This window comes from Astyanax mexicanus, chromosome 4 (genome assembly GCF_023375975.1).
Source record: "Astyanax mexicanus isolate ESR-SI-001 chromosome 4, AstMex3_surface, whole genome shotgun sequence".
NCBI classification, from domain to species: Eukaryota; Metazoa; Chordata; class Actinopteri; order Characiformes; family Acestrorhamphidae; genus Astyanax; species Astyanax mexicanus.
In genome coordinates this window covers 31,953,502-32,097,680 of record NC_064411.1, presented here as the reverse complement: position 1 = coordinate 32,097,680, position 144,179 = coordinate 31,953,502, and positions in this window count along the sequence as shown.

The window sequence follows — 144,179 nt, the reverse complement described above, 5'->3', positions numbered from 1 at the left end:
CGTGCGTCCATATCGGGAATGGTGGGCTTGTATACAGCTTTCCGATCGGACTTACGTTTTTCGTAAAAACTTCGTAAGTACGCGTTTTTTTGCCCATTGAAAATGAATGGGCAGAACTTTGCACGCCCGTGGACATCGCAATTTTTGAAATACGAAGATGAAACCAATTGAGGACCTGTAGAACTTATTGAGCTCTTTCCGAAAATATGCGTCACGAAAAGTTACGACGTACGGACTTCGTACGATTGTCGTACGAAGTGGCCCCATAGGAATGAATGGGGCCATCGGAGGACGGCAGCTAGATCGAAGGACAGGTAGCTAGAACTCCAGTACTGTGTGTAATGGAGCAGCTATGGGATAAAACAGCATTAGGTCAAAAGTTTGGACACCCCGGCCCCCCAGTACTGTGTGTAATGGAGCCACGGGTCAAAAGTTTGGACACCCCGGCCCCCCCAGTACTGTGTGTAATGGAGCCACGGGTCAAAAGTTTGGACACCCCCGAACGGCCAAAGCAACCTAGTGTGCATAGCTGATTGATGTATTTGCACGTTGCGTAGCAACGTGCAAACACCATTTAATCTAATTTATGCACATACATCACCTAGCAACCACCTAGCAACACCTTAGCAACCACCTAGCAACCACCTAGCAACACCTTAGCAACCACCCCGGATACCATAGCAAAACCTTAGCAACCGCCTGGCAACACCTTAGCAACCACCTAGCAACCGCCTAGCAACACCCTAGCAACCACCTAGCAACCACCTAGCAACACCTTAGCAACCACCCTAAATACCATAGCAACACCTTAGCAACCGCCTAGCAACACCTTAGCAACCGCCTAGCAACACCTTAGCAACCACCTAGCAACCACCTAGCAACACCTTAGCAACCACCCCGGATACCATAGCAACACCTTAGCAACCGCCTAGCAACCACCTAGCAACACCTTAGCAACCACCCCGGATACCATAACAACACCTTAGCAACCGCCTAGCAACACCTTAGCAACCACCTAGCAACCACCTAGCAACACCTTAGCAACCACCCCGGATACCATAGCAACACCTTAGCAACCGCCTAGCAACACCCTAGCAACCACCTAGCAACCACCTAGCAACACCTTAGCAACCACCCCGGATACCATAGCAACACCTTAGCAACCGCCTAGCAATACCTTAGCAACCACCTAGCAACCACTTAGCAACACCTTAGCAACCACCCCGGATACCATAGCAACACCTTAGCAACCGCCTAGCAACACCCTAGCAACCACCTAGCAACACCTTAGCAACCACCCCGGATACCATAGCAACACCTTAGCAACCGCCTAGCAACACCTTAGCAACCACCTAGCAACCACCTAGCAACCACCTAGCAACACCTTAGCAACCACCCCAAATACCATAGCAACACCTTAGCAACCGCCTAGCAACACCTTAGCAACTGCCTAGCAACACCTTAGCAACCCCCTAGCAACACCTTAGCAACCACCCCAGATACCATAGCAACACCTTAGCAACACCATAGCAGATACCAGCCAGCACTGCAATCACACTCGCAGTTTCTGTAGGAACTGCAATCTAGTTATTATTATTATTCCACCTGTTTTTTGTCCGGTTAACTAGTGCCGCAGTTTTCGAAATATCGACTTCGTTCAAAAGAGAAAACGTGCGTCCATATCGGGAATGGTGGGCTTGTATACAGCTTTCCGATCGGACTTACGTTTTTCGTAAAAACTTCGTAAGTACGCGTTTTTTTGACCATTGAAAATGAATGGGCAGAACTTTGCACGCCCGTGGACGTCGCAATTTTTGAAATACGAAGATGAAACCAATTGAGGACTTGTAGAACTTATTGAGCTCTTTCCGAAAATATGCGTTACGAAAAGTTACGACGTACGGATTTCGTACGATTGTCGTACGAAGTGGCCCCATTGGAATGAATGGGGCCAATCGGAGGACGGCAGCTAGATCGAAGGACAGGTAGCTAGAACTCCAGTACTGTGTGTAATGGAGCAGCTATGGGATAAAACAGCATTAGGTCAAAAGTTTGGACACCCCGGCCCCCCAGTACTGTGTGTAATGGAGCCACGGGTCAAAAGTTTGGACACCCCAGAGCCCCAGTACTGTGTGTAATGGAGCCACGGGTCAAAAGTTTGGACACCCCAGCCCCCCAGTACTGTGTGTAATGGAGCCACGGGTCAAAAGTTTGGACACCCCAGCCCCCCAGTACTGTGTGTAATGGAGCCACGGGTCAAAAGTTTGGACACCCCAGAGCCCCAGTACTGTGTGTAATGGAGCCACGGGTCAAAAGTTTGGACACCCCAGAGCCCCAGTACTGTGTGTAATGGAGCCACGGGTCAAAAGTTTGGACACCCCAGAGCCCCAGTACTGTGTGTAATGGAGTCACGGGTCAAAAGTTTGGACACCCCAGAGCCCCAGTACTGTGTGTAATGGAGTCACGGGTCAAAAGTTTGGACACCCCAGAGCCCCAGTACTGTGTAATGGAGCCACGGGTCAAAAGTTTGGACACCCCAGAGCCCCAGTACTGTGTGTAATGGAGTCACGGGTCAAAAGTTTGGACACCCCAGAGCCCCAGTACTGTGTGTAATGGAGTCACGGGTCAAAAGTTTGGACACCCCAGAGCCCCAGTACTGTGTAATGGAGCCACGGGTCAAAAGTTTGGACACCCCAGGGCCCCAGTACTGTGTGTAATGGAGCAACTGGTCAAAAGTTTGGGTACCCCGGTCAGCTCTGCAATCACACTCGCAGTTTCTGTAGGAACTGCAATCTTTATTATTATTATTCCACCTGTTTTTTGTCCGGTTAACTAGTGCCGCAGTTTTCGAAATATCGACTTCGTTCAAAAGAGAAAACGTGCGTCCATATCGGGAATGGTGGGCTTGTATACAGCTTTCCGATCGGACTTACGTTTTTCGTAAAAACTTCGTAAGTACGCGTTTTTTTGCCCATTGAAAATGAATGGGCAGAACTTTGCACGCCCGTGGACGTCGCAATTTTTGAAATACGAAGATGAAACCAATTGAGGACCTGTAGAACTTATTGAGCTCTTTCCGAAAATATGCGTTACGAAAAGTTACGTCGTACGGATTTCGTACGATTGTCGTACGAAGTGGCCCCATTGGAATGAATGGGGCAAATCGGAGGACGGCAGCTAGATCGAAGGACAGGTAGCTAGAACTCCAGTACTGTGTGTAATGGAGCAGCTATGGGATAAAACAGCATTAGGTCAAAAGTTTGGACACCCCGGCCCCCCAGTACTGTGTGTAATGGAGCCACGGGTCAAAAGTTTGGACACCCCAGATCCCCAGCACTGTGTGTAATGGAGCCACGGGTCAAAAGTTTGGACACCCCAGAGCCCCAGCACTGTGTGTAATGGAGCCACGGGTCAAAAGTTTGGACACCCCAGAGCCCAGTACTGTGTGTAATGGAGCCACGGGTCAAAAGTTTGGACACCCCAGAGCCCCAGCACTGTGTGTAATGGAGCTGCGGGTCAAAAGTTTGGACACCCCAGAGCCCCAGCACTGTGTGTAATGGAGTCACGGGTCAAAAGTTTGGACACCCCAGAGCCCCAGCACTGTGTGTAATGGAGCCACGGGTCAAAAGTTTGGACACCCCAGAGCCCCAGCACTGTGTGTAATGGAGCTGCGGGTCAAAAGTTTGGACACCCCAGAGCCCCAGCACTGTGTGTAATGGAGTCACGGGTCAAAAGTTTGGACACCCCAGAGCCCCAGCACTGTGTGTAATGGAGCCACGGGTCAAAAGTTTGGACACCCCAGAGCCCCAGTACTGTGTAATGGAGCCACGGGTCAAAAGTTTGGACACCCCAGTGTCCCAGTACTGTGTGTAATGGAGCAACTGGTCAAAAGTTTGGGTACCCCGGTCAGCTCTGCAATCACACTCGCAGTTTCTGTAGGAACTGCAATCTAGTTATTATTATTATTCCACCTGTTTTTTGTCCGGTTAACTAGTGCCGCAGTTTTCGAAATATCGACTTCGTTCAAAAGAGAAAACGTGCGTCCATATCGGGAATGGTGGGCTTGTATACAGCTTTCCGATCGGACTTACGTTTTTCGTAAAAACTTCGTAAGTACGCGTTTTTTTGACCATTGAAAATGAATGGGCAGAACTTTGCACGCCCGTGGACGTCGCAATTTTTGAAATACGAAGATGAAACCAATTGAGGACCTGTAGAACTTATTGAGCTCTTTCCGAAAATATGCGTTACGAAAAGTTACGTCGTACGGATTTCGTACGAATGTCGTACGAAATGGCCCCATTGGAATGAATGGGGCCAATCGGAGGACGGCAGCTAGATCGAAGGACAGGTAGCTAGAACTCCAGTACTGTGTGTAATGGAGCAGCTATGGGATAAATCAGCGTTAGGTCAAAAGTTTGGACACCCCGGCCCCCCCCAGTACTGTGTGTAATGGAGCCATGGGTCAAAAGTTTGGACACCCCGGCCCCCGAGTACTGTGTGTAATGGAGCCACGGGTCAAAAGTTTGGACACCCCCGAACGGCCAGAGCAACCTAGCGTGCATAGCTGATTGATGTATTTGCACGTTGCGTAGCAACGTGCAAACACCATTTAATCTAATTTATGCATATAAATCACCTAGCAACCACCTAGAAACACCATAGCAACCACCACAGATACCATAGCAACACCTTAGCAACCACCTAGCAACACCTTAGCAACCACCTAGCAACCACCTAGCAACACCTTAGCAACCTCCCCGGATACCATAGCAACACCTTAGCAACCGCCTAGCAACACCTTAGCAACCGCCTAGCAACCACCTAGCAACACCTTAGCAACCACCCCGGATACCATAGCAACACCTTAGCAACCGCCTAGCAACACCTTAGCAACCACCTAGCAACACCTTAGCAACCACCCCGGATACCATAGCAACACCTTAGCAACCGCCTAGCAACACCCTAGCAACCACCTAGCAACCACCTAGCAACACCTTAGCAACCACCCCGGATACCATAGCAACACCTTAGCAACCGCCTAGCAACACCTTAGCAACCACCTAGCAACCACCTAGCAACACCTTAGCAACCACCCCGGATACCATAGCAACACCTTAGCAACCGCCTAGCAACACCCTAGCAACCGCCTAGCAACCACCTAGCAACACCTTAGCAACCACCCCGGATACCATAGCAACACCTTAGCAACCGCCTAGCAACACCTTAGCAACCACCTAGCAACACCTTAGCAACCACCCCGGATACCATAGCAACACCTTAGCAACCGCCTAGCAACACCCTAGCAACCACCTAGCAACCACCTAGCAACACCTTAGCAACCACCCCGGATACCATAGCAACACCTTAGCAACCGCCTAGCAACACCCTAGCAACCACCTAGCAACCACCTAGCAACACCTTAGCAACCACCCCGGATACCATAGCAACACCTTAGCAACCGCCTAGCAACACCTTAGCAACCACCTAGCAACCACCTAGCAACACCTTAGCAACCACCCCGGATACCATAGCAACACCTTAGCAACCGCCTAGCAACACCCTAGCAACAACCTAGCAACCACCTAGCAACACCTTAGCAACCACCCCGGATACCATAGCAACACCTTAGCAACCGCCTAGCAACACCCTAGCAACCACCTAGCAACCACCTAGCAACACCTTAGCAACCACCCCGGATACCATAGCAACACCTTAGCAACCGCCTAGCAACACTCTAGCAACCACCTAGCAACCACCTAGCAACACCTTAGCAACCACCCCGGATACCATAGCAACACCTTAGCAACCGCCTAGCAACACCCTAGCAACCACCTAGCAACCACCTAGCAACACCTTAGCAACCACCCCGGATACCATAGCAACACCTTAGCAACTGCCTAGCAACCACCTAGCAACACCTTAGCAACCACCCTGGATACCATAGCAACACCTTAGCAACCGCCTAGCAACACCTTAGCAACCACTTAGCAACACCTTAGCAACCACCCCGGATACCATAGCAACACCTTAGCAACCGCCTAGCAACCACCTAGCAACCACCTAGCAACACCTTAGCAACCACCCTGGATACCATAGCAACACCTTAGCAACTGCCTAGCAACACCCTAGCAACCACCTAGCAACACCTTAGCAACCATTCCGGATACCATAGCAACACCTTAGCAACCGCCTAGCAATACCTTAGCAACCACCTAGCAACCACCTAGCAACATCTTAGCAACCACCCCGGATACCATAGCAACACCTTAGCAACCACCTAGCAACACCTTAGCAACCACCTAGCAACACCTTAGCAGATACCAGCCAGCGCTGCAATCACACTCGCAGTTTCTGCAGGAACTGCAATCTAGTTATTATTATTATTCCACCTGTTTTTTGTCCGGTTAACTAGTGCCGCAGTTTTCGAAATATCGACTTCGTTCAAAAGAGAAAACGTGCGTCCTTATCGGGAATGGTGGGCTTGTATACAGCTTTCCGATCGGACTTACGTTTTTCGTAAAAACTTCGTAAGTACGCGTTTTTTTGCACATTGAAAATGAATGGGCAGAACTTTGCACGCCCGTGGACGTCGCAATTTTTGAAATACTAAGATGAAACCAATTGAGGACCTGTAGAACTTATTGAGCTCTTTCCAAAAATATGCGTTACGAAAAGTTACGACGTACGGATTTCGTACGAATGTCGTACGAAGTGGCCCCATTGGAATGAATGGGGCCAATCGGAGGACGGCAGCTAGATCGAAGGACAGGTAGCTAGAACTCCAGTACTGTGAGTGTATGGAGCAGCTATGGGATAAAACAGCGTTAGGTCAAAAGTTTGGACACCCCGGCCCCCCAGTACTGTGTGTAATGGAGCCACGGGTCAAAAGTTTGGACACCCCGGCCCCCCAGTACTGTGTGTAATGGAGCCACGGGTCAAAAGTTTGGACACCCCGGAACGGCCAGAGCAACCTAGCGTGCATAGCTGATTGATGTATTTGCACGTTGCGTAGCAACGTGCAAACACCATTTAATCTAATTGATGCATATACATCACCTAGCAACCACCTAGAAACACCATAGCAACCACCCCGGATACCATAGCAACACCTTAGCAACCGCCTAGCAACACCCTAGCAACCACCTAGCAACCACCTAGCAACACCTTGGCAACCATCCCGGATACCATAGCAACACCTTAGCAACCGCCTAGCAACACCCTAGCAACCACCTAGCAACCACCTAGCAATACCTTAGCAACCACCCCAGATACCATAGCAACACCTTAGCAACCGCCTGGCAACACCTTAGCAACCACCTAGCAACCACCTAGCAACACCTTAGTAACCACCCCAGATACCATAGCAACACCTTAGCAACCGCCTAGCAACACCTTAGCAACCACCTACCAACCACTTAGCAACACCTTAGCAACCACCCCGGATACCATAGCAACACCTTAGCAACCGCCTAGCAACACCCTAGCAACCACCTAGCAACCACCTAGCAACACCTTAGCAACCACCCCGGATACCATAGCAACACCTTAGCAACCACCTAGCAACCGCCTAGCAACACCCTAGCAACCACCTAGCAACCACCTAGCAACACCTTAGCAACCACCCCGGATACCATAGCAACACCTTAGTAACCGCCTAGCAACACCCTAGCAACCACCTAGCAACCACCTAGCAACACCTTAGCAACCACCCCGGATACCATAGCAATACCTTAGCAACCGCCTAGCAACACCCTAGCAACCACCTAGCAACCACCTAGCAACACCTTAACAACCACCCCAGATACCATAGCAACACCTTAGCAACCGCCTAGCAACACCTTAGCAACCACCTAGCAACACCTTAGCAACCACCCCGGATACCATAGCAACACCTTAGCAACCACCCCGGATACCATAGCAACACCTTAGCAACCGCCTAGCAACACCCTAGCAACCACCTAGCAACACCTTAGCAACCACCCCGGATACCATAGCAACACCTTAGCAACCGCCTAGCAACACCTTAGCAACCACCTACCAACCACTTAGCAACACCTTAGCAACCACCCCGGATACCATAGCAACACCTTAGCAACCGGCTAGCAACACCCTAGCAACCACCTAGCAACCACCTAGCAACACCTTAGCAACCACCCCGGATACCATAGCAACACCTTAGCAACCACCTAGCAACCGCCTAGCAACACCCTAGCAACCACCTAGCAACACCTTAGCAACCACCCCGGATACCATAGCAACACCTTAGTAACCGCCTAGCAACACCCTAGCAACCACCTAGCAACCACCTAGCAACACCTTAGCAACCACCCCGGATACCATAGCAACACCTTAGCAACCGCCTAGCAACACTCTAGCAACCACCTAGCAACCACCTAGCAACACCTTAGCAACCACCCCGCATACCATAGCAACACCTTAGCAACCGCCTAGCAACACCTTAGCAACCACCTAGCAACACCTTAGCAGATACCAGCCAGCACTGCAATCACACTCGCAGTTTCTGCAGGAACTGCAATCTAGTTATTATTATTATTATTATTATTATTATTATTATTATTGTTATTATTATTATTTATAGTAGTAGTAGTTGTAGTAATGCTACAGTATACTAAAAAATACATAAAGTTCTTTTATTTCAATTTATTCATATTCTATTATATTCTGATCTATTATCTATTATGTATTTATCTATTATATTACACAGATATATTCCATTTTATTCATATATTTATTATTATTTACTGAAATTTTCTGGTCTACTTTATTTTATTCTTATTTTTTTCTAGCAGTGAAACCTCATTATCTCAGTGTATACATATTTTAAATTTACTGCATTGTTAGAACACAAAACATTACATTGTATCAAAATTTCTTCATCAATGAACTGGTAGAGATTCTTCAAAATTACCAGAAATAAACTTTTTACATTTTACATCAACTTCCACTGAAAGTTAAGAAGACTTTATCTCTCTCCTATGAAGTTGATGTTTTGGAGATACAGGTTTTTCCTTGGACAGCAGCGATATACTGTATAATATTCTTTTCTGTTTTAAATAATTATATCCTATTAATTTTTTCAGATTTACTTTATTCTATTATTAAATTATATTTCCTTTTAGAAAACTTTATATTCTACATTCTAATATTTTTTATTATATTCTGATCTATTGTGATCTAACAATCATTTGTGATCTATCATATTCTGTTCTTAATTATTCTGTATACTATTGTATATTGTATTTTATAATATACTGACCTTTTTTATTCTGTTCTTTTCTATTATATTTAAATAAATGCCATTTATTATTAGATTCTATTCTGTTATTACAATCTGTATAAATCTTTTTTTTAAAGTGTAATGTATCCTAATTACCAGTGTTCTTGTCTGTTAGATTTTCACCACAGAAATTATTAAATTTAATAGTTTTCTCTCTTAAACACATGCTGGAGTTCCTGGGACACATAAGCTATCATCAAGCGTGCATCACACAGAAAACAGAATGTAAAAATATGTACACTATCTTGTATCTTTAAAGCCAGATAGTGTTCTACATTTGATTAAACAGAGAAGAGTAAGGTTGTGAGTTTTTGCACGACTGCCATGTGCGAGATTTCCGAAGCCCTATTAATAACTGCGGGAGAGGACGCAAGAGGACGCGTGTAGCCGGTGTCTATTTCTGGAAGGGAAAGTGGAGTCAGCTGCATTCGGAATAGAGCCATTGACTCAATTACAACACTGATATATAAACACCCATCATCCACACATTATACACCTAACTACATCACCATTCTGAAACTCTCTGAGTGGTTCTTCATCAAACTTTTAGGGATGATTCTGCTTTTAAATTTTGGTTCCTCTCAAAGAACCTTCCTTATGCTTAATGCTTAATGTTTCTCTGCATACATTCGACCTATAATATTAGACATCATAGACTCATTTATTAATTGAGAAAAATTATCCAGTATTACATATCTGTGAGTGGCAAAAGTATGGAAACCTAATTTTGAAGAAGAATTTAGAGTCAGGTGCCTTCCATCAATTGGAATAAAAAAATCAGGTGTGACTGGGCGGATTCTGTTTGTATGATAGGGATCTATCATAGCCTGATCTTCACCTGTTTCATCTTTTTGTGGAAGTGTATTATGACACACATAAAAGAAAGGGTGATTTGTGAGGAGCTCTAAAGAGTTTAGACTTAAACAATAAACCAATAAATTTACAGAGATTGTGTCCAAATATGGGAAACTCAAGAACAAATTTTACCCTCTCCAAGAGTAATCCACCGACTAAGATCACACCAACAGCAGAGGGCTCCGAGTGGTCGAGCAGGGCTAAACGCTGCCACTATGATCACAAGATCACCGGTTCGAATCCCGATCATGTAGCTTGCCATCGGCTACCATCGGAGTCCTGAGAGAGCACAATTGGCCTTGCTCTCTCTCTGTCTTTCTGGGTGGGTAGATGGAGCTCTCTCTCCCCACTTCACTCCAAAGGGTGATGTCGATCAACATAAGGCGTCTGTGAGCTGACATATCAGAACCGAGTCGCTACGCTTTCCTCCGAGCGTACTGTGATGCTACTCGGCAATGCTGCATCAGCTTCAGCAGCAGTTCAAAAAGAGGCGGTGGCTGATTTCACGTGTGTCGGAGGAGGCAAGTGGTAGTCTTTACCCTCCTGGTGTTGGGGCATCACACTAGTGATAGGGGGAGTCCTAATGAGTGGGCTGGGTAACTGACTTTGTGTTTAAAGATGTTTAAGAAAATAAAATGTAAAAAAATCACACCAATATCAAGGTTCACAATGGAACCCAAGGTAACTTCTAAGCAACTGAAGGCCTTTCTCACATTTGGCTAAGGTTAATGTTCATGGTGTGCATGGCGGGGTTGCAAGGGTTGCTCGTCTGCAGTTCCCTATAAATCACTGGAAAAAGGAAAACTCTATCTGTGAAACACAGTGATGGGAGTATAATGGTTTGGGCCTTGCTTGCTGGTTATATGACAAGACAGCTTGCCATCATTGAATAAACAATCAATTCTAAATGAAACCTGCAAATTCTGAAGGAAATTGTCTGAATGTGGGTCATGCAACAGGACAATGACCCTCACCCAAGAATGGCTCAAGAAGAATAAAGTCCAAGTTGTGATCGTAATTCAATAGAAATGTTGTAGAAAGAGCTAAAGCAGCAGTTCATGTTCAGTTCAAGGAAACTCACCAACATATCAGAGTTAAAGCTGTTCTGTACAAAGAAATGAGCTTAACATTTAGGGTTTACAAGCTGTCAAACACCACTCAATATTAACTGAATCTAATAAACCAGCACATGCTCGAGGGGCGGCTGCAGGACAGTTCCATCGACAAACCGCTGTGTGTCGTTACCTTATTATGAGAGGGTAGAGGACAGTGGATGAGAATCTGAGCTGGTGCTTGTTGCCCTGGGGAGTGTGTGTGTGTGTGTGTGTGCATAAGGCAATGACAGTATACCCTGGTTCCCATGAATCTGCACTGCTGAGAATGGCTATTTCAGTCAGACGGTACGTGAGGAGTCTGTCCAGACGGCGCCCCTTTGGAGATTTAGAGGTACTTTTAGTCCCCTTGTGAACCGCTCACACACACATACACACACACATATACACACACACACACTTATTATTTATTAGAACCACACCTATATGTAATACTAATGGGTTCCATTGTATGTATTATACATTATTGGCAAAGAAATGGTTGCAAAAGAAGTGTTTGATTTGGCACATTTATTGAGCTGCACATGAAGAACTAACATCTCAGTAGAGGTTCCTAATGGTGTCTTGTGATTCCAAATTGGCAAAGTATGTGTCTTTAGGGAAGCTCTTGTGAGCAGTATGTGAACAAGTATTGGAATAGTGTGCCAGAGTGTGCGAGCAGAAAAGTTAGGGCCACTGGTTGCAGGCAGGCCCGTTTAAAGGTTTGTGGTGGCACTAAGAAAAATGGACACCCCATGAAGCAGATAACTCGTAACTTTGTAATTAACATCAGAAGAATTTGACCGTTTCTCTCTTAGGAAGCAACTCAGGTGCTTGTGCAGTCTCTCTCTTCTCATCTGAAGACTTGACTACTGCAACTGGCTGCAAGCCACCAAAACCCTGCAACTAGTTCAGAATGAGGCAGCAGCACGAGTCGTCTTCAGTCTTCAATCTTCAATCTCCTTTCCGGCGTTCCCTCCACTGGCTTCCTGTTGCTGCCCGCATCAAATTCAAAGCCTCGACGCTGGCCTACAAAACCAAAAACAGACTAGCTCCTTCATACTTGATGGCACTGATGGTCAAAGCCAGATCTGTACCAAGAGCTCTTAAAACTTCCAGTACGGCTTGGCTCGACTCCAACCAACATCCCTCAAAACTCACAGAAAACAACAAACATCCCGACTCTTCTCTGTGCTAGAGGACCAAGGTGGTGGAACGAAGTTCCACTTGGTGTCAGAACAGCACTAACAGAGTCACTTGCGGTCTTAAAACGCCAACTGAAGACTCATCTTTTCAAAGAGTTCTTAAACTAATTTTAATTTTGTTTTATTCTCCTAGAGTTCTTAACATTATGACGCTTTGTGTATCTCTTGATCCTAGTCTCTACAAACTAGCTATGGATGTTTTGACGTAAACAACAAAGCACTGCTGTACGTCACTCTGGATAAGGGCATCTGTTAAATACCTTAAATGTTAATGTGATTGTTGAAGTTTCATGTTTTGCCATTTCTGCAGGAATGACGAACCTGGCTACCTGGTTACTGTCAGCAACTAGTGGGAGGGGTCCCCTTGAGGAGGATTGCATTGACCATCACAGGATTTGAAGGGACTCTCGCACTGTTTGTTGTTGCATTCAGTTCATAACTAGTTGTTGTCTGGGGCCCCAGGCAATTGATTGATTGGTTTTCTTGCCTTGTTCCAATGGGTCCGGTTGCAGGACGTCATTAATTAACCTTAATTAAAGTTCAAAAGTTCAAAATTGATCTGACATCGTATGTATTTGAACCCACACCATGACCCAAGGTTTTCTGGACATCAAGATTAGTGACAGCAAACCATTGATCTTGGCATTGACCATGGTCAAGAGTCATTCTATGAGAGTCTGGCACAACTTCCCACCAAGCTTCATTCCTGTTGGTACTAAATGACTTCTCCTGGGTTCTTAAAAAGTACAAAACAACCCATGCATGATTTCCCTTTGTACTCAAGCACTCTTCCTGTACTCGGACATGCTGATAGTTCCTCACTCTTTTACTTTCTCCCACCGCCCTCTATAGCGGACCCTTTACTCGGTTCCCATGGTGTCCTGACCACTTCAACTCTTCTCTCCTTTTTGTTCTCTGCTCTCTATCCATCCTCCCTCCTGTGCTGGGTTTAATATAGGGACTGGTGCTCTAACTCTGCAGCAATTAGCTCCGGCTGCTGTGCAACAAGTGTGAAATATCTGTTTAATTACAGCAGTGAATGGCTTCTAATGTATTAAGGGAACAGGCATTGAAAGGCCCTCTTGTTGTAGGTATTGTTTGTCCATCTAAATTATTATTTTGGACACAGTAAAGCAGTTCATTAAAAGTGAAAGCATGACCACTTTATTTATTAGTCAGTCCCTCGTTGACTCAAACTGCGAGTTAGCTGCTGGCCAAGGCAGTTTGGGAATACTCTGATGAGAAACCCAAAGACATTGTTAGTGTGAATTGAGTGTCCTCTGGATTAATGCAATTTCCCAGAAGATTGGCCTGATGGGAAGTGTAGATCCTGCACAGTCATATATTGCCGAAGCTAGTTTTTCAGCTGGTTCCATAAGTGCTTGATTGGAGGTGAATCTGCAAACTGGGCAAGCCAAGGAAGGGTTGCAAATTGGCAACATCTGACAGAGACATTCCTAGGTAACTCTAACAGTGTGTGGTTGAGCATTATCCTGCTGAAAAATGGCCGTTGGAAGCCCTGCCGTGAAATGCAACACATGGCTGCATGATGTCCTGCACGTATCACTGGGATGTCATACATGATGAGTTCACTGCTGGCCAAGGAAGTTTGGGAATCCTCTGATAAGAAAACCTGAGACATTGTTAGTGTGAATTGATCTGGTGTAAATACTGTAGAACTGAGGCTTCGCCCTCATTGGACAGACACAGGCTGAGTCCTTCGGATTAACGTAATTTCCCAGAACAATGGCCTCATGGGAAGTGTAGATCCTGCACACTCTTATATTGCTAAAGCTGTTTTTTCAGCTGGTTCCATAAATGCTTGATTGGAAGTGAATCTTCCAACTGGGCAAGCCAAGGAAGGGTTGTAATTTGGCAAGAAGGGTATCTCTTGCTGTGTTTGGTCGAGCATTATCCTGCTGAAAAATGGCCGCTGGAAGCCCTGCCATGAGACGCAACATGTGGCTGCATGATGTCCTGCACGTATCACTAAGATAGAGTCATATGCTATGAGTTCACTGCTGGCCAAGGAAGTTTTTGGGAAGTCCATGATGAGAAGACTCTGAGACATTTTTAGTGTGAATTGATCTGTTGTAAATAGAGAAGGGATTTCTGGTTCATGTCATTTCCCTGAACATCAGGCTAACGGAAAGCGCCAGGCTATACTGGTAAGGGCGATGTGTCATTTAGTCACGGGTAATTAAAACAACAACCTCAAATACTAACACCCAGCATGAGGAAATTTTCCATGTTTCTCCGTTATGTGGGCCAGAAAGACTTTCCAAAACTATCTGGACAGCCCTTCTCATAAGTTCTTTCACTTGATTTAAGACTTTAATATATAAAATAGGAACACACAGTTACCCACACAGTGTCATGTGACACTGTGACATAGAGCTTTCCCATGATGCACTGGGGTGCAGTAGAATTTTTAAAATTGATTAATAATTGAGGAATTGTGTATGGAGGATTTTTTCTGAGGTATTGTGGTGTTAGTTTGTGGTGAAATAGATGTTTTAGGATTGTTGTTTTGCATTTTTGGGTGTTTTTGGGTCATTCTGAGCAGTCACCATGAAGAAGTAAAGCGTGGGGGGGAGCGTGCTTTAAAAGGCCCCCGTCTCCCAGACTCTAATGTATTGGCTCTGTAGTCATTACTGAACAATGGGAAACTGGTACTTGTCTAAAGTATGTGATATCAAAAACACAAGGGAAATCTAATGGGAAAAAGTGGGTATTGAGGGAAATAAGTGGAATTTATTTATTTATTTTTTCTGTTCACTTTTTAATCTCTTTTACAAAAGTTTACTTATTTTACAATATCCGTCCTACTTTCAATCACATGTTTGTCATGAGCTCTTTAGTGAGTTAATTTAAATCTTTGTTGCACTGGCTTTGCATTTACTGTGTACTTTTTAATATATAAAATAGAAACACACACTGACCCACACAGTGTCATGTGACACTGTGACATAGAGCTTTCCCATGATGCATTGGGGTGCAGTTGAATTTTTAAATTTGATTAATAATTAAGGAATTGTGTATTGAGCATTTTTCTGAGGTATTGTGGTGTAAGTTTGTGGTGAAATAGATGTTTTAGGGTTGTTGTTTTGTGTTTTTGGCTGTTTTTGGGTAATTCTGAGCAGTCACCATGAAGAAGTAAAGCGTGGGGGGGAGCGTGCTTTAAAAGGCCCCCGTCTCCCAGACTCTAATGTATTGGTTCTGTAGTCATTACTGAACATTGGGAAACTGGTACTTGTCTAAAGTATGTGATATCAAAAACACAAGGGAAATCTAATGGGAAAAAGTGGTTATTCAGTGAAATAAGTGGAATTTATTTATTTTTTTTTTCGTTCACTTTTTAATCTCTTTTACAAAAGTTTACTTATTTATTTTATTATTATTTTATTTTATTAAGTGATGCTACGGTGTTGTTAAATTGTTTCTAGGTGATTGTTATGGTGTCCATAAGTGGTTCCTAAGGTGTTTCTAAGGTAATAATGTATTAGTTCCTGTGGTGTTACTAAGTGATGCTAAGGTGTTGTTAAATTGGTTCTAGGTGATTGTTATGGTGTTTATAGGTGGTTCCTAAGGTATTTCTAAGGTAATAAGGTTTTAGTTCCTATGGTGTTACTCAGGGGTTGCTAAAGTGTTGTTAATTTGTTTCTAGCTGATTGCTATGGTGTTTATAGGTGGTTCCTAAGGTGTTTCTAAGGTAATAATGTATTAGTTGCTGTGGTGTTACTAAGTGATGCTAAGGTGTTGTTAAGTTGTTTCTTGGTGATTGCTATGGTGTTTATAGGTGGTTCCTAAGGTATTTCTAAGGTAATAAGGTTTTAGTTCCTGTGGTGTTATTAAGTGATGCTAAGGTGTTGTTAAGTTGTTTCTTGGTGATTGCTATTGCTATGGTGTCCATAAATGGTTCCTAAGGTGTTTCTAAGGTAATAAGGTATTAGTTCCTGTGGTGTTACTAAGTGATGCTAAGGTGTTGTTAAGTTGTTTCTTGGTGATTGCTATGGAGTCCATAAATGGTTCCTAAGGTGTTTCTAAGGTAATAAGGCATTAGTTCCTGTGGTGTTACTAAGTGATGCTAAGGTGTTGTATAGTTGTTTCTTGGTGACTGCTATGGTGTTTATCGGTGGTTCCCAATCTGTTTCTAAGATAATAAGGTATTAGTTCCTGTGGTGTTATTAAGTGATGCTAAGGTGTTGTTAAATTGTTTCTAGGTGATTGTTATGGTGTTCATAAGTGGTTCCTAAGGTATTTCTAAGGTAATAAGGTTTTAGTTCCTGTGGTGTTATTAAGTGATGCTAAGGTGTTGTTAAGTTGTTTCTTGGTGATTGCTATTGCTATGGTGTCCATAAATGGTTTCTAAGGTATTTCTAAGGTAATAATGTATTAGTTCCTGTGATGTTACTTAGTGGTTGCTAAAGTGTTGTTAAGTGGTTGATTGGGTGTTTCTATGGTATAGCTGTTGCTTGCTAAGGTATTGGTAGGTGACTGCTTAGGTGTTGTTCAGTGGTTGCTAAGGTATCCAAATAGAGTTTCGAAGGTAAAGTGTACTTCCTTAATCAATCATTCAACCTTCATTTTGACTCGGAAGTACATTGAGGGCAAACCAGCATTTACAAATACAGGGATTGACATGGCAAAGAAAATAGTAACTAAATTTAATCATTTTAAAATGAGAGTAAATAAAAAGATAAAAATATATAATAATAATAATAATAATAATAATAATAATAATAATAATAATAATAAAACTTAAATTGATAAGAAATTAAGATCAAAAGAAGATTAATACAACAAAAAACACTTAAAATTAAGCTAAAACTAACTTACATAATACAATAATACAATACAATACATATAAATAATACAATACAATAAAAAATCCACATAAATAAACTAAACAAACAATAAAATACCTAAATAATAATAATAATAATAATAATAATAATAATAATAATAATAATAATAATAATAATAATAATAATAATAATTAAAGAAAAGAAAGTACAAATAATAAAATAAAGAAGAAAAAAAAGGAAATAAAGAACTAAGAAAATACCTCAAATAAAAAATAAAAGTTAAGAATAAATAAAATTATGTAAAACAGGTACAGGCTGTCTGAAGGTGGTTAGATATTAAAAGTTTAAAATGATTTTGTGACACCAGTGAGCTGAGTTTAGAGTTTTAAAGTTTCCTGTAGTGAATTTCAGCTCTCTGGTGCACTGTAGCTAATCCATAAATACTGTAAAATTACTACTCTTTGTATTTAGTGCGTAAGAACACTGGGTGGTAAAATCGCTGTAGTTCTCTACGTCTCATGGCTAATTGCTTTAATAGAAACACATCCCCCTGTTAAATTCTGTGTATGTTAAATACTTCTCAGCATGTTCGACCGCACTCCTCTGAAATGCACATGCTTGTCTTTCCTGACTGACTGTTAACCGTTTTTAACCACACTGGCGAATACCCGTCACAGCTTTTTATAGCCGTTTGTGGTTAAACAAACTCATCCCCCCAGTAGCAGACATACTTAACTAATGCTCTCAGTTAATGGAGAAAACTGCACATCTCTGCACCACTCGTCCAAATTTCCACACTGTCTGAGTGTGTGCCAGGAGGACGGTGCATGACAAAGAGAAAAAGAGTGAATGATTACGTTTAGAGAGATGAGAACACATGAATCACCTCATCTATCTATCCACACACTGATGTAGAGATACTGAAGAACATTCAGGAACATGAAGACCAAACATGGTCAGAGAGGAGAAACAGCACTAAAACTAGAAAAGAAGAAAACGCAACATGATGTGCAGCTTCAAATGTTAGCAATAGTTCCTGCAAGCCTTCTTTTACATGTTCGGTATGCTCTGTGTTCCCAAATCTATCTATCTATCTATCTATCTATCTATCTATCTATCTATCTATCTATCTATCTATCTATCTATCTATCTATCTATCTATCTATCTATCTATCTATCTATGTTCCTTTGGGATCTATAAAGTATCTATCTATCTATCTATCTATCTATCTATCTATCTATCTATCTATCTATCTATCTATCTATCTATCTATCTATCTATCTATCTATGTTCCTTTGGGATCTACAAAGTATCTATCTATCTATCTATCTATCTATCTATCTATCTATCTATCTATCTATCTATCTATCTATCTATCTATCTATCTATCTATCTATCTATGTTCCTTTAGGATCTATCTATCTATCTATCTATCTATCTATCTATCTATCTATCTATCTATCTATCTATCTATCTATCTATCTATCTATCTATCTATCTATCTATTTATCTATCTATCTATGTTCCTTTGGGATCTATAAAGTATATATCTATCTATCTATCTATCTATCTATCTATCTATCTATCTATCTATCTATCTATCTATCTATCTATCTATCTATCTCCCTTTGGGATCCTTTCTACGTTAATACGTTAGTTGCAGTGGTTTTTGCTACGTGATTGCTATGGTGTTGCTAGGTGGTTGCAAAGGTAATATGTTGGTTGCTATTGTGTTCCTGTCTGATTCCAAAGGTGTTTATAAGTGGTTGTTATGGTATCCATGGTGGTTGCTGTGGTGTTACTAAGTAGTGTATTAATAAAAGGTGTTGCTAAGTGGTTCCTAACAGTGGTTCTAGGTGGTTGCTATGGTGTTCGTAAATGGTTCCCAAGGTGTTTCTAGAGTATCAAATGTAGTTGATAAAGTGTAACTAAGTGGCTGCTAAGATGTATCTGATGGTTGCTAGGGGTATCTGTTGGTTGCTAAAGTATTGGTAGGTGGTTGTTTGATAAGATGTTGCTAGGTGGTTTCTACATTAATTTGTTAGTTGCTGTGGTGTTTGCTACGTGATTGCTATGGTGTTGCTAGGTGGTTGCAAAGGTAATATTTTGGTTGCTACGATGTTCCTATGTGGTTCCAAATGTGTTTATAAGTGGTTGTTATGGTATCCATGGTGGTTGCTGTGGTGTTACTAAGTAGTGTATTAATAAAAGGTGTTGCTAAGTAGTTCCTAACAGTGGTTCTAGGTGGTTGCTATGGTATCCAATGGGACTGCTAAGATGTTGCTACTTGGTTGCTATGGTGTTCCTAAGTGGTTACTAACAGTGGTTCTAGGTGGTTGCTATGGTAGCCAATGGGACTGCTAAGATGTTGCTACTTGGTTGCTATGGTGTTCCTAAGTGGTTCCTAACAGTGGTTCTAGGTGGTTGCTATGGTATCCAATGGGACTGCTAAAACGTTGCTACTTGGTTTCTGTGGTGAACCTGAGTGGTACCAAATGTGTTTCTTAGTGGTTGCTGTGTCATCCAAGGTGGTTGCTGTGTTGTTCATTAGTGGTTCCTAACATGCTTTTAGGTGGTTGATTTGTTTTCCAATGGGTTGCGAAGGTGTTGCTAGGTGATGCTAGGTAATCTACTGTTTGCTATGATGTTCCTAAGTGGTTCCTAACATGCTTTTAGGTGGTTGATATGTTATCCAATGTAGTTGCTAGATTGATGCTAAGGAAATCTGTTGTTCCTAAGTCCCAAATGCTTTTCTAAGTGGTTGCTGCGTTATCTATGGTTATTGCTTTGGTGTATCTAAGTAGTTGCTATATTGTTGCTAAATGGTTCCTAACAGTGATTCCAGATGATTGCTATGTTTGTCAATGGGGTTGCTAGGGTGTTGCTACTTGGTTGCTATAGTGTTCCTAAGTGGTACCAAATGTGTTTTAAGTGGTTTCTATTGCTTCCAAGGTGGTTGCTAAGGAGTTGCTTAATGTTTTTTAATGTGCTTCTAGATGTTTACTATGGTATCTAGTGGGGAGACTATGATGTTGCTTGGTGGCTGCTAAATCTGTTGGTTGCTGTGGTGTTTCTAGGCTAATGTGTTACCATGGTGTTTCTATGGTTGGTCACTAATTTGTTGCATAGCACTGTGAAAGTGGCTTAAAGTGGCTGAATCAAGTCAAATTGCCCAGTGTGCAGTGTCTGAGTTTGTAAAATCTTCTGGAAGGTTATTCCTGAGTTATGGGAGCTTTATAAGAGAAGGCTCTTCCTCCTGCTGAAGATTTCTGAATTCTGGGAACAAGTAAGAAGTCTGCATCCTGTGACCTGAGTAATCGTGAAGGTTTGTAACAGAAAATGAAGTCCTGGAGGTAATTGGGAGAAAGCCCATGTAGTGCTGATGGTTCAAATTTGGTTGCAGGATTTAGAAAAAAGTGAAAGTATATTTAGGTTCCTGCTGAAGTACCCAGACAACAGAGCAGTACAGTAGTCTAGCCTTGAAGTACGTCATGTGCTGTGCCTGACTTCTGGACTTTTGATCGAAGATTTACTCTTCTTTAATCGTGGTTGTGTAAATACAACTTGTATGCTTAAGGTCATTGTCTTGTTGCGTGGCCCATGTTCTCTTGAGATTCATCTCTCTGAAAGATGTCCTGATATTAGAATCCTTTAAAAGTTTCTGTAGCCATTTAAAATTCCTTCATTCTTTCATCAATGATAGCAAGCTGTCTTGGCCCAAATGCAGTAAAACAGGCACAGATTATGATGCTACCACCATCATGTTTTACAGATGGTTTCAAGTTTTTCTGTTTGCCTTTCTCCAAACATATAATTTCTAATTTAAAAGGGCTATTTTGGTCTCATCGGTCCGCAAAACCTGGTTCTAATAATCTTCTGCTTTGTCAATGTCATCTTTAGAAAACCTCAAACAGGCAGTGATATATATATATATATATATATATATATATATATATATATATACATATATATATATATATATGTATATATATATATATATATTCTTTTTTTTTTTTTTTTTTTTGGAGAACAACTGCACTACTTTTTTCCTTGCAACCCTGCGATGCACTCTATTGTTGTTCAGTGTTAAATCTACCATCCAGTGCAGCAAATTGTTCTGTCTTGGCTAAACGCTGAGCCTGGCATGATGCCGTACCCACTTAATTCCCTACTGCAGGTACAGTGGCAAGCAGTTGCATGTTCCTGAGCAACTGCGACTCAGTTTCTCACGGCTTGCCCTACTTACCTTACACATCTCGAGCGGCTTCTTTTACTGTCTCTCTCTCTTTTTCTCTCTCTCTTGTTTCTACCAAAATTTGTTGATGCCTGGACTCAAACAACCCTTTATTATCCGAACAAAAGCTTTCATAAAATCACATCCTCTGTTTCTTTCCATCTTTACATCAACCGTTCTGATCCCTTAGGGCATGCATTTCAAAAAACCTTTGAAGGTTCTGATAGGTTGTTTTTTTTTTTTTTTTTTTATCAAATGTTCACCCCAATTAAACCACCCACTCAATCACCCCCTATCATTTGCAATGTTCCAGGCACAAGAAGGTTGAGGACAAACACATGCCATTTCCTCTTTTAATAACTCTCTTTTTAAACCAATGCAGCATCACTAGGCAGCCAATGCATTAGGAAGAAAGTGAAGGATACCCAGTTCTGACACATAAGCAAACAGATGCCTGTGCCAATGGAATTGGTCTGGGAAGAAAGCACCATCTGCACCAGGGGTATTTAATTAGAATTCAGTATGGTCCAGTTAGAGAACATTTCGACAGGCCAAAGCCCGGACCGGTTTTTAACTTCTGTTATAATTCAGTGCTATATCCTGTAAGGTTGTTTGAACTATGATGAAAAAATATGTATAATAATAATAATAATAATAAAAATAATAATAAATGCCTCTGTCTTGCCAGATTTTGTTTACATTCCTCACCTGTCTCTCTAACGCGCTTGGCGTGAGTTTCCTCCCGTTCTCATTTTTATACCTATTCTTGGACTCCTGATAAAGGCGTTTTTTCACGGCTGCGTCCCAATTCAATAGCCGGAGCAGCGGGACCGCGACCGTGACGACACGAGTTCGATCCTGCGTGAGGAACAGTGTTTTTTTTTCTTTTTATTACCACGTCTGCACAGATCTGATTGGCAGAGGAGAGCGTTTACTGCACCGCACAGCACGTATACAATTAAATCCTTCTCAGTAGTCTATCGGTTTGGGTCCGCGTTGGACAACGCTTGGGTCTGCACCCGAACCGCGGTCCGCCTATTAGTGACCTCTGATCTACCCATTTACCCACCCAAAAAAAGCATAGCCACCTGTGCTCGCTCAGGCTCTGGCCGCTGATGGCAAAAGCATCAGAACCTGGGATTCAAACTTGCCATCCTCTGGCCATAGTGTTACTATTTTGATCTTCTGAGCCACTAGGAGCCCAAGTGCTTTATGTTGAGAGGATGTTCCTCTGTGGATCTCATCAGTAAGCCATGGGTGCCCATGGAACCTTCTTGTAGGTTCTACTTCTGACCATTGATTACTAATAACACTCCACATAATGTCATACTGAGTTTGATGCTTGCCTATGTTTCCTACTTCTAACTGATCTAGGACCAAACGTTGTGGGTTTCCTTCCATGATCTGCTGCTTCAAGTCCTTCCACAACATTTCTCTTGCATTTTTTCTTCCATCTTCCATAGCATTCCTTGGTAGAGCAACTTGTATGCTTAGGGTCATTGTCTTTCTGCGTGGCCTATGTTCTCCTGAGATTCAACCCACTGACAGTCTTGATATTATTCTTAGGAAATTTACTGTAACAATTTAGAATTCATTGTTCCGTCAGTGACAGAATACATTACAGGATGTCTATATTATAATGCTACCACCACCATGTTTTACAGATATTTTTTATGCTGGGATACTTCCTGGGTCTTCCATTCTCCAAACATGTCAGGCCTCATTTAAACCAGAAATTTAACTAGGTTATTTTTTTATTGTTTTCTCCTTTTAACCCTGCCATACACAGCATAGTTGTTCAGCGTTCTCTTGAGGGTGGAGTCATAAACAGTAACATTACCCATATGTGAGAGACCTTCAGTTGCTTAGAAGTTACCTTGGGATCCTCTTTGTCTTTGCAGACTTTTACACAGCTTGGTCTTGCTATTATATTGTTGGTAGACCAGGTTGTATATGATGTTTTTTTTTTTAACAAATGTGGTATAAAGATCACTCACATACAGTATATGTAATATTGGTTCTTTTCTAATCAAGTCCAATATTTTGGGCTCATTTGTTTGATTTGGTTCTTTTGATCTTTTTATAAATACAGCTGTGAAAAAAAATAGGAGACCACTTAAAAATGAGTGGTTTCTTTGAATTTGTTACCGAACTGAAAACCTGTGGAATATAATCAAGAGGAAGATGGATGATCACAAGCCATCAAACCAAGCTAGACTGCTTTAATTTCTGCACCAGGAGTGGCGGCATAAAGTTATCCAAAAGCAGCATGTAAGACTGGTGGAGGAGAACATGCCACATGCTTAGAAACTAGGGTTATTCCACCAAATGATTAGAATTGATTTCTGAACTCTTAAAACTTTTTTTTAAATATGAACTTCTTTTCTTTGCATTATTTGAGGTCTAAAAGCTCTGCATCTTTACTGTTTTTTCAGCCGTTTCTCATTTTCTGTAAATAAATGCTCTAAATGACAATGTTTTTATTTGGAATTTGGGAGAAATGTTGTCTGTAGTTTATAGAATAAAACAACAATGTTCATTTCACTCAAACATATACCTATAAATAGCAAAATCAGATTCTCGTATATGAAGTTTTAGGTTAAATGTGTGCAAAAATCTAGAAAATTATCAAGGGTTCACTTCACCATTTCCTATGCAACACATTATTATGTGTGTGTGTGAGTGTGTATGAGTGTGTTAGCAACACATAACCCGGAATGTTGGTGTCAAGGCCCCAGCCCCGAGACAGCAGATAAACGTAGATAAACTCCAGCAGTTTCCTCTATCTCAGTCTGTTACCTTGGCTGTGTTAAAAGTGTGGATGTGTTTAGTCTTGGCGTTGTCATGTGACGCAGGGAAAAGGATAATGCTCTTTAGGTGAGCACTGAGGGCACCCTAGATACAAAGGGCAGAAGCTTCCAGAGTGAACCTGCTGCAGATCAGCTCACGGTTTATTAGAAACACGCTGTTCAGTAGTGGAAAGAAAGAAAAAAAAAACACTGTGGGATTATGTTTTATGTTTCTTACTGCTCGAACCGCTGACCCACCCCTGTAACCCCTTAATCCTTAAAGGCCAGTCGGAGGTCCATAAGACCGGTCACATGCTTTCTGTGCAAATATTTAGCTTAGGCCACAACTGCCTGTCAAAAATTTGGGGACATTTTGTGATTTAAACTCGATTAAACTCTATTAAAGCTACAAATTTGATGCAGCGTTTAGCCATTTTTAATAAAAACAGCTTTAGGTTTGAGATATAGTTGCTGTTTGGCCATAGATAGATAGATAGATACTTTATTGATCCCGAAGGAAATTTAGCAATTGTGGATGTAGAGTATGTCACCTGCTTCCACTAGAGCTTACACAAAAAAAAATTTCATCCTGAGTTCTTTTTTTTTTCTTTTTTACTATTATAGTTCTAATTTACACGACCAATTACCCAACCAAACTCATTAGGACTTCCTCTTTATCACTAGTGATGCCCAAACACACCAGGAGGGTGAAGACTAGCACATGCCTCCTCCGATACATGTGAAGTCAGCCACCGCCTCTTTTCCAAATGCACTGTAGGCCCGGATAAACTGAATTTACTTTTAAATTTTAAAATTGAGGATTTTTTTTTTGCCTTAAAAAAGTTAAGTAATAGGTAAGGAAAACTTAAGTTAGCATAATTTAAAACATCAAGTTATTACAACTAAAGGGGAAGTTGATGTAACTTTTTTATTTTTGTTTACCTAATTTTTTAAGTAATGGGGAATAAAAACTTGAGTTAGCTTTAATTAAAACATCAAGTTATTACAACTAAAGGGGAACTTGATTTATTTCTAAGGTAGCCCAGGGGGAATCACTACACACTGATGGGGAGTGTCCGAAATTGTTGGACACAGTTGGACACTAGTGCCATACCTAGCTTTTGTTTGAGTGCAGGTAGTTTCACACTTTTTCTGTGGACACTTTTGTGTCATTTACTGATATTACTTGGTTTGAAACATCATATAAATATGTTTGAAGCACTAAAGGTAAATAATATTGGAAAGTGATTGTAAATACAGCTGATTATGTGTTTTGAGCAAATAAATAGAGTTAAGTTTAAAGGAGATCTTACTTTTTAGGTGATTCTCAATGGATTTCTTGCAGACGCTTTACCGCACTGAGATGTTAGAAAGAGTAAGTTCCGCCCTTTCTAACCATATATGGATTATGTTTATGTGTGAAGGGATTCCTGAGTAATTAAGTTGAGAACACAAGGTGTGATTTTGGATGGAAAATCCGTCCATAGGGTTCTAAGGGTTAAGACTGCAGCAGTATGTGGACGAGCGTTGTCCTGTTGAAAAGATTGGGCAACTGCAAAAGCAATCTGGCGTTGTACAAGAAATGCTTTTGGATATGTGACAAAAGGAACATTGATCTTGTCGCTGATCACAGAGCCTCCACATATGGATTTGTTAGTCGTCTCTCCAGGGACTCATCATCGAAGATGACCTGCTGTCAGTCTGAATCACTCCATGACAGTAGTAGTCTTGCATGACTACTACTTGTTTTGACAATGAGCATCATCATTGACGTTCCTACACTGCAAAAATAAAGTTAGAAAAAGGTGAGAAAACTCTAAATTTCAAGGCAACTTACTGCACTAGATTTTTCGAGTTTTGAAGCCAACTCAGTTTTGAAAAAAAAAAAGCTGTTAATAATATATAATACATATGCAAATTCCATGAGAAGGCAGTCTGTGGGGAATGACTACACATGGATGGTGAGATTGAGAGGTGTGAGGACCCCAGAAAACCCCTGCTGAATTGCTCCGTAGACCCCGTTCAACTAAAACGTCAATCTGAGCATGTGCAGTAGTGCAGTAGAGCAGAGTAGTTGGCTTGGCCGCAACTAGAGTTCAACTACAATTTGTAAATTTAGTTTTATTAAATTAATGATTTAGTTTGGATAATTTTTAACGAGAAATTTAATAATGTTAGTTGAGGCAACTGGTTTGCTATAATTTGCTATAATTTAGAGTACAATTCAATATTTTTTGTTTAGCTGACTTAAAAATCAACTGAAGGAAGTTTTGTTTTTTACATTGTGGGCTCTACAGGGGTTTTGGGACTTTCAACATCAGACCCCCATGAATTGGTGACCCTTCCAGGGGATTGATCAAGTCCCAGATAGCATCCCAACATCAGTAGCCTAAAATAAATGCCTTTTTATCCAAATCATCAGCTTGGTTTGCACTGTGGCTTCAGGGATAAAATGAATTACCCTCCTTTTTGCCACTCAGGTTACTTCTAGGCCTGCCAGAGCTTTACAGGCAGCCCACTTCAATCGCCTCGCAGAGAGCCTGCAAGTCCAGCCTTCTGATATTTTTCCAGCTTTCTCTCTTGAGCCTCTTAAACATGTTCTACCTATTGCACTGTCAGCTCCCACATGATTACCTGCTTTTTTAGAGATTGAGAAGATGATCAAATCTTGGCGGAGACTTGAATGGGGAACTTGAGCTGTTTCCCAAGGTCTGCTCTCAGCAGCCAATCTTGGACCATGGACAGTCATCCGCCAGCTCTTGTCTGTGGTCTGGACAAGGGCTTTTCTCCAGCCTTGAGGAAAGGGATGGTTTTCTAGGTTTTCTACATAGGGTGGTGTTTAGTGAGCTGCTGAGAGGACTGTTTCCGCAATTTTCTTTGGGCACCCTGTCATAGCGCCAGCGGTAACAACCGTTGGCCAAGGTTTCGGGCAGCTCCTGAGGAGATGTTGAAAAGTTTCTTCCTTAGTACATGAGAGAAGAAAGGAGTTTCAGTCTTACTCCAGGTATAAAGGTTTGCCAGGATAGGTAAGGCGTCTTGTAAAAATTGAATACCTTACAAATCCATGTTCTTTATACAGTACAGGCCAAACACCTTCTCTTTTTTAAAGCCTTTTCTTTATTTTCATGACTATTTACCCTGTAGATTCTCACTGAAGACATCAAAACTATGAATGAACACATGTGGAGTTTTATGTACTTAACCAAAAAAAGGTGAAATAACTAAAAAAAAAAAAAGTATATTGTAGTTTGTTCAAAATAGCCACACTTTGCTTTGATTACTGCTTTGCACACTCTTGGCATCATTCTCTCAATGAGCTTCAAGAGGTGGTCACCTGAAATGGTTTTCCAACAGTCTTGAAGGAGAGAAGTTCCCAGAGGTGTTTAGCCCTTGTTGCCCCTTTGCCTTCACTCTGCGGTCCAGCTCACCCCAAACCATCTGGATTGGGTTCAGGTCCGGTGACTGTGGAGGCCAGCTCATTTTTTTTAAGTACATAAAACTCCACATGTGTTCATTCATAGTTTTGATGCCTTCAGTGAGAATCTACAATGTAAATAATCATGAAAATTAAGGAAACGCATTGAACGAGAAGGTGTGTCCAAACTTGAGTTATACGTAGTTAATAGTCATCTTGTCACTGTCAATGCTACACGATAATTCCCTATGCCCCATATCATCGCGGCCCAATGAAAAACGAGCATCTCCATTTTTGACGACTTACCATTCACTCCCTTTATAATACTACATCATATCCAATATTTCCTAGATTTCCCTATACGCCCTACTTTCTTTACTATCTGATATTGTCTGTAGTATCTTATACTCCTTATATATACTACCGTTTACTCTCAATACTATTTTATATTATGTATACTCTACTCCCTTTAATACCATCAATTCCACACTATATTCACTTGTCTACCCTGTATACTCTATTCTTACCTATACTACATCTATTCCGTATACTTTATATACTACTCTATAGTCCCTATATGACCTTATACTATCCTATTCAAATCCCATACTACAATATAGTCCATTTAATACTTTATTACATTACCTTATACACCTTATACACAAGACTATATTCTACACACAACTTTGTATTACCTTGTTTTTTCTTTACTACTCTATAATAGTAATACTATAAAGCAATACTACTCAAGCTTTCCATAGAATTGTCTGGTGTGTTTGTACTCCCAGATGTGTGGGGGATGACATCAAGGCCATTTTAGCGGGCTACTGCTGACAGGGGACAGTAGTAAAAAATGGCAATTGGCTTTAAAAAGATGATTCTGCTAAAAGCAAAGATTGAGTAAAAACTCTTCCTGGTTTCTTCTTGATTCTTTCTTGATATAACTTTAGTGGATTGGAGCTTGAAATTGCACATAGCTTTTGCAATACATTTGGAGGCAATCCTGGCAAATGTCTTGTTATACACAATAAGGAATTAAATAGAACTGGTTTGAATTGGTTTTCTTTTAAAAATAAGAAAGTTCATCTCAGATCAGAGCAACATTGACCTCTACAGAACACCTCAGTGAACAAGACAACTCTTCATTGTTTAAGTAAACACGTCTAGATTTGAAGAGGTGAATCCAGTAGTAACCTACCCAACACCTGAGAATGATGAGGTTACTATGATGCAAAAAACCTGAATTAGGATCTGGATTAGAATCTTTCATTCTTTAGATTTAAAAAAAACTGAACGTACTAAACAGAAAGCGGTTTGGAACACCTGCTGTAATTCCTTTTCTCAGAAATAACAGCCTCCCGACTCGCGTGTATCGAGTTTAATTGAAGAAAAACACACTCATCTGCTGTGTAAGAGCCTCCCGCACAGCCTGACCAAGGGAAATCTCTCAGTATCAACACCCACACTGAACACACAGCACTTTGTGGACGTCACTCTGCTGAGGCTGTTGAGCAATAATCAGCATTTAATGCCCTCAATCAACCTGTTACCTAATTATCACGCTGCGTAAGTGGACTCCTGCTTCTTTTCTATATTCCTCCTGAAATCAAGACTACTAGCGGCAGTAGCAGCTTCAAATTTTCTGAGAAAAATTCACACTAGCTGTTAAAACACTGCTGTAAGGAGTCAACAGTTTCTACAGTATGTTGGTTCTACATATAAATGTCATATGTCAGTTATGGACCCCAACAGGGTCAGTGATGGGGCCAGTAGGGGATAAACATGGCTGCCATCTGAGTTGTGTTTAGCACATGAGGCCTAGGAGTGACCCATGTGAGATTAAGGTGGGCAGAAAAGATGGGAAGCCCAAATGGGTCGTCCCAGTAGCAACACATATACAAACCCACTCAGTGCACATGCCCACCTGGAACCAACCTAGCCCATGAGAATGTTGGCTGGGGGTTTGCCAGACAGTCGTGAAATTACTCAGAACGGAAATGGGTCATCTTTAGTCACGAGTCCTGCTTTTATGTTCGTGGAGATGACCAACCAAAGTGTATGGAGGCACTGTGATCAGTGTCAAGATTAACGTCAAGATCACTGTCACTTGTTGCACGTCCACAAGGTCTGGCGTCATTTTGTGTAGTGCTATTTTAACCTATGCCAGATCAACTTGGTCTTCATTACAGGCACTTCGACGGCCCAATGTCACATTAATGAAGACCTTTTCTAAATACACACTCTAATGGGCTATTCCAACAGAACAATGCTGTGTGCAGTGTCCTATGTGTAGTGTCCTGTGTGTAGTGTCCTGTGGGTAGCTTCCTGTGAGCAGTGTCCTGTGGGCAACATCTTGTGGGCAGCGTCTAGTAGGCAGTGTTCTATGGACAGCTTTCTTTTGGCAGTCCTGCTTTTTAGCGCCCTGTTGGCAAAGTCCTGTGTGCAACTTCCTATGGGCAGCGTTCTGTGGGAAGCTTCCTGTAAGCAGCGTCTGGTTCGCAGCATTCTGTGGGCAGCTTTCTGTGAGCAGTGGCCTGTGAGCAGCATCCTGTGGGAGGCATCCTGTGGGCAGCTTCCTGTAAGCAGCGTGCTGTTGGCAGCATCCTGTAGATAGTGTCCTTTGGGCAGCGCATTGTGAGTAATGTCCTGTGGGCAGCATCCTGTAAGCAGCATCTTTTTTGCACTGTCCTGTGAGCAGTGTCCTGTGAGCAGCATCCTCTGAGCAGAGTCTTTTTGGCAGCATCATGTTAGCAGGGTCCTATGGGCAGCATTCTGTGGGCAGCTTCCTGTGAGCAGTGTCCTATGGGCAGTGTCCTGCGAGCAGCATCTTGTAGGCAGAGTCTTGTGAGCATTGTCCTTTGGACAGTGCTTTGTCCTGTGGGCAGCGTCCTGCAAGCAGCGTGCTGTTGGCAGCATCCTGTAGGTAGTGTCCTTTAGGCAGCGCATTGTGAGTAATGTCCTGTGGGTAGCATCCTGTGAGCAGCGTCTTGTTTGCACTGTCCTGTGGGCAGCATCCTCAGAGCTAGGTCCTTTTGGCAGCATCCTGTTGGTGGTGTTCTTTGGGCAGCGCCCTGTGAGCAGTGTCCTGTGGGCAGAGAGCTGTGGACAACATCCTATGGGTAGCGTCCTGTGGGCAGCATCCTGTTGGCAGCGTCCTGTGGGCAATATCCTAAGGGTAGCATTCTGTGGGCTCCGTCCTATTGACAGCATTCTCTGGGCAGTGTCACATGGGCAGCGTCCTGTGGGCAGTGCCCTGATGGCAATATTCTATGGGTAGCCTCCTCCGGGCAGTGTCCCATGGGCAGCGTCCTGTGGGCAGTGTCCTGTAGGCAATATCCTATGGGTAGCATCCTCCGGGCAGTGTCCCATGGGCAGTGTTCTGTGGGCAGTGCCCTGATGGCAATATTCTATGGGTAGCCTCCTCCGGGCAGTGTCCCATGGGCAGCGTCCTGTGGGCAGTGTCCTGTAGGCAATATCCTATGGGTAGCATCCTCCGGGCAGTGTCCCATGGGCAGTGTTCTGTGGGCAGTGTCCTGTAGGCAATATCCTATGGGTAGCATCCTCCGGGCAGTGTCCCATGGGCAGCGTTCTGTGGGCAGTGTCCTGTAGGCAATATCCTATGGGTAGCATCCTCCGGGCAGTGTCCCATGGGCAGCGTCCTGTGGGCAGTGTCCCATGGGCAGCGTCCTGTGGGCAATATCCTATGGGTAGCATTCTGAAGGCCTGCGTCCTATTTACAGCATCGTCTGGGCAGTGTCCCATGAACAGCATCCTGTGGGCAGCTTCCTGTAAGCAGTGTCCTGTGGGTAGCGTCCTGTGGGCAATGGGAAGGATGAGAGGATGACTAATGCTAACTGTGCAGCAACAGATTCAGATCTTCTGTCTCTGATTTTACTTTATCTACAAGGTGGAGCTTCTATAGGTAGAAGTTTCTAATAGAGGAAAAGTGAGCGAACTTACTGTAGATGTGAGTGGACTCTCATATATAACAAGTGGAGCTTGTTAAAAAATGGATAATTGGTGTGGAAATGCACAATCGTGTATGTGTAATAGTGCTTATGAGCTTATGAGTGTGTGTGTGGGGGTGTGTTTGTGTGTGTGAATGGCATTACTTCTGTTCCTGTTTTTGTTTGTTTCTCCAGGACCACAAAAATCCGTAAAGTTCCTGAAGCTTCCGCTTGGGAATTGCCTTGTTTTCTCTTAAACATTAACAAAAATAAACCTCTGATCTCATCGTGGGCATTTTCAGACTAACTCTGCGGGCAGTGCTTTATATAACCTGTTGCTCAGCGCCCGAGTCCCCAGCTCAATCAGGTCCCCGCTGTTTGGTCTGATGTTGTGTTGTTTTGTCTTTTGTTTGTACTCTGAGATTGTGTGAGTGGCGTGCTCAGATACTGCGGCCGGTTTGGGCTGGAGATAGCGCTGCGGCTGTGTTTGATTGTGTTTGTTTTGATCGGAGATTATTTTCATTCTAAATTAAACCCCAAAAACAATCAAATCGTGGACATTTTTGATGCGTTGGAATGTTTTCTAAGCAATTACACTCAAAGCCATGGATTTCAAAAATGTTTTTCTTTATCTACGTATACAGATAAAATACAAGACAGACAGACTGTATTATCTTCTCTTTGTCGTAATTCTATCATGTTCCAAATGTGCATTATGTCTTAAACCTTTCTCTTACTCACGTTGATTCTGTAATAAAATTAAATGAAGCACAAGAGTTCAAAAAGCATGCAATCCCTTAAAATGCAATTAAAACTGTCAACTATCAAAAATGAAAAAAAAAACAATCTTCATGTGAGTAATTCACTGTGTATTTAAGAAAGCTAGATATACAAAACCATATACAAAGTTGTACATTAAGCAAGAATGGGAAGAAATTTAACATACAAGCTTCAGCAGTCAGTGTCCTCAGTTCCCAAACATTTATTAAGTATTGTTTAAAGGAAAGGTGATGTAACACAGTGGTGAACATGAACTCGTCCCAACTTCTCTGGAACATGTTGCAGAAAAATCACATTCAAAATGAGTGAATATTTGCAAAAAAACAATAAAGTTTATCTATTTGAACATTAAATTTATTGTATTTGTAGTGTATTCATTTGACTGTAGGTTGAATAGGATTTGTTAATTATTAAATTATGTTTTATTTATGTTTTACACACAGTTCCAACTTCATTGGAATTGGGGTTGTAGAACTACAAAGTCCTCCCATATGCTCAGAGCAGATCATATGTTGTATACATATATACAGTGTTGTGAAAAAGTATTTACTCCTCTACAGATTTCTTTTGTTTTTGCTTTTTTGTCATACATAATATTTTTCCGCTTATTAAACCAACTTTAATATCAAAAAGAACAAAAAAGGAAAAAAAAATATCCAAACCAATCTAGCCATGTGTAAAAAAGGTTTCCCCCCCTTAACCTAAAAATGTTGTTGTGCCACCCTTGGGGTGGTTTTACCGATAACTGGCAACCAGTCTTTTACATCTTTGTGGGGTAATTTTGATCCACGCTTCTTCGCAGAATTGTTTATATTCAGCCACATTTAATGTTGTTCTGTTTTTTTGTTTGTTTTTGTGACCTCCTGGATGAGTTGTCCATGCCCTTTTGGAATAATTTGCCAGTCAATCCTGGGAAGGTTCACCAGTTTCTTTTTAAGTGATTTCCTGATTCTACAGTTTTGGCAGTAATCAGGCCCGGGCTAGATGGGATTTTTTCCTTAATATAAGAAATCACAATTTAAATAGGATTCGTGGCTAAATTGGAGCAGCCTGGTGGCCAATCTTCATTAATTGCACATTGCACCAGTAAGAGTGTGAAGAGTGTGAAGGTTCAATTAGCAGATTAAGAGCACAGTTTTTTTCTCTAAATATTGCAATGCACACAACATTATGGGTGACAAACCAGAGTTCAAAAGAGGACAAATTGTTGGTGCACGTCTTGCTGGCGCATCTGTGACCAAGACAGCAAGTCCTTGTGATGTATCAAGAGCCACGGTATCCAGGGTAATGTCAGCATACCACCAAGAATGACCAACCACATCCAACAGGATTAACTGTGGACGCTGTAAGAGGAAGCTGTCTGAAAGGGATGTTCGGGTGCTAACCTGTTTCAGTTTCATTGTCCAACCCCTGTATATATATATATATATATATATATATATATATATATATATATACATATAACATGAATGTCTGGACCCTTAAAACCCTTAGAAGCCCAAAGTTCAGGGAAGCTTTATCTGTCAAGGGTCGGTGTGGCTACATGCTTTCATTCCATCCCAGCAGGAGCTTCTTGTTGAACTAATCACCTGTTTGAAGACCACCTTCTTAAAGCAGGGGAATCAGGTGAGCTTCAGTCCAGAGCAACAGAATCCCGCACCCCCACCAGATCTCTTTTATAGAGCAGATTTACAAATGTTTAGCATTATCAGAATGAGAAGGGTGACGGCTGGATGAATCCCTTTCTGGTCAACCTTTAAAAAACATGACCATGTTACACAAAAACAGAACTGACTTGGTGTCAAACTATGATTAGGGTATGTGTGTGTGTGTGTGTTTGTTCACCCCCTCCAGTGAGGCCTCCGAGTCAGATTAGTGTTTAACTGCAGTCAGTCGGGTCAAAAGTCTACGATAATCTGCAAAAGGCCTAATTTTGCTGCATGTTTGACATAAAGAATCAGACAGACATGAGCAGACACAGCGGCCAATCAGAAGGAACCGCAGCCCTCAATGTTCTCAATACAGCAATACACCAGCACTGTTCCACCTAACCTCTATCTACAATGGTTTGCAAAATTATTCATATCCCTTGAACATTTTGTTTTTACATTTTGTTACCTTACAACTACAAACCTTAATTTTATTGAGATTTTAAGTGAAATACCAACTCAAAGTAGCACATAATAGTGAAGTGGAACAAAATCGATACCTGTTTTTTATTTTTATTTGAATCAAACTAAAATCTGAAACGTGCAATAGTATTCAGCCCCCTTTACTTTGAAACACCTAAATAAAGTCCAGCTGTGTGTAATTTACTCTCAACCTGTTTTGTTGAGGCCTCAGTGGTTTGTTGGGGAACACTAGTGAACAAACAGCATTTTAAAGAACAAGGCACTCACCAGACAGGTCAGAGATAAAGTTGTGGGGAAGCTTAAAGCAGAGTTCAGTTATAAAATCGTATCACAAGCTTTAAGTGGTTCAATACATAATACAAAAATGGAAAAAGTATTCTTTAACTGTAAACCTACCAAGACATGTCCGTCCACCCAAACTGACAGATCGAGCAAGGAGAACACTGGTCAGAGAAGCAGTCAAGAGGTCCATGGTCACTATGGAGGAGCTGCAGAAATCCAATCCACAGCTCAGGTGGGAGAATCTGTCCACAGGACAACTATAATTCGTGTTCTCCATAAATCTGACTTTTATGGAAGAGTGGCAGGAAGAAAACTATTGTTGAAAGAAAGAAAGACATAAGAATTTGGGACACAACAAACATGTGGAAAAAGGTGTTTGTGGTCAGATGAGACCAAATCTAAACCTTTTGGCCTAAATACAAAGCGCTACGTGTGGCGGAAAAGTAACACTGCTCATCACCCTAAATGCACCATTCCCACTGTGAAACATGGTGGTGGCAGCATCATGATGTGGGATGCTTTCCTTCAGTAGCAACAGGGAAGCTGGTCAGAGTTAATGGGAAGATGAATGAATGGAGATAAATAAAGGGCAATCCTTGAAGAAAACCTGTTGGAAGCTGCAAAAGACTTGAGACTGGGAAGGAGATTCACCTTCCAGCAAGACAATGACCCTAAACATACAGACAGAGCTACAGTGGAGTGATTTAGATCAAATAATATTCATATATTCATGTATTAGAATGACTCAGTCATTCTAAGTCCTAAGTCCTGACCTAAATCCCACTGAGCTTATGTGGCAAGACATGAAAATTGCTGTTCACAGACGCTCCCCATTTATTTGAGCTATTTTTCAAAGAAGAATGGGCAAAATCTCTTCTCGTGCTACTTTGTGTTGGTCTATCACTTAAAACCTTGATATAATACATTTAGGTTTGTGGTTGTAAGGTGACAAAATGTGAAAAAGTTCAATGGGTATGAATACTTTTGCAAGCCTCCCCCACGTCTCCCTAAAGTCAGTCTGAGAAGAACTCAGGAGCAGCAGGAGAGGAGGACGGATATCAGACCTGGCGGATCAATAGGACAGTTGTCCTCGCACTGAGGATGTTGTGTCACATATTATTTAATTAGAGGCAATTCAATCAAGCAGTGCAAGAGGCACCATGCTGGTGGGTCTAAACTTAGCTCACAGATACAGATCAAACCCTCCATCCAATCAGCTGCAGTGATTGACCTTTCTTGGATGTTTTTTATGGAAAAGAACAACTTACACTCATCTTTAATGAAACAGCAAGCAGAGTGAAGTTACCAGAACCAATAAGAGCCCTATTTTAGCCATCTGTAGGTAAGCCATTAACGATGTGTCAGTGCGTCTTTGCTATCATAACGTCGGGAAAAGTAGGCCTTGTGTTTCTCGAAGCGCACAAATGACAATTGAATTAATCATGGGTGTGTTTTGGGCGTAACATAAAATAAATTAAAAAAAATAATAATAATCTTGCCATTCCCTTTAAGAGCAAGATGCCCTCTGACTTTGGCAGATTGCTATTTAAACAGTGCAGCTTCCTGGACCAATGTGTACATCTTTTGTTAACCCTTCATGGAAACTTTGTGCTCCAAAGATGCCCCAAAGATGTTCTATTGGGTTTAGGTCTGGAGAGATGCTTGGCCAGTCCATCACCTTTACCCTCAGCCTCTTCAGTAAAGCAGTGATCAGCTTAGAGGTGTGTTTGGGGTCATTATCATGCTGGAACACAACCCTGCGAAGGACATGGTTCCAGTAATCCATGTCCTTTGTTGACACGTCTTCAGCAAAATGTTTGCCGGCTATATTGTGTACGGACTTCAGAAGAGGCTACCTTCTGGTGTGACAGCCATGCAGACCAATTTGATGTATTGTGCAGCGTATGGTCTGAGCACTGACAGGCTGATCCCCCCACCCCACCTCTATCTTTTAAAGACAGCATTTGGATGTGACGCTGAGCTGTACGTGCACTCAGCTTCTTTAGACGACTAATGCGAGGTCTGTTCTGAGTGAACCCTGCTCTTTTAAAATGCTCAATGATCTTGGCCACTGTGCTGCAGCTCAGTTTCAGGGTTTTGGCAGTCTTCTTGCAGCCTTGGTCATCTTTATGTAGCGCAACAATTCGTCTTTTAAGATCCTCAGAGAGTTCTTTGCCATGAGATGCCATATTGGAACTTTCACGTTTCAGGGTGTCGGCAGTCTTCTAGCAGCCTTGGCCATCTTCATGTAGCGCAACAGTTCGTCTTTTAAGATCCTCAGAGAGTTCTTTGCCATGAGGTGCCATATTGGAACTTTCAGTAATCAGTATCAGAGAGTGAGAGAGCTGTACTACAAAATTTAACAAACCTGCTCCCCATGCACACCTGAGACCTAGTAACACCAAGGAGTCACATGACATTTTGGAGGGAAAATAACAAGCAGTGCTCAATTTGGACATTTGTCATAGGGGTGACAGTCTGTAACTACAAAGAACTACAAAGTGCTTCTACAGTACATTTCCAGATGTTCTGTAAAACGTGCATATGGGAATAGTAACAAAAAGGTGGTCATAATGTTCTGCTTGATCCCTGCACACCCTGATGAGTCAAGCTCACACCCATGGCCTACATGAACTTTGGGAAAGTTTTGGGAAGTTTGCAGGTATAATTACTTTAACTGTAGTTATTGTCGGTATTGTGAAGAGGGCATGCAGGGGTTTCCCTCACCCCACATGGACTCTGTCCAGCTCGCTTGGCTCTGGGTGGTCTCATCCTCCGTCATCTTGGACTAGACGGTCAGTCGTGTTCCCAGCCTGGCTCAGGCTCCAGCCAACTGCTCCCATGACCAGACAAGCAGGACAGTACAGAGTCTCTGGTTCAGTCTCAAGAGAGATGCTTACAAAACTGAGCCGGGGTAAAAAGTAACATTCATTTTTTATGGTGTTGAAAGTAGTGCTTTTGCTCATCTTATTTTCTCATAGCAACAATGCCTACAAATTGCCCCAATAGTCAGATTAATGTTTTCCAGATTTTACCTAAAGATTTTTTTTTCTGTAGCATAAATCTCTCATAATCCCTTTATTTATTCCTGTAGTGTTGGAATCTATATTCTGGTAGCTGTAAAAGTGCAGTATGTCATGCATCTCAATATCTTACAGTAGGAGCTGCTGTTTTGCTTCCAGGCGAATGAGAAACACAAGCTTTAATCATTAATCAACCAAAATTCTTTGGAAATCCTTACTGAGATTAGCTGAAGAAGGAAAAAAAATAGGTCTAAAATTAGGTTTAGGTGTAGATTAAGGTTAGGTTAAGATAAGGTTTTGATTAGGTGTTGGTGTAGATTATGGTGTAGGTCAAGGTTAGGTTTTGTGGGGTTCTTGAGTGGTCCAGTGGACTAGGGTGCTGCCACTATGATCAGGAGATCGCCGGTTCGAATCCCGCTCATGTAGCTTGCCATCAGCTACCGGAGCCCTAAAAGAGCCTGCCTTCTCCGGGTGGGTAGATGGCGCTGTCTCTTCACATCACACTTAGGGTAATGTCGATCAGCACAAGGCGTCTGTGAGCTGATGTATCAGAACCTTTTCGCTGCGCTTTCCTTCGAGTGCGCTGTGATGCTACTTGGCAATGCTGTATTAGCAACAGTTGGAAACAGTTGGAGGTGGTGGCTGACTTCACATGTATCAGAGGAGGCATGTGCTAGTCTTCACCCTCCTGTTGTTGAGGCATCAGTAGTGTGGTAGGGGGAGTCCTAATGAGTGGGTTGGGTGTTGGCTGTGTAAATGTGGGAGAAAATGGGGGAAAATGGAAATAAAATTATATAAAAAAGATAGGTGTGGGTGTAGATTATGGTGTAGGTCAAGGTTGGGTTAAGATTAGGTTTTGGTGTAGATTATAGTGTAGGTGAAAGTTAGGTTAAGGTTAGGTTTTAGTGTAGATTAAGGTGTAGGTTAAATTTAGGTTATGGATGGATTTGATTATGGTGTAGGTCAAGGCTAGATTAAGGTGAAGGTTAAGGGTAAATTTGGGTATAGAGTAAGATAATCAAATTACATTTTACATTTTTATAGTTATTTCTTTCGAACAGTAATGTGGGGATTGATGATACTCATTAAGTTGATTGTTAATTGTGAGTCAATTTTGAAACAAGTAATTAGTAAGATAATGTTAGGACTAGGCAGATTATGGTTTAGGACTAGGTATAGGTTAATACTAGGTGTTGGTGTAGATTATAGTGTAGGTGAAGGTTAGGTTAAGGTTAGGTTTTATTGTAGATTAAGGTGTGGTTAAAATGAGGTTTAGGACTAGATATAGATAAAGATTTGGTGTTGGTGTAGATTATGATGTAGGTCAAGGTTAGGTTAAGATGAGGTTTATGACTAAATATAGATTAAGATGAGGTTTTGGTTTAGATTGTGGTGTAGGAGAAAATTAGTTTAAGATTAGGCTTTGGTGTAGATTAAGACATAGGTTAAGGGTACTTTAAGATGAGGTTTAGGACTAGATATAGGTTAAGATTAGGTGTTGGTGTAGATTATAGTGTAGGTGAAGGTTAGGTTAAGGTTAGGTTTTATTGTACATTAAGGTGTGGTTAAGATGAGGTTTAGGACTAGATATAGATAAAGATTTGGTGTTGGTGTAGATTATGGTGTAGGTCAAAGTTAGGTTGAGAATAGATTATGGTGTAGATTTTGATGTAGGTTAAGGCTAGTTTAAGATGAGGTTTAGGACTAGATATAGATTAAGATTAGGTGTTGGTGTAGATTGTGGTGTAGGTTATGTTTAAAGTCAAGGTTAGGTTGAGATTAGGAGTGGGGTAGATTATGGTGTAGGTCAAGGTTATGTTAAGATGAGGTTTAGGACTAGATATAAATTAAGATGAGGTTTTGGTGTAGATTGTGGTGCAGGTGACGGTTAGGTTAAGATTAGGCTTTGGTGTAGATTATGATGTAGGTTAAGGCTAGTTTAAGATGAGCTTTAGGACTAGATATAGGTTAAGATTAGGTTCTAGCAGGAAAACTCTAGAAACAAAGTGCAGCAAGAAAGATTTAATCCCAATAAACACGTATGACAATTAGTAATAGTGAATATAGTGTATATAGAGTCTTTGGCGAAAGCCCCGTCGAAGCCCAGGTCGTCTGGAACCTCGCAGATCCTGCCGTACTTGTACGGCGGGGGCGGAGCCTATCCCCAAAAATATGAAAAGATATAATTACCCACAGGAGGATCCTTTACCTGGTTCACGTATTCTGGAAGGAAAACAGTTATAAACAAGCTTGAATAAGGCGTTCAAGATTAAAGTGTTATTTGCTGAGTACGTGTGCATTACAGTAGTTGCGCTCATGTTTTGATAGCATACATTTATTAGGTTCGTTGTATACAAAGTACTTGTATACACTGCTTGAGGCTATTTTAGAAGCGTAGGATAAGCGTATCGTTGACGTGATCAGCATGAGAAAACACTGCGGACTAACAATACATTAAGCCTTTGAGGGGCACAACTTCTGGACGCCGTCGTAGCAAAACGCGGACTACGAGTCCAAAGGGTATAAGGGCGGGCACGGCCCGCTGTGCAGAAAAAACTCAGACTAGGAGTCTATGAGCATAGGAACGGGCACGGCCCGTGTTGATATCTAGGAGTATAAGGAGTAGGATATTTGAGCGAGCGCGAGCCGCCGTGGCAGTACGTTATAACAGTATATTCATTTGACGTCTGTATAAAAATCTTACAACCGCCTCCAGTTGTTTGCAATTAAATAGATATATTAAATAGATATATAAATAAATAAATATATATATATATATATGTATATATATATACATATATATATATATATATATATATATATATATAAAATGTACATAAATTACTTACTCAGACATCAGGTATCCCGAACAAGATGGGTGAGGATATAAGAGCGAGCACGGCTCGCGACTGCAGCAGCACAGACTACGAGTCCAGTGGTTATTAGAGCGGGCACGGCCCGCGATCGCAGGCGAAATTAATGCGAAATTAATGTCAAAACAAATGCCAGGAAGCACCAAATGCAGAACCAAGGACAGACTGCGAGTACGGTAAAGCATTAGAGCGGGCACGGCCCGAGACAATAAACAACGTGAACTGCGAGTACGGTAAAGCATTAGAGCGGGCACGCCCGAGACAATAAACCACGCGGACTGCGAGCCAGTAAAGCATTAGAGCGGGCACGGCCCGCGATAACAAACAATGCGGACTGCGAGTACGGTAAAGCATTAGAGCGGGCACGGCCCGAGATAATAAACCACGCGGACTGCGAGCCAGTAAAGCATTAGAGCGGGCACGGCCCGCGATAACAAACAACGCGGACTGCGAGTACGGTAAAGCATTAGAGCGGGCACGGCCCGAGATAATAAACCACGCGGACTGCGAGCCAGTAAAGCATTAGAGCGGGCACGGCCCGAGATAACAAACAACGCGGACTGCGAGTATAGCAAACCATTAGAGCGGGCATGGCCCGAGATAATAAACAACGCGGGCTGCGAGTACGGTAAAGCATTAGAGCGGGCACGGCCCGAGATTATAAACGATGCGGACTGCGAGTATAGCAAACCATTAGAGCGGGCATGGCCCGAGATAATAAACTGCGCGGACTGCGAGCCATTAAAGCATTATAGAGTGGGCACGGCCCGAGATTATGAACAACGCGGACTGAGAGTACGGTAAAGCATTAGAGCGGGCACGGCCCGAGATAATAAACGATGCGGACTGCGCGTACAGTAACCAGCAGAGCGGGCACGGCCCGAGATAATAAACAACGCGGACTGCGAGTACAGTAAACCATTAGAGCGGGCACGGCCCGAGATAATAAACGATGCGGACTGCGCGTACAGTAACCAGCAGAGCGGGCATGGCCCGAGATAATAAACAACGCGGACTGCGAGTACAGTAAACCATTAGAGCGGGCACGGCCCGAGATAATAAACGATGCGGACTGCGCGTACAGTAACCAGCAGAGCGGGCATGGCCCGAGATAATAAACAACGCGGACTGCGAGTACAGCAAAGCAGTAGAGCGGGCACGGCCCGAGGTAAACAACGCGGACAGCGAGTCATTAAAGCATTAGAGCGGGCACGGCCCGAGATAATAAGCAGCGCAGAAAGCGAGACATTAAAGCAGTAAGTAGAGCAGGCATGGCCCGAGACAATAAGCAGCGCGGAAGCGAGTACAGAAAAGCAATTGAACGGGTACGGTCCGAGGCACTTGCGACGAGCAAAACAGCTGCAAAACAATGCTTTATAATAAAAAACGTATTACCAATTATGAAATTTACAAAATAGTGCCACTTCGACAAAATAACTTAAAACAAATGAAACAGTCAATACAATCACCCAATACGAAAAAGTATTAAAGCAGCTCCATAACAAAAAAGTGCCACAATACAAATATCAAATACAGTGCTTCTAAATTAATGTGTAAAATACGAAGGTATATAAAATGGAGAAAACGGCACCCATTATAGAGCCGGTTCCAATAGTTGACTTCGAAGAGTCGGCTCCTGAGCCGGATCGATCGCGAACGACACATCAATAACATTCAGCAACAATAAAGCCCAAGACCGATAAACGAACCATAGGAGCGTCACGAGAATGAGATCACAACGAACGAGGATTAACCAATTACACTAAGTTTATTTATCATCGATCAAATTAGGTTTTGGTGCTGCATGAACGAAACACTTTGCAAGCAGTGTCTGAAGGGTCAGCTCCACTGAGGCGTGGGCGTGTGTGTGTGGACAGTAGGAAGGGAGCAGGCTATCAGCGCCACATTGCTGGGTCAATAAAAAACCCATGTTAATTTCGAGCACTAAACGTAAGCAACACAAGCAGGCGTGCGGAGCGGCAGAAACGTAAAAAACGGAGGGCGGGCGCGGGGCTAAAACTATCGGGTGCCAGCAGGAGCGGGTTTAAAAACAGCCAACCAGCCCAGACTTCTCGAGCGAAGCGTACAAACTCAGCCACAGGCACCGGACAGAGCCGTGGAAAACGCAGAAACACCAAGCAACTATCCGAACACCGCCGAGAAAAGCCTCAGCACTAGACCAGAACGCCACAGAATCGACACTGAGCCGAAACAACCAGCACGATTCAGCACATGGCTGCGAGCCAAGACAAAGCATCGGAGCAGCGCGAAGGCAAGCACGACACGGTCACGTGATCCAGCAAAACAGGAACCCAGACCGCCAACAGCAAACACAGCGAGGATCCAACCAAAACGCCAGCGACAGAACAGAGAGCAATACAAACCAACATGGATCCTACGAGCAGGAAAACGAGCCAACTACAAACGAGCAGCCACGCAGACGGGCGAAAACGGCAAACTGAGAGCAAGGTAATGACAAATGGCAGAAACACCATGAAGCCACGCGGCAACGACCGGCGCCCGAAAACGTATGTTAGCGTCTGCAAGCAGGGGAGAACAGGTATGAGGGAGGTCTTTTAAGGACAGGTGGGAGTTGGTGATTGGCTGAGAAAAGTGGCGTGATTTCGAGTTTCCCGCTAGAACCTGCGCAGAGCTTTCAGTTTTGGTGTAGATTATGATGTAGGTTAAGGCTAGTTTAAGATGAGGTTTAGGACTAGATATAGATAAAGATTAGGTGTTGGTGTAGATTGTGGTGTAGGTTATGTTTAAAGTCAAGGTTAGGTTGAGATTAGGAGTGGGGTAGATTATGGTGTGGGTTAAGGCTAGTTTAAAATAAGATTTAGGACTGGATATAGATTAAGATTAGGTGTTGGTGTAGATTATGGTGTAGGTTATGGTTAAAGTCAAGGTTAGGTTGAGATTAGGTATGGGTGTAGATTATGATGTAGATCAAAGCTAGTTTAAGATGATGTTTTAGTCTATATTATGTTGAATGTTTAGATTAGGTTTGGGTGTAGATTATGGTGTAGGTCAAGGTTAGGTTGAGATTAGAGAACAAAACTCCATTTGCAGCCTAGTTTTGTTTTTTTTATGTTTGGATCTTAAGATATTTTCTCTAGTTTTTGCCAATGGATGGATTTTTTGCAGCGCAGACATGGGCATCACACCAACTACATAGCTGTTGAATCATCAACCACAGCATCCACAGACTGTATGCAGTACTGTACCGCAGGGTACTGCAGGTCACCTCTCACAACAATACTCCAACCCCCAAACAAAAGCACACAAAGCCAATCACTCAGAGTCACGTTCACCACCACGGCAACACAGTCTAAAACCTTGAAGATCCAAGCTGTATCATATCTGTCACCTTAGCCCGTATTATCTTCCTCTCGGCGCACTGGGCTGCCGGCCTTGGGCTCGATGAGACAGCCACAACAGCCACTGCAGGCCTGCAGATGACAAACCCATTCATCCATCCACCGAGTGAGGAGGTGGGAGTGGGAGCACATCAGCAAATCATTAAAACTGCCAGAACCTGCTGACGGAGATGAAAAGATGTTCTCCGTGACCCAGGAGAAGCCTGGCTGCAGAGGAAGGATGAGGATTGCATGCTAACCTCGCAGCAAAGGCGCTTCACAATGGAGCACAAAAACAGCGGGAAACCACCTGCTTCCCATTTTCAATACAATAGTTTGAAAATGTGCCTTTCACAGATTCCAAAAATGGCAGAATGATTTCAATGCTATGAAGAAAAACATTCGCAATTATTTGGTGAACGAAAACCAGAATATGTTTCATATTTAGTCAGCTCCATGAGGAAAAGCCACCTGGAATGTACTACGTTCAGTTAACAGCTGTGCTGAACTTGTCAAGAGTTAATTACATGATTTGTTTTGCGTCTTAATGTGTTTGAGAGCATCAGTTGGAAAGTTGTAAAGAGGTAGAGATGGCATACAGTGAAAAACCCTATTTTAATAATGTTCGAATCCATATTATGGCACAAACTAAATACTAAAAACTAAATAAAGAAAAACATGATTGTCATGGTGTGCACAGAATACAGACACTCGCAGATGCAGTAAAACGGGTTGTTTATTAAAATAGCAGGTAGAAAAAAGGGTAGTCGTACAAACAAAGTTAGAGCACCGGTAAACAGAAGCAACGTAGGGATAACCATACCATGAGTGAGATACAGTCCAGAGTTCAAACACAAGCAGGCCAACATCAGAGGTAATCCAAAATCAAAAAACGTGAAACAGTCCAGGTCATACACAAAAATATCCACAATCAGAGATAATCCAAAAATCGGCGTCGAGAAAAAACAAAACAAGGTCATACACGAAGATAACAGAGACAATAGAGAGTAACGCTTAGTAATGAGGAAAATCCAACAATACCCGGCACAGAAGTGTGTGAGAGGTGTCCTTAAATAGTGCCAGACTAATATTCGGGGCTTCCTGGTTGGAGCAGGTGAGGTGACGTGTGACTGGGTGTGTGCGTGTCAGCGGGTGGTGCGTTCTGGGTAATGTAGTTGTTAGACTGAGAACCTCTGTCAGAGCTGGGTGCGTGAGAAACAGAGGAGCTAACAGCACCAGATGTGACAGTACCTCCCCCCGAGGGAGTCGGAACGGGAACGGAACGAGGACGACCACGACGACGACCACCCGACGGACAGGGAGTACCGGCGGGAGGAACAGGAGTAGCCACAGAGGTGCCGGACAGGCGGGGGTTGCGGAGCTGGGAACCCCGATGAACCGGAACCGACGAGGAAAGTGAGCGCTTGGGACGCCCACGGGGTCTAGGAGCAGGTTTGCCCGGATGACTAGCATGAAATTCAGCCAAAAGAGCCGGATCCAGCACATCACTGGCAGCAACCCAAGAGCGCTCCTCGGGGCCGTAGCCCTCCCACTCAATGAGATACTGGAGCCCACCGCCGCGCCTGCGAGAATCCAGCACCTCTTTCACCGCGTAGGTGGATGAAGCCTCCCCCTCCACAGCCGCGGGCGGTACGTCATCCGGAAGACCCTCTGCGAGTGGACCTGGGACAAGAGGTTTCAGGAGAGATACATGGAATGAATTATGGACTCTATACTGGGCTGGAAGTTCAATCTTATAAGTAACTTCGTTAATTTGAGACAAAACCTTGAAAGGCCCAATATACTTAGGCAGAAGTTTCCTGCACTCCCCCTCAAACCTCAAGTCCCGGGTGGACAACCACACTCGATCCCCGGGTTGATACTGGGGGGTACTGCCTCGGTGTCTGTCGGACTGCTCCTTGTATTTGCGTAACGCCTCCGAAACCTGCTGGTGAGTTTCCTCCCACACCTGCTCGCTCCGCTTCATCCAGTCGTCCACCGCAGGAACCTCAGAGGACACGGCTGTCCACGGAGCTAACGGAGGTTGGTAACCCAGAACGCACTGAAACGGTGTGAGACCAGAAGTGGAGTTAGTGAGAGAATTCTGCGCAATCTCAGCCCATATAAGGAACTGAGACCAGTCAGAGGGGTGCTTATAACAGTACAGACGGAGAAACTTGCCTAATTCTTGATTAACACGTTCACATTGACCGTTACTAGTGGGATGGAACCCTGAGGTTAAACTAACATGAACACCCAAATGTTCAAAAAATGCTTTCCAAACCCTGGAAGTAAACTGAGGGCCCCGATCAGAGAGAATATCCTCTGGAATACCATAATGTCTAAACACGTGTGTGTAAATGGCTTGTGCAGTTTGAAGTGCAGTGGGCAGGGCAGAGAAAGGAATAAACTTAACCCCCCTGGAAAATCTATCCACAACAGTGAGTACTGTGGTGTAACCCTCGGAGACAGGTAAATCGGTGACGAAATCTACAGCTATGTGAGACCAGGGTCTTTCTGGTACAGGTAGAGGAACAAGCTTACCGGCTGGAAGGGTTTTTGGGGTTTTGCATTGAGCACAAACGGAACAGGAGGAGACGAAAGCGTGTATGTCAGCTCGCATGGTTTCCCACCAATAGCGAGCTGATACTAGCTGCAGAGTGCGCGTAACGCCGGGATGGCCCGAGGTGAGAGCAGAGTGAGCCCAGCTAATAAGACGATCTCTGAATTGTTCAGGAACGAAAGTTTTGTGAGAGGGACACCCCTCAGGAGGTGGTGAGTGCGCTACACTCTGTTGAATGAGATCATCTAATTCCCAGCGAATAGCTGCAATTTTGACGGCCGGAGGAAGAATGCGTTCAGGTTCGGAAGACTGAGATGCGCTATCCGGAGCAGTATAGACTCGGGATAGCGCGTCTGCCTTAGTGTTACGGTTGCCAGGGCGAAACGAAATAGAGAAATCGAATCTAGAGAAAAATAATGACCAACGAGCTTGGCGAGGATTAAGACGTTTGGCAGAGCGTAAATACTCGAGATTCTTGTGATCAGTGATAACAGTAAATGGGTGCGCGGCCCCCTCCAGCCAGTGACGCCATTCTTCGAGAGCCAGTTTGACAGCAAGAAGCTCTCTATCCCCTATGCCGTAGTTGCGCTCCGCAGGAGACATTTTTCGTGAAAAGAAGGCTATGGGATGCATTTTAGGCGGAAACCCACTACGCTGTGACAAAACAGCCCCTACCCCAGTATCAGAAGCGTCGACCTCGACAACGAACGGGAGTTCGGGCTTAGGGTGAGCTAGTATAGGCGCGGACACAAATGCAGCTTTAAGCTTATTAAAAGCTTGCTCAGCTTCGGGGGACCAATTCAGGATCTTAGTGGCTTTCTTGGTCAGAGCAGTAAGAGGGGCAGCTATACCACTGAAATTGCGGATAAATCGCCTATAGAAATTTGCGAAACCTAAAAAGCGCTGGAGATCCTTAATAGACTGCGGAACGGGCCAGTCAGTGACAGCTGAAACTTTGGTGTCGTCCATCAGGACGCCTTGGGAGCTAATAACATAGCCGAGAAAGGAGACTTGTTGACGGTGAAATTCGCATTTCTCTGCTTTGGCATAAAGGCTATTCTCCAGTAAGCGTTGGAGAACGGAACGTACGTGGATCACGTGAGACTCAAAATCAGCTGAATAAATCAGAATGTCGTCTATAAATAGGACGACGTATTTCCCAATCATATCCCTAAATATGTCATTCATGAATGACTGGAAGACTGCCGGGGCGTTAGCGAGACCGAAACTCATCACTAAATATTCGTAGTGCCCATTAGTAGTGGTAAAGGCAGTCTTCCACTCGTCACCCTCACGGATACGAATTAAATTATACGCGCTGCGTAAGTCTAATTTCGTAAAAAAGGAAGCTTCACGAAGTTGCTCGAGAGCGCTGGGTATGAGGGGTAACGGATACGCAAATTTCTTAGTTATGTCATTAAGCCCACGGTAGTCTATACAGGGTCTCAACCCCCCGTCTTTCTTCTTGACAAAGAAGAACCCTGAACCAACCGGAGATTTAGACGGGCGGATGAAACCCTGAGCGAGTGCCTCCTCAACATAGTCTGCCATAGCCTTCTCTTCATCGAGGGTGAGGGGATAGACTCTAGCTTTGGGCAGCGTAGCTCCCTCCACTAGATCTATAGCACAGTCATAAGGACGGTGTGGAGGCAATTTAGTGGCATTGGCTTTGCTAAAGACATCAAGAAAATCAGAGTATTCAGAGGGGATAACAGGAGTATCTACTGCGTCAGGACTTTCTACCGAGGTAGACTGTAAAGCTAACTCATTAAGAGCTAAACAATGTTCATAACAAGAGGGAGACCAAACCGTAATATCACCATCAGTCCAGGAAACCACAGGATCATGAAACTTGAGCCATGGCATGCCCAAAATCACCGGGTGTTCAGAGCAGGGAAGCACAAACAGGGGCAGTTCCTCGTGATGCAGAGCGCTGGCTTGAAGAGCGACGGGAAGTGTCTGACGAGTGATAGCCTTGGAGCGTACAGTTTTCCCATCCACCGCGTGAATAGAAATGGGACGGCGCAGGTCACGGGTAGGGATGCCATGTTCCTTGACCAGGTCCCAACTGATGAAGTTCCCCTCCGACCCGGAATCTACAAGCGCTGGGACACAGAACATACCAGTGGGTGAAGAGATAATAACGGGTAACGTAAAACATTTAGCTTTGTGATTAGAGATAGAATTACGTACCACGTTAGCGCGTGGAGAGCCCCCCACGCGCTTTCCCAGGGCTGGAGCCTTCACGGATCGGGTCAGGAGACCACATGCAGCTTTGCGATGCCCAGCCTCTCCACAGTAGAGACAAAGATGGAACCGAATGCGGCGTTGGCGTTCCGCTGGAGATAATCTGGACTTTTGAACATCCATGGGTTCCACTGTGGAGTCTGATGAAGCGTGAGGTAGCTCTGCTGGAGTGGGTTGTACGTGGAGGTTGGTCTTGGTTTGGCGAGAGAGCAGCTGGTCTAACCGAATGGAGAGGGAAATCAGCTGATCCAAGGTAAGGGATTCATCCTTGCATGCTAACTCCTTCAAAACTTCAGGGTTAAGTCCATTCTTGAACACAGAGATGAGTGCAGCGTTGTTCCAGCCACTGCCAGCTGCCAGAGTGCGAAACTCCATGGCATATGAAGCAACAGTTTTTTGACCTTGTTTTAACGCCAGTAGAAGCTCTCCAGAGGATTGTCCGTAGCGTGAGTGATCAAAAACTGCTCGAAACAAAGTCAAAAACTCCGAATAGCTGGTTTCAGAAATGGTGTCCCAAACCGCCGTAGCCCAGTCGAGTGCTTTACCAGACAGCCTCGAAATAATAAAGCCGATCTTAGCTTTGTCTGAGGCGGGAGAAGCGTTACTAAAAAATACGGAGCATTGTAAGAGAAATCCGCTGCATTTCTCCGGGGAACCATCAAAATACTCCGGCTTGCACACCTGAAAGCCGGAGACAGGAGAGCTAATGGTGCTAGTGTTAGCTACAGGGCTAGCGTTAGCTACAGCTAAGCCCTTGAGGTGCTCGAGAATGCTAGAGAGCTGCTGCTGCTGGTTAGCTTGCTGGCTAGCTAACTCAGTAACAGCGTGGGTCACACCGGCGAGTGTTTGCTGGTGCTGACCGAGCAATCTGCCTTGATTAAACAACCCTGATCTTAGCATATCCGCATCTGCTGTCTGATCGAGAGAGGCCGGGTATTCTGTCATGGTGTGCACAGAATACAGACACTCGCAGATGCAGTAAAACGGGTTGTTTATTAAAATAGCAGGTAGAAAAAAGGGTAGTCGTACAAACAAAGTTAGAGCACCGGTAAACAGAAGCAACGTAGGGATAACCATACCATGAGTGAGATACAGTCCAGAGTTCAAACACAAGCAGGCCAACATCAGAGGTAATCCAAAATCAAAAAACGTGAAACAGTCCAGGTCATACACAAAAATATCCACAATCAGAGATAATCCAAAAATCGGCGTCGAGAAAAAACAAAACAAGGTCATACACGAAGATAACAGAGACAATAGAGAGTAACGCTTAGTAATGAGGAAAATCCAACAATACCCGGCACAGAAGTGTGTGAGAGGTGTCCTTAAATAGTGCCAGACTAATATTCGGGGCTTCCTGGTTGGAGCAGGTGAGGTGACGTGTGACTGGGTGTGTGCGTGTCAGCGGGTGGTGCGTTCTGGGTAATGTAGTTGTTAGACTGAGAACCTCTGTCAGAGCTGGGTGCGTGAGAAACAGAGGAGCTAACAGCACCAGATGTGACAATGATTTTGTCAATTCGAAAAAAAAAAAATCAAAAACTTTGAAAGTATCTTCAAGTGCTGTCGCAAAGACCATCAATAACATTACGATGAAACTGGCTCTCATCAGGACTGCCCCAGGAAAGGACCACCTAATTGCTTAACAATAGTAAAAGTATTTTGGTTTGTTTAACACTTTAAAGTTACCACATGATGGGTTCCTTATTTTTTCCTTCAAATAGTCTGGATGACTACAGTATTAATTTATAATGAAAAAAAATTATATAAATATAAATATATAAAACTATAAAAACATTGAATGGGAAGGTGTGTCTAAACTTTTGACTGGTACTGTATTTTTTTGGTTTAAAAAAATGCTGATGTTTTTGTGTAAATCTGTATGAAAAATACAATTTTTATTTTATTTGTACATTTCTGTTTTCTTATTTTTTACTACTATTCCATACTATTCCAACTTTTACTAGAACCCAGAACAACATTTAAAGAACTGACCTTAACTCTCACTTGCCTTAGTCAGTTCAGGTCAGTGTTAATGATTCAATAATAAGAAAGAGACTGGTCGAAAATGATATCCCTTTCAGAAAAAGAACTTCATACTGAATGTAAAACATGGTGGTGGTAGTGTGATGATCTGGGGCTGTTTTGCTGCTTCAGGGCCTGGACAACTTACTGTAATTGATGGAACCATGAATTCTGCTCTCTACCAGAAAATCCTGAAGAAGATATAACAGTTTGATCCGTCAGTCCATCAGTTAGTGACCTCAAGCTCAGGCGTACTTGGGTTCTGCAGCAGGACAATGATCCAAAGCACACCAACAAGTCCACCTCGGAATGGCTTAAAAAAAAACATAACAAAATAAAGGTTTTGGAGTCGACTAGTCCAAATCTATATGAGATGCTGTGGATGATCTTAAACAGGCTCTTCATTCTTTAAAATCCTTTAATCTGTCTGAATTAAATTTTTAAATTCTGTAAAGAAGAATGGAATGAAATTTTACTCCACAGAGACGTGAAAGGCTCAAGTCAGTTATCACAAACGATTGACCGCTTTTCCCTTAATAAACAAAATGATCATTTAAAAAGTTTTTTTTATATATATATATATATTTACTCAGGTTATCTTCATCTGATATTAAAATTAAAAAATCTCAAAAATATCAATATGACAATAAGCAAAAACAATAGAAATCTGTAGGAGAGGGAAAATACTTTTTAATAAAATAAAATGAGCACAAAGAACACAATGCTAAGTGATGAACCATTGATGAACGCTTCCCCTACTGATTAACTCCATTAGTCACGTAGCTTCAGTGCTAATTGGTGGAGCGTAAGCTTTCGGTGCTCATTAGCTGCATTAGCCTCATTGCTTCAGACACAAAACCTGTCCAAACCTCGGCTTTAAAAGAGCAGATTACACGCAGGAATGTGACCCGCTGTCATTAGCGGTGGGCTTCGCTCTAAGCTGGCTAAGACAGATTTGATTTGGTAAATAAGAGTGTTTGCCGTGTTTGCAGAGCATCAACAGAGCACTTCTCGTCTTACACTCTGTTCACACACGGGAGAGGACATGCCGGGGCGAAAGAGGGATTGGGAAACGGAAGGTGGAGAAAAGAATGACGGGGATGAAGATAAGTATACCTTCAGATGGGTTCAAATTAGCTTACCTAACCCCGGTAAGCCATTAACCCATCCCTCTTCACAGTGTTGTTGGTGATACACCAAGATAAGTAAGTACTTTTGTGTGTTGGGACATTTTTTCACACCTGGAAGTGATGAGTGGAGTCCGAAACAAGGTTGCTGTGCTTGTTGGATTGAATACTGTACATTTGGTCTGGTTAGCCTTGGTTTCACACTGTTCTATAGGGGGCTGTGGCTCTCTATACTCTACTGAAAAAATAATGCGAAAAATGTACTTTAAAAAAGTTTCACAACTTTCTGCATTTCCTTTTTTCAACTAAATTTAATTTCAGGTAAAATTAAGTAACTTCAACTCGGTTTCAAGACTTAAATGTTACATAGAATAAATAAGTGAACTGAACTTCAGTCAATCCTTTCTTTTAGTAATCTTTACTTAATTTCTGCATACAATATTACCTAATTACAAATACTTAATTCATACAATATACCTCAAATAATTTTTAATACATAATATATTACAATTCCTGAAATTTAAATATTTTTAGTTAAAACACACATTTACATAATTTTGTAAACAGGATGGCATGTAATACGTTCTTTTTATATAGTATATTAAAAAGAACGTATTACATGCCATCCATGTGTTGAGACATATGTGTGTTTAAAAAAAATACATTTCAGGAATTATAATATAATATGTATCATAAATGATTTGAGTAATATTGTATAAATTAATTAATTGTAATTAGGTAATATTGTATGCAGAAATGAAGTAAAGTTTACTTAAAGAAAGGACTGACTAAAGTTAAGTTCACTTATTTACTCTTACTACTTATGTAACCTTTATGTCTTGAAACCGAGTTGAAGTTGCTTAAATTGATCTGAAATTAAATTAACTTAAAAAAAGCAAATGCAGAAAGTTGCAAAACTTTTTTTTAACGTAAATTTTACTCATCATTTTTGTTCAGTTTTAGCATTGATTGATTTATAGAAAGAATGTTGTTAGTTCAGACTTTGCCTTTGCAGGTGTTGTGCCAAATTCTGTATTCCTCACAGAATTTGACTCTTGATCGCATTCATGTGCAGAAATGTCACTCAGCAAAGTAAACATGACAGACTATTTTCAGATTTCTAAGGGATAATCTACAGTTACAGTAGATACAGTAGTCACAAGCATGATCTGCTGTACCAATACTGCTGTGTGATGCTTGTGTACACACGAAAGTCGTATTTTGGCACAACACCGGTTCTTTTTTTTTCTACTGTTCTGAAAACAAAATCAAGAACTTTGGAAGTACCTTCAAGTGCAGTTGCAAACACCATCGGATATATCATGATAAAATTGGCTCTCATCAGGACCGTCCCAGAAAAGGAAGAGCAAGAGTTACTCTGTTGCACAGGATAAGTTTTTTAGAGTTACCAGCCTCAGAAACGTAATGTTAACAGCTTAACCTCAGATAAGAGATGCTAAATGATTTACAGAGTTTGTACAGGTTTATTTGACACTTTTAAGTTTCTACATGATTCCTTATGTGTTCCTTCATAGGCTGGATGATTTCAGTGTTAAATTATAATGTAAGAAAAATAATTTTAAACAGGTTCAGTAGTAGGAAAAAAATTCATAACACAACAGCATTGTGCTGTATCAAAAAAAAAGTGAGCACTAATCCCGCCTGCGCCTCAAGCAGAAACAAACTCAGCTCAGAAGTTTAATGGCTTTATGTCTTTGATGTATGAAGCACGGTGGTGTGTCCTGCTGTGATTTGATGTTTTGGGGGGCGTGGCTTGGTTCAGCCCTGCATTTGTGTAACAAAGTGTCAACAGTGCTTCAAAAAAAAAAAGTGAAAGGTAAACTCCGCTCTGAAGGAAGATGGCAGGTTGCCAGATCACACCGTTTAACCCTCCTGTTTTGTTTTAATTTGTCAGGAACAGCAGTGGTGTTCCCGGGTCAATCTGACCCAGAGCATATTAATCAGTGTGAGTATTTCATTATTAACTAGTAATTATTGCAAATTATTTTATCAATAGTGCAATGGTTCAATAATAAGATAATTCACTTTTTTTTTCATAAAAAAATAAACATGATCAAACTTTTTTAATGTTTCACTCATTTATTGCTTTTGAAAGTAAAGACTAACATATAAAACACAACACAATTTTACATTACAATGAAACAAAACATTGCAACTTTAATATTTTGTGTAAATTTCACTAATTAAGTAAGCAGAAGTTTTATACTGAAAAAAAAAAAAAAAAAAAAAAAAAATATATATATATATATATATATATATTTAACTATTTTTTCTACATCTTCAAACTTTAAAACAATAGGGTCAATTTGACCTGGAACATAACATGAGGGTTAACTCAAAAGTTATCCATCATTCATCATCAGCTGTGTGTGTGTGTGTGTGTGTGTGTGTAAACTGGTCTGGAGGGCAAAAATAACTAACCAATCCTCCTGTTATCAAAGTTTTTTTACAGCATCCTTACATAACCAACCTGCCCTCTCTCACCTTCATCTGCAGGAGCACAACCATAGAGTCAACAAACAGAGAGAAAGAGAGAGAGAGAGAGAGAGAGAGAGAGAGAGAAAAAGAGAGAAAGAGTGAGAGAGCAGAAAGAGAGAGAAAAATAGAGAGCAGAAAGAGAGAGAGAGAAAGTGAGCAGAAAGAGAGAGAGAAAGAAAGCAGTAAGAGAGAGGGAGAGAAAGAGTGAGAGAGCAGAAAGAGAAAGAAAAAGAAAGAAAGAGCGAGAGAGCAGAAAGAGAGAGAAAGAAAAAGCTAGAAAGCAGAAAGAGAGAGAGAAAGAAAGAGCGAGAGAGCAGAAAGAGAGAGAGAAAGAAAGAAAGAGCGAGAGAGCAGAAAGAGAGAGAGAGAAAGAAAGAGCAAAAGAGAGCAGAAAGAGAGAAAGAAAGAGCAAAAGAGCAGAAATAGAGAGAGAGAAAGAAAGAGCAAAGGAGCAGAAAGAGAGAAAGAACGAGAGAGAGAGAGGGAGAGAGAGAGAGAGAAAGAAAGAATAAGCAAGATAGCAGAAAGAAAGAAAGACACAAAGAGAGAGAGTTTGAGAGAGAGAGAGAGAGAGAGAGAGATTCAAATAAATAATACACTCTAGTTTTGAAAAAAAAACACTGCTTCATTAGTACATTGTTTTTGTGTTTTGTTAATAAAATAATCAAAAATGTGATTTAACAAAAGTAAAGGGAACACATTTAACATACAATCCCCTCCAATAGAATTGATATTGACCCCGTTATTTCTGCTGTAGACTGAAATTTGGGTTTGACTCTCCAGGTATTTTACATTTGGATCTGATACACAGTTCAGAATATATCACCTTCTGTCTGAATCCACCCATTTTTTCAAATAGAAAAAAGAATTGTAAAGAGTCTGACGTGCAAAACATGTGAAAGTATTAGGCACTGTTCAATTCATCATCCAAAAATGGAAAAGGTATTCTACAACTGCAAACCTAAAGAGTCCATCCACCCAAACTGGTCAGAGAAGCAGTCAAGAGGTCCATGGTCACTCTGGAGGAGCTGCAGAAATCCACAACTCATGTGGGAGAGTCTGTCCACAGGACAACTAGAAGTTGTGCACTCCACAAATCTGGCCTTTATGGAAGAGTGGCAAGAAGAAAACTATTGTTAAAATAAAGACATAAAAAGTGCTGTTTGCAGTTTGTTAGAGACATACCTCAAAAGACTTGCAGCTGCACTTGCAGTGAAAGGTGTCTCTACTAAGTATTGATATAGGGGGGCTGAATACTTTTGCATAAAACATTTTAATAACCATGTATCATTTTAATTCCCTTTTGTGTTGGTTTATCACTTAAAATCTCAATAAAATACGGTATTTTAAAGTTTGTGGTTGTAAGGTGACAAAATGTTTAAAAGTTCAAGGGTTTTGTGTACTTTAGAGAATACCCATACCGTGTATTCTATATATGACTGATTTGGTGATGTATGGACCAATAGAAATGCTCTAAAAATGACTTAAAATCAAATATGTTCCTTTTCCTTTAAAGTCAAAATCCGCTTTGAATATTTGAAGTTTTCGTTTCATCAGATTAGAGCAGTTTACACACTCTGCTGCTTTCTGGGCATGCTACTCTTACTTGACCACACACATGTTCACACATAACACACACACACACACACACACACACACGGAAGGCCATTTGTACAGCTGGAGATGTTGAGGAGTAAACGGCCGTGTCCAGCTGGAGATCTGGGTGAAATACTTTAACACTCAGTGTCATGTGTTCATTTCAGCAGGAGAGGAAACTTACAGCTGTAAAACACACACCTTTAACACACACATACACACACACCCCACACATATACACACACCCCACACATATACATACAGACACACCAAAGAAAAAAATGTCTCTTTGAATTTTTAAATAAGAGTTATTGCAAAAGATTGTAAGAACAGTTATAATAAGTGACTATTCAATGTATAATAATTGAATATCAATAGTTTTTGGCAAACGTTTTTTGATCACACTTTCTTTAATAATTGTGTAATTACACGGAGTAATTACACAGTTATTACATAAATGACAAAAGTTGTAATTACACAATTATTTTAATACCATTTTTTTTTACAAATACAAAACAACCAGAATTCATGCGACTACTATTGTTTCTTGATTAATCTAAAAATAATTTTTCATTGATAAATCTAACAACCGATTTGATTAATAACTTAATCTAATTTTTTTGCATATGAATATGTGATTACATTAAATGATTTCTATTTAATAAAAACAAGTTTTTTTTCCATTTTTTTTCAATTTCTTGTAGTGAACTACAAAATTTGTACACACTAGCTGTCTCTTTCACTGTTTTAATTTTTTTTTTTTGATCAATGGACCAATAGGAATTCTCCAGAATGACCTAAAAATAAACTATTTTTTTATTGACTTCCATTAAAAGCTAATAAGGTTTAAACTCTATCCTGTAAAGTTTTCATTGGACAGCAGCAAATTACACAGTAGATATTTTTCTGCACTATTCCAACAGAACAATGCTCATCCTCATGTCCTCTACTGCCTTAAAGACTATTCCCTATTTAAAATGTATGGGATGCTATTGGTTCTGCTACCAACACTTCAATCTTTCAAAAATCAGCAGGAACTGTGTGAGAATATTTGAACGGGATTGGAGGTATTATTGCAGGACACCATTAGGAACCTCTACAACTCTACAACTGCACTAACGCAAAGTTCAAAAAGTAGAATTTTAGGTCAAATCTTCTCATATTAATGAGCAAAGTTTACTTGGCTCAAGAATCATTTTTTACAGTGTACTGGATACAAGTTTCTTATTATCAGACTCCTGTTTCTTATACAAAACTTCAAAACTGTCTTCAGGGAACGAGCCAGCTGTCAATCACATGCAGGAGAGGCAGGACTTCTCCAGCAGGATCGTCTGGAGATCCTGTAGTCCTGTAGTGTTGTGAAATGAAGTGAAGGTCAGTAGAACTTGGTCTGTCTGTAACAGCGCTGGATCTGACCTCAGGCGTCCAGTGAAAGGTTCAGTATTTCAACACTGTTTCTTAATACTGTAAGCGTCCAGACATCAGCGCATCTCAGCAACCTCCAGCATCTGTATGGATGTGTGTGTGTGTGTGTGTGTGTGTGTGTGAGAGAAACACTGTTGCATAACACATTAAAATGAAAACATCTGTTTGAGGATTTATAATGTAGCGCTGGTATGCTAGTCACATGCTAAAGCACATCTGCCAAGCTGTAAAGGAAGCCCTGCACATCTTTAACAACAGCCAACACTGTCAGACACTGTCATATGATCATCAATTACAGTGTGTGTGTGTGTGTGTGTGTGTGTGTGTGTGTTGGGGGGGGGGGGGGGGGTTACAACTATATAATATTTCAAATTTATTGGTTTCATTCTGATGATGGTAAAACATATACAGTAGTAGATTCATACTGGATTACTACTGTTATATAATAAAAGCAATATGAACTCATAGAATATTCACATATACATATACAACTAAAACACAAATATATAGTACCAGTCAAAAGATTGGACACGCCCTAAAGTCAGTGTTTTTTATTATTAGTTTGAAATGTTCTCTATTGTAGCTTAATTCTAAAGTCATTCAAGCTATGACGAAAAACATATGGAATTATTTAGTAAACAAAACGAGTCAAACCAGAATATGTTTGTTTAGATTTTAGATATTTTTCAGATTCTAGACAACTTTGTAAATCTTTGCTGGTCAGTTTTATGAGGTTATCTTGTCACAAAGCAGCATGATGTCACAAAAAAAACACTATGATGAAACTGGCACTCACCAGGACAGCACCAGGAGCGACCAAGGGTTAAAAAAAGTGTGTCCAATCTTTGACTGGTATTGTACACACAACCCATAAAAGAATAATGTAAAAACAGTAAATCTATGCTTTACAGTAGCACCAATAAAAACAAAATGGACCGACGACCTTCCCATTTTACTACATACTGGATGGAAATATATGCCCACAATTATTACCAAGAAAATTGGAAAGTGCACATGTACTGCAGATTCATACTGGATTGAAATCACCCCACAGTTATTACTATGAAATTGTAAAAAGAAATGCTCATGTATGCACTTATTGCTATGAGATTTAAAAAAAAATACATGTACTGCATATTCACACTGGATGGATATATCTCCAGAATTATTACTATGAAACTGTAACAATTGCACATATACTGCAGATTCATACTTGACTAATATCACCCCACAGTTATTACCATGAAATTGTAAAAATTTCATTTAATAGACATGTAGTTGAATGTTAGTTGAGTATCAAAGAGGCCATCAAATGGCCCATCCAAGTAAAGTGTTACATTAAAATCATCCCACGCTTATTACTATGAGATTGTAAAAAAATGCACATGTACTGAAGATTCATACTGGATTGAAATTACACCACACTTATTACTATGATATTTTAAAAAATGACATGTACTGCAAATTCATACTGGATGGAAATATCTCCCGAATTATTACTATGAAACTGTAACAATTGCACATATACTGCAGATTCATACTGGATTGAAATTACCCCACACTTATTACTATGATATTTTAAAAAATGACATGTACTGCAAATTCATACTGGATTGAAATTACCCCACACTTATTACTATGATATTTTAAAAAATGACATGTACTGCAAATTCATACTGGATGGAAATATCTCCTGAATTATTACTATGAAACTGTAACAATTGCACATATACTGCAGATTCATACTGGATTGAAATTACCCCACATTTTTTATATGAGATTTAAAAAAATGTACATGTACTGCAAATTCATACTGGATTAAAATTACCCCACACTTATTACTATGAGATTTTTAAAAAATATACATGTACTGCAAATTCATACTGGATGGAAATATCTCCAGATTTTTTACTATGAAACTGTAACTAATGCACATATACTGCAGATTCATACTGGTTTAAAATCACCCCACAGTTATTATTATGACATTTTTTTAAAAATGCACACGTGCGGCAGATTCAAACTGGATTAAAATCACCCCACACTTATTACTATGAGATTGTAAAGATTGCACATGTGCTGCAGATTCATACTGGATTAAATCACACCACAGTTATTACTATGAGATTTTTTTAAAATGCACACGTGCTGCAGTCATACTGAATTGAAATCACTTCACATTTATTACTATGAGATTGTAAAAAAAAATTGGAAAATGTACATATACTGCAGATTCATACTGGATTAAAATCACCCCACATTTATTCTATGAGATTGTAAAAAAAAAAATTGGAAAATGTACATATACTGCAGATTCATACTGGATTAAAATCACCCCACATTTATTACTATGAGATTGTAAAAAAAAATGCTCATGTACTGCAGATTCATACTGGATTAAAATATCTAATATGAGATATGAGATATTATGAGATTTTTTTAAATGCACACATGCCGCAGAGTCATACTAAATTGAAATCACTTCACAATTATTACGAAGAAAATTGGAAAGTGCCCATGTATTGCAGATTCATACTGGACTAAAATCACCCCACGGTTATTACTATGATATTGTAAAAATTGCACATATACTGCTGATACATACTGGATTAAAATCACCTAACAATTATTACCATGAAATTGTAAAAAAATGCCCATGTACTGTAAATTCATACTGGATTAAAATTATCTATCAGTACTTCCCATGACATTAAAAAAATGCACATGTACTGCAAATTCATACTGGATTGCTACTGTCAGATTATAAAGTTTCACACACTGTAGATTTACACTGGATTAAAATGACTCCACAGTTAACACCATAAAATAATAAAAAATTAATGCACACTGCAGATTCATACTGGAGTAAAATCACTAATTATTATTACTGAAAAATAAGCCTGTAAAAAATGTGGTAAAAAGTTATTTTGCTCCATTTCTTTCATCTCCTCATCCAACTGTTTCACAGACACTCAGCTGTGCAAGTGTGTGTGTGTGTGGTGTGTGTGTGTGTGGTGTGTGTGCAAGGGTGTGATGCAGTCTGACCTCTTGACTGCTGAGTGTGTGTCAGCTGTGCACACCTGAGCACCTGAGCTCTCTGTGTGCGTCACACTGACGACATCACTTCCTCTACAGAGCGTGAAGGTGAGTGACACAGCGGTTATCAATGACAGAAAGAGAGAGAGAGAGAGAGAGAGAGAGAGAGAGAGAGAGAGAGAGAGAGAGAAGAGAGAGAAGAAAACATTTAATCATTACACTCATTAAACTCCACTCTTAATTAAAAAAATCTTGCAGAAAATGTTTGGATCCATGGTTGCCAAGATACAGTATCTGTATCTTCCAGGTAAGCTCTGGAGATGTCAGCAGCATGTAGATGAGCATTGTCCTGTTGGAACAGTGCATGGAAGACAGTGTTCAGGACAGGTACAAGACAGGCTAAACTGGTTGCAGGACATCATTAATGTGACAGTGATCTGTCAAAGGGTCTGTAATGAAGACCAAAGGGGATCTGGCTTCTTAGGAAACTGCACCCCACATCATGACACCAGTTCTTCTGGATGTGTGATGCACACTGAAAAAAATGATGCGTAAAATACTTTACTTTAAAAAAGTTTCGCAACTTTCTGCATTTGCTTTTTTTTTTAAGAAAATTTCATTTCAAATAAATTTAAGTAACTTCAACTGAAAGTAAATGTCAGTGACATGAGGATAAGCCCAGTTTGCAAATAGGTGGTGACAGGAAAAAAATGGAGATTAAACGTCTAAGAGATTGATTAATTCTGTGAAAACAACAAATCTTATTTATATATTTGAATGAGGTCAACCTACACAGTACATTTAACTTGAAATGATCTTAAAATACTAGTTTATATAGTATAGTATTTTTTGAGTTGGAAAAAGAAAACATATTGAATCTGTTTAAAACGTTGAGTGCTAAACGCTGCGTAAATCCAACAAATCATTCTTTGTGTAATTATAAAAACAGAGAGACAGCAATAAAGTAAAACAATAAAGAGAAAAGAAAAGAATAAAGAGAGAGAAGGAAGAAGACAGTGAAGGAGTGATGATGCTCCTGGCTCTTTCAGCACGTCCACATTTTCACACAACACTAAACAGAAGCTAAATAAACAGATGAAGGGGACGAGGAGCCCTGCTGTCCCTCACGCTGTCCAGATCCTCTTACTATAAAAACACTCACGTCCATAAAGTTCCCCGCCAGCCTGACTGCTTCTGCTCCTGCTCTTCCTTTCTCAGCAGAGTTTACACTGACCCCCAATAAACTGCCTCTGTATAAACAGCAATAATAATAATAATAATAAGAAGAATAATAATCTTCATGCCTTACATACCACACAATCCTCACAACACACCAACAACTAAAGACCTCTCATTACACAGCATCATTTATCCATACTCACTGAGATACGATGATGAGAATTATGATAATGTGATGATCCTGATTGTGATGATGATGATGATGGTGGTGATATTGGTGATGATGGTGGTGGTGATGATTATGGTAAAAAAGAAGATGAGGATAATGGTGATGATGTTGGGTATAATAGTGTTTAGGTAATTGATGTACATGATGTACATGGTGGTGGTGATGATGATGATGATGATGTTGATGGAGATAATAGTGATGATGATGATAATGAGGGTGATAATAGTGATGATGATGATGATGGTGATGTTGATGGAGATAATAGTGATGATGATGATGATGATGATGATGATGATGATGATGATGTGGTGGTGTTAGTGGTGGTGATGATGATGATGATGATGATGATGGTGGTGATGATGGTGATAGTAGTGATGATGATGATGATGAGGGTGATAGTAGTGATGATGATGATGATGAGGGTGATAGTAGTGATGATGATGATGATGAGGATGTTGATGATGATGATGATGGTGGTGATGATGGTGATAGTAGTGATAATGATGATGATGATGATGATGATGATGAGGGTGATAGTAGTGATGATGATGATGATGATGATGATGGTGGTGATGATGGTGATAGTAGTGATAATGATGATGATGATGAGGGTGATAGTAGTGATAATGATGATGATGATGATGATGATGAGGGTGACAGTAGTGATGATGATGATGATGATGATGATGATGGTGGTGATGATGGTGATAGTAGTGATAATGATGATGATGATGATGATGATGATGAGGGTGATAGTAGTGATGATGATGATGATGATGATGGTGGTGATGATGGTGATAGTAGTGATAATGATGATGATGATGAGGGTGATAGTAGTGATAATGATGATGATGATGATGAGGGTGACAGTAGTGATGATGATGATGATGATGATGATGATGATGATGATGATGATGATGGTGGTGATGATGGTGATAGTAGTGATAATGATGATGATGATGATGAGGGAGATAGTAGTGATGATGATGATGATGATGGTGGTGGGAGTGATGGTGATTGGATGATAAAGAAGATGAAGATAATGGTGATTATTGTGGTTATAATAGTGTTTAGGAAACTGATGAAGATTCTGGTTGTTATTCAAGGTGATGATGATGATGATCATGGTGGTGGTGAAAGTGATGCTGACACTGATTATGGTGGCTGTAATAGTGTTTATGGAAATGATGACAATAATGGTGATTGTGAAGGTGATGGTAATTAAGATGATGAAGGTGGTGTTGATAGTAATATGATGGTGAAAATGATGAGTTTCTTTGATTTGATCAAATTTAAAAGAGGAAGATGGATGATCACAATCCATCAAACCAAGCTGAACTCCCTGAATTTTTGCACCAGTAGTGGCATAAAGTTATCCAAAAGCAGCGTGTAAGACTGGTGGAGGAGAACATGCCAAGATGCATGAAAACTGTGATTAAAAACCAGGGTTATTCCACCAAATATTGATTTCTGAACTCTTAAAACTTTATGAGTGATAGTGATATATAATATAATTTCTGTGTAGTCCACCTCGTCCACTTTTCATGGCAACATCACAAACTTTTGCATATTAAGGTATTTTTCTGGAAACTTCTATAGTAAAATTGCTGTGAGGGCTGAGTGTTGCTGCTTAATCTACAGGAAAACAGGGCTGAGTAACACCTGACCGCATGCTATCACCCTCCATCCTGATCTTGAGTTTATCGTGAAGATCTTGCTGTTTGGTTGAGGACCAGAAACAGAGCTGAATGTTCAGAAACAGCTGAAGCAGCAGAGTGAAGTGTGTTTGTGCTGACAGGAAGAAGATCAGAGACTTACAGAGATGTTTATGAGATTAATAAACAAAATGTGATCAAAGTTAGACAAAACAAGAAGACGAATGTCTTCAAGACAGACGTGGTAAACATCTTCCACACGTTTCCAGCAGGAGGTTAGAAGTCAACAAGTTTGCGTACTTAAGACAGACTTGATGAACAAAATTATAAAAACAAAAAAAAGTATTATTAAAACGAGGGAAATGCAATGGGTCTTGCAATAAAAATATATAAAAAATGTTTTTATTATGACTGTTTTAAAAATCCACCTAGAGTGGCTTGCTAAAGTATTTATGATCACATTTAGTCACCTTAAAACCACAAATTAAATGTATTTTATTGAGATTTTAACTGACAGACCAACGCAAAGTAACTCTGGCTGTATGTTTAGGGTCATTGTCTTGCTGGAAGGTGAATCTCCTTCCCAGTCTCAAGTCTTCTGTAGCCTCCAACACAGGGCTGTTTAAGGGGGGTGGGGGGTGGTTCAGGTGTTAAAAGGGGGGGGGGGGGTTGGTGCGGTTGCCGCCGTTCTCCTTCAGTTGTTCACCGACTTTCGAATCGGACAGTTCTTTGCGCCTGACACTCTGGCTGAAACTCCACCATCTTTGACTAGGTCTGCCTAACAACAGAGCGATCTATATTCTGATTGGCTCAACGAGAGTACATTAACATATACAGCCGATGGATTGGCAAGCGTGAGAAATACCATGTGTGGCGTGTGAGACTTGAGAACACTGCTCCAACAGGTTTTTTTTTTTCAGGATTGCCCTGTATTTGGCTTAATCCATCTTCCCTTTAAATCTGACCAGCTTCTCTGTCCCTACTGAAGAAAAGCATCCACAAAGCTTGATGCTGCCACCACCATGTTTCACAGTGGGGATGGTGTGTTCAGGGTGATGAGCAGTGTTACTTTTCTACCACACATAGCGCTTTGCATTTAGGCTTAAAGGTTAAACTTTGGTGTCTTCTGACAACAGGACAATTCTTTCACATGTTTGCTGTGTCGCCTTCATGGCTTGTGCTTAACTGCAAACAGCACTTCTTATGTCTTTCTTTCAACAGTGGTTTTCTTCTTGCCACTCTTTCATTAAGGTCAGATTTGTGGAGTGCACGACTTCTAGTTGTCCTGTTGAAAGATTCTCCCTCCTAAGCTGTTGATTTCTGCAGCTCCTCCAGAGTGACCATGGGCCTCTTGGCTGCTTCTCTGACCAGTGCTTTCTTCGCTCAATCTGTCAGTTTGGGTGAATAGACATGTCTTGGCAGGTTTGCAGTCGTAGAAAACTTTTTCTATTTTTGGATGATGGATTGAACAGTGCTGCTTGAGATGCTTAAAGCTTGGGATACATTTTTTATCACCTAACTCTGCTTTAAACTTCTTCTCCACAACTTTATCTCTGGTCTGTCTGGTGAGTTCCTTGGTCTTCATGGTGCTGTTTGTTCACTAGTGTTCTCTAACAAACCACTGAGGTATTATATTTATATTAAGACTAAATTACACACAGCTGCACTCTATTCGCTAATAAAGTGACTTTTGAGGACAATTGATTGCACTGGATTTTATTTAGAGGTAGATTTTGTGTTAATTTATTAGTTGGTTGTTATTGAGCCACTCTTCTGCTATCCCTCATGTTATACTTAGATTCAGTAGTTAAACATACTAAAATAATAAGAACAGAGACTATATTTATTTAAAAATCATAATTTTTAACGATCCAAATCAAAACACTTTCAGCTGTATCAGTTGTAAAAAGCAAACTGGCTTCCCAACATACACAAACAGAGCAAATAGAGCAAACAGAGCAAATCACTTTATCACTATCTGACCTCTGACTTTCCAAATCAAACCCCTGATCTTGATTTTACTGGCAAGTTAAGGTTCTAGCTGATGCTACAGGAAGAAGTTGAGCAACACCTGACCACATCATCTTCTGACATGTGTTGAGAGTTTTATCTTAATGATCTTTGATTTAATGTGTAAAGCAGTGACAGCGCTGAGTGTGAAGAAACACATTTCGAAACATCAGCAGGGAGTTTTTTCTAGGTTTTAATGATGATTTCAACTCAACTGAGCGATCACAAATGCTTTTTTACGGGAACAAAGACATAGACATAGAAAATAATTAACTAAGCTAAGCGCTGCCACTATTATCAGGAGATCTCCAGTCCGAATCCTGTTCATGTAGCTTGCCATCGGCTACCGGAGCCCTGAGAGAGTGCACAATTGGCTCTCTCTCTGGGTGGGTAGATGGTGCTCTCTCCTTCTCCCCACATCACTCCTAGGGTGATGTCGATCAGCACAAGGCGTCTGTGAGCTGATGTATCAGAACCGAGTCACTGCGGTGGAGGCATCTGCTGGCCTTCACACTCCTAGTGTGTTGGAGCATCACTAGTGATAGGGGGAGTCCTAATGAGTGGTTTGGGTAATTAGCTGTGTAAATTGGGGAGAAAATGGGAAAAAAATTGAAATAAAATAATATAAAAAAAGAAATAAAGTAAAACAAACTTCTGTCATCTTTTCTTCACAGCTTAGAAAATACAACTTAAATAATAAAGTTTTCCATTTTGCCTCAGTTCATTTCAAATTAGCTTGGCCCCCAAAAAAGACAGCATTATACTTAATCTTTCTTCATAAAACTTGATTTTATGGATTGTACAGCAAATTGTGTTCACAGAAAACGAGTTCTGGAAATGTTCCTGAGCCCATGCAGTGATTTCCAAATCAGAATAATGCTTAAATTGCATATAGTGCCACCTGAGGGCCCAAAGATCACCAGCATCAGCATCTATTACTGACCATAGACCTTGTCCCTCACATACAGGGATTTCTCCATATTCTCTGAATCTTTTGATGATTATATTTACTGCTATAAATGGTAGGATATCTAAAGGTTTTTAAATTTTTTGGGTTGGGGAACTTTGAAGATGTACTTTTCACACAAAAAATCTCTTTCACAATCAGCTCTAAACCAGTTCTACACTTGTTTTTACCAAAACTTTGAAGATACAAATAGAGCAAGAAGATACAAATTATCAGCATCATCTGACCTCTTTCCAAATCAAGCCCACGATCTTGATATTATTGGCGCGATAGTCTTCCGTTTGATGCTACAGGAAAGCACACGGTTGAGCAACCCATGACCACATCGGCCAATCGCGTTGTGCGTTTGATCTTGATAATCTTTGGTTTTTCGTGTAAAGTGACGATAGTGCTGAGAGTGAAGAAACGCGGATTTCAAAACTCCAGCGCTGTGTTTTTGTTGGAAGGAGGGGGCTTATATAAGCGCAGGCCAGCGTAGCTCTCCGAGTTGTTGTGTAAGCACCCTCCCAGGAATACAACTCCACTAGGACCAATCAGACGAGTTTCTTCACTCAGGTCCTCCTTGAGATCATACTTCTCCTCCCGGACCACCCTGCCAGGGTAGCCAGGGTGTGAATTACGTAGAGTGGAGGTGTCTGACCTTCTTAATTAAGTCTTCCAGTACACCCCCACACCACCCTCTGTTAGCACCGGCATGACCATCAGAACCTTCGTCAATGCTGCTGTGCCGCAAAACATCTGGTATAATACTGTATGTTTTTGCCTAAATATAGACCTTTTTTCTTTTCAAACTTTGATCTACAGCCATTGATAAAAGACTGGTAAATCCGGTAGAGATGTTTCTGAGAATGCCTTGCTTTGTGCTGGTGAGCATTATCCTGCTGAAATATAAAAAAGACCTGCCATTAAAGGCAAGACATGTTGCAGGTTGCAGAAGCTGTCGGTGTCCCTCGTATCACGACTAGGGACGACCAACCAACTGTCGTATGAAGTGGTTTCCAGATCATCAAACCAGCAATTGGGAAAGTGAGTTGCTCCACAGCAAAGGCAGGATTTAACCCTTGTGTGGTGTTCATATTTTTGTTACTCGTTTACTTTGTTACTTGTATTTAATTCAGCAAAATTAAGCAATTTTACATTAAAATGCTTTACACATGCTTGCTTTACCTAAATTGCAAGCAATATAAACAGCTTAAAAAAGTGCTACTCTTTTTTTATTAGTTTTTAAAAAATTTCAAATTTACAAATGAAGCAATGTTTATTAGCCCTTGGCCAAACATACTGTATGTAATATAAAAATGTGTGTGTGTGTTTTTGAAAATGTGTTTTGATATATGTTTTTCACAAAAAATGAGCCAATGCCAATGAGTTTGAGTTAGAAAAAATATTTTTTTTGTATCATTTGATGAAAAATGAAAACGGGTCCCACAGATCTTGTGGCTAAAGATGATACAGTTCCAGTCTGGAGCTGTCCAGGTTTCTCGTTAATTTCTAGACATCACTGCAGACGACGGTTGGCAATATAAAGTTGAAATAACCATCCCTTTTCTATCAGACCATAGGGTTTACTGTGTGACGATTTTTCAAATCAGATCTGGGCCACTTTCATATGTGCTCCTAAATCATATACGTATCCAATCCACAGACATGTGACATGAATGTGAATGGTCAAATCGGAATTCATGCGTCTTTTTTGCTTTTACGCATGCGCTACGTGCTTCTCTCTCATACTCACACTGCATCTCTTGGTGCAGCTGTGCAGCTATAGCTGCAAAAACAGCAAAAGCAAACCGCCTGGTCTTTTTTCTCCTCCTCGACCTGAGCATGTACTTCAGACCAGCTGTTTACTGTTTCTCCACTCCAGCAAAAGATGCTCCACAAATGAGCCGCTAATGCATCCATTTCCCTTCATAAAGCTACGAGTCAATCAATGTGCACATGTGAGGTGTTTCAGAGACAGATGAGTTCACATTACACACAGATACAGATCACTTACAGATTTGAGCAATGTGACTTGTAATGTGGATGTAGCCTAACTCTCTGTCCAACTGATCACAGTGTCTTCAATGCCTCGTAAAAGCATGACTAGCAGTCAGTGATCTCTCACCAAGAGGTACACTACCCTCTGAGAGCCCTTCTATAGGGCTTTGGAGATAACAGATTTTACGCCATTTACCGTAATAGGAAAATACTTGAGCCAGTGAACAGCCTTTGAACAGATTCCAGTACAAGCTCCAACACGAGGCGCACTATTGGTTTACTATTGGTTGAGTCACTGAATAGTTTATTTATTTATTTATAGTTCATTCCATTTGAAAACAAATGCATAGCAACCACCTGAGATATTATAGTAGTATAAAAGACACCAGTTCACACAATCCTTTAAACAATCACACTCCAACTTCTTCACCATGACCACGACCAAAGATCTGTCTAAGAACACCAGGGATAAAACTGTAGTCCTGCACAAGGCTGGGATGATCTACAAGACAATAATAATAAAAAAAAAGCTTGGTGAATAGGCTACAACCGTTGGTGTGATTACTAGAAAATTGATGAAACACAATGACTGTCAATATTTCTCTTCTCTTTTCTGGGGCTCCATTCAAGATCAGGTCTCATGGGGTAAAGATGGTGGGATGAATCTGAGAAAGGTCAGGAATCAACCCAGAGCTACACGTTTGAACCTCGTCAATGACCTGTAGAGAGCTGGCACCACAGTCATAAAGATTAGAGATTTCTCAAGATGGACTAAAACCTTGCAGGACACACAAGGCCCCCCTACTCATGGTAGCACATGCCCAAGCCATCCTGAAGTTCATCAATTACCATCTGGATGATGCAGGGGACGCATCATTTATCAGGTGTCAACTGGTATCAACTCCACTCGCTGTGTTTGAAGGAAGAAGAAAGATGAGTACAACCCCAAGAGCACAGTCCCAACTGTGAAGCATGGGGGTGGAAACATCATACTTTGGCAATGCTTTTCTCCAAAGATGACAGGATGACTTCACCATATTGAAGGGAGGATGGATGGATGGGGTCATGTATCGCAAGATTTTGTCCAACAACTAGGGCTGGATCCGATTTGGTTTTAAATTTTGGTATTCGGATATTCGTTTTTTTCCTTTTCTTAGCTCCACCTCGCTCTAACATCACACATCTGTTCAGGTTAATGGCGGTATAAGACAGGCAAAAAGCCGTGGTGTGGGGCAGCAGAAAATCCGGAGTAAAAAAACACAAAACAATCTGGAGTGAAAACACAAAAAAAAAGCCTATCACAGATCCTTTTCTTGAGCCCGACCCGGCCCGAGGAAAGGGTGGGAAATCTTCTTTTTTGGGGCCGGGGGTCCGTGGAAAATTTTGCAGTGAATTAAAGGGGCCGGGAGTTACATTATTACAGTCATTATAAGGTATTGTGCATGTCATATAATGCATTATGAAGGCATTTATAAGGCATTATGTACAGGGTTCATAGGAAGTGTTACGAAACTGATTTTCACACAAGCTTCACACAAATATTATACTTGCTCATTTGTATACACCTTTTCTTTCTTTCTTTCTTTCCCTATGCTTCTTTTCTTTTTACACCCTCTTTCTTTTTTCCTTTATTTCCTTTTCCTCTCAATTTTCCTTTCTTTCTTTCTTTCTTTCATTCTTTCTTTCTTTCTTTCTTTTGGGGAATTTCATTCCTCTCTTAGTCCAGTCTCTTTCCCCTCCCTCTCTTTTTCATTTCCCTTTACTTCTTTCCCTTTCTGTTCCTTTTTCTTTCATTTCCCAATGTTTCTTTTCTATTTATTTTTCTACTCACTTTTTCGTTCGTTTATTTCCCTCTGCTTCCCTTCTTCCCTTTTTCCCCCTCTTTCTTTTTTTCCCTTTTTTCTCTTTACTCTCTATGTGTCCTTTTGATATAATTTTTTTTCCCACCTTCTTTCTTTCTTATGAAAAATTTAATTCCTCTCTTAGTCCCTCTTTTGTTTGATATCAGCCTCTTTTCTCTCCCTCTTTTTATTTCCCTTTCTGCCCATCTTTTCTGCTTTTCACTGTTTCTTTTCAATGTCTTCTCACTTTTTCATTCATTCTTTTGCCTCTGCTTCTTCCTTTTTTCTCCATCTTTCTTTTTTCCCTTCTTTTCTTTGTTTCTTTCTTTTATTCCTCTCTTAGTCTTTCTTTTGCTCACTCATTCACTCTCCTCTTTCAGACCAGGAAGATGCATTTTCCTTTCAGAGCATCTTCCTTTCTCTCTTTTGCTTCTTATTTTTTCTCCCTCTATGTATCTCTGTCTCTTTCTCCCTATTCCTCTTTTACTCTAATTATCCTCTCACTCTTTTACTTTTCTCTCATCCTCTTCTCTCTGTTCCTCTTTCAGTGTTCTCTCTCCTTCATTTTTCTCTCGCTGTTATTCTCTTCCCGTCTTCTCTCCTCTAATACGTCTGGTGTTCTGCACCATCAGTGTTTATTTAAGGTGAGGCATCTTCAGTGCTGATGAGGATAGAGGATGTCAGTGGGGGGGGTTTAGAGGGGGGGGGGTGTTGGGGGGTGGTTGGTAACCGTGTCCACGCAAATTCTACAGCTTATTTCCAAATGTCCAGCTCACCCACACACCCCCCCACCCCTCCCACAGTGAGAGCTAATTATAGCCTTATTCATTATCATCACAAACACAACACACATTTACATTCACAGCATCTAAAAACACTACAGAGCATCTGGGTTGGAGGGGTAGAAAGACTGAGGGGCAGCTGGAGAGATGCAGCATCAGAGTGATAAACTCGTCCTCCAGCATCAGTATCTCAAATCACTGATGATGCTCTCTCCCAGTGATCTCTCAATATCTGCTCTTAAACCATCTCAACTATTCCCACATACATTTCTGACTCATTTCCAGAATATCAGGCAACATTTCTCTCATTCTTTTCTCTTATCGCTCTCTCTTCTGCCCTTTTTTGTCCTTTTCCCTCTTTCTTTCCTTTCCCTCTACTTATTTCCTTTTTCTTGCTCCCATTTTTCATTTTTCCATTTCTTTCTCTTTTCTCTCTATTTTTCCTTCTTACATATCTTTTCTTTCTTTCTTTCTTTCTTTTTTCTTTCAAGAAATTTAATTTCTCTCTTAGTCCCTCTTTCGTTTGCTATCAGTCTCTTTTCTCCCTCTGCTTCTTTCCCTTTTTGTCCATGTTTCTTTCTTTTTCCTGTTTCTTTTCAAGTTCTCATCTCTGTTTTTCACCTTTGTTTCCTCTCTTAGATAGTTCTATCTTTTTCTTTCCTCCTCCTCTTTCATTCCTCCCTTAATCTCTTTTGACTCTCTCCTGTCTGTTTTTTTATCTCTTTCTCAATTTTTTCTTTCTCACTTTTATTCCTCTTATTTGCTCTTTCTTACTTTTCTCTGTTTATTTCTTCCTCTCTTGTTTTTTTATTGCTCTCTTTTTGTTCTCTCCCTCTCTCACTCGTTCTTCTCTCACTTGTTCTTTTCCACTTTTTCTTTCTTCTCTCCCTCTCTCTTACTTTCATCTGTGACTCTCTCGTTATTTTCCCACTCTCTCTTTCTTCTCTCCCTCTCTCTTACTTTCTTCTGTCACTCTCTCATTCTTTTCCCACTCTTTCTTTCTTCTCTCCCTCTCTCTAACTTTCTTCTGTCACTCTCTCATTCTTTTCCCACTCTTTCTTTCTTCTCTCCCTCTCTCTAACTTTCTTCTGTCACTCTCTTGTTCTTTTCCCACTCTTTCTTTCTTCTCTACTTCTCTCTTACTTTCTTTTGTCACTCTCTCTTTATTTTCCCACTCTTTCTTTCTTCTCTCCCTCTCTCTTACTTTCTTCTGTCACTCTCTTGTTCTTTTCCCACTCTTTCTTTCTTCTCTCCCTCTCTCTTACTTTCTTCTGTCACTCTCTTGTTCTTTTCCCACTCTTTCTTTCTTTTCTCCCTCTCTCTTACTTTCTTCTGTCACTCTCTTGTTCTTTTCCCACTCTTTCTTTCTTTCTTCTCTCCCTCTCTTTTACTTTCTTCTCTCACTCTCTATTGATTTTCCCACTCTTTTCTTTTTTCTCTCATTCTCTCTATCGTTTCCCATTGTTTACTTTTTCTCTCTTTCTTACTTACTTTCTTTCTTAAAGGGTTAATCTGTATTAATGATGATCTTCTGGGAGGTATTTTACAGTGTTAATAGTAGATGTGGATGGTAGAGCTGGTGTGTGGTTCAGTAATGGGGGTTTAAAGGGTTAATCTGTATTAATGATGATCTTCTGGGAGGTATTTTACAGTGTTAATAGTAGATGTGGATGGTAGAGCTGGTGTGTGGTTCAGTAATGGGGGTTTAAAGGGTTAATCTGTATAAATGATGATCTTCTGGGAGGTATTTTACAGTGTTTTTGGGGGATGTGGATCTGGATGATGGAGCTGGTGGGGTTCAGTAACGGGGTTTAAAGGGTTAATCTGTATAAATGATGATCTTCTGGGAGGTATTTTACAGTGTTTATTGTGGATGTGGATGGTAGAGCTGGTGTGTGGTTCAGTAATGGGGGTTTAAAGGGTTAATCAGTATTAATGATGATCTGGGAGGTATTTTACAGTGTTTATTGTAGATGTGGATGGTGGAGCTGGTGTGTGGTTCAGTAACGGGGGTTTAAAGGGTTAATCTGTATTAATGATGATCTTCTGGGAGGTATTTTACAGTGTTTATTGTGGATGTGGATGGTGGAGCTGGTGTGTGGTTCAGTAACGGGGGTTTAAAGGGTTAATCTGTATTAATGATGATCTGGGAGGTATTTTACAGTGTTTATTGTGGATGTGGATGGTGGAGCTGGTGTGGTTCAGTAACGGGGGTTTAAAGGGTTAGTCTGTGTTAATGATGATCTTCTGGGAGGTATTTTACAGTGTTTTTGGAGGATGTGGATGGTGGAGGTGGTGGGGTTCAGTAATGGGGGTTTAAAGGGTTAATCTGTATTAATGATGATCTTCTGGGAGGTATTTTACAGTGTTTTTGGAGGATGTGGATGGTGGAGGTGGTGGGGTTCAGTAATGGGGGTTTAAAGGGTTAATCTGTATTAATGATGATCTTCTGGGAGGTATTTTACAGTGTTTTTGGAGGATGTGGATGTGGATGGTGGAGGTGGTGGGGTTCAGTAATGGGGGTTTAAAGGGTTAATCTGTAATAATGATGATCTTCTGGGAGGTATTTTACAGTGTCCGGTCAGTGGAGGGTTAAAAGACATTAATTAGAGCTTTCCTCACAGTTCCGCTCTAATAACTGACTAATAACTGCTGTAATAACCCACCACACACCGCGGGGGGTGAAGACAGTGTGTGTGTGTGTGTGTGGGAGGGGGGTATCAGTGATATGTGACTAAGACCCTCACTGTCTCACTGAGAACTCATCACTGCAGGAAATGCTGACTGTGAGATCCCCCCCCCCCAACCTACCCCAATCCCCCACCTACAGAATGCTGTAGTAACAGTACACTACATAAAGCTGCTGCTTTCACATACATTCATCAACACACACACACAAACACACACACACACACACACACACACACACTCTACACACAGCCCTGTCTGTTTGTGTACCCATGGGGGTGTTCTGGTTAAAATGTAACTGGTGCACTGGTGTCAATGTCACTTGAGTGCAGCTGTGTGTGTGTGTGTGTGTGTGTGGGGGGGGGGGAGGGGTAAATCTAGAAGGCTTCCCGGCTCCCTGGCAAGTCGCTGCTTCATAAAACAAGTTTATCTCCCACTTATCAGTGTTTTAAACACCGACCAACCAACACACAGGTCACTTAAACCACACACAAACCGAGTTAAGTCGAAGTGGAAGGAATTATTTAGCTCCTCTCACAACATTTCTGTTACATTAAGTTCAGGACTTTTGACTCGGCTCCATTCCAAAAACATTAGCTTTATTCTTCTTTAACCATTTTTTTTTAGAATGACTTGTGTGCGTAGGGTCATCGTCCTGCTGCATGATCCACCTTCTCTTTTTATTCTCAATTTACAAAGCCAATTATCCAACCCAATCATTAGGACTCCCCCTATGTTGATGCCCCAACACACCAGGAGGGTGAAGACTAACACATGCTTCCTCTGATACATGTGAAGTCAGCCACCGCTTCTTTTCGAGCTGCTGCTGATGCAGCATTGCTGAGCAGCATCACAGCGCGCTCTTGGAGGAAAGCGCATGCGGCTCGGTTCTGACATCAGCTCACAGACGCCCTGTGCTGCAGACATCACCTTAGGAGTGATGTGGGGAAAGAGCGCCATCTACCCACCCAGAGGGAGCAGGGCCAATTTGGCTCCCTCTGAGCACCGGCAGCTTGATGGCAAAGCTGCATGGGGGGGTTGAACCTGCAACCTCCCGCTCATAGTGACAGCGCTTTAGACCGCTGGACCACTCGGCGCCCCATGATATTTCAGATGCAACAAAACTAAACTGCACCAAACCATAAAACTAAAAAAAAATACTACCTAATTGTACTTAAAACATATTGAGAAATGTCTAAATATGCTGTAAATATACTAACAAATTTATGTAATTACCTAAAATATATTAAAAGTGCATTAATTTTTATGATTTTATCAAATGTTTGAAAGTAAACTTTGATCTTATTTTTTAAAAAGTACAATATAGTGTATTTTAAAAAAATAAACTACTATGAAGTACACTTTTAGTTTAATGTAATTCAACATACTTCTAAATACTTAGTGTGTTAAAAACAACTGTCATAGTAGTTTACTTAAAGTACAATGTATCGTGTACTTTTTTAGAAAGTAAATTAAATTACTACACTTATAAAATGTAAAGTAAATTTGTAACACACTAAAAATTGTAGTACAGCATATTAAAATATAATATATTAATTTTTATATCCAACAAAGTACAAAAGACAGAAACAAGAATCCAATTCTCACATGCTTATTTCAAATGTGATTGTTTTATGAATACTGAGGGTTGACATACTTTTTTAAACTCACAGATATGTAATATTGGATCATTTTTATTGATAAATAAATGTGCATGTCTAATATGTTTTATATTTTTTATGGATTTGTTTGATTTGGTTATCCTTCTCTACATTTAGGAAGTTGATGATGTTTTAGGTGAAATTAAATTACTGAAATAGAAAATTCTGAGCCACTGTATAATAATAATAATAATAATAATAATAATAATAATAATAATAATTACAAACTTTATTTTAATAGCATCTTTCATACATAAAAAGCAGCTCAAAGTGCTTTACATAGAGAAATAAGGGGGTCAGAAATCAGCACAACAAGCAAATTTAATAATAATAATAATAATAATAATAATAATAATAATAATAATAATAATAATAATAATAATAATAAATTAAAAACTTAACATTAATAAAATACAATACTTTAAAACAAATGAATTAAAATTATAATAGAATAAAAATACATTCAAAACCAGACAGATAAAAATTAGATCTAATTAAAAGCTATAAAATAAAAATAAGATAACAATAGGGTAAAAATAAAATCAGAACCAAATAATAAAACAGTTATACGGATATACGAGTATAAAGGGTATACGGAAACAGTATTATAACACCCTCTAATTTATTGTTTTTTTTCCTAAACCAAATGGTATTAAAAGACAGTATATCCTGTTTTTGTTGGAGTAACTGTCTCTACTGTCCAGGAAAAGCTTTGTACTCGATTCAGAAGCACTGCTGTATAAATTTGATTGCATTCAAGATTGTTAGTGAGCTTTAAATGCTATCAAAATAATAAAATACCGATGTCTGGATCTTCATTACTGATCTGTCCTCTGTGTGTATCTGTTATGAGAAACAGACAGAGTGTAAGTGAATGGTAATAACTGTGAAACAGAAGGAACAGAAACGCACTTTAACTGGAACGTTAAGTTCAGTTTGTTGTTCAGCTTCTCCTCATCCATCATCCACAAGGGAGTAACTTGTGAACAAAACAGGATGTCAGTAATCTGAGTCAGACTGGTGCGAGGAAAAAGTTTGAAAAACTATTAAAATATTAACATTCTTGCATTTCATGTAAATATTTTAAGTGTCAAATCATATATTATACAATTCTGAGGGATACGTTTAATAGTGTTCAGCAAACTATGCACTGAAGAACTGAATGTATGTATGTATATATATATATATATATATATATATATATATATATAATTATCAGTACAGTAATGGCGGTGCTCGGAGCTGAAGCTAGCGTTATAGGATGTAGTGGTTTTTAATGAGCTTCTTGTGCACTTATTAGGTTATTAATGCCTCGTTTTAAATGTCAGGGCTCTCCAGATTCTAGCAAGGAGGTGTGGAGCTACTTTGAGCTGGGTAAGAGTTGAGTAAGAGACGTCTTTTTTTATTTTTTTACATGCCTCCCTCTATAACCACACCAGGCAACCAGCTACTTCTGAAGTAAGAAGGTCAGAGGTCATTGGGAAGCATGCCTACCAACTTATTACACCGCAGCCAATAAGATCTGTGCAGCCCGTGGACAGAGGAAGAGGATTATGGGGGATATATGAGGAGGTTATGAGGGGGTTATTAGAATACCCTATGGAAACGTCTCGCTGGTCTCAGGCAGTCTTGGCGGAAATGAATGGAAGTAAACAGGAGGTCCTGTGTGTTTGTTCAACTCATGCTGAGATATAGTAAATATACCTACACTGCCTCTACACTGCAGTACCGGATTCATAGAAATTCATTCTGGATATTAAAGAGGACTAATTATACCTCTATACCTTTTTACACAAGTTAGAATAGATCTATGGGGTATGCAAAACACATTTTGTTCATGTTTAACTGCAATAGAAGCACAAAATTATTGATTTAAAACAGTAGGTACAGATCCCTCCCTCAGACGAAGTCTGCTGGCTAATCCTGCTGTGTAGTGTTCAAGGTTCTCAACCAAACTGACCAAAATGGTGATTTTCTTTAACTGATCTCATTATATGTAGGTTTCCTTATCATGACATCACAATAAAGGAGCATCCAAAAGGCTCATAGGAACGTAGGATCCTCTTTCAAAAACTACTCACAGAAAATGGATGGATGGACTGTTTCTTAGCTAAGATTGTGAACAGGGTTGTATAGGGTTTTATAGGGTTTTTAGGGTTAATAAAGTTTTAGAAACTGATGCAACAAAGATGAACATTTGCTAATGTGATGGAAAGACTACAATTTGGCAACCATACCAATTCATCTGTGATACACAGTGAAAGTAGTTTCATACTTGTTTATAGGGAAAGTCAAAACCCAAGTGGAAAAACAAAAGCACGCATAACACGAGTTTTACTTCAACATTATTGAAACTTAATTCTGGATATTAATGCTATTAGAACTTTAGTCTGGATATTAATGTTATTAGAACCCCATACTGGATATATTTTTTTTAAATATTTTGGATATTAATGTAATCAGCGATTACATTAATTAAAGCAGCGATTAAGGGGTTCACCCTTACTGTTCCAATACTTTTGGATGGAACCATAGATTGTATATAGCTGGACAGAACATCGTCTCTCAAAAGTGAAGCCAGGCTGTTCGGTTGCAGAAATCAGTGTAACCCCACCCATCCCCATAGGTTTCAATGGCAAAACAGACAACATTCAATCACGTTTTTTTCCAATATACTGTAATTCTACCTCCATTATTTAAATGCAACAGCTAGTGTAACCTCTGCTTATATTGTCAAATTTTTATATCCCCACAGAAAGCTCTATTTAAAAAGGTGTGGTTATTGTACAAGGGCTGGGTTACACCTATAGTCGGGGTGGGACCAATGACTGTATGGGTGGGACCAAAGACTGTGTATAGCTCTGTGGAGGCAGCCCTCAGGGGCGGGTTTATTAAAATGAGTAGGCTGTCTCTCCACAGTCTTTCTCCCTCCTCTGTACTCTACTGCGCAGACTAGGGGTTTCAGGATCGCCAACATGGCGGAAGATTTTGGCTTCATTTTCAATGAATGAATGAGAACGGCGACACGGCGTCCATGTTCTTTTTTTTTTTTTTACAGTTTTTGGATGGAACTGTACATTAGTAAAGGCCAGTGAGAGGAACCAGGATTTAAAAGAGCGACTTTATTATGATTATTAGTAAGAAATACTGAGAAGAAGAAATACTCAGAAGAGGAATCTCATTAAAGCAGCACTACGTAGGATTTCCCTGATTTTTGATCTTTTTAAAGAAGTGAAATTACAGCTTGAAACTCACTGCAGCGCTGCATTGAGGTGTAATAAGAGGAATAGCGGTGCTTTCGTGTGTGTGCCGGAGCTCCTCTGAGCTCAAACCAGACTCTGTAAGTTTTCCGAGGCGGCCGCGACCAACGCTCGCGAGAACTGCGACCTGCTTTCCGACCTTTAGTTCTAACAGTTCTACAAGGACTACTGGTTCATTCTTTACAAACTAACATACAGACACTCTGGCAGAAGCTGGAAAGAGACCGGATATGTCTGTGAAAGCCAGAAAACGAGAACGCCTGAAACATTTATTACACTCTACAACTGTACCTAGTGGAGCTTTAAAGGACTGATGAAGTACAGATATACACGTATTAGTAATTCATAAGGTTCAGGTTAGTTCCTCAGAACATCCAAATCATTTCCACTGAAATTCAGTATAATGCAGTGCAGTGTGTGGTGGTGGTTCAGGTTAGCATGTGTGTGTGTAGAGCAGGGTGTTACACTGCTGTGAGACAGTCCAGACTGTTGAACACACACTCAGCCCAGTCGCTGCTTGTTAGCTCAGCTGAGCTGCAACACTGAACACATGCTGCCCTCCAGACTGTTGGTTTGTGCGGAAGGTGATTGATTCTGCCCACACTGACCACAGCAATACACAGCAACGTGACTGAGACCACCCTCAACAACCACACGCAAACACAGGGTCGTGTTCAATAAAATAAAACCCTACTGAAAAAAGTAGATTAAAGTATACTAAGCATTATTATGCTATACTGCACTAAAGTGTACTAAAGTGTTCTTGCTGAAACACAAATAAAAGCTGAAATGTTGATCGTTCGTCTCATATTCGTCTTTTAATAGAAAATTCAAATGTTTTTAGTCTAAAGTAGAAATAAATTAGAAAAGACAGATTCTATTTCTATTAAGTGTTTTCTTGATTCTACAGGTCTGGTAGTAATCAGGCCTGGTTGTGGTTAGTAGTGAAATTGAACTCAGCTTTACATAGAATGGTTTGGATAGTTTATTTTTTTCATAAAAAATGAAATCATTATTTAAAAACTGCTTTTTATTTTTTATATTTAAGTTTGTTTGATAATCTGAAAAAAAAAATTCCTCACCCATCTCATGTTGCAGTGATGTCACGTCAATTATTTATTTTTTTATGATGCAAAAAGAAGAAGGTAGTAGTCAAAATCTACTTTTAAACTGCTGAAGACGTGTTTCCTCACACAGCAATGTGTTATAAAACGATCTGGATCATAAAACTGTTTAATGGTGGAAAATAATGATCCCCCTTCACAAATATCCATCAACATCCTGCAGCAAGGAGCAGCTAGCATGACTGTATCATCCGTACTGGAACCGCACCAGCTCTGAAGCTTTCGCTTCATTCTTACAAACAATGGATGGCAGTGAAAGCACCTTCAGATCCAAATGGCAAACCGATCCAGATAAAACATCTCAACTGAGCAGCCAAAGAGAGGAGAGAAAAATAAAAAACAAGTAAAGCCTGGATTTGCCAGATTGCCACTGGCTGCATGCTCAATGGTATTTTAACAATGTGGAATTTTATGGAACAAAACAAATCCTTGTTATTGTTGAGGAAAGCGCAAAAGTAAATACAGTGGCTCCAAGTGGCCCAGCTAGCTAAACGCTGCCATTACTATCAGGAGATTGCCGGTTCGAATCCTGTTCATGTAGCTTGCTATCAGCTGTCAGAGCCCTGAGCGAGCACAATTGTCTTTTCTCTCTCTAGGTCTGTGCTCTCTCTAGTAGATGGCGCTCTCTCCCCGCATCACTCCAAAGGGTGATGCCGATCAGCACAAGGCATCTGTGAGCTGATGTATCGTAACCGAGTCTCTGCTCTTTCCTAATAATATAATAATAATGGAGAAATGTTGTCTGTAGTTTGTAGAATAAAACAACAATGTTCATTTTACTCAAACATAGACCTATAAATAGCAAAATTAGAGGACACAGCTTATCTAGGACCTCTAGAAGGACCAGAGTTGCATGTATTGCTCACAAACCCACTGGGAATCAGAATGTGATTTGTTGATTCCTAATTCTTCTAATTATGTTGGTAAACTTCTGGTGTACTGCCTTCTTTCCAGATCCTGAGGGACTGACCAATAGGAAAGCTTGTTTTTCTGTATCTACTCAGATTGCACGAAAAAGAAAAGATATTCCATATACATATACAACTCAGAGAGACCTTCTATTTAGTATTTCACAAAGAACAAGACACCATTCCAGTAATTTTCAATTTCCTCTTCAGTCACGTTCAGTTTGAAAGTAAGAACTAAAGGAGTGGTCAGCAGATGGATGGAGAACTAGTTTGGTTCCGACCCAATAAAAGCAGCGTTTGTCCGGATGTCCGAAGTGCATACGATCCTGTAAGACAATCTGGTTCTGACCCAATCATAACAGCCTGTTCTCTGAGATTGCATAGAGCCGAGTCCTCTGGTAGCGGCGCGTCTGGGCGGACCCTAGCGATGCGGTTATGCTAAATGTGATCACTGCTCCTCTGGGTTGGTTCTGGCTTACAGGACGGAGCGTAAAATGAAGGTCAGTGACCTGTAGCTGCTTCGCCCCTGCTCTTATGCAACAGCCTGAGGGTTAGCGAGGGTTAGCGAAGGCTAGCGGCCGCACCAGCCTCCGTTGCGCCGTATGCTTCTGGTCATTAAAGGACTTTATAGCAGGGCTAAGCCTCATTGCTATCTCTGAGTCACCCTGGTTACAGAACAAACAGTCTTAATGCCGCCATTGAGGAGATGAAGTCTCAGGAGCAGGCCAGGCTAATTAGCGCACATATTTTTTTAAAAGCACCAGAGCTGGAAATGCGGCGGGAGGTGACGTTAAATACGTCTCTCATCAGCTGAGAATATTTAAACAGAAGTTTGGCTCAGTTTCTGTCATTTAACCCAGACTTGTTTAATGTCTGAAGTGGTTATTTTAATTTGACACTGGAGCTAACAGGCAGCTGACAGAGGTTTAGCTACATAAATTAGCACTATGCTAACCGCATGCCTAAGGGCGTTTTCATATCTATAGCTTTTTCCTCTGGTCTGAATCAGTAAACTGGGAGCGTTTTCCTCTTGGTTTGGATTATTTCCACACAGGGCAAAATCCAAGGTCACCAATACACATGATGACAAACTATGTGAAAGCGTTCTCTTTGCTTATTGGTCGGATCTGTCTAAGGCATTATTGCCACTATTATCAGGAGATTGCCGGTTTGAATCCGGTTTATGTAGCTTGCCATCAGCTGTTGGAGCCCTGAGGGAGCACAACGACCTTGCTCTCTCTGGGTGGGTAGATGGCGCTCTCTCTTCACATCACTCCAAAGGGTGATGCCGATCAGTACAAGGCGTCTGTGAGCTGATGTATCGTAACCGAGTCTCTACGTTTTCCTCTGTGCCAAGTGAAAATACAAAAGCAAGTCATCACATACATTTGCACTTACAGCTCTGGAAAAAATAATTAGAGACCACTTAGAAATGATGAGTTCCTTTGATTTTACCAGATTGAAAACCTCTGGAATATAATCAAGAGGAAGATGGATGATCACAAGCCATCAAACCAAGCTGAACTGCTTGAATTTTTGCACCAGGAGTGGCATAAAGTTATCCAAAAGCAGTGTGTAAGACTGGTGGAACCAGGGTTATTCCACCAAATATTGATTTTTGAACTTTTAAAACTTTCAAAATCTTGCTTATCTGTATGTACCAAGATTGCATGGAAGAAAAAAAAAATCAATGGGACTTTTTAAGGGCTATATTTTAATGACCCATAGCAAACGGTCAATTACGCATTGCACAGCTTGATTTAGGGCCTGTTGATGTGTCTTTGGTATCGTAAGGGCGCAAAAATACACATTGCACTTCTAAAAAAAACGGTTTGAAGACCGCGAGTGACTCTGCTGTTCTGACACCCAGTGGAAGTTCATTCCACCACCTTGGTCCTCCAGCACAGAGAATCGAGAGTCGGGATGTTTGTTTTCTGTGGGTTTTGAGGGATGGTGGTTTGAGCCGAGCCGTAATGGAAGCTCTAATACCTCTTTTCCACCAAAAAAGTGCTGGTCCTGGAGCCGGTTCCTGCGAACCTTTAAAGAACCGGACCGTGTTTCCACTGCTTTAAGGAGTCACTCACTACATATGTGAATGTGGGCGTCAACAGAAAGGGGGGGGGGGGCGATTTGAAAACAACATGGCAGAACCTAAGCTTCTTTTGAAACTTGTGCTGCTATTCGCAAAGAATCGTTTGCGAACCTGGCACCAGCACCGGCAACATGCTGGTGGAAAAGCGCCTTAACAGCTCTCGGTACAGATCTGGCTTTGACCATCAGTGCCATCAATGGTGAAGGAGCCGGTCCACTTTTGGTTTTGTAGTGGCAACAGGAAGCCAGTTGAGAGAACGCAGCAAAGGAGTCACATGACTGAACTTCGGAAGATTGAAGACTATAGAGTCGTGCAGCCACCTCATTCTAAACTAGTTGCGGGTTTTTTTATTGGCTCATAGTGGAAGACCAGCCAGTGGAGAGTTGCAGTAGTCAAGTCTTAAGATGAGAAAAGAGAGACTGCACAAGCACCTGAGTGGCTTCCTGAGAGAGAAACGGTTGAATTCTTCAGATGTTATACAGGAGAAATCTGCATTTAGTTTCTACACATGAAGCTCATTTCTTGAGAAGGAAAATTGTCTATTTGATTTTAAGCCACAGTATCGTTTTAAAACGCACTTATTGTGAGTAAATGCAGCTCAGATCAGTTAGATGAGATATGACAGCTACAAAGAAAGGATGGAGGAGCTTCAGGCCAAAAATCAGCAGTGGAATTTTTATCACAACAGTTGATCGCATTCTCCAGTCCAGAGCAATTAAAGATGAATTAGAGCAGTGTTCGATTTGGACTTCAAGCTCAGAACACTCTCTCTCCATCACTGACCTTTCCTTTTCTAGATAGGAATGTTTTCAGATCTCAGGATAGAGGAACCAACACATAGAGGACAGAGTATTCAGCTGCTAACTACAGCCATGAGATCTGATTGGTTGAGAAACACTCTACCTGTGATTAAAGTCTCCATTGCTCCACCAGCCGCTCACGTTCAGTAAAACTGAGCCGGATCCTCTTTCAGAGGCTGTACGTGTGACGTAAGTACATAAAGACGTGTGACGTGGCCAGAAGAACTCCTGCGAAAACCGACCCGACACCCCAGTTTTTATAATTAATATATATTAGGCTTAATAGGGACGGCCGTTTCAGCACACTGGTACCATTAAACACAATATGTTATACCTTCTCCACTCAGAAATGCTTCTGCTTTCAGTTTAGAAACAAAATAATATGGACTGCCACTTTAAGTTGGTGGAAATTACTGTATATTGATTATGTAATTCTTACTAAAACCAAATGTAGTACAGTAGTGGGTAGTACAGTAGTTCAGGAAAATCTTAAATCTTAAAAAATTTTATGTATATTCTCTGAAAAAAATAAGAGACCACTTCAGTTTCTGATTTTCCTATTTATAGGTTTATGTTTGAATAAAATGCACATTATTGTTTTATTTTATAAACTACAGATAGCATTTCTCCTAAATTCCAAATAAAACATTGTTATTTGGAGCATTTATTTGCAGAAAATGGGAAATGGCTGAAATAACAAAAAAGATGCAGAGCTTTCAGACCTCAAATAATGCAAAAAAATAAACAATCAATATTTAGTGGAATAACTCTGCTTTTTAATCACAGTTTCATACATCTTGGCATGTTCTTCTCCACCAGTCTTACACACTGCTTTTGGATAACTTTATGCCACTCCTGGTGCAAAAATTCAAGCAGGTCGGCTTGGTTTGATGGCTTGTAATCATTCATCTTGCTTTTGATTATATTTTAGAGGTCAATATGGTAAAATAAAAAAAAAACTCATCATTTTTAAGTGGTCTCTTTTTTTTTTACAGAGCTGTATATTTGTATGTTTACTGTACTTAAAAATTGTATTACATTAACTTAATACATACCTGTCAAGTCTCCCGTTTTGGCCGGGAAACTACAATATTTTACTCCTCTTTCCCGCCGTCCTCCCGTATTAGTATTTTCCCGTAAATTTCCCGTATTATATTAAAATAAAAAAATATATATTATTGAGGAGACAGGGCACTGACCGCTCTGTGTCTCTTAACCAATCGTGGAGCCGGTTCAAGGAGAAAGTCCCGCCTTTCATGAGAAACAGACAATCAGCTTGCACAGGAGAGTCAGTGTGGTGAAGCCCCCCGTCGCGGTGAGTTCAGGCAGCTAGTCGGAGCAGCTGATGTTAAAACAGATCTGCATATTCAGAGATTTTTTTTAAAGAAAGGTAAGGGTTGGCTAATCATGTAAACTGTGATGAGATTTTTCTGATAGCTGCTTAAAAATACTCGTCTCCGAAACAAAACACACAGATTAAACCTTTTAAAATAAAAAAATTACAGCTTGTGACTCAGTTCTAGTTTCTAGTTTAACTAGAAATGTGGAGAGGACCGACATTAACTGAACTGATCAGGGGTGGAGTGATCAAAAGAAAGAAGTATTAATTAAAAATTAATAATTGTGTAGGCCTTAGGACTAATTTTTACTGATGGAATATATCTGGTCCATGTCCTTTTAGTAAAAGCTCATGATACCATTTTTAGGTCACCTACAGTCATTTTGCAGAATTTGTGCACCCTTTGTTTAATTTTAAATCTATTAAATAAATAAAAATATATATAATATAAAAGAGTGCATTTATGGCAAAAAAGACATGAAATCTTAACTTTTTTGATATCTAGAAAAGGATTTTTAATTTGGCTGTATTAAAAGAATGACATATGTAGGAATGTCCACAACATTTCAGATTCTGATAATCTAATTGTAGTGTGTAAGTGGTTCACATGTGGTTATTTTAGATTTTTTGTAAACTTGTCTTAAAATGTAAGGGATACTGAACCTTCGTTGGGCTGGTGGGACGGCTTTAAGCGGACAGAGGAAAATATCCCTTATTTTTAAGTCTAAAACTTGACAGGTATGACTTAATATTTCTTAGGTAACCTTTACAACTAAAGTTTTGAGTTTAGTGAACTTCTTGGCTTTCACAGTGTGTATAATACAGTGAAACAAAACTAATATAAAAGGAAAGGAAAAGGAAAAGACTGGAGGCGGGTTAAATAGCGCCATGGCTCTGATTCCAACCCTGTTCATCATCACACCCATGACGATATTCATCTCCTGCTTCACCAGCCCAGCCAGTGGGAGCTGGTTTCATCCATCCTGTTAAGCTGTAAACACACAGCTGATGATGGCAGTGTGGGTAAATACGCAGTGTGGGTAATGAGCTCGGTATTTATAGTATATAAACTTCTTACTTCATCCGGCAGCTCCACACGCTGCAACTGAATGCTTCATTCAGCTCAGTAATACACTCCTCACCCAGATTCCACACGTCAGTAATGCGACGTTCACATAAACACATTTATAAGCTGTTTCTCTGACCTAACAATGCACTGTTTTGTATTTCTGAATGAAGTTCACCTAAAACTTCATCCAATTTTTTCACACAAATCTTGAAGGAGATTTGAATCAAACAAGTGAGACACAAATTTAAGACTCATTTAAGCTCATTTATTTATTAAAACAGATAATCCAATCAAAGATTTAACTCATTTCTATACACAAAACAACTTTAATACAACTTCAGATGCTGCTTCAGCTCCTTTCTCAACTTTTCTACTGGATTAAGGTCAAACCTTTGACTTGGACTTTTTCAAAACGTTTAGTAGAATCACACAGCGGATGACTTTGGTTAACTAACTAGTGGTTAGGGTCATTGTCTTGGTGCATGACCCACATTCTATTGAAATCAATCAACTAACCTCTATTGTCACTCTGGATTACATTAAGGGTGACCCTCATTTACATTGCAGCCAAGCATTTACAGTTTAAAAGATGACCGAAAACATTCAGATAAAAAATTTGTAATAATAAGGAAATAAATAAAAGAAATACTAATTTGCATTTTATTTTTTCACAAATTAAAAGTAAAGAATTAATAAAATATAAAATAAAGGCACTATACTACAATAATAGTAAAAGTAAAATAAAATCAAATGATGATAAGAATGATAATGATTGATACATTGAATAATAATAAACTAAGAACATAAGAATCAAGGATTGAAAACATTTAGATAAGAAATTAGAAATAATAAGGAAATAAATTCAAGAAATACACAAAAAAAAAAAAAAAAAAAAAAAAAAAATATATATATATATATATATATATATATATATATATATATATATATATATATATATATATACACATTATTGCCATACATTATATACATTATTGTCATACATTATAGCCAGAATGGATGTCTATTAGGCTACGTTCACATTTTCAGGCTCAAATCTGATTTTTTTTTTTCTCAATGTGTCTCAGATCTAATTTTTTTTCATGGCTGTGTGAACGTGCCAAATCCGATTTTTTTCAAATCGGATTTGAGTCACTTTCATATGTGGTCCTGAATCGGATACATATCCGATCCATGGACATGCGACATGAAGGTCAAATCCGGATTAATACGCTTTTACACTGCGCTTTGTGCTTCTCTCTCATACCCACAACACATCTCTTGGTTCACCTTCTCGACCTGAGCATGAACTTCAGACCAGCTGTTTACTCTCCACTCCAGCAAAAGATTCTCCACATATGAGCTGCTAACACACGCATCCATTTCCCTTTATAAAGCTACGAGTCGTCTATCTAATATGATGTTTTTTGTTGTTGGTAAAGAAGGAGACGTTTATACACATATACACGTGCGCATGTGAGGCATTTCAGGGACAGATTTGTTCACATTACACCGATCTTGATGTGAACCGACAAGATCTGAGCAAAAAATCGGATTTAAGCAACATGGCTTGAATTGTGAACGTAGCCTAAGCTGATGTAAATTGGATTAGCACCATTTAAAAAGATGTGGTGCATCTTTATACGTTCCAAACTTGCAGTCTTCACCCTCCTAGTGGCTGCAGGATGGTTTAAGAAGAGAAATAAGGGACTGGGAATGAAGAAATTGGAACATTTTGGTACAAAAAAGTGAAAAAAGTTTAAAAAGTGAAAACAGTGTGTCGGTGTGTGTGGTTATGTAGATGTGGGTGTGGGTGTGTGAGCAGAAAAAGGCCAGTAGGCCCGTTGGGGTTTCTCCTGCTGCTCCTCATTAGCGTAAGACACACACATAGACACACATAGACACACACACATATGTGTGTGTGTATGTGTGTTTATTGCATAATGCTGTATTCCGCTCAACTGTGGGACACAGCAGTTCCTGATTAGCGAGTGTGACGTGAAAGGCTGTGTGAGAGTGACTTAGTCACACAGCTGCAGAAAACACACTCTTTCTGATCTGTGCCACACACACACACACACTCACACACACACACCAGCCCAGGGGCAGCAGTGTGAAGATCTGGACCATCATGACACAATCTCAACTCAACTCAAGCCCATAGAGGTGAAAGTGTTGGGGAAGTACAGATGAGTTCCTGAGAACATGGAGAAAGTTACTACCTCTGACCACATGACCACCAAACTCCCACCCTCCCACCAAAGCCATCATTCACTTTTAACACACTGACCAATACACTCCATGACATATCACCCTACAACCACATAACAGCAAGGTTTACACTAAGGGTGAGTCAGCAGAGAGAGAGCAAGAGAACACGCTAGAGTCTAGAGGTGTGGAGTCATGGAATTCATTGGCAACAAAATAATAACGCACCAGGAAGGAGTTGCTGGAATAGAATGAATCGTTCGTTATAAGTGTGATTATTTGCCCTATTTTAGTGATATTAAAACTAACGTGAATTTTTTAGGGATTTAGGACTTAGAGCATGTTAATTGTCTTGGGTATCATTGGGCGCAAAAAAATCAACCTTGAGCAGCTTAAACCCCGCAAAACTTATAAACGTATTCTCTTAATTTATCATTGGTTTGTGTTTTGGCCAATCATTGTGTCTCTTGTCATTCCCTTTAAGAGTCAGGTGTGCTCTGACTTTGGCGTGTTGATATCTTAACCCTTAGAACCCTACGAACGGATTTTCCGTCCAAAATCGCACCTTGTGTTCTCAGCTTAATTACTCAGGAATCCATTCATACATAAACATAATCCATATACAGTGTTGGGAACGTTACTTTGAAAAAGTAATTAGTTATAGTTACTAGTTACTTCTCCAAAAAAGTAACTGAGTTACTAACGGAGTTACTCCAGTATAAAAGTAACTAGTTACCAGTAAAAGTAACTATTGCGTTACTTCGCCCTGTAAAAATAAAGAATAAATAAAGAAAATAAATGATGTAATTACTATTATTATTAGAAAAATAACAAACAAAAATAAACCCAAAATGTTGACAAAAATATAGTCTAACGAATAAAAAAAAATAAGAAACGAAAAACTCCACAGGACCAAAGAAAATTACTAAGACATGTAATACTGAAAAAAAAACGGAAAAAACAAATACACGTCTGGGGATAAAAATTAAACAAACCAAACCACACTCAAAGAAATAAATGTATATATAAACAAAACAAAAGAATGGACAAAAACAACAATCCATTAAAAAACTCATTTAAAACAATCACAGGCTTTTTGCGCAGAATAATAAAAGTTTCGGTTAGTTTCAGTTTCAAATCATGAAAACAGCTCACCAAAACCTCAACCTATCCTTTATATTTGACAATATTTGATTAACTTACAGGTCCTTACTTATTTTTATTTAACTGAACTGAGTTGTAAATTATTTATAGCCTAGCGCTGAATTCAGCTCCGCGCTGCGAAAGAGAGAGAGAGAGAGAGAGAGAGAGAGAGGCGCAGCGCATTTTGCCTGATTTCTCTTTATTAATTAACAGTACATTTGTTGGCTTTAGTAAGTTTAATAACATTAATTTTAGTATACTTGTCAGATCTTATTTATAAAAACTTTTTTTAGAAGACAGAGGTTATTCTGCGCGCAATGCCGCGCCGCTGCGCCAAGCACCACTTTGCGTGCCTGACATTTCAGAGCGCTGGACGAGATTTTAATTCATGAATTAATATATTTAATATTTTAATAAATTTGCCCTGGTGATAAGAAACGAATGCTAACATATAGCGTTATATTTCTGTGTATTTCAAATGTTTTAAGTTTTATATAATTGACGGGCAGCACCACGCGCCAGATTGACAATGTGCTTTGTTTTTCAGATATAAAAGTGAAATTCAGTTAAATAGTTAACTAAAATAAATTTATGTTCAGTCAAAGTAATTTTCTCTTTTAATTTTCCATTTCAAAACTCCAGCATTTGAGTGAGAATAAGCATCTGTTGAAATTTTTAAACAGCAGAATGCCTAGTTACAGTTATTTAGTCTGTGTACTAAACATAAATATAAATCCTTATAACTGACAGAAATAAATATAACTAATAATAATTTATAGATACAGTGCAGATTTTTAAGTATATATATTTTTTCATAGTTGATTGCTGAAGGCTCTGGGTGTGGTTTATTTTTATGTGGTAAAGATGTGATGGTATGGAGTATTTTGGAGCGCAGGGTGAGCAATCGCGCTAAGCTTTTTTCCGCCGCCAAGATAAAAACACGCCAGAAATTTACCTCAACACACATCATTTCCAGACCACCACGCCCATCTGTGTTAATATATTCCAAAGTCCAACGCTATTTTAAGGACGCGTGCAAGGCCTAAAAATAGACTGTTGAAGGGTGGCAAAGCGCCACGCTACACGCCTTGTGCGGGGTGTATGATAGGGCTCTTTGTCTGTATGCGCAAAGTTAAAAAAAGTTCATTCAGCTGCTAAAGTAACGTGCAGTAACGGAGTGTCGAAAATGGTAACGGCGTTATAGTTACAGTCAGAGTAATTAGTTAGATTACTCGTTACTGAAAAAAGTAACGGCGTTAGTAATGCCGTTTATTTTAACGCCGTTACTCCCAACACTGTCCATATATGATTAGAAAGGGCGAAACTTACTCCTTCTAAAAATTGTGATGACATCCCAGTGCAGCATCTACAAGAAACCCATTGAGAAAAACTCCTCAAAAAGTGAGACCCCCTCCCCCAACCAATATTATTTACCTTTAGTGCTTCAAACATATTTATATGATGTTTCAAAGCAAATAATATCAGTAAATAACTCAAAAGTGTCCACAGAAAAAAGTGTGAAACTACCTGCTTTACTCAAACTAAAGCTAAGTATGCTGCGCATTACTTTATATACAGTAGTTTTTATTTTACTTGCACATTTTTACTAAGTAGTTATTTGGCACTGAACATTTTTATTTATTTAAACTAATTATTTATTCTACAGGTGTGGTTATCAATAAAAATAAATCTAACGACTAGAGAGGCCTGTGTGTGGACAAGCAAAGACGTAGGGGTGGGTTTGACACATTTAGGGGGAAGAAGCAATGTCTGAATTATATACATGTATATGACAAAAACTGATCAGTTATCACCAAATATTTAAAATAATATAACAGATTTGGTTATTATTATTATTATTATTATTATTATTATTATTATTATTATTATTATTATTATCATTATTATTATTATTATTATTATTATTATTATTATTATTATTATTATTATTATATATTGGCATGTCAATTCTTTTGTATATTTACATTTTCTTCACTATTTTTTTAAAAAGTCAGTAGCGCTGGATCCTGTGTTTTTAATTTGGTCTACTGAAAGCTCTTTAATATGATGGGGTTCTTTTATACACAGAATGTATCTCCATGTTTTATGGAGATTTTTGGCAGCAGGTAATATAAACTTTAGATAACCCAAACCCTCCCAGTCTGCAAAACAAGACATTCTCCAGAAGCCGTTTTTATTGCAGTATATTATCATTGTTTGCGATTTGTTGCTCTCATCACTGACCTCGTGTGTAAAGCTGGTGTTGTGCTGAATTTAGCACCCCCGCCAGAAAAAAGCACCTCCTCTCGGGAGCGTGCACCCACGCCTTCTTGGCTTTAACTTTACTTTAAATGGAAGTATTTTTCTTAGCTATGCTGACACACATAAAATAAGGAAAAAGAAATGTCACCTGCAGCCTCCCGAGAGGGGGTGCTTTTCGGCAAATCCACCTATTTCTGATATTGGGTGGGACATGTCCCCAGTTCCCCAGCAATCAAGGTTTCACATTTACAATACCATTGTGCACTGTGATGGCTAACTGATTTTTGTTGTTGAAACCACTACCACTACCTGTCCAGTGATGTACAAAGCATACATTCTCTCAGTCTTCAAGCTGAACAAAAGTAGAGTATTTAAAATAATATAACAGATTTCTAGTGACAGATGTCTAGTAAGCCTGGATAAGTTGAATTTACTTAAATTGTTTGAGAGAACTGGTTCCATCTACATTTTGAATTAATGTTTAATGTCAACATAGAGTTAGCAGCTCAAAAAAATGATGCTTGTTCTTACAGCCTACAACACAGACCAGACAGTTAATCATAACACATGATCTGGAAGTTTACCTAAGGTAGCCCAGGGGGAATCACTACACACTGATGGTGAGTTTCAGAAACTAGGGGAAAAACCCAGTATGCAAATACTGTAGATTATGACAGAAGCCAGTGGAAAAGAAGTTGCCAATGGCAACAGACAGTTGATTTAACTCATGTATGTGCCCTCAAATCTTTACCTAAGTTAAAACAGTTGAGTAATGTTTGGAAATATCCAATTTTACATTTCACATTTGCATTACAAAAAAATCAAATAAATTAAAAGTATATTTAGACACACCATGTGTAAATAAATAACACCACAATAGATTTTTCTCATATTCAGCTAATAATACAGGTCCTGACGTAGGATGGACTGAAAGTTATGATCATAGTTTCCGTCTTGCTTCATTGAGCTTCAATAAATAAACAAGTCAAAGGGGAAACATTCAGTGAGGAATTTTATCCGTCAGGAGGAAATCAAGACGATGAGTGAAACACCAATCCTTCCTCCGTTCCCTCTCTCCTGCTTCCCTCTGACCCACTGCCTCAGGTTTGAGGGTCAGCTTTGCTGCTGTTTTGTGTTTTCTGTGCTGCTAAACTGGACAAACAGTGGTGGGGTGAAATAAAGGTTTCCAGAACAGAGTTCACCTCCCCGCCGCCACCTCAGCCTCTGCTGACCGATATCCTTAATTACTCACTGTTGATGTGGTCTGCGTTTTATATATTTATAACTCATGAATCGATTGCTGGTTTGTTTTATCTAACTGTGATAAAGGCTGAACCCTTTTTTAGCCTATATAGCTAACATTAGCATTTAGTGCTAAATCTGTATATTTATATATATAACTATAAAGGAACAGTTTGGTGAACGTACCATTTGTGCCATCTGTATCTACATTTTGTTCTTTTCTTTTTTCTGTGAAAAACTGTGAAGGTAAACTAGTTGCTTTGGCCCCAGAAAGAAGGGCACTGACAGGCCTGTCATGTGTTCCAGAGGGCAGGATAGAGCTGCCGCCGGCATCAACAGAGCTGCCGCCATTTATCATGAAGGGCATTCTATATCCACCGCCTGCCTTGGTGCTGGAGCTGGAGCCACTGCTGAGGCTGCCACAGTTACCATGTGCCTCGTCAGTGCCACCTTGTCTCTTGGAGGGAGGGCCAAACCCACCAATGGTCTTGACAGAGATGCCACATGTCCAGGAGGGCATGCAACAGTTGCCACCTACTGCCCTTGTGTCACCGAGGGCATCCTAAGGCTGCGACATGAAGAATCTAGAGCTGCCGCTGGCATTAACAGAGCTGCCACACATCGCAGAATGCTGCCACCCTCCTTATCAGCATCGCTACATGTCAAAAAGGACATGCCGGAGCCACTGCTGGATTTACCAAGTGTCCAGGGGGGTATGCCATATCTATCACCTCGACAATGTTGCCGCATGTCCAAAATGGCACACCACAGCAACCGCCCTCTTGGCAGCAACACCTGTTGTCCTAGATGGGGGGCCAGAGTCACAACTGGCCTCTATAGAGCCGCTGAATGCCCAGGGGGGCACGCAAAAGCTACAACCAGTCCTGCCAGCACCACCTTTTGTCATGGAGGGACAGCTAGAGTCACAACTGCTACCACAACAGCTACCACCTGCCTCATCAGTGCCGCATTGCGTCACAGAGGGCACGCTGGAGCTGCCACATGTACACAATTGAGCTAGTGCTGGTCTCGATAGAGTTGCCACATGTACAGGAGGGCACCCCACAGCTGCCACCTCTTCGGCAGTGCCACCTGGTGTCCTGTAGGAGCGGGTACATGCTGGAGCCACTGCCGGATTCTGCAGAGTTGCCAAGTGTCCAGGGGGCACACCATATCTAACACCTGTCACATCAGCACCACCTTGTGTCCTAATGGAGGGGCTAGAGCCACCCCTGACCTCAACAGAGGTACCACATTTCCAGGAGTGCGTGCACCAGTTGCCAGCTGCCTCATCAGGGCCATCTTGTGTCCTGGTGGGAGGGCTAAAGCCACCCCTAGCCTCAACAGAACTACCACATGTCCAGAAGGACATGCTACTGTTGCCGCCTGCCACACCATCGCATCTGCATGTCCCAGAGGACACACTGATATCATTGTTTGCCACCATGCAACAGCTACTTGGCCCAAAGGTCACACTCAAGCAGCCACAAATCTGCAAATCTGGTCCCAATGGACTGCCATCTACAAGGTAACAAGGCCTCTTCCACACATGTCCAGCTGAAAGACCACACTGATCAGGGGTGGCTATAACTGTAGGGTGGTGGGGACAGCAATGCAGCAGATGATGCAGTCAACAAGATAGTACACTGAACTCAAATGAAACCAAATGTAAAAATTCAAAGAAGTAGGTTGTTACACTAGATGCTATGTGGTTGCTGAAGTATTTAAGACAGTAACTAGAGTGTTGCTAGGTGGTTGCTCAGGTGCTTCGTGGTGGTTGCTGGGGTGTTCAGTTGTGGAGTGCCCAAGACATGCAAATAAAAGCACAAAAAAGTTTCACAAACTGAGAATCCAGTGGCCTTTACAGTGTAGAGTCACTTTAAGCTGTTATCCTTATTATCTGTCGGAATATCTGTGGTGGAAAATGTCCTCTTTTCTAGGTTTTTGTGAGTCAGGCATGGCTCTTGCCACCCTATGCACAGTTTTCCTGACACACACACACACTCCTCTGAATCCTCTGGAGTCTGCCACCCTCACCACAGCGACTGCTCTTCTGGAATCCGAGGGAAGTTCTCCTTTTTCAGCAGCTTTAGGATAAATCAGTCAAGCCAGTAGAGTTAAGTCATGTGATCTGTTCTACAGTTCATGCATTCCCAGAGTGCAGTGATGAGTGTGAGTGCATGCAGATATATGTGTGTGTGTGTGTGTGCATATATGTGTGTATTTAGTACCAGTAACAGAAGCATGCTCAGACCATTTGTACACTGATTTACTCCTTTGAAGTCTGTAGAGTTTAGAACCCAACTCGGCAAGTAGATATGGACAGTAAATGATTGCTGGTGTGCTCTGATTAGACACTGTATCTTTCCACAAGAGGTTGTTAAAGTGTTCCCCCTACTGTTGTATGAAAAGGCGTTGAGAAGCTACTTTTGGGATAGTGTACCTCCTGGTGAGAGATCGCTGGCTCCTGGACATGCCTCTTAAATATAGATTTTTTTGCTCAGATGTCAGAGTTTCATATGGGGCCCAACGCTCGACATCCATCAATCAGTAACTGTTGCCTTCGTTTGCGGTTGGGAAAGATCCTGACTATTTCTGGACTACTATGGAATGAAGATGCATCGTCCATAGAAGCAAATCAAATTTCCAAATCCAGATTTGGTCTGATTTAAATGGATGCCTTGTGGTGAATGCTTCAATCCTGCTTTTTCTTGTTGGAGTGAAAAGCTATAACTGTAAACCGCCGGTGAAAAAGTGCTCCCAGAAGATACTTTGGGATAGTTTCCCTTTTGGAACACATGCCTCTCAAAAATAGCGCCCTGAAAAATGTTGTTGCCTAGTTGAAAGACTTTGATATGTGGCGTTTGCAGTTGGGCAAGAAAATCCTGGACTACTATGGAATAAAGACGCATCGTCCATAGAAGCAAATCAAATTCCCAAATCCAGTTTGGGATCCGACACTGGTCTGATTTGAATATGGAAGGCGTTGTGGTGGGTGCTTCAATCCTGCTTTTTCCTGTGGATCGACAAAATATAACTGTAAACTGCTGGTGTAAAAGTGCTCCCCTCATTGTCCTGTGAGCTTGAGGCCACAAACTGATGTCTGGGCTTTTTTTCTAGTAGAGAGCAGAAATGATGGTTTCATCAATTACAGAAAGTTGTCTAGGTCCTGAAGTAGCAAAGAAGTCCCAGATCATCACACTACCACCACCATGTTTTATGTTGAGTATGAGGATTTTTCTGTTAAAATGTGTTATTTTTACGTCCTGGCTATAGTCGCGATGTTTGTTGGCAAATGTGAGACTGGCCTTTGTGTCTCTTTTGGTCATCAGTGGTTTTTGCTTTAGAACTATACTATGGAGACTATTTTCAGGAATCATTAACACTGCTTCTTATTGAGGCGGATGAGACTTGCAGTTCTTTAAATGTTGTTCTGGGTTCTTTTGGGACCTCCTGGATGAGTTGCCCATGCCCTTTTTGAGTAACTTTGAGTAACAGTTGATTTGAATTTCTTCAGATCGGGGCATAATGTGTTGCTTTTTGAGATATTTTAAATTCATAATTTTTAGGTTATCTTTTTTAGGCTGATTTACTCAGGTTATCTTTGTCTGATATTAAAGTTTGTTTGACAAGCTAAGAAGTATGACAAAAAAGCAAAAACAAAAGAAATTGCTTAGTCACATTTCCTTCTGTATCTGACCTCTCTTCTAAAGGTTGGGATTTGGTTGGGATTAAATGTTAAAATGATATTGTTTCACTGAACTATGAGTCAGAAATAACTAAACATGCCGGCAGAGGCGTGTAAAGACCTGGGGGCCCTAGGAGGGATTAAGAATGTGTACGAGCATTAGTATCTGTACTCCCAGATGCTTAGATCAGGTATCTTTGTGTATTTAGGGGTGTGTATGACTTTTCAGTCATATGACACACAGACAGCCAGTGTTGACTCTCCGTGTTTCCATATACACTCGGATGGAAAATGCATTGCGAGTGCTGGAGGTTTCGGGCGGTGAAGTGCTTGTATAGGCCTTAACCTTTTCAGTCAAATACATTTAGCGTGGCCCGCCGCGTTACTCACCTTGAAGAATGTAAATATTGACCCGCGAGTCAAAGTCAGGTCTGCTTTATCTGTAATGATTTACGTCAGTGCGCAGCACTCTTCTAATGGGTATCGGGGGTTTGAAGTGGTTAGTTCTGGGTAATCTGGGTAAAGTGTACAGCAGATAGTTTAGATGCAGAGCTTATCTGATGATGCCGCTGATATTTTTAGATGTTGTTATTTCTTGGAGTGTGTGAGTGGTGGGCTTGGATAAGAACTTAGTGAGTGTTTTTTTCTGTGTTCAGGATCTCAAGGTTGTATACACCAGATGCTGTAATAGTAAATAACACTTTGATTTATCCTAATGCTGATAGAAAGATACAGCAAACAGAAGGAAATAGAAAGCGAAGACGTCTGTAAAATACAGATCCTGCTTTATCTATACATGATTCTCTATACATTTCTATACACTCCCCTATCTTCCTATATCACCCTATAACTCCCTAGTACCCTATATTTTCCCTTAACTCCCTATACTTACCTATACTACCTTTTTTACTCCATTAACTCCCTATATAACCCTATACTACCCTATACAACCTATTCTCTCTCTTAACTTCTTATATTACCCTATAATCTCCATTAACTTCCTATATCACTCTATACTATCCTATACTCTCCTGTAACTCCCGATACTAACCTATTCTCTTCCTTAGCCTCCTATATCACCCTATAACCCTATGCTACCTCTTCCTTAACTCCATATTCTCTCCCTATACTACCTATAGTTTCCTATACTATCTATACTCTCCCTTAACTACCTATATCAATATATAACCCTATACTCCCCTATTTTCTCCCTTAACTCCCTATATCACCCTATAACCCTATGCTACCCCATTCTCTTCCTTAACTCCCTATTCTCTCCCTATACTACCTATAGTTTCCTATACTATCTATACTCTCCCTTAACTACCTATATCAATATATAACCCTATACTCCCCTATTCTCTCCCTTAACTCCCTATATCACCCTATAACCCTATGCTAACCCATCTTCTTCCTTAACTCCCTATTCTCTCCCTATACTACCTATAGTTTCCTATACTATCTATACTCTCCCTTAACTACCTATATCAATATATAACCCTATACTCCCCTATTTTCTCCCTTAACTCCCTATATCACCCTATAACCCTATGCTACCCCATTCTCTTCCTTAACTCCCTATTCTCTCCCTATACTACCTATAGTTTCCTATACTATCTATACTCTCCCTTAACTACCTATATCAATATATAACCCTATACTCCCCTATTCTCTCCCTTAACTCCCTATATCACCCTATAACCCTATGCTACCCCATTTTCTTCCTTAACTTTCTATAATACCCTATACTATCTTTAGTACCATATATTATCTATATTCTCCCTTACCTCCCTACATCACCCTATACTACCCTATTCTCTTCCTTAACTCCCCATAATACCATATACTACATCTCCCATAACTAACTATATCGCCATATAACCCTATACTCCCTATTCTCTGCCTTAACTTCCTATATCACCCTATAACCTTATACTCACCTATACCCTTTTTAAACTCCCTATACTACTCTATACTCCCCTTTTCTCTCCCTTAACATCCTATATCACCTTATAACCTTATACTAACCTATTCCCTTCTTTAGCTCCCTATACTACCCTATTCTCTCCCTTAACTCCCTATATTACCCTGTACTACCTATAGTATCCTATACTGCCTATACTCTCCCTTAATTCCATATACTACCGTATATTACCTATATTCCATATACAACCCTACACTCCCTATACTACCATAAACTGTCTTATACTACCCTACTCTGTCCCTTAACTCCCTATACTACCCTATTCTCTCCCTTAACTCCCTATACTACTTATAGTATCCTATACTATCTATACTCTCCCTTAACTCCCTATATCACCCTAAAACCATATACTACCCTATATATTCCCTTAACTCCCTATAGTATCCTATACTACCTATAGCATATACTCCATGTTGTCTCATATACTATCTATACTTTCCCTTAATTCCCTATACTACCCTATACTACCTTATACTCCATATGGTATCCTATAGCATCTATACTTTCCCTTAACTCCCTATACTACCCTATACTCCCTATACTACTTTATACTCCCTGTACTACCCTATATTACCATGTAATGACCTATGTTCTATTATAATATCATTTACCTCCTATACTACCCTATACTCCCTATATTCCAATTACAACCCTACACTGTCTTTACTACCATAAACTCTTATACTACCCTACTCTGTCCCTTAAATCCTTATACTACCCTATTCTCTCCCTTAACTCCCTATACTACTTTATACTCCCTATACTACCCTATACTCCCTATACTACCCTATATTACCATATAGTCCCCTATATTCTATTATAATATAATTTACCTCCTATATATTTATGAACTGATGAGAATAAGATTAACCTTTATCAATGTGATGAAAAAGGCAAAAGTTTGGATAAAAAAAGGATCTGCATGTAATCTCAAATATACCAGCTTTTCTGGCAAACGTAGTGAAAGTAATTTCATGGCTTGCACTTCAATGGCTTCTTCTGGGATGGGGTTACTAATCTTTATTGATGTACAATTAACACAAAAGTCTATAGAATGATTTTGTCTGTCAATTTGACGGAAGATGCAACCAAACTGATTGGGAGATCAATTATCATGCAGCAAAGATAACGACCCAAAACACTCTACCCAAACCACAAAGCAGTTTATTAGGGGCAAGAAGTGGAGTGAAGACTTTAGACTGACAGGGTTAATCTTGATCATGCATTTTAGCTGGTAAAGAGAAGAATGAAGGGAGTAACCGCCGAAAAACAAAAAACAGTGGAAAGTGGCTGCATTGAAAGTCTGAAAAAGCATCAAAACCCGAAGAATGTAAAAGTTTAGTGATGTCTGTTTTTTTCTAAATATCTAAAAGCTAAAAATAAGAAAAATGGTTGGGACAAAAGGTGCTATATTCTGAACTGTGCATCAAATCCAGTGCAACCAAAAAGCTGAAATGTTGAACTTTTGTCTCGTATTCATCTTTTTTTTATATTAAACCCACATGTTTTTAGTCTACAGCAGAAATCAATGGACTGGCCTCACTGTTCCATTACTTTTGGAGGAGGATGTGTGTTTTAGCTCATTACGCTGTTGAGAATGTGTTACGAGAAAGCTTTAAAACATCGCTCTCGCGGGACAGAGCTGCTTTAAAGGGAAACGAGAGTCGTCTACGCTTAAAACCAAACCACACATCCTGTAACACCTAACCGTCCTACAGTAAATGAGTATAACTCGATCCTGAGGAAAACATGCTCTTACATCAGGGAGGCCGACACCACTTCCGCGTAAAAGTGGAGTGTGTGTGTGTGGGTCCACACGTACACGTTTGAGGTTCGGGGTCGGCGAGGGGGTGTCTGGGGAGGATGAATCGTTTGTGGAGATTCTTCTTTTCTTCGTGTGGCGGTTTCGCAACTTTACATCATCATCAGCATCATCTTCATCCGTACCACTATCGTTATTTATCATCTTATTTATCTTATTTCCTGCGTGACTCTGCGTTTTCCATTTCCTGCAGTCGGGTTGCTTTGAGAACCCTTTCAGCCACCCACAAGCCCGGTCCTGTCTGACCAGACTGCAGTACACTCCTCACGTGTGGGTTAGGAGCTCCAGATGTGCTCCCTCAGGCACTTCTCAGCGTGTCAAACGGCTCCTCCGGCCTCAGGCAACGCTGGGCTTTTTGTGGTGAGAAAAAAAAAAAGAGGAAATCATGGTGGAGATGAGTTAGCCACTCACAGTTAGCCACTCTGTTTTCATTAGGTCAACAGAAGCTGCTGTTTAGAATTAAGGTACTAAACCTCATTACGAGGAACTGATGAGAGTCATCAGTTGGTTGGAAGCCGTGAAGCAAGAAAAAAACTATTACTACAACCTCAATTCCAGTGAAGTTGAATCATCGTGTAAAACGAAACAGAATACAATGATTTGCACATCATTTTCAGTCTTTATTTAATAGAATGGACAACAAAAACAAGATATTTAACCCTTTAGAACCCTACAGACGGATTTTCCATCCAAAATCGCACCTTGTGTTCTCAGCTTACTTACTCAGGAATCCTTTCACACATAAACATAATCCATATATGGTTAGAAAGGGCGGGGGAAAAAATAGTGATCAAGTGCAGTAAAGCTAAATCTACAAGAAACCCATTGATAAAAACACCTAAAAAATAGTGAGATCTCCTTCCTCAACCAATATAATTTACCTTTAGTGCTTCAAACATATTTATATGATGTTTCAAACCAAATAATATCAGTAAATGCATGCACACACTACTTTATATAGTTTTTATTTTATTTTACTTGGACATTTTTACTAATTAGTTATTTTGCACTAAACATGTTTATTTATTTAACTAAATTTAACTTAAAAATCTTTACATTTTTGTATTTATTTGTTGTCTTTGTGTGTCCTGATCAAAATCCTGAAAGGCTGCTCTGAGTGTCAGGTTTTTAATAATCAACATGTATCATAGGAGGTGTGATTATTGATTATCAAGAAAAATTAGTCCGCCTGATGCTCTCTCTCCATGTATTTTGTCAAAGTAATAATTAATAAGGCATGTAATGAACTGTCATCAATATTCTTATGCTTTAAACTCATAAACACTCTAGTCTAACCATTTTTGAAAAGATATCTTAGGTGTGAATATATTTATAGTCTATACATTCAAAAAAAAAAAAAAAAAAAAAACAGGTGCTAAAATTTTGACCAAAACATGATCAGTTCCGGCAGAATATAACAATTCTGCTTCCTTTTACATTTTAAATGAATATATTTTTGAGCAGACGTATGTCTTCTAATATAAAAGAGCTCAGGGCATGTGACTGTCTGATATAATTACTGTGTTATAAGACATGAAAAAACACACCAAAACAGCCTAGGGTTCAAAGGGTTAATGTTTAAACAGATAAACTTCATTGGTAAATATGCAAATATTTATTCATTTTGACACACTTAATTTTTACAACACGTTCCAAAGAAGTTGGGTCAGGTTCATGTTCACCACAGTGTTACATCACCTTTCCTTTTAACAGCACTCAGTCGCGTTTGGGAACTGAGGACACTGAGGATTGTCGAAGTTTGTAGGTAGAATTCTTTCCCATTCTTTCTCGATGTACAACTTCAGTTACTCAACAGTCTGGGGTCTCTGTTGTCGTATTTTGCGCTTCATAATGTGCCAAACATTTTCAATGGAAGACAGGTGTAGGCTGTTTCTTTTACTATGAAGCGACGCTGTTGCAACATGTGCAGAATTTGGTTTGGCATCGTCTTGCTAAAGTAAGCAGGATGTCCCTGAAAAAGATGTTGTCTGGATGCCAAAACCTGTATGTATCTTTCAGCATTAATGGTGTTTTACATATGTGCAAGTTACCCATGCCATGGGCACTAATATCCCCCCCAATACCACCAGAGATGCTGCTTTTGAACTTGAACTGTGCTGAAAACAATCTGGATGGTCCTTTTTCTCTTTGGCCCAGAGGACATGACGTCCATGATTTTCAAAAACTATTTGAAACGTAGACTTATCAGAGCACAGGACACTTTTTCACTTTGCCTCAGTCCATCTGAGATGAGTTTGGGCCCAGAGAAGCCGGTGGTGTTTCTGGATGGTGTTGATACCTGTCTTTTTCTTTACATGATAGAGTTTTGGGTATGTTTTGGGCGTAACGTGAAATAAACCAATCAGTGTGCCAGTTGTCATTCATTTTAAGAGGCAGGCAAGCTCTGACTTTGGCGCTGTGTGCATCTATGCAGCACTGTGTAGGTACACCAGCATCTCATGTAAAGGAACAGCAATGTTATTTTATTATTTACTCTTTTTTATTGTTGAGGTAAAAGCTGGAGTTGCACTCTGCAGCATGTTTATTCGGATGTGAAACGAGCAGAGGTTTCTGTGTGCTGAGTGCCCACAATGCACACGGCGTTCCTGCATTGCTAAGATAGGATTGGACGGCTGACAGTTGACTGTTGTCAGGGTTTTAAACAGTCAGTGGAGCACTTGTGTTTTCTGCCGCCAAGATAGAAACACGACAGATATTTACCTGAACACACCTCACTTTCAGACCACCACACCCATCAGTGTATTTTCCCTTAATCTGTATATTCTTAAACTCTGACACTATTTTACAGTGTGGGCACAAAATGTGACTCCTGAGGGGGTGTAATATAGCCATTTGTGCAGGGTGTACGATAGTTCTATTTATTTTTTTCAGCCGGCAGCACTAAGAAAAGTTCTTAGAAGGTAAATAAAACAGTTTACTGTTATAAACTGTTATAACTGTTTTAAAATGTTATTAAAAGATTTTTCTTCAGTATTGACCAGCAGAACATCTTATTAGCATTAAGAGATTTAGATCGGATCAATAGGCAAAACATTGGGAATGGGTGTAATAAACCAAGGGGCATTGGTGTATCAAACAAATGGTAATGGGCGAAATAAACCAAGGGGCATGGGTGTAGTTAACCAACAGGAATAAATGTAGTTAACCAACTGGAAATAAGTGAAGTAAACCAGTGGGAATAAGTGTAGTCAACCAACGGGAATAAGTGTAGCAAACCAATGGGTCTGGGTGTAACTTTATTAATCCAATGGGAATAGCTTTGGTAAACCAATGGGAAATGTGTGCAGAATAAAGCTTGATTTGGAAAAGTCTCCAAGCCAATAGGAATAGGTGTAGCAAACCAGTGGGGATGGGTGTAGCAAAACCAATGGAAATGGGTGTAATAAACCAAGGGGCATGGGTGTAGTTAACCAACAGGAATAAGTGTAGTTAACCAAAGGGAATAAGTGTAGTCAACCAACGGGAATAAGTGTAGTAAACCAGTCGGAATAAGTGTAGTCAACCAATGGGTCCGAGTGTAACTTTATTAATCCAATGGGAATAGCTTTAGTGAACCAATGGGAAATGTGTGCAGAATAAAGCTTGATTTGGAAAAGTCTCCAGTGAAATCTGAGCCTCATGATAGTATTGGTCCAGCAGCTCCTGCAGGTTTATAAGCTGCGGTCTCGCTGCTCTACACACAAGCGTAAATGTCGTCTCTGGGGGCCATCGTAAAGCCCCTCTGTCTCTGTTTAACCCCCCCTTCAGCCCCCCCAGAGCTCCCCTCCACTCCAGCAGCTCCACACATCAGGCTCCATTAATGCCCCCAGGTGTGTAAACACACTCCATTGAAGCCCCTGGAGGTCCGGGCCCACACTCGGCTTCCTGAAGTGCATGAGTCCCCAGAGTAGAGGGGGCCACGGGGAGCCCCGCTGCACCCGGCTTCCTGACCCTGGGTGGGGTCAAGAACACTGCTGCAGCTGGATCACATGATCAGTGATCAAGTCGCCATGCTGAGAAAGACGTAAAGTAGTGTTTTGTAAAAAAAAAAAAAAAAGGAAATCCTATTAAAACGAATAGGGTCCAAAAGTGCTACTACCACTACTAAGTTCTACTTTACTTCATCAATGCTTGACCAACACACATCATTTTACAGATACTATCTCAGTGTGACCTGCACTCGTTTATTTGTAGTTTTGTTTTTTTTATACTTTATTAATCCCATTCACTCCCATTCATTATTTTTTTATATTTTTGTGACGTTTAATTTGCCTAACAGTCACCAAACTGCATACACTCATTTAGGGTAGGCCTCGAAACTCTAATGCAAGACCATAGTGACCTACACTCATTTATTTGCTGTTTTTTTTTCATCCCTCGTTCTTCCCATTCACTACCATTCATTTTCACACAAGCCAAAGCCATAGGGTTTCTGTGCCCTGACAGCAACTAAACTGGTTGTACTCTATCAGGGCAGAAAACCGAGCTCTATTCCACAGTCATACAGAGTCATAAACACTCGGCTAAGCTTTAAAATCTTCAGTTTATCCCTCAAAAAGTAGACTTTTCTGGTTATTTTGACTATTTTTGGATCTTATATGGTTTTAAATCTCTCTAAATGTCATTTCTGTGCCTGTCAGCTGCACTGTTTCCCAACTAAGGTTTTGCCGTCAGCCCACTCTAACAGTGCAGTGAGTGAGAAAACCAATAAAGCGATTAGGGCAGTAAAATATACCTGCAGGAGGTTTTTCTGCGAGGTGTCACATTAAACACGGCTCACCAGCCTCATTCACAGCACTCGACGGCATAAAGCTGCAATAAAAGGTAAAAGTCCTGCAGTTAACGTTTAACGCACGGCCCAGCGGAGCTAGCTGCATGTCAGCAACCTCGCTAATGGGGCACTGGACCTCCAACCTGACCTCGTGAGGTCCCTCCCCGCCTCCTTTCACAGTACATTTCAACTTAACGAGAGCCCGGATGGACTGTCACAAACTGGGTGTTATGATCTTGTTTGTTTCTGTGTGTCACTGCAATTTAATTACATTTTCCTGTAACAGAAAATGTATAAAATCTAGCCTAACACTGATTAAGTCAGAGCCTTGTAGTTGTTTTAGTAGAGTCCAAGTCAAGACCAGGAATGGACAAATCTAATCAGCCAAGGCAGACACAGTCTGCAATTGTTAAGTTTGTCAAGTGTTTGTCAAGTCAAGCTCAAGACCACAAAAAGATGAGTCTGATTTACAGAAGAAATGTACTAAACCATTGGGAATGGGTGTACTAAACCATTGGGAATGGGTGTACTAAACCAATGGGAATGGGTGTACTAAACCATTGGAAATGGGTGTACTAAACCAATGGGAATGGGTGTACTAAACCAATGGGAATGGGTGTACTAAACCATTGGCAATGGGTGTAGTAAAAATTAAGACTTTGTAGTAGAAGACTCCAAATCAAGAATATTATGGTGTTCTTTGATAAAAGTTTGAATTGCTGGTTTAAGACTTTTTTAATAGATGTAAAATTTAATAGATCAAGACTTTGTAGTATATCTGTATCAAAGTAAGAATAGCAAGTGTAGCTAACCAATTAGAATAGGTGTAGCAAACCGATAGGAATGGGTGTAGTAAAAATTAAGACTTTGTAGTAGATGACTGTGCTATAGATTGCTAAATTAGGGCCCTAGGTGTTTGTAACAAGTTGATGTGCTCATTAAAGGTGTTTGTAGTACTTGAGTCCAACTTAACTTTTTATGGGTTAAATCTAATACAAAACTGTAAAGCCATGTCTGAGTCAAGACCAAGACCCTGCATTTAACACCAAAATATGATATATTTACACATAAAAAATAACTTATTTATTTTATTATAAAGAAAATTATATGGGGTATATTTTAACATGTACATTCTTCCTCTAATATTCTCTTGTTTGTAGTATTTTAAGGGTCTTGTTCATGGTGCTGGTATGGTGTATGGATCTGAGTGCTCTCTCAGCTCCATTCAGATGGATTACACTTCATGGCTGACTTGGCAAGTCGTTATTGGTCTCAGTGACACCAAAGAGCTGTTAGACTGCCAGCAGTGTATGTAGAGATTAGCAGATTTATAAGCAAATGACACCATACTTGATCTGTTTTACAAGCGGCTTAAGAGTACTTCAATAAAAAACACCACACTACATCCACCAGCTCAGTCATTATGTCATGAGGGGGATATCTGAAGACTGTAATGACTGCAGCTGCTCTGCTGTAGTTGATTAGATCTGTGGCTTTACAGACTCTGTTGGCAGGTAATTGCTTTTTAAAAAAAATCACTGTGGTCAAACATAGAGCTGACCATGTCAGGACAGAATGTAATTGAGGTTTACACTTTAATGATGATTTAAGATGAGTCCATCTGAGTGGAAAAGATCTGTGGAAAGCCTGAAGGCACAGCGTCATTGCATACCAGATACTACAAAGAGCAGTAGAACTGCACAGGAAGTGTAAAAAAAACGACAACAAAAAACATGATCAAACGAATAGTTCTGGCTCTAAAATCTGACTGGCTGAGTCACAGTCAAATCCACTGTAAAATACTTATTATATACTACATTATATACTGTGCAAAATTTTATGCAAAACCAAATGGGCATTTTCCCTAAGTTTGACCCTTTCATTATTCCAAAATGCTGCAGTAAAATCACTTAATATTTATGTCATTAATAGTACAGAAAGGCTACTTCAAATATGTTATGGTGTTATTTGATAACAGTTTTATTTGCTGTATTGATTGGGCTCCAAAATCAGGTTTATACAAAACCAAATGGACACTTTTCTTAAGTTTGTCTTCCCATTCATCCAATATGCTGCAGTAAAATCACTTGATACTTATCTCATTAATAGTATAGAAATGATTCTTCCAGAATTTTACTGTGTTATTTGATAGCAGTTTGATTTTTTGGTTTTATAAGACTCTAAAATCTGGTTTATGCAAAACCGAATGAAAACTTTTTGTAAGGGGGTGGGGGTGGAGTGCTATACAAACAGCAGCTCCAACCACACAATCGGCAGACCCAGTCGCAGACCAGTAGATCTCAAAGCAGGTAAACCCAAGAAAAATGGAAAAAATGATAATAATAATAATAATAATAATAATAAATTATATATAATCGTTTATATATATATATATATATATATATATATATATATATATATATATTAATAGGATATATAATATTATATAATAATATTATATGTATGTATATATATATATATATATATATATATATACATATATATGTCCTTATTAAACCCCGCTCCACGCGGGGATCGAACCCAGGCTGTCGCGGTCGCAGCCCAGTGCTCTAACCGCTGCACCAGCGAGCGGATTGGGATGCGGCCGCTTTAATCGCGCTTTAAAGAGCCTCCGCCGAAAGGGGCGGAGCAACGAAAACGGGCGGAGAGTAAAAACGGGTGGAAAACAAAAAGCCACGCCTAGCGTGCGTTAGAGTGAGGGGGAGAAAATGTAAATAAGGCTTGCCTGGAAGCGGCTCTTATGAGACGAGGTTAAGGATTAACTAAACAAAAGGGGCTTCCAACGAAAACAAAACTGAACTAAGGTGCTTATGGAATTAAACGCTGCTCCACCAGAGAGGAGAGGAACAGCACGGGAGAGGGAAGGTAAACAACCGCGTGCCTCGCAGTGAGAGACACACACACACACACACACACACAGAGACTCGAGAGGGGCGGCAGAGGAGAGCACACTGCTCTGCTCCACCAGACTAGAGACAGGTAGATGGCGGCTGTGGGGCTCACTGCTCTACACAGCTCCACCAAACTCGAAAGGGAAAAAGAGATAGATCGAGCCGGGGCTCGCTCGGAAAACCGGAATAGATTCGCTCTCCCGAGCTTCAAAGATCCAGCGCCGAGTGGCTGGTTGGAGCTGCTTATAAGCTGTTGAAAGCAGGTGTTGATAATTAGCCAATTAGCCCTCTGCGCTGGCCTGGCGCACCCTCCGATGCCCTGGAGGACACCTCGATCGGGCACCAGCCCTTACAGGACACCCCCCGAGGACCCTAAACCCACCGCACGGTCTCGCCGAAAAGCCCTAACCAGTTCCGGGTCCAGGATGTGATGAGCTGGTACCCAGGACCGCTCCTCCGGCCCGTACCCCTCCCAGTCCACCAGATACTGGAGACCCCCGCGTACCCTTCGGGAGTCCAGGAGCCGGCGGACTGTGTAGGCGGGGGCACCATCAATGGTATGGGGGCCCGGGGGAGCAGCTGGACCCAGGGAACAGAGGTAGGGCTTAAGGCAGGACACGTGGAAGGTTGGGTGGACCCTTCTAAGGGCAGGTGGCAGGGCGAGCCGGTATGACACCGGATTGACCCGACGAAGAATCATAAAGGGCCCCAGGTAGCGTGGGGCCAGCTTGCGCAGGATACCACGCAACGGGATGTCCTTGGCCGACAACCAGACGCGTTGACCAACACGATAAGAGGGGGCAGGCCGCCGCCTCCTGTCTGCGTGCTGCTTCTGGGTCGCCCTGGCAGACAAGAGGGCAGCCCGAGCCCTCCTCCAGGCTCGGCGGCAACGGCGGACTGTCTGGTCGGCCGAGGAAACTCCAGTGACCGTTTCCTGTCCGGGAAAAGTAGGCGGAGCATACCCAAACTGGCATTCAAAGGGCGACATCCCTAGAGATGAGTACCAGAGAGTATTATGGGCATACTCCGCCCATTTCAGCTGGTCAGACAAGGTGGACGGAGCGGAGGAGGCCAGACAGCGAAGGGTTTGTTCGAGGTCTTGGTTAACCCTTTCTGTCTGGCCATTAGATTGGGGATGGAAGCCTGAAGAAAGGCTGGCTTCGGCCCCTAACAGTCGACAAAAGGCACCCCAGAACCTGCTGGTGAACTGTGGCCCACGGTCTGACACGATGTCTGCAGGTAGTCCATGGATCCGGAATACGTGCTCTAAGATTATTTCAGCCGTCCCCTTCGCAGATGGAAGTTTGGGAAGGGCCACAAAGTGGCAGGCCTTGGAGAATCTGTCCACAACAACAAGAATCACTGTGTTACCCCGTGATGGAGGCAACCCAGTGATGAAATCCAGGGACAGATGGCTCCAAGGACGTGATAGGACTGCTAACGGCTGAAGCAGACCTGTGGGCTTTGTTCTGGGGTCCTTACACTGTGCGCACACAGCACACGCAGCCACATAGGCCCGTACTTCTGCCTCCAGACGCGGCCACCAAAAACGTTGTCGGAGGAGCTCTAGCGTGCGTGTGGTGCCCGGGTGTGCTGTTTGAGGGGACGCATGGGCCCACTGTAGTACCCTATTTCTCAGTGGCCGGGGAACATATACCCGGGCCGGCGGACCACCACCTGGGTCTGGTTCGGAGAGGTGGGCTCGCCACACCTCATCCATAAGGGCCCAACGGATGGGAGCTAGCACACGGACTGGGGGAACAATAGTTATGGGTGTGTCTGGATGAGAGGAGGGCTCCCATTGGCGAGAGAGAGCGTCCGGTTTGATGTTCTTAGAGCCTGGTCTGTAAGACAGTAAGAAATCAAACCGGGTGAAAAACAGCCCCCACCTGGCCTGCTGGATGTAGGCCAGGTTCTTGTGATCCGTCCAGACCAGGAAGGGGTGCTTGGCTCCCTCTAGCCAATGTCTCCACTCCTCCAGTGCGAGTTTTACCGCCAACAACTCGCGGTCACCCACGTCATAGTTCCGTTCAGCTGGGGTTAGGCGATGAGAGAAGTAGGCGCATGGGTGCAGTCGCTGGCCAGGACCTTACCGCTGGGATAGGACTGCACCCACCCCTACTTCAGAGGCATCTACTTCCACTATAAATGGAAGATCTGGATTGGGCAGCTGGAGAATCGGGGCAGTAACCAATAGGCGTCTGATGTTGTCGAACGCTTCCTGGGCTTCAGTGGACCACTTGAACCGCCCTGCATTTTTTCCCGTCAGGGCGGTCAATGGAGCAGCTACCATGCTGAAATTTCTCACAAAGCGCCGGAAGAAGTTGGCAAAGCCGAGGACGCGCTGGACAAGACGCACAGACGTAGGCCGGGGCCAGTTCTCCACTGCCTTGGTCTTGGCCGGGTCCATGCGCAGAGTGTTGTGAGACACGATGAACCCCAGGAAAGATATCGTCTGCGCATGGAACACCGATTTCTCCAGCTTTACAAATAGGTGGCTCTCTAAGAGTAAATGGAGGACCCGCCGGACATGGGTAACGTGTTCGTCTACCGATTTTCTGTAAATCAAGATGTCGTCTAGGTAGACAAACACATACCTGTCCAGGGCCTCCCTGAGGACCTCATTGATATACCTCTGGAAGACGGCAGGTGCGTTCATCAACCCACACGGCATCACCAGGTACTCATAGTGGCCGGATGGGGTGATGAACGCCGTCTTCCATTCATCCCCCTGTCTGACACGAACCAAGTTGTAGGCACTGTGCAGGGCCAGTTTGGTAAAGATGGAAGCCTGCTGCAGTGCCTCAAAGGCCGAGGTCATTAGGGGCAAATGGGTATCGATCCTTAACTGTTATTTTATTGAGACCTCTGTAATCGATGCAGGGTCTCAGGCCCCCGTCTTTCTTCCCTACAAAGAAGAACCCTGCTCCGGCCGGGGATGTAGATGGCCGAATAAATCCAAGGGCAAGGGCTTCTTGAATATAGTCCTCCATCGCCTGGCGTTCTGGCCCTGACAGGGAGAACAGCCTACCCCTGGGTGGGCTTGTGCCAGGGAGGAGGTCTATGGCAATGTCATATGGATGGTGCGGGGGCAGTAGCTTTGCCTGCTGCTTGCTGAATACCTCCCGAAGATCCCAGTATTCCGTAGGAACATGTTTGAGATCCACGGGATCAGCATCAGCCTCCTGAGGCACCTTACGTGGCTGCAGGCAGGAAGCCTGGCAAGTTAAACCCCAAGACACGACTGACCGAGACAGCCAATCAATGCGGGGATTGTGTCGCTGGAGCCAGGGAAAACCCAAAACCAACTGAAGGTCGGGAGCACTGATGATGTAGAGCACCATCTGCTCAGAGTGGGAACCGTCATGCATAGTAATAGGGCGGGTCTGGTGGGAGACTTTCCCCGGCTCCAGGTTCACTCAATGGCACTAGCGGCAGAGCCAACCTTTTGGCTAGATGGAGATCCACAAAGTTGCCTGCTGCCCCAGAGTCTATAAATGCGGGTAGGCGAACCTCTGATGATCCCCACGCAAGCGTGGCACTGAGGAACACTCCCTGGTTCCGGGGGAGAGTCATAATGTCCGTCAAAGGTCCCCCTGCCTTTGACGGGCCTTGGCTTTTCCCCAAGAGTTCAGGGCAGGCTGGCCGGAGGTGGTTAGTATCCCCACAATAGAGGCACCTACCCTCCCGCATGCGTGCCTCCCTTTCCTGTTGGGGAAGTCGAGTGTGCCCCAACTGCACGGGCCGAGCACCCTTATCTGGACGCCTCTCAAGGACCTGGCGAGGCCCAAGAGTGGATAGAGAGCAACTCTGCGCTCTCCTCCTCTCCCGGATGCGATTATCTAATCGCTGAGCGAGCTTTATGAGCTCTTCTAGGGAGACAGGTGGGTCGCGGTAGGCCAACTCATCTTTCAGCTCCTCACTGAGCCCAAGCTGAAAGTCCGAGACCATTGCACAAGCATTACACCCACTTTCGGCCGAGAGCGTGCAAAACTCAATGGCGTAATCTGCCACTGACCTCCTCCCCTGACGGAGGTGCAACAGGCGGGACCCAGCCTCCTCTCCACGAATGGGGAGATCAAACGTTCGTGACAGAGAGGAAGCAAACTGTGCCGCCAAAGCACACACGTCAGGGTGGTTCTCCCATACAGGGGTGGCCCAAGCTAAGGCCCTGTCGGTGAGAAGGGAGACTATGTATGCCACTTTCGCACGCTCTGTCGGAAAGCGGGATGGTTGCTGCTCAAAGGCGAGTGAACACTGGAGCAGGAACCCCCTGCACCCCCCTGGTTTGCCCCCATAACGCTCTGGGGCCGGCAGAGGAGAGCACACTGCTCTGCTCCACCAGACTAGAGACAGGTAGATGGCGGCTGTGGGGCTCACTGCTCTACACAGCTCCACCAAACTCGAAAGGGAAAAAGATATAGATATAAAGAGCCGGGGCTCGCTTGGAAAACCGGCATAGATTCGCTCTCCCGAGCTTCAAAGATCCAGCGCCGAGTGGCTGGTTGGCGCTGCTTATAAGCTGTTGAAAGCAGGTGTTGATAATTAGCCAATTAGCCCTCGGTGCTGGCCTGGCGCGCCCTCCGATGCCCTGGAGGACACCTCGATCGGGCACCAGCCCTTACACTTTTCTTAAGTTTGAAGTCAGTTACTTATATTTGACCAAATTGACACTTTTCTTAAGTTTGTCTTCCCATTATTCCAAAACGCTGCAGTAAGATCACTTGAAACTTACTACATTGATAGTATAGAAAGGCTTCTTCATGGATATTGATGGTGTTGTTTGATTTGCTTGTTTTATTGGACTCCAAAATCAGGTTTATACAAAACCAAATGGACACTTTTCTTAAGTTTGTTTTCCCATTACTCCAAAATGCTGCAGTAAAATCACTTGATACTTATATCATTAATAGTATAGAAAGGTTTCTTCAATAATTTAATTGTGTTGTTTGATAACAGTTTGATTTGCTGGTTTTATTGGAATCCAAAATCTGGTTTATGCAAATCCCAAAGGATAGTTTTCCTAAGTTTGACCTCTCATTATTCCAAAATGCTGCAGTAAAATCACTTGATACTTATGTGATTAATAGGATACATAGGGTTCTTCAAGAATATTCTGGTGTTATTTGATAAAAGTTTGATTTGCTGGTTTTATAGGACTCCAAAATCTGATTTATGCAAAACCGAATTGGCATTTTTCCCAAGTTTGACCTCCCATTACTCCACAATGCTACAGTAAAATCACTTAATACTCATGTCATTAATAGTATAGAAAGGTTTATTCAAAAATGTTATGGTGTCTTTTGATAATACTTTGATTAGATTTTTTTATAGGACTCCAAAATCTGTTTTATGCAAAACCGAATAGCCATTTTTTTCTTGGTTTGACTTCCCATTACTCCAAAATGCTACAGTAATATCAGTTAATACTAATGGCATTAATAGTATAGAAATGCTTCTTCCAGAATTGTACTGTGTTATTTGATAGCAGTTTGATTTTCTTGTTTTATAAGACACTAAAATATGGTTTTGTGCAAAACAGAATGAACACTTGTCTTAAGTTTGAATTCCCAGTACTCCAAAATACTACAGTGAAATCATGTAATGCTTATGTCATTAATAGTATAGAAAGGATTCTTTAAGAATTTTATGGTATTATTAGATAAAAGTTTGATTTGCTGGGCTTATATGACTCTAAAATCTGGTTTAAACAAAACTGAATGGTCATTTTACCTTAGTTTGACTTCCCATTACTCAACAATACTACAGTAAAATCACTTGATACTTATGTCATTCATAGTATAGAAAGGCTTCTTTAACAATTTTAGGGTTTAATGTGATAACAGTTTGATTTGCTGGTTTTATAGGACTCCAAAATCTGTTTTATGCAAATAATTTTTAAAGTTTTAAGGTTTGACTTACCATTACTCCAAAATGCTACAGTAAAATCACTAGAAACATATATCTTGAATACATGAGAATGAGATATTTAAGTATATAGTGGTGATTTTTATGTTTTAGAGGACTCGAAACTCTGGTCTAGATACAACCAAATAGGTTATTTTAAAGTTTATAGTTAGAAAGTGGGGACATGTATTTTTTTTATTTTATCTTATTGTTCTAAGTAGTTTTTACTAATGCTTTAAATTACATATCCTACTTTTGCATTTAGGTCAATGTACAAGATACTATGCTTAATAATAAAATGTATTTTAAAGTTATTTTGTGTGCACATTTATACATGTAATTTCCTGGGGACAGAAATGGCACCCATTCAGCAGAATATGCCATATATTACATACTCAAAAAAAAGTTGGTATAAGTAACTAGTCTGCAATTGGGACACACCCTCTGTAAGTTAGCTAGCTAGCAAGTTTTCAGCATATTAAAGATGCTAGGCTAATGCTGCTAATCCAGTGTCTTGAGCTAAAAACAACTCCAGACACAGGATGGGCCTTTTTTCCTCCTGCAACTTCTCCTGTACAGTATCTCTGCTTTCACACTGACAGACAGACAAACAGCCTCACTTCCTATGGGTGGAAGTGATGTGTTTCCACAATTTACTAGCGAGCTGCATGGGTTCTGGAAACAGAGTGACAGGCAACAATTTGAGATTAGATTTTCTCATTATTTTATGCAAAGAAATTATGATGCAGTGAAGTGACAATTTACATTCTGTATCAAACGCCTGAACTTATATCAGGGTGAAACAATCTACATACGTAGACTCTCTAGTCACTCTTTATTGTTAATTAATTTACATATACGGCTATTACATACTACTGTGTTGTTAACAGTTCTGGGCACGTTACTTTGAAAAAGTAATTAGTTATCGTTACTAGTTAATAACGGAGTTACTCCACTATAAAAGTAACTAGTTACCAGTAAAAGTAACTATTGCGTTACTTTTGTTACTCGCCCTGTAAAGAAAAATGATATAACAGTTACTCCCCCTGTAAAGAAAAATGATATAACAGTTTAACAGCTGGATCAAAGAGCTTCATCAAGGAGGAAAAGAGAAAACAGCAGCACCTCAGAAACCAGAGCAGCTAAAGAGAGCTTAATGTCCTTAAAACGGAACTTGGCCAGTCCACGTCTAAAAAAATACAATTCTCTCATTAACCTCTACAAATTCTACAAATATCTAATATTAAAAAAAAAACATGTAACGGGCATCCCTATATTCCTATATTCCCATATCCTATAATATTCCTACCTGGAGTAAAGCCGTGGAACAGTGAAATGGCGATTATAGGAAGAGATAAAGCAACAGAGACTCAGACCCTTGGCGCAACACTACCACACTACCAATCACTGAATTGATTAGACCACGCAAATCGTCGCAATTGTGCCTCACTTCACCACGCCAAACCACAGGCACAAGCACAAGTTTATTAAGCTGCTAAAGTAACGTGCAGTAACGAGATGTCGGAAATGGTAACGGCGTTATAGTTACAGTAATTAGTCAGAGTAATTAGTTAGATAATTCATTACTGAAAAAAGTAACGGCGTTAGTAACGCTAGTAACGTTATTCCCGTCACTGGTTGTTAAAGGTGCATTATGTAGAACCTGAGAGCGAGTGTGTGAAATGGCTACAGCTCCGTCCACCCCTCCCCAGCCACGAAGATTATTTGGGTTGCCAAATTCAGCAGGCTGAATCTACACAATGTTAAGACTAGTAGGAGAGTACGAGCGAGAGGAGAGGAGAAATACAGCAATTCTAAACTGTTCTAAAACCCATATCTAGAGTTTTATTGACTGTATGTTACACGAGGGAGAGCTGAAGCTCCGCGGTGTGTCGCGGTGTCGGACGGCGTGAGCCCCTTTGTGTGTCGGATCGCGCAAGCACCCCCTGTTTTGTGCCGCAGTGTCGTATAGCCACACGGACCGCGCGAGCCCCTTGGTGTGTCTGGCCGAGCGAGCCCCGCGGTGTGTCGCAGTGTCAGACAGCAAGCGAGCCCAGCGGTATGCCCGACCGCGGCTCCGCGAAAGTACCGGATTGAATTAGCTAGCCAGTTAACGTAGTTAAAGTAAAGTAGCAGCTCTGGGTCGGTCTTGTAGTCTTTTTGAGCTCTAAGTCTCCACCGTTCGAACCATAGACTGTATATAGCTGGACAGAGCATCGTCTCTTAAAAGTGAAGCCACCACAGGTCGGTCGCCCCCTGCTGTTCGGCTGCAGAAAGCCGTGTAACTCCACCCACCCCCATAGGTTTCAATGGCAAAACAGACAACATTCAATCACGTTTTTTTCTAATATACTGTAATTCTACCTCCATTATTTAAATGCAGCAGCTAGTGTAACCTCTGCTTATATTGTCAAATTTTTATATCCCCACATAATTCAATTTTTTAAAACGTTATTCAGCTCTATTCAAAAAAGGTGTGGTTATTGTAAAAGGGCTGGTTATGGGCGGGACCAATAACAGACCGTCAGCTCCGCTCCGCCCCGCTCTGCAGTCTGTGACCGCAAGGCAGCCCTCAGGGGCGGGGTTATTTAAATGAGTAGGTTGCTATCCACAGTCTTTCTCCCTTCTCTGGTCTCTACTGCGCAGAATCAGGTGGCAGGATCGCCAACATGGCGGAAGATTTTGGCTTTATTTTCATTGAATGAATGGGAACGGAGACACGGCGTCCATCTTTTTTTACAGTCTCTGGTTGGAACTCACTGCCAATATTCATTCTTGTTATATTCCTGCTTTGGTCACTGAGCTTTTTGAGACATGCTGAGGCCTTTTAAGCTGTGTAGCAGCTGAGGTTTAAAACTGAACCAGCTCTGCTAGCTAAGCTGCTTTGCTGCAGCACCGATCGCTGTAGCGTAGTGTTATTTGCTGGAAACCTCGGTGGGCGGAGTTAGTGTTGAGGAAGGAGCAGCAGGAGGAGTCAGAGGACAAAACAAACACAAAACCCGGGACGGCCTGCACATTTAAAATAGGAACGTACTGCTGAAGCCCTGCTGACAAGAGCTGCCAGTGCTTTAACTCAACATGTTTCCTTAATATCTGATGATACATCCTGATCATTTTAACATTTACTACTGAAAAGGAGTTACATAGTGGTCCTTTAAACACTCTGCTACCCCGACCACATTAAAAGCACAAATGAAGCTACTGCAAGCTTGTTTTCACCCCCAGTAAAGTGGCGGGATTCTGGGTTGCTTTTCTGCACCAGTCAGCAGCTGCTTCAGGTTTCAAATGAGCTTCACTTTACACAGCTGTGCTCTCACACAAAATAAATAAATAAAGAAATATAAGTACTCAAGAGGTCTAGAGATAAATCATCCTTACCCTGAAAATGCCAACTGTACACTAGAAAACTTTAAACAGACCCTGAATGCAGGAGTCCACTGTTCCAGTCTTCAATTAACTGATGACTTGAAAAACTCAAGATATCTGTGCCATGCATTTGGTGTTAAATTAACACATTTTTAAAGAGTTAAAAAAAAAAATTAAGTGTTACTGCATTGGCAGAACTGTCACACTTTACACTACAAAAAATGTCAACTTGCTCTTGTATCCTACAACACTGTGGGCAGTCAAAAAGCAATTATAAGATATACAGCTCTGGAAGAAAATAAGAGAGCACTTACAAATGATGAGTTTCTTTGATTTAACCAAATTAAAAAACTTCTAGAATATAATCAAGAGGAAGATGGATGATCACAAGCCATCAAACCAAGCTGAGCTGCTTGACTTTTCGCATCAGGAGTAGCATATAGGTATCCAAAAGCAGTGTGTAAGACTGGTGGAGGATAAAGTGCCAAGATGCATGAAAACTGTGATTAAAAACAAGATGTTTTCTTTGCATTATTTGATCTGAAAGCTCTGCATCTTTTTGTTATTTCAGGGGTTTCTCATTTTCTGCAAATAAATGCTCTAAATGACGATATTTTTATTTGGAATTTGGGAGAAATGTTTTCCGTAGTTTATAGAATAAAACAACAATGTTGATTTTACTCAAACATAAACCTATAAATAGCAAAATCAGAGAAACTGATTCAGAAACTGAAAAGGTCTTTTCATTTTTTCCAGAGCTGTATACTTAATACTCAAGAGAAGGTAGCGCTGGTGGTCAAGACCACATGCTGATGATGAGTTAGGGTTGGGACACACACCTATTATGTAAATTAATAATGCCAGGAGCCAATAGGAAAATTATATTATGTTAAACCTACTAAGACATATTGAATCAGGTGGGTTTTAGACTAAATGAGCTTCCATAGACTTAATTTGAACCCTTTTCCAGGGTTTATGTAGCTCTACACTCCTTGGTGTAAAATCAACACTTTTAAAGAAATTAAAGAGACACTCTACCAGTTTCTCCTCCAGGAGAGCCATGGTCCATGTCCAGTATTGCAAATGTTCGTACACTTGCCTTGCCGGCTCTCCTATTGGCTGTTGACATTGATCACATCCAGTGTTGTGCCAGTTCACAGCTTTTCTGAACTAGTTCAAGTTCAGTTCATACATGCTCAAAGTGAACAGTTCACCTTCAAAGTTCACAATCTTAATTCTGAACTAGTTCAAAGTTCAGTTCATTTTATTTTTTTAGTGAGATATTCAAATAAATACTTTTTTTTCACACTACAAGCTAGAAATCACTATACATTCTTTGAAACTGCTCATTGTAGACGTTTGCTCATGACACTGCAATTGTGGGTTTCTTACCAGGTGATGAAAATGTTCATAAGGAGAATCGCTGTCTGTCTCCGTGCCATCACTTCCACTAGCATTTTTTTTTATTGCAGCGCTTTCTCTCACTCCCCTCATTGGTCTCTCTCTCTCTCTCTCTCTCTCATTCTCTCTGTATCTCTCTCTCTCTGTATCTCTCTCTCTCTCATTCTCTCTGTATCTCTCTCTCTCTCTCACCCTCACGTTCTGCGCTCTCGTCGTTGGTCTCTCTCTCTCGCCCTCGCGCTCCACGCTCTCGTCGTTGGTCTCTCTCTCTCTCTCTCTCTCTCTCTCTTTCTTGCTCGTCCTCGCGCTCCGGTCGTTGGTCTCTCTCTCTCTCTCTCTCTCTTGCTCGCCCTCGCGCTCCGGTCGTTGGTGTCTCTTGGTCTCTCTCTCTCTCTCTCTCTCTCTCTCTCTCTCTCGTTCGCTCTCGCCCTCGCGCTCCTGTCGTTGGTCGGTCTCTCTCTCGCGCTCCGGTCGCTGGTTTCTCTCTCTCTCTCTCTCTCTCTCTCTCGCCCTCGCGCTCCGGTCGTTGGTCTCTCTCTCTCTCTCTCTCTCTCTCTCTCTCTCGCTCTTGCGCTCCGGTCGTTGGTCTCTCTCTCTCTCTCGCTCGCTCGCTCTCGCCCTCGCGCTCCGGTCGTTGGTCTCTCTCTCTCTCTATCTCTCTCTCTCTCTCTCTCTCTCTCGCTCGCTCTCGCGCTCTGGTCGTTGGTCTCTCTCTCTCTCTCTCTACCCAACATTCATTTACAGTGATGTCTGCCGTTCATGACACATAATGTGAACTAATTCATGTTCAAGTTCTTTACAAAAAAATGCGTTTCTGGGGCGCCGAGAGGTCCAGCGGTCAAATGCGCTGCCACTATGAGCAGGAGGTCGCAGGTTCGAACCCCGCTCATGCAGCTTTGCCATCAGCTGCTGCTGCTCAGAGGGAGCAAAATTGGCTCTGCTCCCTCTGGGGTGGGTAGATGGCGCTCTCTCTCAATCACACTTAAGGTGGCGCTGGGTGGCACGAGGCGTCTGTGAGCTGATGTATCGGAACCTAGCTGCTGTGCTTTCCTCCGAGCGCTCCAGCTGCTCAGGCAATGATTCATCCGCAGCAGCTCGAAAAAAGGGGTGATTGACTTCACACGTGTCAGAGGAGGCGTGTGCTCGTCTGCATCCTCCAAGGGTCACGGGCGTTACCGGTGATGGGGACGCACAAAGGATAGGACAATTGGATATCCAAATTGGGAGAAAAATGGGGAAAAATAAGAAATAATTAAAAAAAATGCGTTGCTTTCAGTTCAACGTTCACAAAAAAATAAGCGTGTTCAATGAACGCATTCTTTTGAACTCGTTCACGCACTATTTGCGTGAGCCAAGTCTCAAGACCTACAATAATATTAAACACGGTTGATTTTATTGAACGCAAAAAAGACTGACTAAAACCTTTAATCCTAACCAGCTTACACTGAACAATCATGATGACACGACTGCAACTCAACTCTAGCAAGACTCTCCCAACCCTGGAAAAAAATTAATCCTGTCTGAATAGAGACATATCTGTATAAAATCCCCTTAAATCATTGTACCTCCTTTATCCATGCTGCATTCACTCCAAATATCAGTTCTGTATTCCTCAGCTTGTCAACAAGTGCATGTAATGTATACTGCTTTGTATTTATGGCAGTGGTGTAAAAGTGAATCACACTTCACCAACTGTAGAAGGAACACGGTAGCTAAAAAAAAAAAAAAAAAAGTCACATAATTTAGATTTTAGCATGTTAAACTGGATGCCTTCAAGGAACATGATGAGATTTAAACCCCGGACATTAATGTCAGAGTGTGTCCTGTGTTTACTTAGTTTCCCTGTTCCTGCTGACTCTCTGCTCTCTAACAAGGTCACACAGCTGCATCCACGACTCTCCAGCTGTTCAGATATTCAGCTCAGCTCTCTGCAGAGATACTGCCTTTACACTCCTTATACAACTTTAAAATGACTCTGAAAAGACTGTTTTTTTGAAGATCATACAGAGTTACAATTTGTAAGACTGCAACTAGATTCTTTCTGAGATTATTGGATTTTACATACAATATATATTACATATCAAGGTACAAATAATGTATATATATTAATACTGTGATTTATCAGACTCACAACCTTTGTCCCCATCAACAGCTTATTTTTCTGTCACACTTTCAGTTCTTGATATTTTTAATAGTTTCACCGCTATACATTTAGATAGAATTAATGCAATAAATTATTCATAATTCTTAAAAAATAAATTAGAAATTTATTAAATTTGTTCGTATCAAAAAACACTGCACAATAAGACAGAGTAGAGCAAAATAAAATAACTTTAAATATAATTACTTTAAAAATGCAACCTGTGTTTAAAATGCTGTACATATCAAAATAAAAACCCTATAATACGTATTAACTGCAAAATGTGTTCTTTTTTAAATTGTTTGTAAAGAGTCACGTAAAATATATTCTTGACTTGCAGCTTCCTGTAGCTCTCCTACACTGAAAAAAACGATGCGTAAAATGTACTTTAAAAAAGGTTTAGCAAATTTCTGCATTTGCTTTTTTTAAGTACATTTAATTTCAGATCAATTTAATTAACTTTAACTTTAAGACTTAAATGTTACATGGAGAGAATAAGTGAACTGAACTTCAGTCAATCCTTTCTTTTAGTAAACTTTACTTACTTTCTGCATACAATGTTACCTAATTACAATTACTTAATTCACACAATATTACTCAAATAATTTATGATACATAATATATTATAATAGTATAATAGTTAAAACACACATATTACACTGTCTAAACACATGGATGGCATGTAAAAAGAATGTAAAGCAAAGTTTACTAAAAGAAAGGATTGATTCAGTAAAAATAAATTAAATAAAGTTTAATAAAAGAAAGGATTGATTCAGTAAAAATAAATTAAATAAAGTTTAATAAAAGAAAGGATTGATTCAGTAAAAATAAATTAAATAAAGTTTAATAAAAGAAAGGATTGATTCAACAAAAATAAATGAAGTAAAGTTTACTAAAAGAAAGAATTGATTCAGCAACAATAAATGAAGTAAAGTTTACTAAAAGAAAGGATTTATTCAACAAAAATAAATGAAGTAAAGTTTACTAAAAGGAATGATTGACTGAAGTTCAGTTCACTTATTTACTCTATGTAACATTTAAGTCTTGAAACCCAGCTGAAGTTACTTAAATTTATCTGAAATTACATTTACTTAAAAAAAAAAGCAAATGCAGAAAGTTGCGAAACTTTTTTTAAGTAAATTTTACTCATCATTTTTTCAGTGTGTTGACATAGTTTTATCTATCTATCAAATCTCAAAATGCCCACTTGTAACTCATTGGTTGCTCAAAAACAGTATTTCCCAGTTTCCGATTCAAACGCTGCGTAATTTAGAGTGGCTTGGTGATCTAGAATACCCTTTCCTGTTTGTTTATATTATTTAGTCATAGAACTGTGTTTGATTTGGAAGGTGCACCATGGGAAAAAGAGCAGGAAGGGTCTATATCTTCTGGGAACATGCAGGCAGCAGCTTTGATCTGTTAATGATTAATGATTAGTGTTTAGTAAGAGTAAACTGTCTGAACGGGGATGTCTGAATAGGGAGTCTCTGTAAGAGTGGCATCAATCCAGATAAATGCAGAAGCTCACAGGTTTGAGGATCTTCTCAGTGATAAAATCACACCTATCACAGCATGCTAATGCTAAACATACAGAACCCAACTGGGTGGGTCATCTATGATGTATTCACATACAGATGTGGACATTCCCAATCCGTCCTGTGAGGTAACAGTTTATTTAAACTCCTATAAATAAGAAAATCAAAGGATTATCAAATGGCACCACTGAAGTCGTACAATAGAATTTATTATGTGTTTCAAATAATAATACTGAATATGAATTAATGAATTGACTTACTGAGGCCAGAGTTTAAACATAAATATCATAAAACATAAAGTGTTAGCATATCACTCATTCTCATGTGTTTAGATTATATTACTGCAGCATTTGGAGAAACCAGCAAATTAAACTGTTATCAAATGAGACTATTAAATTCTCGAAGAGGCCTTTCTATACTACTTATTACATAAGTATCAAGTGATTTTACTGTAGAATTTCAGAGTAATGGGAAGTCAAACCTAGTAAAATGTTCATTCAGTTTGGCATTAACCAGATTTGGAGTTCTCTAAAACCAGCAAATCAAACTGTAAACAAATGACACCATTAAATGACACCATTAAATCCTTGAAGAAGCCTTGAAATACTATTAATGTTATAAGTATTAAGTGATTTTACTGTAGCATTTTGGAGTAATGAGAAGTCAAACCTAGTAAAAATGTCTATTCAGTTTTGCATAAACAAGATTTTAAAGTCCTATAAAACCAGTAAATCAAACTTTTATCAAATGACACCATTAAATCCTTAAAGAAGCCCTTCTATACTATTATTGGTATAAATATCAATTGATAATTCTGTTGCATTTTGCAGTAATGTGAGGTCAAACTTAGTAAAAATGTCTATTGGGTTTTGCATAAACTAAATTTTGGACTCCTATAAATCCAGCAAATCAAACTTTTATCAGATGACATCATTAAATCCTTGAGGAAGTCTTTCTGTACTATTTATATCATAAATATCAAGTGATTTTACTGTAGAATTTTAAAGTAATGGGAGGTCAAACTTAAGAAAAATGTCTATTCGATTTTGGAGACCTATGAAAGCAGAAAATTAAACTTTTATCAAACAACACTATTAAATATTTGAAGACACCTTTCTATACTACTAATTACATAAGTATCAAGTGATTTTACTGAAGAATTTTAAAGTAATGGGAGGTCAAACTTAAGAAAAATGTCTATTCGATTTTGGAGACCTATGAAAGCAGAAAATTAAACTTTTATCAAACAACACTATTAAATATTTGAAGACACCTTTCTATACTACTAATTACATAAGTATCAAGTGATTTTACTGAAGAATTTGGCAATAATGGGATGTCAAACGTATGAAAAATGTTCATTTGGTTTTACATCGACCATAATTTGATATGTTGAATTATACTGCTGTCTCCTGACATTTTTGTCATATCCGAACTTACATAGTATATTCTAAGCCCATACAAATAAGTGACTCCTACATACACAAAAAACAGGGAAAGCCGTGGGTTTCCTGGTTTTATCTTTGGATTCTCTGATTAATCAGCAGATTAAATCAGAATGTCTGGATCCCCTTATCCAGGTCTTCCCTGCCGTAAAGCCATCCCTGGCTGAAGCTTCAGAGTCTCCCGCCGTCAGCTGCAGCCGGAGCTCGCGCAGCTATTTGTTACTGATTGACTCAATCTAAAGGCTAATCCATCGCAGCTGTCAGAACCTCTCCACTCACAGCAGGTCCAGTCCAAAACAATCAGATCCTGCTCTGAAACAGATCCATCAACGCTGAAACAATAGCCAGATTAAATTTAGACTTACCGGAATGACTTGGCTTTGGCATAGAGGGTCCATCAATGGTTTGTTGGGTTTAATGAAGCACATCAAACAGCATCGCATGAGAAACACGGCGGCTGTATCAGTGATTACATTAAACTGAAATATTGAGCCATTTTCAGGCATGGCTCCGAACCTGCCTGTTTAACATTGTTAGCATTGTTATTTATCTTGTTTGTCTAATGTGAGCGTATTAAAGCAGGAGGAGGTGCTCTGATCTAAGCCAGATGCAGCACCAGACGACTCGTCAGCTTTTATCTGCTGGACTGAATTGGGAAAACAAGCTTGTGACCTTAAATGTCAAATAAAACCCAGAACGTACGAGTTAGCATGAGGGCTACGGCTTCAGAGCTCACGTGATACTCACTTTTATAGAAAACAAACAGATTAGCAGAAGATTGGAGCAGATTAGCAGCAGACTGGAGTGAATTAGCCACAATGCTAACAGCTGGGCTCAGCAGGTTCGGAGCTGTGAACCTAACAGATACAATAGCCAACCAAGCAAGGCTGGACTGCATTAGCTGTGATGCTAACAGCCAGGCTTGGTAGGTTTAAAACTGTAATTCTAGAAGACACAGCAGCCATGCTATGCAGGGTTAAGGCAGGTTAGCCGTGATGCTAACAGCCAGGCTCAGCAGGTTTGGAGCTTTAATTCTAGCAGACTCAGTAGCACTAGGCAGAGATAGTGGATAAGCCGCAATGCTGACAGATGGTGGTGCTCTAGTGTGACATCTACTGGCAAAATTACATTGTATTCCTTAAAAATAATTTAAGACCATTTTACTTAAGCAGACACAGCACCCAGGCTAGGCAGGGTTGGAGCAGGTTAGCCCCTGATGCTAACAGCCAGGCTTGGTTGGGGTGGAGCTGTAATTCTAGCAGACACAGCAGTCAGGCTAGGCAGGGTCGGTGCAGTTTAGCCGTGATGCTAATAGCCGGGCTTGGTAGGTTTGAAGCTGTAATTCTAGCAGACACAGCAGCCAGGCTAGACAGAGATAGTCGGAAAGCTGCCATGCTAACAGATGCTGGTGCTCTAGTATAATATCTACTGGCAAAATCACATTGTATTCCTTAGAAATAATTTGAAAATGAAAAATATTATATATTTAAGAACATTTTACCCAGCAACCAGGCAAGGCTGGATCGGAGCTGCTAAAAGCAGAGCTCAACAAGTTTGGAGCCATAATTCTAGCCAACACAGCTGTAAGGCTAGGCAGGGTTGAAACAGGTTAGCCATGATGCTAACAGCCGGGCTCAGCAGGGTTGGAGCTGTAATTCTAGCAGAAACAGCAGCCAGGTTAGCCCGATGCTAATAGCCAGGTTCAGCAGGGTTACAACTGTTATTGTAGCAGACACAGTAGCCGGGCTAGGCAGGGTTGGAGCAGGTTAGCACTGATGCTAATAGCTGGCCTCAGCAGGGTTACAGCTGTTATCGTAGCTGGACTAGGCAGGGTTGGTGCAGGTTAGCCATGATGCTAACCTGCTGCTGTGCTGGTCTGCTGCTGAAAGCTTGCTTTAATCTTAAGCTTCTACACTTTTCTCTGTTTTCTTCTCTTTTACTCTCTTCACACTTACTAATCCACTTTTAGTCTGCTTCCTCTTTGCTCTACACACCTATTAATCCACTCTCAGTCTACTTTTATAGACTTTTTCCTCAGGTTTGCTGGATTAGCTGTTTGCTGCTGCAGTTTGTTTGTGTAAGTTTCTAATTTCAACTGAAACAAGGTGAGTGCTTTTTTTCCTCCATGGCTTCTGCTCAGGTTTACTCCTGTTTAGAGTGTGGCATGCATAGCTTAGATCCCTTGTCCACCGATACTGGTAAAAATAGTGGTATTTGTACTAAGTGTGAGATAGTTAGCACCTTGGTGGATAAGGTGAATAAGTTAGAGCTGCACATCTGGGGTTTAATAAGGGATAGACATCAGGATTCACTGTTAGCAGCCCCGGGTGTCTCAGGGAGAGTTAGTACCCCCCGACTCCGGCCTTAGAGCCCTCACAGCGGGGCGAATGGGTAACGTCTCGGCGGCATAGTCGAAAGGCTAAGGCTAATGCTACCGCAAAGGCCACAGCCAGCCCACCTGAACACCACGCTCCCCCAGTTTGTGTCAAACAGGTTTGCCCCGCTCAGTGAAGCACCAACTGAGGAGCCTGTTAAAGGTACTCTGGTGATAGGAGACTCTATCGTCCGACACGTGAAATTAGCTACTCCTTTAGGGGCACCAGCGGCAACAGTTACTTGTTTACCGGGAGCCAGAGCACCGGACATTAGTGGCAACCTCAGGTTAGGGAATAGGAGATATTCGAGGGTAGTAATTCATGTAGGGGCCAATGATATTCGTCTGCGGCAGTCTGAAGTAACTAAGGCTAATATTAAAGAGGTGATTAAACAGGCCCAGACGCTGTCCGAGGAGGTAATCTGCTCTGGCCCCATCCCAATGAGGCGTGGTGATGAAGCTTACAGCAGGCTTTCTTCGCTGAACCGCTGGATGTCCAAGTGGTGTGCAGAAAATCATGTGGGCTTTATAGATAATTGGCTACAGTTTGAGGGCAAGCCTGGTCTTTTAGGTAGGGATGGTGTCCACCCCACGCGGGAGGGTGCTGCCTTACTTTCATGCAGCATAGCTCATAGTCTTTTAGCTAGTCGGCAGAGTAGTGTTAGAAGCTGCTGACAATCCAGAGCCGGGACCAGGCCGCAGACAGAGAGGCTTAACCGACCGTCTGCGAGCTGCAAAGAGACGTTACCTAGATACCAATGTATTCAGACTGTGTCTGTCCCCCGAGTCAAACAAAAACATCAAAAAACTAAAACAGTCAATCTAAATAACTTAACTTATATTAAACAATCATATCCAGACTGTAGCACTAACACTTCAAGCCTAAAGATTGGTTTACTTAATATTAGATCTCTAAATTCAAAAGCAGTTCTAGTGAATGAAATGATAACTGATCAGAAATTCGATGTTCTGTGTCTGACAGAAACCTGGATTAGGCCAAATGAATATGTAGCATTAAATGAAGCCGCCCCTGCAGGCTATAATTATATACACAATCCGAGATTGTCCGGTAGAGGAGGTGTGGTCTGCATGATAACACTATGATAATTTTACTTCTTTTGAGCTTCTTTACACCAGTATAATTAATCCAGTTACAAAAAAGAATGCATTTTCCTTAATTAATATCTACAGACCACCAGGGCCCTGTTTAGAATTTTTAAAAGAATTTAGTGATTTTGTCACAGACTTAGCAGTAAGTAATGATAAAGTGATTATAGTTGGAGACTTATATTCATTTCGAAAAATTGGATGATCCATTAAAAAAGGCATTCACATCGATTTTAGACTCAGTTGGTATTATTCAAAATATAACAGGACCTAGTCATTACTGTAATCATACTCTGGATTTAGTTTTGACCCTGGGTGTGAGCATAGATAACCCGAATATTCGTTCTCAAACCTCCGCAATTTCAGATCATTACCTTATTTCATTTAAATTACATCTTAGTCATAATATACGTACATCCCCTAGCTACTCTGTAAAACGTTCAATTACGCCTTTTACAGCCCAACAATTTACAGATAAGCTTCCAGACTTATCAACTCTAATATATTCTCCTGTAGACCCAGTAGAACTAGACAAACTAACCGAAGGTTTAGAAAATACCTTTCACTCTACCTTAGATGTTGTAGCACCCCTTAAACACAAAATAGAGAGACAGAAAAAGCTCGCACCGTGGTACAATGATCAAACTCGTACCTTAAAGCAGTTAGTACGAAACTTAGAGCGTAAATATCGGTCAACTAAACTGGAAGTGTTTCACTCTGCGTGGAAAGACAGTCTAGTAAAATATAGAAAAGAACTTAATAAAGCCCGCTCAGCGTATCTGGCCTCACAGATCGAGATAAATAAAAATAATCCTAGAGTTCTCTTTAGTGTTATTTCCAAATTAACTAAAAACCAGGCAGGTACTGAACCTCAGATTCCAGCCATTCACACCAGCAACGATTTTATGGACTTCTTCGATAGTAAAGTTGAAAACATTCGGGATAAAATTAAACAGATAAATATTACATCCTCTCTGTCATCTGGTGTGGCTGATCTAGAACAAAACCCTGTTACTGAAGTTAGGTTGGAAGTCTTTAACCCACTTCCACAACTAGAACTAGAGAAAATTATCTCCTCTTCAAACAGCACAACCTGCACACTTGATGCAGTTCCCACAAAATTATTAAAACAGGTATTACCAGATATAATTAAACCTCTGTTAATGATAGTAAACTCATCACTCACCCTAGGCCATGTACCCAAAGCCTTTAAAACAGCTGTAATTAAACCTCTGATCAAGAAACCAAATCTTGATCCTACTGTACTGTCTAACTATAGGCCTATTTCAAACTTACCGTTTATTTCTAAGATTTTAGAAAAAGCTGTAGCCCAACAACTTTGCTCTTACCTGCAAAGAAACCAAATCTATGAAAAATTTCAATCTGGATTTAGGCCTCATCATAGCACTGAGACAGCTTTAGTTAAAATAACAAACGATCTACTTATAGCCGCCGACCAAGGCTGTGTTTCCCTACTCGTACTTCTCGATCTGAGCGCAGCCTTTGATACAATAGATCATACTATCCTTTTAGAAAGACTAGAGAACATGGTTGGTGTACCTGGAACTGCCTTATCATGGTTTAAATCATACTTAACCAATCGCTACCAGTTTGTGAGGATAAATGATATCTTCCAGTTATACCAAGGTAAGATATGGAATTCAACAAGGCTCTATATTAGGACCGTTATTATTTACATTATATATGCTCCCACTGGGCAAAGTTATTAGAAAACATGACGTAAATTTTCATTGTTATGCGGATGACACGCAGCTCTTCATATCAGCCAAACCTGACGACAGAGTGAGATTAAAGAAAATTGAGGATTGTGTAAAAGATGTGAAATTGTGGATGTCGCACAACTTCCTCCTATTAAATAGTGATAAAACAGAAGTTCTCCTATTAGGTCCCAAAGCTGCTAGAAATAAATTATCAGACTTAATGCTAAATCTGTCCGACTTCTCCGTCACACCTGGTTCAGCAGCCAAAAACCTTGGAGTTATTATAGATTCAGATCTAGCATTCGATAAACACATATCTAATGTTACTAGAACAGCTTTTCTACACCTCCGTAATATTGCCAAGCTAAGAAATGCCCTATCCCTGCATGACGCAGAAAAACTAGTCCATGCCTTCATTACCTCAAGGCTAGATTATTGTAATGCGCTACTGTCTGGATGTTCCGGCAGTAACTTAAATAAACTTCAGCTAGTTCAAAATGCTGCAGCCAGGGTCCTTACTAAAACTAGAAAATTTGACCATATTAGTCCAGTCCTGTCAGCACTGCACTGGCTTCCAGTCAAATTCCGCATAGACTATAAAATTCTCCTGTTAACGTATAAAGCCCTACATGGGCTCGCTCCTGAGTATTTGCGAGACCTCATCTCCTATTATGAACCACCACGATTACTTAGATCTCAGGGTGCTGGTTTATTAGTAGTTCCTAAAATTCAGAGGAGCTCTGCAGGAGGAAGAGCTTTCTCTTATAAAGTGCCTCAACTCTGGAATAATCTCCCCGAATATGTTCGGGATTCAGACACAGTCTCAATCTTTAAGTCTAGACTGAAAACTTACTTGTTTAGTTTAGCTTTTGGTAATTAATGTTTTTCCCTTTAGATAAGGCTGCAGATTCAGGGGTTCATGGACAGAGGGAATTGTGGGTAAACTGAGATGCTGGTGCTGTTGTTCTCCCACTGCACACGGTCACTCAGGTTTGTGGACGGTGGAGTGGGTGGATGCCAGTTTTTCAGGGTGCCTCCATGTCTATGTTACCTTCTGGCTCTCTGCCTTTAGTTAGGCTGTTTTATTCAGTTCTGCCGGAGTCATTAGCCACACTCTGATAATGTTTTAATATTCTCCGTTTTACATAAATCCAGTCAAAACTAATTCCATCTCTCTGCCTTCCTCCGAGTTACTGACTGCCCACCTGTCTGACCCGATACCGAGGGATGTTGGACCCTCAGGCTCTCATGTCCTCTGTCTGGCCAGACTGGAAGTTTCTGAAGTCAGCTCTTCTCCATCCACCACCACAGATCAGCTGCTCATCATCCATCTTACTCTATAAGCCATTAGTGGAGCTGCTATACACCTGAATATATAAAACCTATGTGGATGTATGAAAGACTTTTTCAATTTTAATTTAAAAGCCGTTTGACCAGTGGTAGGATGGTCCCCCCTTAAATGTGAGTCTTGGTCCTCCCAAGGTTTCTTCCTCCTCCTGCAGCTCTGAGGGAGTTTTTCCTTGCCTCCGCGCTCACTGGGGGTTCTGTATTATGTATATTCTATGTTTAATGTTTTGCCTGATTCTTTGTCCTGTAATCATGTTTCTGTAAAGCTGCTTTGTGCCAACACCAGTTGTAAAAAGCGCTATACAAATAAATTTGATTTGATTTGATGCTAATAGTCGGGCTCAGCAGGTTTAGAGACATAATTCTAGCAGACACAGCAGCCAGGCTAAGCAGGGTCAGTGCAGTTTAGCTGTGATGCTAATAGTCAGGCTCAGCAGGGTTACAGCTGTTACTGTAGCAGACGCAGTAGCTGGGCTAAGCAGGATTGGTGCAGTTTAGCTGTAATGCTAATAGCCAAGCTTGTTGTAGCAGAGGCTAGGCAGGGTTAGAGCAGATTAGCCACAATGCTAACAGATCTAGTGTGACATCTACTGGCAAAATCACACTGTATTCCTTAAAAATAGATTTAGAATGTTAACTATTAAACATTTTCTATCTGAACGCAGTCTGTTTAACATTGTTAGCACTGTTATATATCTTGTTTGTCTAATGTGAGCGTATTAAAGAAGGAGGAGGTGCTCTGATCTAAGCCAGATGCAGCACCAGACGACTCGTCAGCTTTTATCTGCTGGATGAAATTAGGAAAACAAGCCTGTGACCCTAAATGTCAAATAAAACCCAGAATGTACGAGCTAGCATGAGGGCTAAGGGTTTAGGGGTCATGTGATGCTCACCTTTGCAAAACACAGCCAGGACAAGTCCATTTGGGGTGCAGCGGAGCGGAGAGAGATAAACATACACACACACACACACACACACACACACACACACACACACACACACACACACACACTAGCGTTAACTAGCTTACAAGAACAATATGTAGTAAATGGCAGCAAGCGTGTAATATGGTTACCACACTGAACACTGAAGAGAGTAGTTAGTCCCGTCCATTCCTCCCATGATGCATCACTCATGGTGTTTGCCAGAATCACATTCGTAGCTAAATTAAGTCAAAATACTGTCATATATGTCATATATTACGACATATATTTGTCATATACACTGCCTGGACATAACTGATCAAATAGGTAAAAGCCTCCCATTGGTTAATTACTGATTGGGTGATTATGTTATGCATGTTTTAACTAGCAATGTTTTTTGTTTTAACCTTAACTGATGCAGTGAGTAGCTTCTCATTTGTGAAACAATCATGTAGAAAGACGTTTCTGAATTTGGGTCAAATTATTGACATGCATCAGGGACAGAAAACTTCTAAGGCAGGGGTGTCCAAACTTTTTTTGTTGGGGGCCAGAAGGAGAAATATATTTGAAGTCACAGGCCAAAGACTCTGTAATAAAACAAATAATGAAATATATCACTTTAAATAATACTTTTTTCCTGATTATTTCATTTACACACCATTTTACTTGACTTACTATCTTTATCTTAAACATTGTTGAGTAAACTAAGATTTTTCAAATTGATGTTTAATTTCATGATGTCTCTTAATATAAAACTCCTTAATTACGGCAACTTTTAGACTCTTTGGCCCGTTTTTCTGCGCTAGAAATGCGCACCCTCTCCGCATTTAGGCTCTTTGGCCCGTTTTTCTGCGCTACAACTGCGCACCCTCTCCGCTTTTAGACTCTTTGGCCCGTTTTTCTGCACTAGAAATGCGCACCCTCTCCGCTTTTAGTTTCTTTGGCCCGTTTTTTTGCGCTAGAAATGCGCACTCTCTCCGCTTTTAGACTCTTTACCCCGTTTTTCTGCGCTAGAAATGTGCACTCTCTCTGCTTTTAGTTTCTTTAGCCGTTTTTCTGCGCTAAAAATGCGCACTCTCTCCGACTCTTTGGCCTGTTTCTGACACTTAGCGTTCAAACTTTGAATCTTAACCCTGCATAACAGTGGGCCAACTTTCATTCTATTTCTAAAACACCTCACGGGCCGCTCCAAAAAAGGAAATGGACCGCAAATGGCCCGCGGGCCGTAGTTTGGACACCCCTGGTCTAAGGTGTTTGCCAAAACTAACATTTGCTAAATGAGCAGTGGAACAGGTCAGTAGATGCAGTAAATGATGTAAAACACAAATAGCAAGAGAACAATAATAAATAGTAATATGTTGCTTTTAGAAAACGAATGTCCAAACAAATTATACAAAAAGCAAGTGTGTTTTGATATTAATTGTTGTTGTCCTGCACAGTATTTATCACTGAGATGATAATGGCAGACAGAAACTTGTCATTTCTGTTTATTGTGTAACAAAAACTCTTTATTTTAAAGACTGAGTGAGTTTGAGGTAATCCTCTATCTAAAAGCCAAGAAGATCTGAACCTAGGACAGAGGTGTGGTTGTTCCTGCAGAGGTGCTGCTGCTGCTGCTGCCGATGCTTGAGTTCACAAAGGCTCTTGTGAACGCATGACTGACCTTCTTAGCCTCTCGCTGCGTCCAAAAGCTTTTAGCGAAGCAACAGGGCAGTAAAGACTTTCTCCAAACATGGAGCACTGCGGGCCGCTGAGTGATACACACCCTGTGGCACTGAACCACCGGGGTCAAGATTTACACTGTCCTCATGTGCTGAAAGACCACTGACCAGCAGACCCGCTCATAAAAGCGCCGAAGTGCCATCAACGGTGCAACTTTCCAAAAGTAATTTCCTACTTAGCATGGAGTCCTCCTTTTAACCCAGCGGTGCTCTGTGTATCTCAGGGTGAGGACGTTAATTACACTGTAAATCTTTTGCTGGATTCACTGAGGAGTTTCCTCTACCGCAGCCACTGACCTCCAATGACACCGAGGAAAGAACACTGTGTGAACACAACCAGAACCTTTACCTCAGAGGAAAGGTCAAGATTTTTTGTAAATTCTTTGGATAAAGCCTAGTATATAATTTTGCATCTATGACAACGTGTATCATATGCCGTAGCTTTACGTGCACCTCCCTGGAAATGTGATTAACTATGTGTCTTGCGGCACGGACCGCCGCAGCTGTGATTGGCCCGCTGTAATTTGCGTTTCCTGCCTTCTCGATTTAAACTGCAAAGCGACGGAAAGCAGAAGTATAAATGTAGCGCAAAAGTATGGGCACCATCATTTTATTGATTTGAATACTCCTAACTACTTTTTACTGACTTACTGAAGCACAAAATTGGTTTGGTAACCTCATTGAGCTTTGAACTTCATAGCCAGGTGTATCCAATCATGAGAAAAGGTATTTAAAGGTGGCCAATTGCAAGTTGTTCAACTATTTGAATCTCTGAAGAGTGGCATCATGGGCTCATCAAAACAACTCTCAAATGATCTAAAAACAAAGATTGTTCAACATAGTTGTTCAGGGGAAGGATAGAAAAAGTTGTCTCAGAGATTTAACCTGTCAGTTTCCACTGTGAGGAACATAGTAAGGAAATGGAAGACCACAGGGACAGTTCTTGTTAAGCCCAGAAGTGGCAGGCCAAGAAAAATAACAGAAAGGCAGAGAAGAAGAATGGTGAGAACAGTCAAGGACAATCCACAGACCACCTCCAAAGAGCTGCAGCATCATCTTGCTGCAGATGGTGTCACTGTGCATCGGTCAACAATACAGCGCACTTTGCGCAAGGAGAAGCTGTATGGGAGAGTGATGCGAAAGAAGCCATTTCTGCAAGCACGCCTGAGATGTAATTTTGCACAGCTCAATGAGGTTACCAAAACAATTTTGTGCTTCAGTAAAATGTAGTTAGGAGTATTCAAATTAATAAAATGATAAGGGTGCCCATACTTTGGCACCGGTCAAATTTTGGTTTAATGCATATTGCACATTTTCTGTTAGTACAATAAACCTCATTTCAATCCTGAAATATTACTGTGTCCATCAGTTATTAGATATATCAAACTGAAATGGCTGTTGCAAACACCCAAATATTTAGAACTAAAATGATTAAGATTAATAGGGGTGCCCAAACTTTTTCATATGACTGTAAGATGTACAAATAACTATTTATACAGTCTAATTTAAAATACTGGAGATTCTGCTCTAGAGAAGAGAATTCCTAAGAATTTAGTTGTAGAGGTTCCTAATGGTTGCAGGACACTGCAATCCATCCCATTGCAACTTCAATACCGACACGGTTCCTGCAGTTTTTGTGAGTGTTGACAGTGTGTCCGAAAGCATAGTGTCTGTGACTTCCAAGACTTTCTTCAAGCTCTTGAGATGGCAGCAGTATGTGGACGAGCATTGTCCTGTTGAAATAGCGCACCAGTTGCAAGACCTTATTAGCGTAACTACATGCTGTCAAAGCGCCTGCAATGAAGACCAAAGATGATCTGGCATCATTGCACCTCAAACAACAGATGATCTTGTCTCCACCAAGACAAAAACAGAATTTGTCACTGAAGATAAGCTGATTTATTCATTCTAAATCACCTCGGCATTTTTTCTACGTACAGTAAAAATGCTTATAAAATTAAGGAATGGATTCTTGTTCATTTTGTTCATTTGCGGCAAAGATTTTACACATGAATATAAAAATCTGCAATCAAAAGCAGAAAGCAAACGAGAGGTTCCAGTAGCAAAAGACTTCAGCAGCAAAATTCACAAAAATCCACAGATAATCTACAAAAATACATAAATGAAAGCAAAGATGGACAAATAACTGCAAAGATTAATAAAGTAACCAAGTACTGTATATTTAAATATACCGCTCTAGACAAAAAAATAAGAGACGCCCTAAAAATTATGAATTTCTTTGATTCAAAAGAAGGAAGATGGATAAACACAAGCCATCAAACCAAGCTGAACTGCTTGAATTTTTGCACCAGGAGTGAAGGCATAAAGTTATCCAAAAGCAGTGTGTTAGACTGGTGAAGGAGAACATATTGATTTCTGAACTTGTTATCTTTGCATTAATTGATGTCTGAAAGCTCTGCATCTTTTTTTGTTATTTTAGCCATTTCTCAATTTCTGCAAATAAATGCTTTAAATTACAATATTTTTATTTGGAATTTTGGAGAAATGTTGTCTGTAGTTTATAGAATAAAACGTTTGTTTTAATCAAACATAAACCTATAAATAGCAAAATCAGAGAAACTGATTCAGAAACTGAAGTATTTTTTCTGTTTTTAATTTCCAACATTTACTTTTTTCCTTTTGTTTCCTACAACTTTGATTTCAGATTAGATCTTTTTTGTGTAAAACCTTTTGCACAAAATGAACTCCATAGATTTTACAGTGTAATATATATATAAAAAAAAAAAACATTTTATTGTTTGAACATTGGGGATAACTGATGAAATAATATTTGTTCCCTCTATGAATATTCCAAACAGACCCTACATTTATCTGCATTTGCTGCATTGTACCTCACTGTTTTCTGGGTGTTTCTCAGGGTTAAAATCTATCAGCGTCTCTGATGGTAAGCAGAAGTCTGGCTCGAGAGACTAATGCAGGCCTACATCAGTGAAAGGGAGGAAGCTGGCAGTGAGAAACGGCTCATACCCGTACGGTATGTGATTATTAGCACTTCTCTTCAGCAGTTCTTTGTCTGAATGATCCCGTGCCAAACTGCCTGACATCAGCATGCTGATTAGCAGTGCTAGATTAGTGCCAGGCGACGTGTGTGTGTGACCTCGTCCTCAGCTTTACATACAGGAAAATTAATCCTCGGTCAGCGGCGGCTTATAAACAACTTCTCAGCCTCGCTCCCAATCTTTACTCTCCAAACATTTACATAGCAGCAGCTCCGCCGCATGAGGACAACCCCAACCCCAGCCCCAGCAGCTCCAGCCTTTCTTCTTTCATTCATCAAAGTGTGTTTTATAAGACTGTCTGATACGCCAGGCCAACTTATTACTGCATGTTTAACGAGGATTTGACGAGGTTCTCGGGGTGTGCGCACCTGCCCGCGATAAGAAACCCTGGATCGCACTCAATCATATTCGTGTGCTGCTTTTTTTTTATTTGTTTGTTTTTTATTTATTTATTTGTATTTTCCTCTTACTTTGCCAGAGAATGTTATTAATGCTTTATAGGTCTTTTTAGATCCAGATTAAAGACATGTTTGGACTGCCTTAAGCCTAGTTTACTGGGTCTTTTCCTAGCCTTATTTATTTATTTATAATAAATAGAAAAATAAGGTGCAAATTATTTTTTTCAATACTTTCCAAAAGTGCAAAATGCACATTTAAAGGAACAATCTGTGATAAATGCGAGTGAGTGTGAGAAAATGGCAGTGATTAAGATTGTCAATGTGTTTAACATCAACAACAATGCAAAACTTTACAGGTGCGGTGTGAGTTTGGGTTTGCAGTAAGCAGCCTGTTCCAATCAAACCCCTCAACCACCATAAGCAAGACCTAAGAGCTATCAAAAAAAAACATCAGGGACAAGACTGCTTGGTGAGAAGAAGATCATTGCTGGTTTGATCATTCGAAAATGGAAGAAATACAAGATACCAGTCAATTACCCTGCTCTGGAGCTCAACGCAAGGAATGAGCTTGTTAATGATCTCAAGGGAGCTGGGAGTCACCAAGAAAACCCTTAGCAACACAAAGTTACTCTGCTGATGAAGGCTAATGTACAGCCCGTCTGTAGTTAGCCAATGAACATCTGAGTGATTCAGAGAAGGCTTGGGAGAATGTGATGTGATGTGACTAAAAAAATGAGCTCTTTGGCATCAACTTGACTCGCAGCGTTTGGAAGCAAATGCTGGCTGTGACCCCAAGAACACATTCTACTTTACTTTGGCTCATGAACAAGGATATTTACTATAAATATTAAATGAGAACCTCCTGGCCTGAGCCAGAACACTGAAGATGGGTTGTGGAAGGGTCTTCCAGCATGACAATGACCCAAAACTGAGGCAAGTGAGGCCTGCAGTTCTTTGGATGTTGTTGTGGGGTCTTTAGTGACCTTTTGGATGAGTCGTTGCTGCGCTCTTGTGGTAATCTTGTTTGGCCAGCCACTCCTGGGAAAGTTGACTTTTCTATGTTTCTTCTTTCATGGATAATAGCCTCATTGTGGTTATCTGGAGTCCCAAAACTTTACAATCCTATGAAATGCTTTGGATATTGGCATAATGTCTAGCTTTTGATTGTCTTTTGGTCTATATCTCTTTGTCAGGCGGTTATATAGAGTTCTTGATTTCTTGAAGGTGTCATGGCAAGGACAGCTGTCCTCAGCCCACTCTTTATCCACTGGGGTTCCCCAGGGTTCGGTACTGGGACCCCTTTTCTTCTCAATATACACCACCTCTCTAGGTCAGGACATCTGCTCGCAGGTTTTTTCCTACCATTGCTTTGCTGATGACACCCAACTATACCTGTCGTTCTTACCTGAAGATCACTCATCTCTGCACGGATATCTCAGTGTCTCTCAGACATGTCCTCATGGATGAAGGAGCATCGCCTTCAACTAAACCTCTCAACACAACTTCGCCATAACCATCGACTCTCTCTTTTTCTCCCCAACAAAGGTTGCCAGGAACCTGGGTGTTATGGTTGATGAAAAGCTCTTCTTCACGCACCATTGTGGCCGATCATCATGTGCTCGATCCTGCCGCTTTGCGCTGTACAACATCAGAAAAATTTGACCTCCTGGTACAAGCAGTGGCCATCTCATGCCTCAAGCACTGCAATGCCCTGCTAACTGGCCTCCCGGCCTGTGTAGTAAAATTACTCCAGATGATCCAGAACGCAGCAGCACGTCTGGTCTTCAACCAGCCACAACGGGCACATGTCACTCCGCTGCTCATTAAGCTCCACTGGCTACCAGTTGATGCTCGCATCAAATTCAAAGCTCTTACAATCGCCTACAAGGTGATGACAGAACAGCTCCTTCCTACCTGCACTCACTCCTGAAGGCTTACGCTACCTCCCGGCCGCTGCGCTCCTCCAATGAACGTCGCCTCACTTTACCAAACATTTACACAAAGCAATCCAGACTGTTCTCATACAGAGTTCCCCAATGGTGGAACAAACTACCTTCCACTACCAGATCAGGAGAATCTCTCACTATCTTTAATAACCTCCTGAAGACTGAGCTCTTCAAAAAGCACTTACTCTCCTAACACCTCTAACACACTAACTACTTCTAACCTCATTTCCTTCTTCCACTTCCACTGTACTCCTCTATCCCATTCTTTCCCTTTGATCTCCTTTAGGCCCTGTCTAAAGATGTTTTTACCTTTAACTTCTATTACTTTTGTACTTCACTATTGTAAGTCGCTTTGGATAAAAGCTTCTGCCAAATGTAATGTAATGTAAATAGGTGTGGCAGTAATCAGGCCTGGATGTGGCTAGAGAAATTGAACTCTGTGATAAACCACAGTTAAGTTTATGGTTTAACTTGGGGGAAAACTCATTTTCACATAGGGCCATGTAGGTTTGGATTTTGTTTCCCTATTAATAATACAAAAAAAACCCTTCATTTAAAACTGCATTTTGTATTTACTTCCTGTCCTTCCTACTTCCTTTAGTCCCTGTATTGGCTCTACTGTGTGACACTGAACAGTGCTTCATCACTATCGACTCAGTTGGGTTCAGTTGAGTCCGCATCATGTGACAACATTCCGTTCTCACGCCAAGACCTGAAGGAGTAATGTACACACACTTTCTCCTCTAGCCTGACTAAAACATACACAGGATAACGTGATAAAGAAAAACGAGAAACATCTGCTTTTGTGGCACCGATAGCTGAGCTATGTTAGCCTAGCATGTACCGGTAGCCATGTAGGGAAATGTTGCTCTCATCCAGCAGCGATGAGTTCCTCAGGAAGAGGAGGAGGATGACGAGGAGGATGGTGAGCTGGGCCTTTGGACTTCTGTGAGTTGTAAGATGACAGTGTGGATAAATGTACGTAAGAAAGTGATTTTTTTTTTTTTACTTCGTCACAGGAAGCACGGAGCACTGCTGCTGGATCGTTCAGCAAACGCATTCATGCACTCAGGGAAAAGCTATCTCACTGCGCCGAGCCGAGCTCTGAGGTGTGATGTCACTCTGTTGGGAAATGGGTTTGGCCGGGAGTGAAGTCCAGTAACAGGTACAGGCTGTCACAGACGTGCACTGCACACATCTGCAGCTCACTAAGGCCTGCCGCTAGGCACTAGCGGGAAATATGTACATACTGGCATTCTGCTTAAAAGGGAAAGTTTTTTTTATTATGATCCTGTGTGTGGGTGTGTGGATGTGTGTGTGAGGTCCAGGCTGAGACATTAGTAATTCCTGGATGGTCTCAGAACAGATGTGCTCACTGCGCACAGTTCCAAACTACCACCCCAAACTACAACTTTATTTAATTTATTACTATACAGTTTTTTTTATTTATTTATTTTATTTCAAGCCTGCAATAAAATAAAAATGAGGCAGGGGCAATTTAGAGCTTGTAATAGAATCAAAAACAATAATACAATAAATAAAAAATGCAATTTGAGGAGCAATCTAGAGCTTAGATTTGGCCCAAAAAGTCCAGCTTGACCTGACCCGGCCCATACACTGTCTTTGTGAGCCAAAGCTGATTTAAACAAAACATTTTTTTTAGCTTTTTAAAACTCTGTTCAGAATGATATTAGTTAACATTGCAACACTGAAGAAGCACAGACATATTATTTAAGAACAATGTTTATTAAGAAATGATATCCCCGTCAATGTTTAAGAATATAAAACACTTTCTGAACAAACTATTTTTTTTTTTTTTTATTAAAAAAATATAGCCTTAGTGTGAAATCTCTTAGTGTGAAAAAAGCCATTTTGGGTTCGGGTTCAGGCAGATAATCTATTATCAAGAGCAATGATAGGCAGAGGATCTCTAAATTTCAACAATGAAAACAAATGCATGAAAACAAATTATTAAAAAGGTTAAAAACCATGTTCCTTAAATAAATAGGAATGCATATCGAAACTGATCAGTGAATATCTCCGTTTTAATGTCCAAAATGCCTGTGGTGGAAAATTACCCAGCTATGTTTAGGTCAGTAATTACCTGTTCAATAAAAAAAAAATAGCCAGCTCACCTGTTTCCATGGCTGTAGCATACAATCTGTATACTGTTGTCTATACCTGGCAACCCGGGATACAAATATACATCCCACACAGTTCACACCCCAGTTCAACAAACTAAATAAATAAAAATACTGGCTGAAGCTCTGCTGACAATTAACATTAACATCTGATCATGTTTTGAGTAGCTACAAAAAGTTGAATTCTTTATGGTCTTTTAAAATTCAAATAAATATAGGAAAGTATATTTTCTGTCTCTACAATGCAAAATATACTTATAACAATCAAAGAATTAGGAGGTGGGGTCACTAAAAATGTGGCTCGTGAAAAATCACACAAACTGAAGTCTTATTAAAGAAGAAAATCAACGTGCTATCAAAAGAAACCACTAAAGTCTTGAAAAGCACTTTCCATAGTATTAATTGTTTAATGTTTAATTTTAAATGATATGACTATAGGAATTTAGAGTTATGGGATTGAGTTGTATATGCTGTAGACCAGAATTTAGACTCCTATAAAATAAGAAAAGCATAAGACATCTTAAGGAACACTTGTTGTAAAAATGTATTATGTATGTTTCAAATAATAATAATAATTCTATAAGAGTTTGAATTAATAGTTAAAATGTGCTTATTTGGTTGTATTTAATTTTGATATGAGTTATATAGAGATGTATATAGCCCTATAAACCCTAGAAAACATGATGATCAAAGGATTATCATATCATACCATTGAATTCACTGATAAAGATCTCATTCCCAGGTTTTCAAGGTATATGTTTTAAGTGATATCACTGAAGCATTTTGGAGTAATGGAAAGTCAAACTCAGGAAAAATGTTTATTTGGTTTTGCATAAACCAGACTTTGGAGTCCAATATAACTGGCAAATCAAAGTGTTATCAAATAACACCATATAATTACTGATGATGACTTTTTAAATTATAAGTAATATAAGTAAAAAGCTATGTTACTGTAGCATTTTGGAGTAATGGGAGGTCAAACTTAGGAAAAACGTATATCGTCGCTGTCCAATGAAAAACAATCTCCATTTTTGGCGATTTTTGGTTTACTACATAGTTTGAACAGACAAACTGTCTTTTACACTGTGCCAAAATTTCTTGATGATCAGACCAATAGAAACTCTTTAAAATAACCTGAAATAAACTGACTTCCATTGAAAGTCAGTTTATTGCACCAGCACAACACAACACGCTAACAGCTTCTTCCCCTGAGCTATAGCGCTCCCTAACCACAGTGGACACCTCTGAGTCTCCAACCTCACCTCACTCACTAAACTGTACTGACTGGATTCACAACTCTTCACAACAGCCTACTTGCACTTCGCTTATCATTCAGCTTCTGTTGCTCTTCAGTGCTCTTTATTTCTTTAGTACCTTTAAATATATTCTCATTCTATTTATTGTTTATTGTACCATTGTTAATAAATTGTTATTTATTGTTATTGTCAATAGTCTGTGTAACTGTTACATGTCATAAATGTGTTGCTCTCACCAAGCCAAATTCCTTGTATGTGTAACATACTTGGCAAAATAAAGTAATTTTGATTCTGATAATCAATTAATCAAACAAGCCAATCAATTAGCATGATGCTAACTGTGCGCTTAATTTGTGCAGTAATTTCTTTGAAAAAAAGGAGGAGGAGACCAAACATTAGCACGGAACAGCTAAAGCTAAAGCTATGCGTTTATGTAGCTCCTGATGACCGCAGAGAGTTCAGTTTACATCTACAAACATTCCCGTAAAGTTCCTGCACAGGACCTGTGATATATCACGCCTGAGTTAGCGAGTAAGCTGAGCTTTGGTCTGGACGAGTTGCAGCTGTCACCATGGACGTGCGAAAGCCAACGACTGATTTGGTTACACACACACACACACTGGAAAAAGTCCATGAGTCGCAGCTCGTCACAACACAGGTAATTCGATTTGCGAAGGGAAAATGACGGGTTTGTACTTGAAATAGGTCTACTCCTTCCTTTTCCAGATGGAAGGGCTGCCTCAGTGACTGCGGCTTTGTTTCCCCAGACAATACTGCCGTCTGGAAAAAAACAGATTAGCTTAGCTTACATCAAATTGACACAGTTTTTTTCCGCTTGCTTAAACTGCCAAGTCATGTTAGGTGTCTGAAATCTGTGCTTCTTTATTTTTTGCGCAAGAGCTACAAGGCTAATGTTGCTAGCAAAGCAACTTTACAAGATTGTACTGTACAATGCTTACATTTTTCAGATAATTATAGACATTTTAATATCAGACAAAGACAACCTGAGTTGATTCATAATATAATTCGTATTATACAACAGTTAGTTCCGACCTCACAATCTGATTGGTTGAGAAGTGATCTAGCCGTGATGATATTTCGTGATAACATCACGGCCTTCTCACACTAAACTTGTATCTCTCCGCCGACGCGTTGCCGAGTAACGGCGTATATACACAGGACACCCGCAGCAGCGTTAGCTTAGCACAGGCTAGCGCTCAGCTGCGGCATGCTCACCGCAGCCCGCAGCGCTGGCTCGTCTTTCGTGGAAAAAAGGGAACGAAAATCGCTCGGTTAATGCCGTCTTACTGCCAGAACGCTAACCAGCCAGGCTAGGCTAAGCTAAGTTAATGCTGAGCTAAAACAAGCTACGCTAACCTAGCCACAGTCCAGCCGGCTAGATCAAATCAACACCACCCAGAAAAATAAGCAGAAATGCTAAAATTCGTTAAGTTGTGGTGGAACTACTTTTTGGCGGAAGGCTCAGTCCATATTAAAGCATATTCAAACTGAATTTCTTAAAGTTCTTTGATTTATTTTCTTTATTTATTTAGTAAAAAAAGAAACTGTTGTATAAAAGCAATAGAACACTCGAGGTCGTGTGTTATCGCGAATAACATCACGGCTGTGATTTTGCAATAACACACTCCCTCTCGTGTTCTATTGCTTAAATATAATTAATTTAATTAATTTCCCCCTTAAACCTAATAACTTGGCAACAACTGCAACCAAGGGTTTTTGATAACTTCTACTGAGTTTTTCACACCTCTGTGGAGGAATTTTGGCTCCACTCTTCTTTCCAGAATTGTTCTAATTCAACCACATTTAAATAGAAAGCTCTATCCTGGTCTCATCTGTCCGCAAGACTTTTCCCAGAAGGATTTTGGCTTTTTTACATTTTGGCAAACTGTATAACAAATGTATAAATGTATAACAAAAAACATCAATTATTTTAAACTGCAAGCTTTGCATTCAAAATAAAAAATTAAGTCTAATTAACTCACATTTTTAGTAAAGATCAGCACTTTGTTTACATCCATCTCTGGATGCTTTTTGTATGTTTGTATGTAGTACGTTTGGGGTCATTGTCTTGCTGGAAGACCCATAACCTAGGACACAAAGACAGCTTTCTGAGACTTGGCCGTAGATAGCGATCCAAAATCCGTAGTTCCATGTGTAACAAAAGCACCATTAAAATAAATTACAAAT